At 42.9% G+C, this 144,179-nt stretch overlaps 1 protein-coding gene across 1 annotated transcript; it reads right to left on the bottom strand.

The window, feature by feature from the left end:
* Positions 1-8,162: 8,162 nt before the first annotated feature.
* On the bottom strand, positions 8,163-104,274 carry LOC132568392 (amine oxidase [flavin-containing] B-like). Its single transcript, XM_060234170.1, has 15 exons — positions 104,131-104,274; positions 75,680-75,774; positions 75,248-75,385; positions 49,078-49,182; positions 47,901-47,992; positions 40,285-40,426; positions 36,046-36,195; positions 34,097-34,256; positions 32,771-32,867; positions 30,519-30,572; positions 28,387-28,444; positions 26,561-26,658; positions 20,076-20,187; positions 9,267-9,329; positions 8,163-8,546 (listed from the first exon to the last, which is right to left on the bottom strand). The coding sequence occupies exons 1-15, from the start codon at positions 104,177-104,179 to the stop codon at positions 8,388-8,390; spliced, it is 1,572 nt and encodes a 523-aa protein (XP_060090153.1). The 5' UTR covers positions 104,180-104,274; the 3' UTR covers positions 8,163-8,387.
* Between the last annotated feature and the right edge of the window lie 39,905 nt (positions 104,275-144,179).

The raw sequence follows: 144,179 nt of genomic DNA on the forward strand, positions 1-144,179 counted from the left end.
ATATGGCAACATACTCAGGCATTTCAACAGCTTAACTCTCTTCCATGGAGATCCACTGGGGCACCTCAGTTTCACTGTCATTGTCTGTTGCATCATCACCAGCATTTCTTACCAGTTTACATCAGACTGATGATTACATCATGCCTTCCACCATGTTAGCTTGGGTTTTGACTTGACCTGCACAGCCCAATCAGATGAATTCATAACCTGAGTTTTTAATGTGGATTATTATATTTATTTATGGTTTTATCACTCCATCCCCATTTACAAATCAATAAAACATTACATACAATAAAACATTACATACAGAATTATTCAGTATAATCATGTGAAAAGCTAACTACAACTCTGAAATGGCCTAGCTTGCCATTTGCCTGTATTGGCAAAAGGCAGCGCTCCATTGGGGAGAAAGGTGGGGTAGAAATTAAATAATTTTTTGTTCTAAATTTTATGAAACAATCAATTTTGTAAAACGGAAAATTTTTTCATGGAAAATAAATACTGGAAAAAATTCAGGTTATGAATATATTTGCATTGTTCCCACTCTCGTGGCAAGACATTTTCATAAGTTTTATTATGAACAATGTTTAAAAATTATATTATGTTCAAATGTGTGTGCTAAGAGAAAGCAAGAATTCCTAAAAGATAGAATGGAAGCTCAGAGGAGATTGTATATGACAGTGTTTATTCATTTGGGTTTTAAAAAGGTTCACAGCTGCCAGATAAAAAATATCTAGAAGACATATTGAATAAAAAAGGAATGCAAGAAGGGACTCAATAGAGACAGCCACCATAGAGGCACTTGAGAAAAACGCCACAGTTATATAAGGCACGAACAAACCATAACTTACAGAATCCATATCTCTGTTATGTGATGTCATTGTTGATATACAAAACAGACAGATATAACTACTAAGTGACCAGCATGTGATCCAAGGAGGAAAACAATCAGCTGCAGCAAGTAATGTATTTAATGCTGAAAAACCACCTTTCATTGAATGTGTTGATTTGATTTCTCTTGGAACAGAAGTTAAGCAATTGAGAAGGTATCAGGGAAGAGATCCTGGAAGGAATGCAAAGGGTAGACTTTTGTAGCCCACTTTTTATTGTACTGCTCATATTTGCACATATAATTGAGGTAGGGGAGGTATTTCCTATGATTTATCTCTTTCATTTTTTAAAAAACCCAAACTTTTAGCATATAAAGTTCTTTTTTTTTCCTGAGAGGTAAGTATTTTCTTTCCTCTCTCTGCAGAATTAATGTTAATTTTAAAAGCCTGCCACTGGACACAATTCTTATACCAGGCTGACTGGTCTTCAAGACTAATGCTATTATAATGGCAACATGCATATAACATGCTAGCTAAAATTAATAGATCTTCACTGAGAAGGCCCTCTCTGAAGCAAGGGATTTCCAAATTCTAAATCAGGTAGGAAAGGATAGCTATTTAACACCCTGAATTCAAGTGACATTGCTATTTTGAGCTACTCTGGGCTTGGATGGGAGACTACCTTGGAGACCCATGTAAGTGGTGCTGAGCTCCATGAAGAAAAGCAGATGAGAGGGAAGTAGAGTACACTTGAGAAGAAATTAGTAACCATTTGTCACAGAGGAACAATGGGAAAGGCAAACATGAGCCACTAAACTGCATCCTGCTCATAATCCACCACTTTACTAGTGACTCATCACAGGTGGCTTAAGCTTCCTGTATTTGCTGTCTAGTTGGTGCAAAAACTGTGAAGGACTTCCAAACACCTGGCAGGCTGCCAGATATGGTTAGTGAGCTTTTTTCCTTGGTGGCTCACAGATCGTGCAGGCTGAAAGAAGGATGTGGTTTGTGGACGTTTCTTCTACATTTCATTGAGTATTTAAAGACATTCTAAGAAAAATTGATAGGATTCTACCCTAACATATTGTCTTGTGCTGTGCAGACATCATCAACCATATTAGCTTCATATGGTCCCCTTTTGTAATGTAGATGAGCTAGTGGTCAGGTCTAGCTCAGCTCAGGTTGACCCAGGAAGTGGTCATGTTTGGTGTGTGGAGATCAAATTCTTCTGAAGCCCGGAGACCTATCAGTGTGGACATATCTCCCAAGCTTAGTTCTTTTGGGTCTCCTGAGCTGACTTCAATGGTAGCAGACTAGTGATTTCAAAATGCTGGCTTTATTCCAGCACTTAAGAACGTGCTCAATCTCCATTGATATGACTGATAGAAATATTATCTAAATAAAGGCATACAACTGTATATGAGAATATTTCTATAACAGTTTGTCATTGAATATTCATTTGACTTAATACAATTCAGATCTCTTTTATTTATCTACTCATTTAAAATCCAGTTTGGGCCCTCAAGAGCAAGTAGCTTAAAAAATTAAAAACCAACTGTATCCACTATTAACTCTCTCAATGCTAAATGCTGCAGCTGATTCTCTGACCACATCAACATCAAGAACACCAATACAATGGCTGCAGCTCTACAGCATATAAACAGATAACAATGTTTGTTTTAAAATGAGGTGAATTAACAGGTATAGAATAGCACCCATTTTGGCTTTCTTCATTATTTCCCAGACACCACAGTTTTTGCACATGCTAGCTTTGAAATGTAGGATGAAATCCATAATACTTTCTCACAAGAAACAAAAGGTTGAACTGTCATCATACTCCTTCAACAACTTTCATTGGTGTTAATGATACTGAGGCATTTGAAGTTCACTGGGCTCCATGTGTGACTACTGTATACTATATGAGTCCATTTGAGCACTGAAATTAGCATGCCCTTATCCAGGGTATAGCAAAACAAGTGAATCCATTGCCCATAATACAAATACCTCTTCTGTAATGTTTGCAATTCCAAAGTGATAGATTGCCTGACTCTCCTCAAAAGTGCTGGCCTCAACAAACTGTATGAAAGTGCTGCCTGCTCCCCATTTCAGAAATGGGGAAACTAAATGTATTTCAGCCTACAATACCTGATCCCCTAGTCTGATGAAGTGTGCTTAGAGAGCACACGAAAGCTTATGTTCTGAATAAAACTTGATTGATCTTAAAGGTGCCACTTGACTCCTGTTTTATACATATGCTTTAGAGATGTGGCCGATCACAGGCATAGCTGACTGGGGTCAAACTGAGAGGAGCGCCATGATCAAAACACACTTCAGTAATCAAACACATTAATTTGGTTTTGGTGTTTTAAAAAAATTATATGCTCAACAGTAAAGTGTAAACATTTTAACAATGTGGCAGACTGCTGGTCACATACAGCAAAGAATAAAAACAACTGCACAGAAAAACCACCACTGGCTAAAAATGTCAACCAAATCCATATCCCTTGCTATTTGCCATTAACAGTCTATTTGTAATAAGGATAAAGAAATACTCTCCACCATGCCTAGCCTGAGAGCTTCCAGGGGGCATCTGCCTTGCTGCTAAATTGACACAGTGATAGAGTTGATGTGCCTGTGACAGGGTTGCCAACTTCCAAGCAGAGCCTGAAGATCTCCCAGAGTCACAGCTAAACCACAGACTACAGAGATCAGTTCCCCTGGAGAAAATGCCTAATTTGGAAGGTGAATTCTGTGGCATTGAATTCCCTCCCCTCCTCAAACTCTGCCCTCCCCTGGCTCCAACTTCAAATCTCCAGGAATTCCCCAACAGGGAGTTGGCAATCCTAGGCTGTGGCCTGATGATCCTACAAGGTTAGTTTCATGTTATTTTATTGTAATCTTGCTTGGCATTGCATTTTTTTTTAAAAGTACAATACAAAAGAGTAGTTTTAATTTTTTTTTTTTTACAAAAAATCACAATGAAGACTGTAAAACAGATTGTTCACAGAGGTAATGTTTCTATCTGGTAAGTGAAAAACATGACATTTGGGCTTAGTTATCTCTATGTTAGATTGCTTTTTGATGTTAAAATGTCTTTTTCAGAATGGACTTTTATTTGCCAGATAACATTATTTACCTCTATGTTATGAAAAGCTTCAGCTGCCCATTTCCTCACCTACTGTTTGTTCAATGGATAGGACAATGTACCCCCAGTACTGTTGAGAGCCCTATCTAGAACCCTGCTCTTCCCCCCCTCCCAGTGTGGGTTGCCAAGTCCAATTCAAGAAATATCTGGGGACTCTGGGGGTGAAGCCAGGAGACTTTGGGGGTGGAGCCAGGAGCAAGGGTGTGACAAGTATAATTGAACTCCAAGGGAGTTCTGGCCATCACATTTAAAGGGACAGCACACCTTTTTAAACATTTTCCTTCCATAGGAAATAATGAAGGATAGGGGCACCTTTTTGGGGCTCATAGAATTGGACCCCCTGCTCCAATCGTTTTGAAACTTGGGGGTATTTTGGGGAGAGGCACTAGATGCTATAGTGAAAATTTGGTGCCTCTACCTCAAAAAACAGCCCTCCACCGAGCCCCCGATACCCATTGATCAATTCCCCATTATTCCCTATGGGAATCATTCTGCATAAGGAATAATTGCCCAGTAGACATTTCCCTCCACCACCACCCCTGCCGCTTTCTTATGACTCTAAGGCGTGGGGGAGGGCCTCCAAACCTGGAGATTGGCAACCCTCTCTCTCTTACACACACACACACACACTTACTGGGTTTGGTTCCTCCACAACGACATCTGAAAAGAACAGGGGCTACGCTGCTTGCTCTCTCTCTCTCTCTCTCTCTCTCTCACACACACACACACTCTTAGTTCCTCTGAAAGGAAAGCAAAACAAACCGAGGGACTATGTTGCTGACCCTTCCCATGAAGTACTTTCTGCTCAACTTTAAAGGCACACAGACACACACACACACATTTTGAAACGGACCTGTTTGCAGGTTTCTAAACCTGCCCAAGATCTAGAGCTGCATGGTGGCTGTGGGGGCGGGGCTTCCCCGCTGGCCAGCTGGCTAGGGGGAAAGCCTGTAAAACCAGGGGATTCCCCGCTGGGACCTGGGGATTAGAAAGCCTATCCCAGTTTCAGTCACCTCAGGTATAATTAGCACTATCAACTTCTGTTCTCCCTCTCTAACTATTAATCAGGCCTAGCAGTCATGTTAGGTCATCTGCATGGTTGAGATGCCTGGTACTTGCACTCAGTGCTTTTTTCTGATAAAAAGAGAGGGGGGTGGTACTAATATATAAGGTCACTCCAATTTCCACTTCCCCCCTCAGGACTTTGAAGAGCCCCCCCCCCCAAAAAAGGTGGTAGTGAGTACTACCACACACTACTGTTGCCAGGTTTGGGTTGGAAAATACCTGGGAACTTTGGAGGGTGGATTTGGGAGAGGGTGAGGTTTGGGGAGGGGCCTCAACATGGTACAATGCCATAGAGTCCACCCTTCAAAGTATCCATTTTCTCCAGGGGAGCTGATTTCTGTAGTCTGGTGATCCGTTGTAATTCTGAGAGATTTTAGGCCCCACCTGGTGACTGGCATCCCTACCACACACACACACAGCCTTGACTGCATCCCAGATGTTCACTTTGGTCCCTCATAAATAATGTTTGTATTATTTGTGCAAAATCATGAACAGGAATCTATTTCACTCAGTGATTTCATTTAGCTAACTGGGCTTGTAGAAGAAAGTTACATAAATGGGACTCCCAAGAAATATTGTCAGAGCTTAAGAGCTAAAAGAAATAGAAGTCTGGTTAGTCTAATCTCTTCAATAAAAGGCAGAAGCCACCAACCAGATGTCAGAGATCAACTTATGTGAAGCAGACTACATCTAAGGTTCAAATGTGCAAGTAATTCTTACTTCTCATTTCCCATGAAAGAAATCTGGAGTTCTGGCCCCACTGGTGTACTTCCTGATGGCACCTAGGTTTTGGCCACTCTGTGTGACACAGGGTGTTGGACTGGATTGGCCATTGGCCTGATCCAATGTGTCTTCTCTTATGATCTTAAATTAGTATGATTTTCCTAGAAATAATCAATTTCAATTTAACACAAGAAATGGAAGAAACCAAGTAAATGGAATACATAATTAAAAAAATGAATTATCAAACCTAAGTTTTGAATATTTGTTGAAAAGTTTTGAGTATTTCCAAACTGATCAGTCATTACAATCAATTTTCTCATCCTGTAACTGCTACATCCTAGCTAGGCTAAAAAAACAATTAAGATGGACACAGATGAAACTTTTGAACTTAAGGCAACACATTTAAGTAATATTTTTGTAGGTCTATTTGAGTTGTGTTTCTTGCTCACTTCAGCCACACATTTCTAAGGATGTACCCTTATTTACAGCTACACACACAATTGTTGAATGTTTACTTTCAGTGGCTTATTTTGTCCTATCTTATGCATGTAGCTCCAATACGGAGCCACTTATACCCTCAGAATTAAAATATCAACAACTAGAATCACCTCATACCAACTGAATGTTAGTTGCTGACGGCCCAGTGGTCTATGGCTCCTAAATGTCTTCCAATTCTGTATTCATTCTAATGTCCAATACAAACAATGCACGACATGAGTCTCTGTTCCTCACACTTGCAAAGAGATTGGAAGCACAGAGACTGTTTCTACCTAGAAACCAAAAGCCTAGGGAAGAGCTATACTTCCATGAGCTACCCAGTTCCTTGTTGTCCTGCCATAGGATATTGTTCCCTGGTCATGCTCCACTTCTGTCGCTGCAAATCCACATAAAAGGTCCTTCCCACAAAACCTGCCATTAATTTTCTCCTGTTCTGCTCTGGTTACAAACTGCTAACTGGAATGCTTCTCATAGTGCTGGGAGTATTAAAAAAAACATGCTCCAGGCAAAGATTCTCCTAAAATTACAACAGTCATATTCAGGTCTCTGATATGTACATTCCAAAGGTCAGCAAATTCTATGTGTTTGGCTCCCATGACATGGTGGGGCCATAAACAGGGCAGATTGGCTATTACATGCACCAGGACTTTTTCCATTTGGCCAATGAACTGCCTCCCCAAGTTGGGCTGTGTGGTCCAGGAAAGGTGGTTAGTAGCCAAGCCAAGCCCCACAAGCTCAGAAAGGTAGTGCTTGACCAAGCAGGAAATTTGGCTCTTTCTCCTCTTTTCTTGTGGGTGTGGGTGTGTGTCAAAGAGCAGGGCCCTTTTCCAAGGCCGTTTAGCCCCCTAGTTCACCCTTGACCATATAGTTGTAGCTAGGTGCTTGATGTGCAAGCCCTTAGTTCAATCTGTCATGTCTTTCATTAAAAAAAAAACTTAGGTGGGGAAAAGGCCTCTACCTGAGGACTTAGAAAGTTGCTATTTGTCAGAATAGACACTATTGGGCTTGAGGAACCAATGATCTGATTCAATATAAAGCAGTTCTTTAGAGACTTTGGTAATGTTTGGTAATTTCTTCCCTGGTACTGTACTTATATCCTAAAGACATAAGAAAGGAAAAGTAACACTGGAAGTCACCCTTACCTGTGTGATCTGAACTTACATTGATAGAATTCCATAATGCCAGGTACAGAAGTGGGGTGGGAAGTCATAATGATACAGTAACACTAGTGCCACAGAGTCCCTCTCATCCTTTAGTCTGGCCCTAGATCTGGCTAAGGTATATAGAATCATATGTTTTAGTCTTAAAATACTAGCATGTATGTACTGGATACACTCAGATGTGGTTGCTTTTGCATTTTTGTGGTTGCTACATGCAGATGGATATTAATTCTGAATGCTTAATTTTAGGAGCTATACTGGAATGACAGCTCCATGAATATTGACTTTCTAGTAATATTTAATAAGAGGACCTGAACAGTAATGACAAGTGTTGCTATAAATATAGACTGTAGTCAATGTGTAGCTGTCTTGGTCAAATTTATTCATTTGCCCTCCCCCCACTCAAAATGAAATTTTCTCTCATTTATTAGGCTCCTGATCCCAGCGGAAGCTGGGTTCAGATAGCCGGCTCAAGGTTGACTCAGCCTTCCATCCTTCCAAGGTTGGTAAAATGAGTACCCAGCTTGATGGGGGAAAGTGTAGATGACTGGGGAAGGCAATGGCAAACCACCCCATAGAAAGTCTGCCATGACAATGTCATCATGTGACGTCACCCCAGAGTCGGAAATGACTGGTGCTTGCACAGGGGACTACTTTTTTTTTAAAGCACTAGAGACAAAGGAGAGATTCACACAGCTACTTGCCTCCTACTGTGCAATAATATTCACTATGACACTGTAGTAAGATGAATAAGGAATCTGATTTTGTTTTTTGTTTTTTAAATGGAATGAACACACACTGTGCTCCAGGCCCCATACATTTTGTGGTGGTTGCCAATTGTTCAATAGCGTAGGAAAAAGTATTAGTCCTGTTCACAAGGCAAATCTATGAGATAACTGCAATAATCACTGCTCAGCAAGAGTAAAATGATTTGTGCAAATGCACACAAAGGAAAACAGGTTCACATTAGTATATTCGCGCCAGCAGGCCCTTTTTATATGTGAAGAGTCCAGCTACAGCCACCGATGTGAAAAATGTAGAAAATCCTATCAGCTTCAGCAGTCCTGGTACAGAGGGCAGGTTCCTTTCCCAAAAGGTACTAGTCATTGGCAGGGCTGGGACATCCTAGATGGAAGAACATTAGTGATTAGGGTGGGCTCACCACCACCGGCAGAACAAAGCACCAGAAACGGAGTTTATTTGGCTGAAAGCCCTGGCTGTTAGGCACTTTTTTTGCTCTGTCTCATATTCTCATAACATGAGGAACATTTCTTTCAAATGAGAGAACACTGCATTTATCAAAATTATAACAAATGAAATTATCACATATAAAATAGAGAGTGAACATTTGTTTTTGTTTTGTGCTTCTGATCCATGTTTTAATGGATCGTTCAAAGGAAACAAAGCCCTAGCACTCCTGCTTATGCTTTACTGTAAACAGCTGTGGAACAAACTAGCAACTAACTGCTCCCTTATTTCTCTGACCAGAAGTTGCATGTTCAGTTCCTTACTGACTAATTACAGTTGTTGTTGCAGCTCCCTCTGTTGGTCAGGCTAACTATCTGTTCTGACATTTATCGTTCTCCTTGGGGCATAAATGGAAAGAACCTGCCAAAGACAACAAAGCCCAACTCTGCATTTGTTCAAATACATAAAGCAAAAAATGTATACATTGGAAATGAAAATGAAAATTCCAAGTTGGTCATTATCAGAAAAGCAACTGAAAAGATACCAGTCAATTTTATTATGCCCGTATACAAGTATGTATTGCATCTTTTGAGGAGATGCTCAAATAAATGAAACATTATTATTATTATTATTATTACCAACAAAATAAAAACTTACAAGCGATTCTGGTTCTGCTTTCTCAATTTCCCCTTGTGAAATTTTCCCCATAGCAAAAAGTATCTGAAAAGGGAGAACATCTCTTATTAAGTCTGATTCATTCTTGAACTGGAGGAACACACGTGATTTTTGCATTCCACAAATGTTGGCATCGCCAAGGTAAAGGCTTAGGAAACAATTATACACTGAAAGCACATTTCAAATCTTATTGAACTGAGTTGGATTTAAACAAAATAATGCATTATATACGTTTAAGAGAGTCAGCATCATTGAACAAATCTCTTGCTGAGCCAGTTCAGTACACAGAAAATATTTTCCACATGTAATCAGACATGAGAATAAATCTTGCACCCGCAACAAAACTTGAACAGTGAAACATTCATGCTTTTCTGGGAACAGATCTGAATATTGCAACTCTACTCTAATCCTCAACATCCAGTTTCAGGCAAATATTGTGTTTTAAATAAACTGCATAATCTACCAGAAATTATTTTAATGTAAATGTTATTAGAAAAAGCTATGGTGAAAAAATTTAACATGAAATTCCCTTTTCTAGGAGGAGCAACAAAAATATATTTTTCAGATGTTATATATTTTTATAGATTCCCTCTTGTTAATCAGTGCTGTTAAAGCATAAAAAAGACCTGCCACATTTACCCTTCTGGGCAATAACACATGCCTTCAGAAGCCCAAGTCTGGCCTGTGACAGATTCAACTCTGAATAAAAAGAATCCTGGCAACAGTCTGATTTTGCAACCTTGAGTGTTTGGAGATTCTGTGAATAAAGAGCATTGCCCTGAAGAATCCAGCCAATGAGAAAGAGAATCAAACAAGTTGGAGAAAAGTGCATCTTCTGTACAGTTGATAACTGAGCTATAATAAAAGGAAAGTTATTCTATAGGGCAAGAAAAATGTTTACCAAATATTATCGAAGCAAAATGACCTTGCATAGCTTATTTTCATGTATGAAAAACATGAATAATTAAAGTTTCATTTTTAAGACATTGGTCAAATCTTCCAAGGAAAATGATTGGTAAAAGTGCATTAATATCCACAAAAACAGAATTGTTATTGCATTTGAGATGTCCCCCCCACACACACACACAACACACAATCAAGAAAAAATGTACAAAAGTTCAAGGTAGAATGCAGTGGTTTAGGACTGGAAAACTTAAACTGCAGCACTCATCTAAATAAGTTGATATGAACTTGCTAAATATATGCATATGTACAAGGACTGGCATTTAACTAGATCAGCTGAAGATGATTAGGAGGACAGGGTGCTAAAGAGATTGAGCTATATAACAATTTGATATTTGACTATCGTTTCACTGTGTTGTATTAAGTTTTTTAAAATATGGCTCATTTGTCTGATATACTTGTCTGATATAAACTAGCATAATTAATTTTAGTTAAACTAAGCTGGTGTATTCTTAGCACAGATGAACTGGGATGTTTAAAGTGCTCTGGGGTTAACATTTGGTACAGTCTCAATAATTAATGCCTGAACTTCTATCCCTTCTACATAATTTATTTATAAAAATACAAAATACAGATGAACAAATAGCAAAAGAGTTTATTTCCAGAGGGAAAAGATCATGAATAGATCTGAGAATATTATTTAAGGAAAAGAAAACGACCCTTGGCACTTACCGTGAAGGGTCCTTCTCCTAAGAGGACTGTAGGACATCTTGGTTGTTTCCCACCGTCCAATCAGGGAGGCAGGAATTCTAAAAAATCTTCCTCTTCCTGTGGCTGCAGTTCGGGTGACTCTGAGAAGCAGTACAAAGATAATCGCATCTAAAAAACTTCTAATGTAAAAACTAACAGTCTGTCAGCAACCACAGCATTAAGCATGGCAAACCGGCAAAAAAGGCAAACCCTAAAAGGGAAAAAAGAACAGGCCAATAGGCAACAGACAATAGCACGAAAAGACTTCAGATGAAGGTTGCTAGACAAGATGCAGGAATAGACTGCCCAAGTTAGGGCGATAGACAGGAGGGCAAGATGTCCTCCTGTCCTCTTAGGAGAATTGGTAAGGGTCGTTCTCCCTAAGAGGCGGAGGACATCTTGGGTGCTCCCAGAGCAGTATGTTAATCAGGGTGGGGTTGCCCTACTCAGGCAGAACATGTTGTAGAATTCATCTACCAAAGGCCGCATCCGCCGACGCGTATGCATTCAGTTTGTAGTGTCGAATAAAGGTGGAAATAGACGACCACGTAGCTGCCTTGCACACCTCCTCAACAGAGGCGTTCTTACTGAAAGCTGCATTGGTGGCCACACTTCTGGTCAAATGCGCCGTGATCCCTGGCGGTACCCTGAGATTTAATGCCTTGTACGCCTCCGTTATACACTGCTTAATGGCATACTAATGGCCGACTTGGACACCTTCTGACCCATTCTGGGCGCCGTTACGTTGACAAACATGGAATCTGACTTGCGAAGAGGTTCTGTTCTAATTAGGTAAATCTTGATTGCCCTGCGCACGTCCAGGGTATGCCACGTGTGCTCCTTAGGGTGCTTAGGATCCGGGCAAAAAAATGGTAAGTTGATTTCTTGACTTTGGTGGAACCTAGACGATACCTTCGGCTGGAAAGTAGGATCCAGATAAAGAACAACCTTGTCCTTGTGGAACACACATAGCTCTTTCTTAACCGACAAGGCTCCGATTTCGGAGACCCTTCTGGCTGATGTTATTGCCACCAGAAATATAGTCTTCATGCACATCATCTTTAAAGGCACAGACATTAATGGCTCGAACGGCGGACTTGTTAGAGCCGAGAGCACCGGATTCAGCCTCCAAGTAGGAAAACGATGAGTTTGTGGTGGAGAACTCAAAGAAGTCCCTCTAAGAAACCGACAGATATGCGGATGTGATGTCAAATTTACGCCGTCCACCTGTTGAAGCACTGAAGACAGGGCTGCGACCTGACGCCTGAGGGTAGCTGGCTTCAGACCAGACTGAAGACCGTCCTGAAGAAATTGAAGAACCCTAGGGATAGTAGGATGTAATGGATCCACACTCTTTCTCCGGCACTACCTGTGAAAGGCTTTCCAGGATACATTATAGATCCGCGTAGTGGATTCTTTTCTGGAAGCTAGGATGGTATTAGCCACCTCGTTAGTGTAACCAAGGTCTAACAACGATCTCCTCTCAACCTCTACGCGGTCAATCTCAGCCATTCTAAATGAGGGTGCCACACCAGTCCCTGCACTAGCATGTCCGGCCAGGTTGGCAGGTGAAGTGGTTCCGCCATAGACATCTGCTGGATTGATGAGAACCAGGGATGTCGAGGCCACCAGGGTGCAACCAGGATAACCTTGGCCCCCAACAGGCTTTGGGATGACCGGAATTGGAGGAAAGGCATGTAGGTCTTGTGGCCATGGAGATGTTAGAGCGTCTGTGGCCTCCGCCTGACTGTGGTAGTACCTTGTAAAAAATCGAGGAAGTTGGTGATTCTGATGAGATGCAAATAGGTCCACCAGTGGTGGGCCAAGATGATCTACTATCTTCAGAAACAGAGTCCTGTTGAGAGACCACTCCCCCACTTGAATGCTCTTCCGACTGAGCCAATCTGCCTTGACATTGTAGGCCCCCTTGATATGTTCTGCTCTTAATGACTTCAGGTGAAGCTCTGCCCATTCGAACAGCTTCCCGGCCTCCTTGCGGAGGGAACTGGACCTGGATCCCCCTTGATTGTTTAGGTAAGCTTTCGCTGCTATATTGTCCGTTCGCACTAGAATATGTTGTCCCGATACTTGGTCCTGAAAGTGCAGCAGAGCTAAACAAATGGCCCAAAGTTCCAAGAGGTTGATCGGGAGGCTCGACTCCTTGGTTGCCCACTGACCCTGCGTGGGAATCTCGTTGAGGGTCGCCCCCCAACCCGAGAGGCTGGCATCTGAAAACAGCTGTAACTCTCCCTCCGCAAAGAAGATTCTCCCCTGACGAAGGTTGGCGGTCTTGGTCCACCACAGAAGACTCTCCTTGATGATCATGGGCACCGTCAGTGACATGGAACATCTCTCCATAATCTGGAGTTGGTATGGGCGCAGAAACATCTGTAACTGTCTGGTATGATAACAACCCCACTGCAGTGCCTCGAGATTTGAGATCAGCAGGCCCATGAGCTTTGCCAAAGTCTGAAGCGTCAATGATGACCCCTGTATCACCTGTTGCACTAACATCATGGTCTTTAAAATCTTGTCTTCCGGGAGAAAGATAGAGCTCAAGTTTGTGTCGATTATCATGCCCAGGTGTTCCAGTCTCTGAGTCGGGCGTAGGTGACTCTTGGTCAGATTGATTATGAAGCCGTGTTGTTGAAGACAGCTGACAGTGCGTCGGACGTCCTGCTTTGCATTCTTCCTCGACGATGATCTTATCAACAGGTCGTCGAGATATGGGTGCACCTGTACTCCCCTCTGCCTGAGGTGCGCAATCAAATTCACCTTGGTGAACATCCGTGGAGCCGTTGCAAGTCCGAACGGTAGGGCTCTGAATTGGTAGTGAGACCCGTTCACACAGAAACGGAGGAATCTGCAATGTGCGGGTAGAATCAGAATATGTAGATAAGCCTCTGTTACATCCAGAGAGGACATGTAATCCCAATGGTGTAGGGCCTCTGTTATTGACTTGATGGATTCCATCCTGAAGTGACATAGTTTGATATTCCTGTTCAGAAATTTTAAGTCCAAAATTGCCCTCCAGTCCCCGTTTCTTTTGGGAACTGTGAAAAAAATAGAATAAACACCTTGATATTTCTGCTTCAGAGGGACTTGTTCTATTGCAGCAATTTCTAGTAGATGGTGTATCATTTTGAAGGTGATGTCTCTCCGCCCCAGGTTCGAGCGAAGGGGGGAAATAATGAAGTGATTGCTCTGGAGGAGAAGGTGAGAGCATCCAGGGAAGCGTCCACTGAGAATTCGGCCGCCCGCAGGAGTCTGTTGGTGCCCTCCAAGATCCTTTTATCTGCATCTGGTAATAGCTGTGTTAGACGCCTTATCCACACTCTTGCTGCTCTAGAGACTATAGAGTTAGTGGCAGATGCCTTGATGGCTAGGGCCGTAGCTTCGTGGCTCCTCTTCAAAGCTAGGTCGATCTTTCTGTCCCAGTTGTCATGGACTGAACCTTGACCGTCCTCAGCTAGTAAACCATGGGACTGTAGGGCTGCAACTGGTACATCCACAAGGGTACCTGTAGCATGTCATTAGCAAAGGAGGGAAGCTCATACAACTTCTTAACAGAATTGGGGACCGGTTTGTTAGCACTTGGTTTGGCCCATTCTGATTTTAACTGGCGTTCGAAGAATTCTGGGAAGGGAAAGACCTTGTCAGAAGATCGGTACCTTGGAAAGAACTCCGTGTTCCCCTTGGGTTTATTTTTGGGATTAGCCAGAGGACTGGGAGTTTCCTGTTCCTCAGGAGAGACCTGGAGGTCCAGGGCAGACAGTACCTTGGACAGGAGTGGTTGGAACTCTTCTGCCTTGAAAAAACGTGAGGAAGGCTTTGGCGCAGTAATATCTTCTATTTCCTCATCCGATAGGAATTCGCCCTCCTCCCATTCTCCCTCATATGACTCCTCCGATTGACCCCCATATTGGGATCTCTCACCCTCCAAGAAATCACTGACTAAGGGGCCCTAGAGTGGTGGCCCTGATCCCTGGATCTCTTGGGTGATGGTGACCTGGAGGAGGAGCATGAGCTAGAGGGCCTTGGTCTCTTATGGGTAGCTGCTTTAACTGCGGCGCCCACGGTCTGCCTTATAGAGTCTAAAAATTCTGATAATAAAGAAGGCCCCATTATGGGTACGTTACACAAGCCCCTCTGGGGCTGACAGGTCTGCGCAGTTTCCTGCTCTGGCTGGACTTCATAGGAGTCGAAGTCTCCCGCCTGGAGGTTGGCATCGATGAGCCCCCACCTCTGGAAACTGCAAGACTGCTGGTCGTCCTCCTTTTGCGCCTTTTAGCGCCTTTCAAAATGGCCATCAGGGCTGCGACGGGGCCCTGAGGAGGAAGCCTCCTCTGCTGCCGATGACGACCAGCGCCGCTTTCGCTCACTCCTCTGCTTCTTGCCCCTACAGGGCACGTTGCCGGCAGCCGTGGCAAGCCCCGCGGTCATGCCGGCTCCGGGAAGCGGCCTTTCGGCTCCGCGCAATGTGCTAGGAGCCGAGTCATCCTCTAAGAAGGCGTCCTTCACTCGGCGCGCCATCTGGTGCCTCTTCGTGCCGCGGCTTGAAAATTCGGCCCGAGGCCGCCACAGCACTGCTTCCTGTAGGTATAGAGGGGAAATAGAAGAGGGTGGGGGAATCAGTGCGGAGAAGTATAGCAGATAAGGTTGAAGAGGGTTAATAGTCAAGTTGATGGAAAGATAGGAAGGACGAGAACAAGTAGGAAGAATTTTTTTTTTGTATAGTAGCCTGCAAACAAAAGGGATAGGAGCCTATCCTAAACACTTGCTCTCCCTATCGAGGCAGGAAATAGACTGAGAGAGGGGTGGTTCTCACAGCCACAGGAAGAGGAAGATTTTTTAGAATTCCTGCCTCCCTGATTGGACGGTGGGAAACACCCAAGATGTCCTCCGCCTCTTAGGGAGAAGAAAGGATTTGTTTTCCTGGCAACTAATATACTGTATATTATGTGAGTGGAGTTCCACAAGGACTTGCAGGGTTGGGGGGGGGGGAATCTCAATTTCTGCTGTATCCCTTCCTGTACTATTTCCTCTTTCCTTCCCCTGGCAGCCCCCATAACCTTTTTTTTTGTCCTGATTCTTCTTCTTTCCATCCACTGGCCAGCCTATTATCTGCTACCATGTCTGAAAATTTCCTTCTTCCATACCCTTGAAAGTTTCTCCCCAGGAAAAGTCTTGCAAAACCAAGAGTTACCAACTCAGGGTTGGGAAATTCCAGGATATTAGGAGGTGGAGCCTGGGGTCCAATTAGGGTAGCCAGAATTTCCAGACCTCCTGTTATGATGGCAGGAGGCTTCCTGCTGATCACTGGTATTGCCTACCATCACTGGGAGGAGTAGAGGGAGGAAAATAAAAATAAAATCAGTCAGCCTCTGTTACACCACATCACTTCCAAGTTTTACCATAGAGTTTCTGACTATTCTTAGAAATATTGTTATTTTTGGATTATAGGTAAGTTGGCAACTATAACTAAGCCAGGCTGTGCAATTGCCACTGGACCAGGCTGAAATGTGTGGTAGCCACTACTGCTGCCACACCAGGTCAAGTTGTGCGGGTAGTGAGTATCCTGTAGTCACTGCTGAATATGTCACCAGCAACTTCTCCTCCATCAGGGGACATGACAGTGGGTATTTCAGCAACCTTGTCAACTCCATTGAGTTAATATAAAAATTAAACAATAAGGGGGCAATGATACATCCTTGTTTCACCCCTTTCCAAACTGGGATGTTGTCAGACAGATGCCCTCAGAATTTACATCTCACCGACAGGTAATTGTCTTCATGAAGAGTATGCATGTGGACAAGCAGTCTACAGTCTACTGTGGAGGCTTCAAGTTTTAACCAGAGTCTATTACAAGAAACACTATCAAAGACCATGCTATAATCAACAAAAGCTGAAAACAATGCCCCGTTCAGTGTAGCTGAATATTTCTCTACCAAGTGGTGCATAATAAAGTTGATCCACTGTGGAATTACTTCTGAATCCTGCTTGTTCCTCAGATAAAATGTTCTACCTGTCAATCCAGTCCCAGAGCTTCCAAACGTTAGAGACCAAACGTTAGAGAATTGGAAATAGGCTGTGAGGCTTTCGCGAAATTTTTTGCAGACAAAATCACATCGCTCCGCCAGGACCTGCCCATCACCTTGGATACAGTATGTGAGCCCGAGGCCCCGTGCCTGTCTTCCGATTTAATCCTGGATCACTTCAACCCGCTCAGCCTGGAGGAAGTTGACAGAATTCTCTCCTCTGCACGCCCTACAACTTGCGATTTGGACCCATGCCCCTCCTGGCTAATTAAACCCTGCCTGAGGGAGCTTGAATGTCCTTTACGGGACATCATAAATAGATCCCTCTCGGAGGGGCGCTTTCCATCATCTCTAAAAGAGGCTTTGGTCCGTCCCCTCTTGAAAAAAAGTACAGCGGATCCGGCCGAATTGGCAAACTACCGACCGGTCTCTAATTTACCGTTTTTAGGTAAAATTATAGAGAGGGCAGTGGCGTCACAGTTGCAGAGCTTTCTGGATGACGCTTCCATCCTAGACCCTTGCCAGTCCGGCTTTCGCCCGGGTTACGGGATGGAGACAGTACTGGTCGCCCTGGTAGATTATCTCCAACGGCACCTGGATCGGGGCGGTGTGGCGGTGCTGATGTTGTTGGACCTGTCGGCTGCGTTCGACACGGTTGACCATCGGCTACTGACCCGCCGCCTCGCCGATGTAGGGGTGAGGGGGTCTGCCTTACAATGGCTTGCCTCCTTCCTCGAGGATCGGGGACAAAGGGTGGCAGTTGGGGGCGAGCGGTCCCAGAGGCGCACACTGGACTGTGGAGTGCCTCAGGGGGCAGTTCTCTCACCAATGCTATTTAATATCTATATGCGCCCCCTTGCCCAGATTGCCAGGAGACATGGACTTGGGTGCCATCAATATGCAGATGACACCCAACTCTATCTGCTAATGGACGGCCGGCCTGACTGCGTCCCAGAGAATTTAGACCGGGCCCTGCAGGATTTGGCAACCTGCTTGAGGAAGAGCGGGCTGAAACTGAATCCAGCGAAGACAGAAGTCCTTTGTCTGGATCGGGGTGCTCGGGGAGGGGAAATACCTCTCCCGGTCTTTGACGGGGCGCCGCTGAAAGCGGCGCACCGGGTTAAGAGCCTGGGAGTTTTACTGGAGCCTGCATTATCAATGGAGGCCCAGATTGCAGCCACTGCCAAGTCAGCCTTTTTCCATCTAAGGCGGGCAAAGCAGTTGGCTCCCTTCCTAGAGCGCCAAGATCTGGCAATGGTGCTTCATGCAACGGTCACCTCGAGACTGGATTACTGTAATGCCCTCTACATGGGGCTGCCTCTGTACCGAACCCGGAAGCTGCAGCTGGTGCAGAACGCAGCGGCTAGACTGTTGCTGGGACTCCCTAAATGGGAGCACATACAGCCTGGGCTGCGCGAACTGCACTGGCTGCCAGTTACATACCGGGTTCGTTACAAAGTGCTGGTCATTACCTTTAAAGCCCTATATGGTCGAGGACCTGTCTACCTTAGGGACCGTCTCTCCCCATATGAACCCCAGAGAGCACTGAGGTCAGCCAGGAAAAACTTGCTGACTATCCCCGGACCGAGAGAGGTGAAGTTGCAAAGCACCCGTAACCGGGCCTTCTCCTCTATAGCCCCGAGCCTATGGAACCAACTTCCAGAGGAAATGCGGGCCCTGCGGGACCTAGAACAGTTCCGCAGGGCCTGCAAGACCTTCCTCTTCAGACTAGCTTTCGCTGATGAAAATGGAAATTGCGAAGGAAACCGCCATCAGAAAAAGTAAACATAGCATTAGCACTTTTACTAATTTAATTAATTTAATTTTAAAACTTAACCAGATTTTAATTAAACGCTTATAATGTCTAATGTAATTTTATCCATTTGTATAATCAACCCTGAACTATGTTGTTAGCCGCCCTGAGCCTGCTCCGGCGGGGAGGGCGGGATACAAATAACATTTGTTGTTGTTGTTGTTGTTGTTCCAATCTAAATAGCTGGAATGCAGCTTGCCCACCACACTAAGCAGGCTGATTGGGTGATAGTTGGAAGGATCTAATCTCGCCCCATTTTTATATATAGGGATGATGACAGTCAAGCCCCAGTCACAAGATATCTTAGCAATTTGATCAACATAGGTGAAAAGTGCTGCAAGAACGAGTGCCCACCATTCAATATCTGTTTTAATCCACTCCAGAGGGATCAAATCAGTCCCAGGAGTCTTCTCCAACTTTATTTTGGCTATAAGCGTCTTAACTTCTGCAAGTGATACTGGGAGCTAAAGTGGAAGATTATCTATATTTACTGGGAGGGCAGCACCCCTGGTTACTCTCAGCAGCATAAAGTGCAGAAAAGTGGTTCTCCCAGATTTTGACAGAAATCTCACAAGACAGTTTTGGGTCATCTGGTTGGATACCTCCAGAAACTGTTTCCCAAAAGACAGATGCATCTTTAAGTTTGGCAGCCTGATTGAACTGAAGCCAAGCCATTTTTATTGCCTCTCTTTTCTGTTTAATTAGGTTTTTGTATTGTTACTTTAAGGCTTATAAATCTGGGGGGGACTTTTGTGAGGTTCTGAGCCTTACTGCAATTAGCTTAGCTATACATTGATTCTTTTTTGCTATCTGGCATTCTTGATCAAACCATGGTTTTAAGGCATGCCTATTTTTGGGGGGAGGTGCCTGAGGCCAGGTTGCTTTTGGTAAACAGATCCTGCCATTAATGACCTGTATGTAACATTCTAAAATGGCTTTAGAATGAGTGCTCCCAATCATTATACTATGAAGCTGAACAATCCTATCAGAATTAAGAAAGGCTTTAGATTAGTTGTTTACATTTTTAGACCATCTGATCACTTGTGGCCTGCAGCATCTACTAACTCTTTCACAATTTTAAACGTTAATTGAACTGATGAGTTTTGGAAGATTAATGCTACATTTGATAGGCAAATTATCACTATCTTGATGTGACCCAACTCTTAGATGGACTATAGGATCTAACATTGTACTTGAAGCTAGAACATAAGCTAGCTCCTCAGGAATGTCTCTCTTAACTTCACCATTCAGAATAAGCAAGTCTCTGATGAACAGCACCCTTTATACCTCTCTGGCTGCTCTCTCTCCAGCCTGTATTGCACCTTCCATGTAACCGCTCCATTCTGAAGCTGTCTCAGTCCCAGCAAAGAAGATTCTCCCAACAGGCTGGCGAATGATCCTTCAAAAAAGAGAGAGAATATGAAAAAAAATGACACATTTTCCTGACTGCAAATGAGCCAAGCCTATTTCATTAATTTGATTCCCTATCACAAATTGTCTCTGGCTTCACTAAAATATCTAGAGACTCTTAGACTGCAACTCTTAATCACTGCAACTCAGTGCAACACAGCAGTGTGTGTAAAGTGCTGTCAAGACACAGCCAACATGGCTTTTAAGGCAAGTGAGAATCAGAGGTAGTTTGCCTTTGCCTTTCTCTGCAGAGTCTTCCTTTGTGGTCTCTTGTCCAAGTACTGACCCTACTTAGCTTCTGAGATTATGGGATATAGCTATACTATGCCACCTTATTGGTATAAATCTATACACGATAAAGGATTCACTGGTGGTGACTGAAGACAAGACCACCATTAGCAACATATCATTGCCATCAAATGAACACATTAAAAAGCATCCTGGCTTAGTCAGTGCCTGAACATGTTTTCATAAATGTCACTGATCTCTGAAGCAATGTTTGTGCAAAGGATATCCTAGCATGAGGTGATCTGCCACTGCATGTAAGTGATGTGAAGGGGAGCTGAATCAAGGCATTTGAATTCTGCCGAGTTTTCAAAATATTTGCATTTATTGATTTCCCATCCAATTTACTACATGTTTTATACCATCCAGGGCTCCTTATTTCCCAAGCTGTGATCAATTCCTGAATCAGTTTCCTTTGGAGGCGGGCCACTGGAAGCTTGCATAGTTTTGTGATCATGTGTTTCTTTATAAATGTTCAAGCTGAGAGGTTTTGTAGGGGTACAGGAGCAAGAAAACAAACAGAAGCACAACAATAATCAATATCCCAATAATGTTCATCTCCTCCGCAGAAAATGTGCTACATTCTAAAAGTTACAGAAAGTGCATCCCTTTTAATGCACTCTGCAAGCCATCTCCAAAACTATCTGCAGGTGTTTCCCCCTGCATATCTAACATATTGTTTTAATCAGCTTAATTACCTGCTGGTTCAGTTTATGAGCAGGACACAGAAACAGAAAGTTACCTTACACTGCATCTTTCAGAACACTGGTCTATAAAAATTAGCGTTAACTACTATGACTGGCAATGGCTTTCCATGATCTTAGGCAGTGAGTGGTCTTTCATATTCCCTGCTACCTGTTCCTCTTCAGTGAAGATGCCAGGGATTGAATTTGGGATCTTCCATGTGCAAAGCTGATGCTGTACTACTCAGTCATGGCCTGACCTCATTATCAGAGTGGCAATCATTTTCAGAGCCGTTAGGAAGTTTAGAATGTGTGCATTTTGTGTGGGTGTATCTGCACTGCTTACTCTCAGCTGAACATGGGTCTTCAAGTCTGAGTTTGTGTGGTTGCTGGGGAACTCCTGTTTGTTTGTTTTGAGTGGCTGTAGGTGATTTCAGCAGGTGATTGTTGCTGATTGGGAGTGTCTGTGTTGCCTGGGGCTGACTGCTGGCCCACCCTCTTTGCATTTATAAGGCTGCACCTTGCCAGAGGTGCAAGCCTTTGGCATGAGCCGAAGGGCGAGAGATAAAGGGCTCGGCCTGTGGCTCTTAGCCTGGGGGCTCTGAAGAAAGCCCAGGAAGGACCAGGAAGCAAGGGCCCTAGTCTCCTTGTGTCCCAATAAGGTAAGTAAGCTTTCTACAAGGAGAGCCACATAAACACAAAAGGTATTAAAGGGTGGATTGTATATTTAAAAAGCAATTATGAAAGCAGAATGCCAGCAGGGGGGTGAGGGCTATCCAGTGTATTGCACTGAGTGTCACATGTACAACTATCAGCCCACTGGACAGAAGTCTTGGGTGTGTGCTCGATGCAAGGAGCTCCTGGTCCTCAGGGAACAAGTTTGCACCCTTGAGGCCAAGGTGGCTAACCTGGAGAAGCAGAGACAGTTGGATAGGCACTCAAAGATGACTCTCGGGGACATATTAGATGTGTCCCACTCTGAAAATGGTAGTCCCGCTGCTGCTAGGGAGCATGAGGGTTGAGAGGGAACAGGCACTGTGCTGAGGATATGGGAAATGTGCCTTCAGAAGGGACCTCTTCTTCAGTGGGTATCCTTTCATGTCAAGGAACCATCCCTGGGCAGGAAGGGAGTGGGACTCTTGGTAGTTGGTGATTTGATCCTTAGGCAAGTGGATAGCTGGGTGGCAAAACCATGTACTGACCATATGGTGACTTGCCTGCCTGGTGCAAAGGGAGACAACATTACGCATGCTGTAGATGGGCTGATAGTGCTAGGGAGGACCCAGTGGTCGTGGCACATGTCTGCACTAACAATGTGGGGAAATGCAGTCGTGAGGTCATGGAGGAAAAATTTAGGCTGCTGGGCAGGAGAGTCAAGGCCAGGACCTCCAAGGTAGCCGTCTCAGAACTGCTACCCGTTCCACACGCAGAGCAGGAGAGACAGGAACAAATTAGGAGTCTCGGTGCGTGGATGAGACAATGGTGTAGGGAGGAAGGGTTCAAGTTTGTTAGGCACCGGGATGCTTTTTGGAACAAGTGGGAGCTGTACAAAAGAGACGATCTCCACTTGCTCCAAAAGGGAACCAGTCTGCTGGCGCTTAAAATCAAAAAGGTGGCAGAGCAGTTTTTAAACTGAATCGTGGAGGAAAGCTGACAGGAGATGAAATGTCTCTGGTTCAGGATGACTCATCTCAAAGAGATGAAGGGTTAGTTGTTACTTTTCTACCAGGCAATGGAATAGAGTTGTCACTGAGACAGTGAGAAACAGTATGGACTGGACTGGCAAAGTCTCAAGGCAGCAGGAGGAAGGTTGCGGGCCTAATTTGCCTGGGAAATTATAGATGTTTATATACAATGCTAGAAGTGTCCGAGGTAAATTGGGGAGTTGGATGCTTAGTGTTAGGGGAAAATATAGACATTGTATTTCAGAAACTTGGTGGAATTAGGAAAATCAGTCAGATATGGTGATTCCTGGATATAAATTATATCGGAAGGATAGGGAGGGAAGAGTTGGAGGCGGGGTGGCTCTGTATGTCAGAGAGGGTATACAGTCCAGTAAGACTGAGAAGGTCAGAGAATTAGCTTCTAGAAATGCTTTGGGTCAAAATAGTGGGCCCAAAAGGAAGCTTAACTTTGGGAGTTTGTCATCGCCCACCAGATCAAAAGATAGAGTCTGATTATAAAATGATGAAAGAATTAAAGGTAGTGGCTAGACGTAAAAACTATGTCATAATAGGTGATTTTAACTATCCACACATTGATTGAGTCAATATGTGTTCAGGTCTGTAGAAAGAGAGTGAGTTTCTAGACACTCTTAATGACTGCTATAGAGCAGATGGTCACGAAACCCACCAGGGGAGAGGCAATCCTGACCTTGGTTCTAAGTAATACCCAAGATCTGGTGAGAGATGTAAAAGTGATTGTACCACTTGGGAGCAGTGACCATAATGTTATTGAGTTCACCATTTGTCTAAATAGAGAGTTGCCCAAAAAGACCAACATAACCACTTTTAACTTTTTTTTTGTTTTTTTAATAGTCTTTTTTATTTTTTCCAAAATCCAAATACACAAAAGAAATACAAAAAAAACCCCAAAAGCAAACAACATAACAACATAAATTAGTAACTTCTCTGAGATGGAGGCGGCATGTGAGGAGGAAATGGAAAGGAAAGGTAAATAGGGTCAAAACCCTTGGGGAAGCTTGGAGGCCATCTAAAACGACAATCCAAGAAACTCAGATAAAATGTATATTGCAAGTCAGGAAAGGCACAAATAGGTACAGAAAAAGACCTACATAGTTAAAAAATAAAGTAATGGAAGTTGTAAAAGGTAAGAAAGATGGTGGAAAGCTAGGTAAGTGGTGGAAAGCTAGTTCAAGTAAGGTTAATAAAAGGGAACAAAGGCTGTGGCAAATCAAATGCAAGTCTGTGATCAGGCAGGCGAAAAGGGACTATGAGTAGCATATTGCAAAAAACATAAAGACCAATAATAAAAATTTCTTCAAATACATTAGAAGCAGAAAACCAGTCAAGGAAGCAGTGGGGCCCTTGGATAATCAAGAGGCAAAAGGATTACTGAAGGAGAATAGGGAAATGGCTGAGAAGCTGAATGCATTTTTTTGCCTCCGTCTTCACTATGGAAGATGAGAAGTGTTTGCCCACTCCAGAACTGCTGATTTTGGGAGAGGTGTTGAAAGACTTGAGACAGATTGAGGTGATGAGCGAGGAGGTCCTACGACTGATAGACAATTTAAAAACCGATAAGTCACCAGGCCTGGATGGCATACATCCAAGAGTTCTGAAAGACTCCTGGCAAAAATATGTAATCTTTCATTGAAATCTGCCCCCTTTCCTGAGGACTGGAAGGTAGCTAATGCCACCCCCATCTTTAAAAAGGGTTCCAAAGGAGATCCAGGAAATTACAGGCCAATCAGTCTGACTTCAACCAGGAAAGTTAGTGGAGAGGAGACCATTATTAAAGAGAGAATTAGTAGCCACATTGATGAACAAAAACTGTTGAGGAAGACTCAGCATAGGTTCTGTAAGGGAAGATCTTCTCTCACTAACCTGTTAAGAGTTCTTTGATGGGGTGAACAAACATGTGGACAAAGGGGACCCATAGATGTTGTTTATCTTGACTTCCAGAAAGCTTTTGATAAAGTTCCTCATCAAAGGCTCCTAAGTAAACTCAAGAGTCATGGGGTAAAAGGACAAATCCTCTTGTGGATCAAAAACTGACTAATTAATAGGAAACAGAGAGTGAGTATAAATGGGCTATTTTCTCAGTGGATGGTGGTAAGGAGTGGGGTGCCGCAAGGCTCAGTACTGGGTCCCATGCTCTTTAACTTATTCATTAATGATTTGGAGTTGGGAGTAAGCAGTGAAGTGGCTAAGTTTGTGGATGACATTAAATTGTTCAGAGTGGTGAGAACTAGAAAAGATTGTGAGGCACTCCAAAGGGATCTGTTGAAGCTGAACAAGTGGGCGTCAACATGGCAAATGAGGTTCAAGGTGGCAAAGTGCAAGGTAATGCACATTAGGGCCAAAAATCCTCACTATAAATACAAGTTGATGTGGTGTGAATTGGAGGAGACTGACCAAGAGAGAGGTCTTCGGGTCATGGTAGATAACTCACTGAAAATGTCAAGACAGTGTGCGACTGCAATAAAAAAGGCCAATGCTATGCTGCGAATTATTAGGAAGGGAATTGAAAACAAATCAGCCAGTATCATAATGCCCCTGTATAAGTCGATAGTGCAGCCTCATTTGGAGTATTGTGTACAATTCTGGTAACTGCACCTCAAAAAAGATGTTATAGCATTGAAAAAGTGTAGAAAAGGGCAACTAGAATGATTAAAGGGTTGGAACACTTTCCCTATGAAGAAAGGTTAAAACGCCTGGGGCTCTTTAGCTTGGAGAAATGTTGACTATGGGGTGACATGATCGAGGTTTACAAGATTATGCATGGGATAGAGAAGGTAGAGAAAGAAGTACTTTTCTCCTTTCTCACAATACGACAACTCATGGGCACTCTGAAATTGCTGAGCAGTCGGGTTAAAACGGATAAAAGGAAGTACTTCTTTACCCAAAGGGTGATTAACATGTGGAATTCACTGCCACAGGAGGTGGTGGCAACTACAAGCATAGCCAGCTTCAAGAGGGGATTGGATAAACATATGGAGCAGAGGTCCATTAGTAGCTATTAGCCACAGTGTATTGTTGGAACTCTCTGTCTGTAGCAAGTTATGCTCTGTATTCCTGGTGTTTGGGAGGGGCAACAGGGTGAGAGCTTCTGGTGTCCTGGCCCCACTGATGGGCCTCCTGGTGGCACCTGCGTTTTTTTGGCCACTGTATGGCACAGTGTTGGACTGGATGGGCCATTGGCCTGATCCAACATGGCTTATCTTATGTTTTTATGTTCTTAAGATTAGCACTAACAATTTAATTGGTTTGATGACTCGGTGGACTTATTTATTACTCACATATTATAAATTTAGATATTTTTTTTTAGAAAAAAAACCCCTGCATTTGCCAGATGCAGAAGGCTGTTTGTTGCTGTAATAATGTAAGTAATTACCATGCAACACTTAAGTATATTTTTTTCAAATAATAAAGTCTTTTGATAAAAGTTATTTTCATTAAAAATCCATATATAACATCTGTGCCAGTACTGGTAACAATTAAAATAAGAATCACAATTAATTAGATATATGGCTGTCAATCAGCAACAGAATGTATAGCTTTAATTAATTCATAGGTGGAAAACAGCAAACACTAATTGTCATGATTCACAAATCAAAGACTGACCACTTTCTAACTATATTGTTGTATAATTTTGCTACTTTTTTTTTTGCCAAGTCCATGAATGAGACATCCCTGTTTACTGTTATCATACCTTCCATACTGAGTCATTATTCCAGGTGGAAAATAGGCTGTGTAACACCCTCCAGAATACTGCTCTTCACACCAGTTCTTCTCTTCATAATGTACTGGCTAGAAGGCAAATTAAACAAAGTGTGAAGAACAAACCTGAAGACGAGAGTTCCTATGATGATATGCAAAATGTATTTCCTTCACCAATGGAGACTATATTTCCTTCATAAATGAAGGAAACAACTATCCAGTTTCCAACAAGTACATCTCTCTCACTACAGCCTCTTTCTCATTCTGTTCCTGGGGTTAGTCTGAGGATAGGGTTCCCAGGTCCAATTCAAGAAATATCTGGGGACTCTGAGGATGGAACCAGGAGACACTGGGGTGGAGCCTGCAGCAAGGTTGTGATAAGCATGCATAATTACACTCCACAGGGAGTTCTGGCTATCACAATTAAAGGGACCACACAGCTTCCCTCCACTGGAAATAATTAAGGATAGGGGCACCTTCTTTGGGAGTTCATATAATTGGACCCCCTAGTCCAAATCCCCTAGTTCAAATTCACAATCTGCACGCAACGGTGCAGCAACATGATTCCAGTGAGAACCGTTGCATGCAGATTGTGAGTCACAAGCTTGAGTTAATGAAAGTAGTTGCCTGAGCATGGGTTCCTAGTACAATAATGCAGCCTGTTGAAGTATAAATGAAACATGGGAATAGCTGGAATTGTGTTGCTGCACCGGGTGGACAGTGGACTGCTGCCTGAAGGATTTTGAATACGGGGTACTTCCTGTGACTAGAAGCTTTACTGAACAGCAGGAGTTGGTACCTTTCATCGAATTTAGCATCCAGGATTGGACTATTTTGATTTCTTTGAATGAAATGGACTTTGAGAGACATTGAAAAATTTAAAAAGACACAAGCATGCTGATAAAGGGTTGTATGTGAATAAATGTTGCAATATAGGTATTTGAAGCATATCATACACAGCTTTTGGTTCTATGTATTTAATTACCCACCTGGGGACTGGCAATCTTATCTGAGCAGCATGGGGGGCATTTTGGGCTGAAGTAGAAGAAACAAAGTGAAGTTGCGCTATGTGGACAAAGATCTCTTATGTGTACAGAAACTACTTGTGGATCCATGCCGATATTTTAATTTCTTTCTTCTATATTCTGGAAGTTCCTTTAAATTCTTGGCTTTTATGCAAAACCAAAAGTGCATATCAACCAGGCCTCATTTTGGGCAGGAGCTCACAGGAACGGAGCTCCGGAATCTCTAAATTGTATTGTGCTCTTTCTTTCTTACATTACCCCCCCCCCCAAAAAAAAATACTTCTGGGCACCATTGTTGAAACCCCCTGTGAGAACTTTGCTGAACTCTAAGTTTTGACAAACTTTCTAATATTTTCCCCCACAACAAAATGGGGAAATAACCGAAACATATAAAGCAGACAGATGGAAATCATCATGCCAATCTGACCACATAGAAGAAAATAATTTAAAAAGTATGATGGGAGTAAGGTTTTATTATAACAATTATAATTCAAGAAGCATTTAATGGTGGATGCTGAGTTGATATAATTAACACACCTTCCAGTGAGGTCAGGGGTGTATGGCATTTACAAATGAGTTATGCAAATGAGTTGTGCTAATGAGCTCCAGCATCTCTTTTTCTACAAAATGACCCCTGATATCAACCATTTAATGAGCAGTGAATTTTGTTTGCAGTATTTTCGTTTTGATATTTTGAAAATCCAACTTGAAAATTCATAAAGAGATCATTAAACTAATGTTCTGTGTATGGTGTGAACAAGATGGTATAATATGCTGATCATTAAGTTCTCACATGTAAGGCCTCCGGTGATCCCAACACCTTTGCATAGAGCTCACAAATCTGAGTTTTTCTGTAGAAGAGAAGTAAACAAGCCCAAAATATAACATTGATCTTTACTTACTTTTAGAAAACAAATAATAGTATGATCCACAAGCTGGATGTAAATATTTACATTTTTAAGATTTAGGTTCATTCTGACATCACTTTAAACCAACTTTAAGCTGACAAGGGCATGCATCTGGTTCACTGTTTCAATCAGATATGTCTATTCTCCCCAGGGCTATAGCCAAGATTTCAAATTTAGTGGGGCACACAGCCAGGATCTTTTGTTTAGGGTGGCCACTGACCAGGCTCTTGGTACTGGAATGCAATCTCTGCCATGTTGATCACTCACCACCCCACCAGCCATGACTGAAGGCAAGGAGGGAGGGAAGCAGATGCTCTACCACTGAGCCACAGCCCCTCCCTTATTCTAAATATGTGTAAATTTCCATCCAGGAACATCATTCTGGGCAAATTTTATACTTTTGGGGTCATCTTTTTGGGGGGATTGGGGGCTGTGCACTCAGCAAAAGAACTGACACCTTGATGACATAATTCCTTAGCATAGTGGTGATGAGGAACATGACAAATTGAAAGTTGGGGTAGTAAGTGATGGAACCGAGACTCTTGTGCTGGAGTTAAAGTGGTGAGGCCATGACCTTGGGCCCCCCACTGTAGCTACAAGCCCGATTATCCCTTTCTTTAGTACAAAATCCAGGATAGAAACTGAGGGCCAATTCACAACTTAAAGCTCTTACGGCTTCCATAAGATCTTTCTATCAGACATATGCCTCCTTGGGAGTCAGTTATCAGGCATGCACAGGCCCAAGTCAGACAGGGATCACAGCAAGTGGTGAGAAGGTGCATATGCTTTCTCAAAGGACTGTTTTCCCAACCTGAAATGGCCTCAAGGAACTAATTCTTGCTGTGTCAGAGAAATTTAGTGTGGTAGCCACAAGGACCTTATAACGTGTGAATCAGCCCTAATTCAGATTACATGTGACATATGATTTCAAGTTAACTGCTGTTAAACTTCTCACAAAAGTTAATGTTCCAACTAAATACTTTTGACCTCCCAAATGGAAAGTATTGATTGTCCTAGTGCTGAATGTTAATATTTCAAAGTCAAGAGGTATTTTCAGAGTCAGATATATGTTTCACCTATCAGTAATGTCCTTTTATGAAATCCCCCTATAAATAATGTGAGCACCCATTCATTGCACAGCATCAGGAGCCATTTATGGCCTGCAATGTTCAGTAGTACACTGATGCCAGCTGCTTGAAGCTTATGGCAATTCATTAGATTTTATGGCACTCTGAAATACTACATGTCACACATAACAAGAAATTAGCACATTTAAACAAATACTTTTTTTGAAATGAAATATAAAAGCCAACAGTTGTGCTATTTCCAGGTTATTTTTGTAGTCCGAGTTCTTTCTGTAGTGACACTACCTGATAGAAATAATGTGAAGTTTATCATAACAATCTCATAGCATCAATGTGATGCTATAATAATGCTACTGTAATTGACATGCCACCTGAGGACTAATAATGTTAATTTTATCTTATCTAGTAAAAGCTCAAAGGATGTTTCTACTACAAATTGTGACTCTATGACCGTTTTTGCACACAGCTCACCTCGCAGTCACAATCCTGTTCCCTTCGCAGCGTCTGGTCGGGTTTCCCACCATCTGCGCCGAAGTTACAGGAAGTGCTGCAGCTTTTGCGTAGCAAACGTAAACCGCTAAAACCCAGTAACTCCGACGCAGGTGGTGGGAAATCCGACAGACGCTGCGGAGGGAACAGGATTGTGACTGCAAGGTAAGCTGTGTGCGAAAACGGTCTTAGAAGTGCCTTTGCATTTCCCATCTCTACAATATGGATATAAAAGCAACATCTGCTGGAATATGTAGTTAATTAAAAATGATTCTACACTTTCTACTTTACATGAACAACATTCATAGATATATATACAAAAAGCGAAACACAAAACACCCTAGTCCAAAGTGTTAATAAATTGCTTACTTTATTAGTATATGAACATGGAAAGAAGGACCAAAATCTTTGTCAGTTGAAAGATAGTGATTCATTGTTCTTACCTTTCTTCTTTACTAAGGTGTGCTAATCTTCTACATTTCCGTGCAAGGATGAAACTAAAATTTAAAAACACAACAAGCGAATTAATGAAGACAAATATGAAATTTTAGACAATTACTTCTATTAACATGTTCATTAACATTAAAATGGAATATGTCAATGCCAATTTTATATGATTAATTCCTAAAGTCTCTTTCTGAACCTTTATAATGTCTGAAAGCAGCTTTTCATGATTCAGAAAAATAACAAAACAGAAAGCGTGACTGAGATATGTTTTCTTCCTTCCATGCTCCTAGGGTAAGAGGGAAAGAGAGAAGGCTTGCATTTCCTAATCTAGGAAACCAATAACAGTGTAAGGGGCTCCTTCATTTCAACAGAAGTTTGGAAAATGAGCATGATACATGTTTCCCATTTCAATAGTCCTGCATACCATGTGAAAACACCTTGAAATTATTATGAGTACTGGAAGAGGCTGCACCAATCCAACAGAAAAGATACACAGGTAAAACCAAATAGATGTACAGTTAAATTTACTAAACTGAACCTAGATAAATTCACAGCTTCTGCACAAATACCTAGATCCTTCCTCAGGGATAACGTTCTAAACCAGCTAGGAACACACAAAGCCACAAAGCTGTAGCCAACCTCTCTTTTCTGCAAGTAGAGGAGGGAGTGTTGGTTTTCACTGATTCCCTTCCTCCAATTTCCTTCTCTGTCTGCTTGTGAGGGTACTCTGACTCCCCACCACTACCACCTCAAGCAGAATTTTAGGGCTGCAGTGGGATAGAGGAATCAAGAAAGTCATTCCACTCCTGGCTTGTGACACATCACTAACTTTATGAGCTACGATGAAGAGAAGACTTTATGCAAATCTTATTAGGCAAATCTTTATGCAAAGCTTACTATGGATAGAATCTGGCACACACCATAGAATCATAGAATCACAGAGTTGGAAGGGACTTCCAGGATCATCTAGTATAACCCCCTGAACAATGCAGGATAAGTACCTCCCCCTGCCTTCCTTCTCATAATCTAAGTTCACAGAATCAACATTGCTGTCAAATAGCCATCTAGCCTCTGTTGAAAAACCTCCAAGGAAGGAGAGTCCACCACCTCCTGAGGAAGCCTGTTCCACTGAGGACCTGCTCTAACTGCCAGGAAGTTCTTCCTAATGTTTAGCCGAAAACTCTTTTTATTTAATTTCAACCATTGGTTCAACCTTCGGGGCAACAGAAAACAACTGCACCATTAACAGTCCTTTAAGTACTTGAAGATGGTGATCATGTCCCCCCTCAGTTGTTTTCTCTCCAGGCTAAATATACCCAGCTCCTTCAACCTTTCCTCATAGGACTTGGTCTCCAGACCCCTTACCATATTTGTTGCCCTCCTCTGGACAAGTTCCAGCTTGTCTATATCCTTCTTAAAAGGTGCCCAAAACTGAACACAATACTCCAGGTGAGGTCTAACCAGAGCAAAGTACAGTGATACCATTATTTTGAATGAGCTGGACACTATACTTCTTTTGATACAGCCCCAAATCACATTTGCCCTTTAAGCTATCACATTACTGTGGGAAAACTCCACTTTCATTTTCTAAAAACATGATAAATTAGCTCACATTGAGAGGGAAATGTGAAGATCTGAAATCTTTCAAACAGCCTTTGTATTCTGTTTAGTAGCTGGTCGCTGCTGGATTTTTTTGTCATTTCACAGATACCTATTTTATTAACTGGCAGCTAATGGGTTTTATTTACCTTTTCAAACAAAGCTGCTTCTCTCCAGTTAGCAAAGCATAGTTGAGCCATTTTGAGGGTAACTGCTTACTTCCATTTTCATCTCTTCATTGCACTTCTGAATCACTGTGGTATACTGAAGTGCTTCCTATACCACTTCCCCCCACACACCCTTTTCACAGCATGATCTTCCTTGGACTTTTTTAATGTTCTAAGTTGAACATTATAGTAGTCTAATGCTATAGCCCTCAACTTAGAACATTCAAAAAAAATTGAGGAAGAATCAGCTGCAAAAAGGACAGGGGGAGAAAGGCACACTGAAACGACCATAGCACTTCAGAGATGGCTCATTAATTGAAGAAAATTGATATAATGAAACCCCCATTGCTTAACTTGGAATTGGGCCAGAAACAGATAAGTTCAGGTTTAGCATAATAACGTGAAAGGGGTCATAAAAATTCCCCGAACATTTCACCCTTCTTTTCTACCAGACACAAACAGATGACTTTTTAGAGTCTTACCCTATTATGGCTGGAAAACTTCCATCAGGTTTGGTATCATCTAGTGTCAAACCAATTGCTGCTTCTTCATCTTCAATGATCATGGTACCACAGTAATCTGAATGAGAATGAAAAATATTCAAAATGCCAGCAGTCCAGGTACTGTAACATATAAAACAAGTCTGATCTCATGTCTTCTAGCAATACTGTCAGGAGACTTTATTAGCAGGGGCACCAAAGGAATATTTATTATATCAAATGTATGTAACAATTTAAACATTGCAACAAACACATATTTAAATGCTGCAACCAGCATGTGAGAATGCACATACACACAGACACACACACATATGCAGTTCTCTAAGGTTTTAAGAAGGTCAGTCTTTCTGCTTTGATCTGGATAGCCCCAGCTTGCCTGATCTCATCAGATCTCAGAAGCTAAGCAAGGTCAGCCCTGGCCAGTATCTGGATGGGAAACCTTCAAGGAATACCAGGGTTGTGACATGGAAGCAGGCAATAGCAACACCCCCCCCCCCCGCCCCTGATGTCTCTTGCCTTGAAAACCCTACAGGATCACCATAAATCAGCTGTCCCTTGATGGTGTGCACACATGCATGCACAGGGAGAGAGAGAGTCTTTCTCCCTGGGATCTCTTCATTAGAAATTGTGGGACTTGAGCCTGGAAACTTACATAACAAAGCAAAGAAGCTAAGAACTGAGAGGTGCACAAGATCACTAAAGACTCAGCTCCCATGCCCAAGAATGCCAGAACAGCCATCCACCATCACCACATTTGAATCTGCAGAAAATTCTGATTTCAGATCTTTCCTCTCTGTCATGAGACACATTTTTAAAAAGAAAAGAAAAAAAGAAAAGAAACTAGATATTCTTGTGTCAGATTCTGTGCTTTGGTAGTAAGGCTGCCAGCACAAAGAATTTCCCTAGGCTTGCAGAAAACTGTGCTCACCATGGTACGTTTTATCATCTAGTAAAGAACACGCCAAAAGGAAAGAAAGCCTGAGCAGAACAGAAAACAAATGTACATTTAAGGGTAGCACTACATGGGCAGACCTCAGAATCTGCCTTTCTAGTTGGTTCTTCCTACGTATCAAGACTCTAAAATGTGTTTGCTTCTAGTAACATGTCTCTGGGTACCACATCAATGAGAAATAGCAGTAGGAGTAAGACATTCTTGGACATGCACCTAGCAAACTTTAAGGCAAACACCTGATAGTCTCTTACATTCCTTTTAAAAGGTGGATACTGCTGCCCAAAATAGATCGATGAATTCCTGTAAACTGTTGTACATGACCCTTTCTCACTTGCACCTCAGTTCAAATTATATACCTTTTTTCCGCCAGAATGATTCCTTATAGTACACTATACATTTGATGACTGATCCCATGGGAACCCGATTAATCAACTGATTTCTCAGTGACGGCAAAGGTGGATTAAAATGAATCTTCATACCAAGAGCTGGGGGGATGGCACTAATAACATACTGGGCCTTAAAAAGAAAAGCAAGAAAAATGTTATCTAGCTTCATCAGGCAATTAAAATATTACAGCAGATTTCAAATCCTAGTTCATAGAAAATGCATTCTCACTTTATTATCTAAGAAGGTTAAAATTTGACTTGCACAAATGGCAATATGTTTCTCACTAAGCTACAGCCAAAGTTATCTCTACCTCAACAACAAAAATGGACATCCACACTTTTCTAAATGAACAAAAAGCAAGCCATTGAAAAGACTGTTGAGACAAAAAGACTGCCAAGCTAGTTTGGGTTAAATGTCACCATGAAAACAAACATCTATATTTCAACTCACTGCATTTTACAGTTCCAGAAAATGGTCTCTTAATCTGTACTGAAGTGTTCATAAGAAGATGACTTGCAGTGATTCAGCTTAAGGAATTGTATAATACAATCTCATCCTTAAAGAATAAATTAAATTGAAATCACCCAGTCTTATACTGGCATGAGTGGATGAGCATTAAGACTGATCCCTGTTGTTCAATTCCAATTCCTATTTCTGTCAGCAGGTCTTAACATGTCTAATTATAGAAAATGCAATGAGGTTCATCAGCAAAGGTAGTTCTTGGGGTGGTGCAGCCAATGACTGATGACCAAATGGGTCCTATACTTTTAAGTGACAGGTGCCGTGTAAGCATATAAAGTCAGGAGGAAAGCAAGGTCACCAGCATGCAAGCGCTTAGCAGCTGATTAGCTAATAGTGTTGCATGGTATTGTGGAGGTTGCTAATGTTAACAACCCATGTCCATGTGAGATGCTGACCTCTACCTCTAAAATGTCCCCAGGATCAACTGGTGTGGGCACTGGACCATTCTCTATCCCAACTGTGGTCATTTACTACAACCATACCACCTAACCAGATGCTACCACTGCAAAACAGTAAAGGAAACTAAGCTAGTACACAAACAGTGCTTGGTTTTTGCATATCTAATCTATTGCAAGAGCAAATTAAAACAGTAGCACAGACTTCTAGATGGGCATTGAACCACACACAGTACAGCTGAAAATGTATTGGAAAGGGGCATGTACTATTTTCCTTCCCTTTGGACTACCACCATATTTACAGCAGGAGGCTAGGCCATAGAGTTTGCTGTTCTCATAAGTTTGGTGAATTGGTGGGAGAACTGTACAGACTGAAGCCCCCTGCACATGTTAGCCATAAGATATGGGTACCTTAGAATCCTTTTGGAAGAAAAAATAATAAATCCCCCTTTTTTGCCAAAATTTGTCTTTATTTGACAATAAAAACACATTTGCACCTATCCTTTTCAGCCTACAGTGTTCATGACACCTTGACAAATAGTTTAGATCAGGTAATTGACACAGAAAGAAATAAGTCAGCAGAAATAATTTAAACAGTTGGTTAAATAAGAAAGCATAAAGAAAAAGATTTCTACCTCACTTCTCAATTGGAGTCTCAGAGTGGCCTACAATCTCCTTCCCCTCCTCTCTGCACGACACCCTATGAGGTAGGTGTGGCTGAGAGAGCTCTGAGAGAACTGCTCTTGAGAGAACAGTTCTGAGAGAACTGTGGCTTGCCCCAGGTTGCCCAGCAGCTCCATGTGGAACCATGGGGAATCAAACCTGGGTCTCCCAGATCAGAGTCCACACTCTTATCCACTACACCAAACTGGCTCTCAGTTATAAAATTATGACATTTTGATGGTTCCAATATTTTAAGGGTTAATTTTATCTTTTGTATTCTTTTCTTCACACTTGGCAATACAATCTTTCCAGATTTAAGGATACTAACTTTAAATCACCTCATATGTTTCATGGTCTAGTGTCTCCACTATGACACTTTCACCTGTCTGATCGATGCAGATTACAGGCTTCTCTAGTTTAACATTGTCTCCAAGGTATTCCATAATTTTCTCACTAATTTGACCGGAACCTCCAACAAACTTTCGCTCCTGGAAGGTCAACAGAGAAAAAAATGTGGTACTACAGACAAATTTGGCAAGGTAAATAATATCCATAATAATAATAAACTACAAAGTAATCCACTTTTTAAAATATTTTAGCTCTAGTTAAACTACCCATAGGTATTGTATTGTGAAAAGACTTCTGTATACCATAAAGTTCCTTTTATGTATTGCTTGAGAACTCCAAGGTAGCTCACACACTTTACATGCACAAGGTGTCAGATTCCATCCAGCTAAATGATCTCAGATATCAAAAAGAAGTTGCAATACAGCACAGAATTTCTACAGATAAAGGACCTCTACCAACAAAATGCAAATTCTACAGCTTCCCTCTCCAAAAGCAGCCCCAATGTTCACCCCACCCCAATCCTGCTGCCAGAAGAGGGGGAATGACTCCAAGAATAAGATTTTAAAATAATAATAATATTTTATTTATATCCTGCCCTCCCCGCCGAAGCAGGCTCAGGGCGGCTCACAACATATAAAAATTACAATTTACAATATAAAAACATTATCTCAATAAGATATATGTAATTTGCTAATTAAAACTAACATTTACAGTGCTATATTCTAGATGTTCTCCTCAGTAGTTTATGATGGCCGGATATAGTAGACTAAATCCACATTAAGTGAAGGCCATTTGGAAAAGGGTAGTCTTGCAGGCCCTACGGAATTGATCAAGACTCTGCACGGCCCACACTTCATCCGGTAGTTGGTTCCACCAGTGTGGAGCTGCAATCGAAAAGGCCCTTTTCCGCGTACTCTTCAGTTTGGCCTTCTTTGGCCCAGGGATTGTCAACCGATTTTGTGCACCTGATCTCAGTACTCTCTGGGGCACATATGGGGAGAGACGGTCCCTAAGGTAGGCAGGTCCTCAGCCGTATAGGGCTTTAAAGGTAATGACCAGCACTTTGTCACGAATCCAGTATACAACTGGCAGCCAGTGCAGCTCGCGTAGCCCCGGCTGTATGTGCTCCCACTTTGGGAGCCCTAATAACAGCCTAGCCACCACATTCTGCACCAGCTGCAACTTCCGGGTTCGGCACAAGGGCAGCCCCATGTAGAGGGCATTACAGTAATCCAATCTCGAGGTGACCATTGCTTGAATCACTGTTGCCAAGTCGTGACGCTCTAGGAAGAGGGCCAAATGCTTCGCCCGCCTAGATGGAAAAAAGCATATTTGGCAGTGGCTACTATCTGGACCTCCATTGACAAGGAAGGCTCCAGTAGAACCCCCAAGCTCTTGACCTTGTGCGCCACTTTCAATGGCGCACAGTCAAAAACTGTAAGGGGGATTTCCCTTCCCAGACTGCCATGACCTCTGTCTTCATTGGATTCAGTGTCAACCTACTCAGCCTGAGCCAACCTGTCATGGCTTGCAATGCTAGGTCCAGATTTTTTGGGATGCAGTCAGGCTGACCGTCCATTAGTAGATAGAGCTGGGTGTCATCGCATATTGATGACACCCAAGCCCCTATCTCCGGGCAATCTGGGCAAGGAGGCGCATGTAGATGTTAAATAACATCGGAGAGAGCACTGCTCCTTGTCGCACCCCACAATCTAGTGAGTGCCTCTGGGACAACTCTCCCCCAATTGCCACCCTTTGTCCCTGTACATCAAGGAAGAAGGAAAGCCATTGTAAGGCCAGCCCCCAAATCCCTGCGTCGGCAAGTCAGTAACCGATGGTTGACTGTATCGAATGCAGCCGATAGATCCAGCAACATCAGCATTGCCACGCCACCTCGATCCAGATGCTTCTGGAGATCATCCACCAAGGTGACCAGCACTGTCTCCATCCCATGACCCGGGCAGAAGCTGGACTGGTGGGGATCTAAGACGGAAGCGCCATCCAGAGAACTCTGCAACTGTAATGCTACTGCCTTCTCAATGATTTTACCCAAAAATGGTAAATTTGAGTCCAACTGATAATGTGCTAATTTGGCCGCATCTGACGTAATCTTTTTCAAGAGAGGGCGGATCACAGTCTCTTTAAGAGGTGTTGGAAAATGCCCCTCTGAGAGGGATCTATTTATGATGTCCCATATAGGACATCTAAGTTCCCTCTGGCAAGATTTAATTAGCCAAGAGGGACATGAGTCCAAATCGCAAGTTGTTGGGCGTACAGTAGAGAGGATTCCGTCAACTTCCCCCAAACTAAATGTGTCGAAGTGATCCAGAACTGAACCAGAAGACAGGCACAGAGCCTCGAGTTCTTGTACTGTATCCAATGTGGCAGGGAGGTAATGGTGGAGCGACGTGATTTTATCCTCAAAAAAATTTGCAAAAGCCTCACAGCCAATCTCTAATTCTCTAGCATTTGGTCTGCCTTGAGGCAGTGTTGTAAGGTTCCCAATTATTCTAAACAATTGTGCCGGGCGCGAATTTGCAGACGCAATATTAGCCACAAAGTAATCCTTCTTAGTGACTTTGACTGCCATCTCATAAACTCTCTATAAGATGTTCTCATCGCTTCATCTCGAGTACACTGCCATTGCCTCTCTAACCGTCTGAGCCCTTGTTTCAGCTGTTGCAGCTCCAGGGTATACCATGGTGCCAGCTTAACGTGAGGGTGCAGAGGGCATTGAAGTGTGATCTCGTTGATGGCCCTGGATAGTCAGCCATGCCAACACTCAACCAGGTCATCAAGGGAATCACCAGGGAGCCAGGGATCCCACAGAGCCATTTGGAACTGCTCAGGGTCCATCAGACTCCGTGGGCGAGCCAAAATAGGCTCTCCACCCATACAGGGTTGGGATGGAGCATCCACATGAGCCTTGAGGGCAAAGTGGTCCGACCATGGCACCGCCTCAGTGGTAATACTGTCCACCAAAACCCTGGCCACAAAGACCAAATCTAACATGTGCCCCACCTGGTGAGTGGGTGTTGTAACAAATTGGGAGAGTCCCAGTGTCGCCATGGAAGACACTAGATCCATCACTTGACTGGAGGTCGCATCATCGGCATGGACATTGAAATCACCCAGGCTCACAAGCCTTGGGTATTCCAATGCCCAGTCTGTTACGGCCTCCATCAGGGATAGTAAGGTGCTGGCCGGTGCGTTAGGTGGACGGTACACCAGCCAGATCGCCAACCCCTCCCCCACATTCCATGCCAGATCGGCACATTCTATACCATTGATCATTGGGGCCGGGAGAGCCCGAAGGAGTAATCCTCTCATGTGAATAGCGCCACCCCTCCCCCCCACCCGCTAGTCTGTGATTGGTGAAAGACCGAGTATCCTGGGGGGATCATCTGGGAGAGAGCTACAGTCTCCCCACCTCGCATTCAGGTCTTGGTCACACAAGCCAGGTCCACATCCTGCTTAAGCAGGAACTCCCTAAGGGTCGAGGTCTTGTTATTTATGGACCTGGCATTACATAACACCAATGACGGAGTCGGGCCATTCCGCTTGACCCCACTACCTATCACCGTTGGGATGGGACGCAGACTGAAAGGGAGCCGAGCACTATTTTGTCTTGGCCTCCTTCCCTTATAATTCTGTCTGCTCCCACCATCATACCTTCCCCTCCCCAGGAGTACTGGAATCCCTAGGTCGGGCATCCTCACTGGTGTCCGGTATGGCCTTCACCACTGGAGGCATTTTGAATTGCTGTGGGAGTAGGGAGCCATGGAAGTCATGACACAAGTCCTCACACACTCACAGACACATTGTGCTTATTACAACCCATGAAATCCTAGAGATGCTGCCAGTGAAAATAAATGATACCAACAATCTAAGGCCATTTCACACAATGAAATCTGGTTTTGGCATATAGTTTGTCTGCTGTAAACCATCACAACAGATTTCTGCTACAACTGATATTCTGGGTCACTGATTCCCTAGATAAATGAGAAATCATACTTGGTTTTACCACTATCCTCCCCTCATCCCATGGCATAATATAGTACCGCTGGATGCTGCCCATAGATTGTGCCTCCACATAAAGTAAAAAGCAATTAAGTTACTCTCTGCTGCTAAACACAAAGAAAAATCACAATGCATTAAATTGCCAAAGATCTACACCATGTTTCCTCAGCACTGTCACAGGACAGATGTGCAGTTATAGCTTACTATACCTGGCCTCCATTGGTAGTTGAAAATATCCTTGCTGTCCCTCCACACTGCTTAACATACCACAGGAACCAGAGAGCTGACACCTCATGTGGCTCAGAAGTAACATCAACATTCACAAACAGAGTAGCAAACTGCCTGGCAGCGCTGCATGGGAAAGCAAATTAAAGGCATGAAATTATTTTTTTTAGAATCCTTCCTGAAAGGTGCAACATCTGAAAAACTTAAATTCTGCAACATTCCCTATTATGTAGTTAAGCTTCTCTGAAACCTCTCTGTGATCTGAACTGAACAGACCAAATGCCACGTTCCATTTCCCCCTACACTGTACCCAGCTAAAGACCTAACAATTCCAGAATACGGAGGGAACAAAAATAACAAGACTTAACAGAAGCTTCCATTAGAATAATTTGTGCCATCGTGGGAAGGGCAGAGGAATGCTCAGATAGGTGTGTTGTCCCTCTGGTTGCATTCTGCCCATTGTGAGGAAAGCAAAGCTAAAAATATTAAGTGTGGAATCACAGATACAATGATCGATTGGTACGAAGGAACATTCCCCCTCCCCCTGCATCTAAGATTTTCATAGATAGGTAGGGCACGTAAAGCAATGAAGGCAGGAGGGGAAAGAGAACTTGAAAAGGATTAAAAATGCTGAGGAAATTTTTTTTAAAAAATGAGGATGCAAACAGGCAGACCAAGGCTAGAGCTGACGACAGGAAAATATCCCATTCCTTTAATAGTATTTTCCAGGTATATTTCAGCTTCCCAAATATATCAGGGTTTTCTTAGGAAAACCTAAAGAATTCCTAAGAAAATTGTATATATTCGGGAATTATGGGTAGACCTGAAAACAGCAAGATGCAGGAACAGATTGCTCTTGCCTCTCAGCTGTCTGTGAGGCTTCTGCAGTTCCTTGAAATTTTAAAGAGTCTGCAGAAGACAACCCCTACCAACTTAGCTTGGGGCTTGCTGGCTTCTCCTGCACCCTGCTTTAAAGCGGGCTGCAAGAGAAGACATTCCAGGATCAACCTAGGAATCATTAGGAAAGGGATTGAAAACTAAAAGGCCAATATCATAATGCCCTTGTATGAAGTTTTAGTTAGGCCTCATTTGGAATACTGTGGCAGTTCTGGTCTCACAAAAGACACTGCAGAACTGGAAAAATTACAAAAAGGACAACCAAGACAATTAGGAGTTTGGAGCACCTTTCCTATGAAAAAAAGGTTGGAGAGTGGGACATAGAAAAAATAGCTAGAAAAAATAGCTAAGGGGGGGAGACATGATGGGGCAAAGGAAGCTTTTTCTTGGGAGCACCCAATGAAATTGTTGGGAAAATTGCTCCAGAACAGACAAAAATAAATACTTCTTTACTCAGCAAGTAATTAAACTGTGGAATTCATTGTAGGTAGTGATGGGCATGAACATGTATAGGTTTAAAAGAGAATTAGATATTTAGCCAACCATCAGTGACTACTACCCAGGCAGACAGTTAACCTGGCCATCCATCAATGGCTTTTATCCATGATGACTGAAAGAAGCTTCCATATCCAGAGGCAGCAGATTTCTGAATACCAATGTAGAGAGGCAGATTCTGTGGAGGGGCTTGGCTATTTGCCATCCAGGAAACTGGTTGGCCACTATGTGAAACCAGTTTTTATGTTCTTATATTCTAAGCTTTTGCTAAATGAACAAAGCACATTTTCCCCCTCTAGGCTGTTGGCAAAACTAGCTTGGGCTGAGAAGGATGTATAAAATGGCAATAAAAAATGTTGTATAAGAAAATAAATAGCAAAATATAGAAGGAAAAAAGAACAATCCTACACATAACACTTCCACATATATTGTCAACCTACTTCTTGCCCTGCATTGTTAGGTCTTCCACTAGAGCTTCTCAGCGATCTGAATTGTTGCCCACCAGTGCCTGAAGTGCTGGTGGGAGGAAATGAGGGAGCATGTTAGCATCACACCAGCCTGCTGATGTCACTGGAAGTTTTCATTGAAACACATCACAGGACGCTCTTGCTAGGATTTGTGAAAACTCTTATGAAATTACCCTCACTATAATTTTATGTCAGCCCACCAGTCCCTAATAGGCTTGCCAATCCCCAGGTCTCAGCGGGGGTTCTTCCGCTTTCCCAGGCTCCTTCCTGCCCCCAGTCAGCTGGCTGGCGGGGGGAAGCCCCGCCCCCAGAGGACCATGTGCCTTTCCACCTCTGGAGGCTTCAGTCTTCGATTGAAAGGCTTCCTTTTGGGATGAGGTATCTGTGTTACTTTGAAGAAGTTGGCAGCAACTCGTGAGTAGAGAGGCCAATTCCTCGCTTCAGAGTCACCAGAAACGGGGTGGGGGGGAGGGAAACGTCTGCTGAGCACTTCATTATTCCCTATGTGGAGATCGTTCTCATAGGGTATAATGGGAAATTGATCTGGAGATTTCGGGGGTTCTGGGGGAGCTGTGTTTTGAGGTAGAAGCACCAAATTTTCAGTAAAGTATCTAGTGCCTCTCCCCAAAGTAACTCCCAAGTTTCAAAACGATTGGAGCAGGGGGTCCAATTCTATGAGCCCCAAAAGAAGGTGCCCCTATCCTTCATTATTTCCTATGGAAGGAAGACATTTTAAAAGGTGTGCTGTCCCTTTAAATGTGATGGCCAGAACTCCCTTGGAGTTCAATTATGCTTGTTACACCCTTGATCCTGGCTCCACCCCCAATGTCTCCTGGCTCCACCCCCAAAGACCCCAGATATTTCTTGAATTAGATTTGGCAACCCTAGTCCCTAACCCCTTAAACGTGCCAGGGCTGCCAGCTGTGGAAGAATTGCCAACTCCAGCCTGGGAAATTCCTGGAGATTTTGGGGTGGAACTGGGAATGGCAGAATTTGGGGAGGAGAGGGACATCACTGACGTATAATGCCATCAAGTCTACTTTTAAAATATTTTTTGTAAAAAAAATTATTGTGAACGCATGTGCATGTCTGGCAATCCCTACTGAGTCATGGAGGTTGTTCAGAGAAGTGTCTTGATACAGTCTGCCTCTGCCTCCCACTCCTGGTATTCCAAGGAGATCTCCCATCCAAATACTTGCCAGAGTCAGCCCTGCTTAGCCTCCAAGATCTGATATCAGGTTTGCCTGGGCTATTCAGGTCAGGGCAAGTGCACCTTTGAAAGAATAAATTCTATCCAAAGGAACTGGTGTCTGGAGATCAGTTGTAATTCTGGGAGATCTCTAGGCTTTAACTGAAGGTTGGCAAGCCATGGCTGCATCCTGGCAACCCTGCTCCTTCCCTCTTCAGGACAAACTAAATGTCAGTTGCCAGGCCAAGATTTTAAATTTCCAAAAATTACTGAGTGTCTAGGTGACTTGTTTTTGTTTTTTTCTGTTGTTTCTCGTATATGTATGCACATATGTGTAAAACATTGAACAGGCAATAGCATGTGAGACTGAACTGCTTTAATGTAAACAAAAACATAGGGCATGTTTAATTCATTTGAATTCTAGGACATGTAGTGCATTCTATCTACTGCTCAAAGCATACTGAAGGCTTCTCTTTGTTTCCCCCCTGCCTGTTGTGTTTCCTCCCTTCCTCTAAGTGCTTGTATCTGGAAGGTCTCTCTGCTGTTGGAAGGCCTAGAATTTGTTAATGCTTTGTTGTAAATAATGACCATCTCTGCTAATATTTACAGCTAAAGGGTCCTAATTTTGTTATTAATTTCCAGCCCAATATTCTGATGTTAGTATTTTATTTGCCATCTAGTAGACAATCTCATATCAAGACAGCTGATTTTAAAAAAGTGTAGGATTGTGCAAAGGGCCATCCAATTAAAAAAAAACTAAAACAAAAATGGAAATGTTGTTCATGCAATTTTAAATTGTTCTGGGTTAAATTCTTAACAGAAATCAACATCTTCCAGTTGTTCAAAGCTGAAAGAGCACACAGTGCTTAAGGCTGGAGCTGCCCTTTAGGAACTCTGACTTTTGATCTCTTGTCATGAATGTTTATGACAGCTGAGTTATATTTCCAACTGGTCAAACGCTGAGGTAGCAGCTCTGCAATGCTATGAATTACTGACTATATGTTTTTGACATTTATGACAAAGTGGCTGTTCATCATCATCTTCAGCTGTCCCATGCATGTAAATAAATAAATGATAAAAATAAAAAAATGGCTGGGAGATTTCCTCCTATTTGTTAAGAAATTTATTAGACATTCAACAAATCCATATTTCTCTGAAAGACAACAATGTCTGGAAGCAGCTGTTGAACGAGTCTTTTTAGTATTTTTTCCTGGGGGTGGGAGAGTTGAATTCTCCAATACACTGTCATTTTGGCAACCAGCAGGACCAGAATACAAATACATTAAAAAACAAAGCTGTAAGCATGCATGTATGCTGGGACTAGCACAGTTGTTTCCAGCCATAGGCATGAACTGTCAAAGTTTCCTGTCTGGGAACTGGCTTGATGAAGTCTCACTAAGGGCATGGTGCACCCCACATTGATTTGGAATGTGCCCTAAATAAACTCCTTCCAATCAACCTGGAATATACAATGTATTTGCCATACTAGAAACTGTATTCATGCTGACCCTGGGAAGGGTTTTATTTCCTTCACATTTTTGTAATTCCTAGGGAAGCAGATGGCTTTCTTTTTCATATACTGTTGCCCTGAATGATCTACTGTTTGAAATATAAAGTATATAAGAAATCATCTTACATATATACAGTTTTGTGACCATTCTTTTGCTGTACTCCAGTTTTCCACACCCAACATTTTATCTAGTATACCATGCATTTTCATCCACAAAGACTAACATTCCAGAATGCTGTTTCACACAAATGAAAGTTTTCTGTATTTGTCAATGAAAGAATAATTGAAGTTTACCATCTCTCTACACAAATTATTTCATTTGTGGTTCCTAATTCTGAACATAATTACTCAGAGAGCCAAACTTGGCATAGTATTCCGCCTCCCCCCCCCCCACACACACACATAGAGAGAGAGGTGGGGCCAGTGCCCCTGGCTCAAGTCTCATTAATATCTGTCATAATCATAGGCCTAGTGCAGCCTACAGGCTCCATAGAAGCCTGTGTAGGAGTAGCTACAGGGCCTACAACTCCCAGGATCCCTTCTGTCCCTCTGATTGGGTGAAAGCAGTATTAGAGGGAAAGCTTGCCCAGAGGGGTGGGACCTGGGAGGAAAGCATAAAAAGGCCAAGCTATAGACAGGGTTGTTCTCTCTGGAAAGGGTAAGCTGGAGGCAGGTTGCAACTGGAGAGGGATCCCTCATCCAAGGAGGGCACATTGGTTTGAAATTAGAAGGGAACATTTAGTTTTATTTCTTTGTACCAAACTTTATTGTTTTACTATATTCACTGTTGCACTGATAAGTTTTACAAACCACTTACTATATTTGTGCATTTATAATAAATCTGTTGTTATTGTTAAATTGCCTGGGTCTTCATGTCTCTTTGGTCACAGATAGAAGAAGTTTGTTAATAAAGAAGAAAGGGATGAATGGGTGCTCTGGGCTCTCACAGACAGACCCTTACCAGAGTGGTGGCAGCTAGTAGAAGACTCTTGCTGGTCCCTCTGCCATAGGGTTGCCAGGTCTGACTCAAGAAATATCTGGGGACTTTGGGGGTGGAGCCAGGAGCAAGGATATGACAAGCACAATTGAACTCCAAAGGGATTTCTGGCCATCACATTTAAAAGGACCACACATCTTTTAAACGCCTTCCCTCCATTTGGAAATAATGAAGAACAGAGGGACCTTTTGGGACTCATAGAATTGGACTCCCTGGTCCAATATTTTTGAAACTTGGTGTTTTGAGGAGAGGCACCAGATGCCATGCTGAAAATTTGGTGCCTCTACCTCAAAAAACAGCCCCCCCAAGCCCCAGATACCCACAGATGGATTCTTCATTATATCCTATGGGAACTGGTCTCCATTATAATAGAGTACCCTCCCCAGCAGACATTTCCCTCCCCCCCCCCTCGGCTTTCTGATAACCCTGAAGTGGGGGGAGCAGTGGCAGACTGGGCAGGGTGTCAGCTTGACCAATGGCAAGTGGGCCCTGTAGGCCCCTGATGAAGTGGGCCCCTCTTAAACATTAGACAATATGTTAAAAATGTTAATGACGCTTTTAGTAGCATGAAAATATAACAGAAGTCCCAATATTATTACTGTAATACAGCTAAATTTACATCGTATTTAGGGTTACCAGCCTCCAGGTTTGGCCTAGGGATCTCCCTCTTTTACAACTGATCTCCAGTTGTCAGAGATCAGCTCACCTAGAGAAAATGCAATCTGTATTTACATTTAGTATCTATTGTACACTGCCAGTAATATGTACAATATTTGTGCACTATAATTACTAAATATATATACATTTATTTTGCAAAAGTTTTAATTGTACCTTTTTCCAATGTGTATTTTTTTGAAAATTTTATTTATTTATTATACAAATTAAATGATAGCCTTATTGTTGTGGGTGGGCCTCCTATGTCTCTTGGCAACCAGTATTTTTAGACCCAATCCGCCACTGGGGGGGAGGGCCTCCAAACTGGGGGATCCCCTGCCCCCAACTGGGGATTGTGTAGCCTAGAGTTCCATGGAGAGTGACTCAAACAACAACAAAAAACTGTGGAAAATAACAAAAAAATAATGAAAAATACTTCAGAATTGTAATAGATAATTGAACACCTCAACTTCACACATTATTACATGTAATTACATATTATAGCATATTGTCAAAAATACAAGGTATAAAGTACAAGGAATAAATATTCAAAAGTGCTTGCAGTTAATTATGTCCATATCCAGCTTGAAATGCTTGAAGACTGTTCACCCGACTTCGCGGGACAAATAAAGTGCCAGTGTCAAATGTGTTGCAATTGCAGATAATTCTTGTTCTTCAGCAAAGAATTTATGATGTTAAGACGTTGCTTTAAACTTCCTTTCTTTAAAGACGTTTAATATATAGTGGATAGTCAATAGCCTCTGACAGTAAAGCCTGTAATACTGTTTCAATTGTCTTCATCTGAGAGACGTATTCCACTTATCAACTTCCAGCATACCACATTCCTGTGACACTAACTCTGGAGAAAACCTATAACCTATGCTATAATATGTAATTACATGTAATAATGTGTGAAACTGAGGTGTTCAATTATCTATTACAATTTTGAAGTATTTTTCATTAATTTTTTGTTATTTTTCCACAGTTTTTTGTTGTTGTTTGACCCAACTGCGGATTGGCAATCCTACCTGCTGGTGTGACAACATCAGTCAGAGAGCAGCTGCTGGTAACTAATTTCATGAGCAGCACAGGGGCATGATTTGGATGAGGATTGTGGCATATGGGCTTAAGTCTTGTCTCCTGTATTGTTTCTCCAAACTGAAACAACCTGGCAGCATTATTTGCCCTAATGAGAGAGGGCTGTATATGTAGTTTGTCGTTGCACATGCAGTCCTACAACAGAGTAAATAAGGCCCTTCCCCCAGCTGTTACCTCAAGTTTGGCCCTCAAGGTAATGGAAGTTACTTCTCTGCAAAAAGTTTAGGGTTCAGTTTCGCTCAAGTACTATTGGTATCTGTCTTTAAAGCTGTAACATAAAAAACAGTCCTCACTTTGTCCAGCACACTTTGTTTATAAACTCCTGCATAGTCATTTTGTCCCACTTCTCTGCATGTGGAGCTTTCCAGGGAGCTTCACTTGGAATCTAAGAGAGAAGAAGAGCCATAAGTCATAACAACAGTTTAAAAACCCTGCTCAATCAAACCAGTTGTCCATCTAGTTGCTCACAGTAGCTAACTAGATACTCAAGAAGGCCTACAAACAGGGGTACAGTATAACTTTTGTTTTGTTTTTTTATTGTGTTAGCAATAATTACTTCTCTGCAAAAGTAATTACTTCTCTTTTTTATTGTGTTAACAATAAAACTGTATTAGAACATTATTTGTCTGTTTCGCAGATCAGGAATTATAGCTGAGCGTGTATGTCTTGTCTTAAGGTAGGAGGCTGCATAATATGTCTGCAGACAAAGTTTATTCACAGCAGCAGCTGTCAAATTTAAAGGTTAACACTGCAGTCCTAAACAGAGCTATACTCTTCTAAATCTTTGAAGTCAAGGGATTTAGAAGTGTTTAACTCTGCTTAGGGCTACACTGTAAATCTATTGTTTTTTTAAAAAAAAATACACCTCAGCCTTCAACCTTTTTAAGGACAGACAATTTTTGATGTGAGACATTCTTATCCCACATGCATCTTAGATTTTTAGTTGGAAATAATCCCGGGGTGGGGTGGGGGTTGCAATGGTATAGCCCAGGGGTGGCCAACGGTAGCTCTCCAGATGTTTTTTGCCTACAATTCCCATCATCCCCAGCCATTGGCTATGCTGGCTGGGGCTGATGGGAGTTGTAGGCATAAAACATCTGGAGAGCTACTGTTGGCCACCCCTGGTATAGCCCTATCCCTTCTTGGAAGCTAAGCAAGGCTGGTAGACCACCATAAGAGACTTTGCAGAGGAAGGCAATGGCAAACCACCTGTGTTTAATCACTTACCTTGAAAACCCTACAGGGTTGCCATTAGTTGGCTGTGACCTGATGACACTTTACACAAAAACACAATTCTCTGGGAACTCAATAGGAATTACACACAAACTAGTATGCATAGGACTACATCCCTGTGCAGAGGTACTCCAGTCTAATCCTATTGTTTTCAGTGGGCTTAGACTGAGGTATCTTTGCATAGAACTAAACTGTATATCTTATAGCAAGAAATCCCCATCACTCAGCAGGCCATACCTCCTTCCCCATTTCATCCATTGTTCTCCACAGATTATTGTAATCCAAATAAGCAATGGGATTCCACATAGGAGGGAAAGGGCCTTTGAAAGGATATGATTTGCCCTACAAGGTAAAAAAGAAGAAAAAAAATACTTGAGCCAGACATTTAACAGGCAACTTGGATGAGAAAGTCCTGAAAGGATATGAATCAAAATTATAAACCTCTTAAGACCCATTCAAGAGTACAGAAGCCTTCAACTAGTTTCTAAAATATTATTTATTTTATTAGAATTCTAGACCACCAGGCTCAGGGTGGGTTACAACAATGGATAAACAAAAATTGAGAATTCAAAGCATAGCACAATCATTAAAAATCTATATAAAACATCAATCAGTAGATGGCAGTCTGTAGCACAGTTAATAACTAGTCCCAAAAAACTCTTATGTGTGTCAGTAGGTGGTACAATACTAGAGTAAGTGGGTGGACAAATAAATCAAACAAAATTTCAGTAGAAATCACATAACAAAAAATAGTATTAAGTATCTACAGAGACCTATTATGCATTGGTGTTTTCCCTTGCTTTCACTATGCATGTCCATCAGGTTTTCTTTGTCATTCTGCATTGATTTTCCTCCCTGCTATGTCTTGAAACGTAAGCAAATGTACCACATGGCGATCGCTACAGAGGCGACCAAGGGAAACCCACTGGTCTCCGGATGTAGCTCGCTAGATGCTCCACCCATCAAGATCTGTGGCGGGAAGTTTGACTGGCCAGGATTGGACTGGTCAGACTGGGGGGCAGTTCTGGGGAATGTATATAAGCGGGACCCAGCCCGCGTGTTCTCTCTCTTGTAATGTACTACCTAATAAAGCATGTTGCCTACAACTCGTCTCGTCACTCAGTACATTACAGTGGCGACAAAGGTGGGATCCTAGCCAGGTAACTCCCGAAGAGGGACTTCGCAGACCTGGCCAGAGACGAAGAAGGCACCCCATCTAGGGAGATGGAAGCACCCGCCGCCGGAGCCACCATGGCTAACCCAGGTGGAACGACGGGTCGTCTCGAAGAGTTCAACCCCACTAAACCAGAGAGGTGGGAGACCTACACGGAGCGGGTCGATTGCTATCTTCGAGCAAACATGATAACAGATGACAGCCGTAAGAGAGACATGCTCCTGAGTGTCTGCAGAGAGGCCATGCTTGAGATCGCCAAGGGTCTCTCAGCCCCCGCAAGGATCACGGAGAAGATGTACGAGGAGATAGTCCGACTCCTCACTGGGCACTTCTTGCCCCAACCATCAATCATTGTCCGCCGATTCCTCTTCCACAAGAGGGGCCAAGAGGCGGGAGAGACGGCAGCCGAATACCAGGCTGCTCTCCACCAAATTGCGGGAAATTGTAGCTTCGACAAGCTAGAGGAGGCCCTGAGGGAACGCTTCGTCTGGGGCATGAGGGACGAAAGACTACAACAAAAGCTCTTCGCAAAGGAAGAGCTCACCCTCCAGAGCGCCTTTAATGAGGCCGCCGCATTCGAGAGAGCCACTAAAGCTTTCCACAACCCGCGGGCAGAGCCACCCAGAAGATGAGGAGGCACACCAGCTACGCCACCAACCAGGGATGGGGCCGAGAGTGACCCAGCAGCCACGAGCGACCGGGAAACCAGCCACCACCAAGTGTGCCAGCTGCGGGGACCCACACGAGCGTCGGGACTGCCTCTATCGCAACGTGGACTGCAGGAACTGCGGGAAAATGGGCCACATCGCACGGGCTTGCCGAGCCAAGGCCACCCGCAGACGCCAGTCCACCAACCAAGACTTGACCGAGGACTACTAGACCGCCTCGACCAGCCTGCAGGTAATGTACTTGCCCAGCAATACCCCTGACAAGGGCAAAGTATCGATCAAGATCGAGGGCAGCCCCTGCCTGATGGAACTGGACTCGGGCTCCTCCATCTCCATAATTTCGGAGGAGTCGCTAAGAAAACTGTGCCCATATGGCCAGCCCAGGCTGCGACCGGCTGGCTTCATACTACGGGACTTCAAAAAGAACCCCGTACAGATTCTGGGATGGGCCACGGTGAGGGTGGAGTTTAAGAGCTTTAGGGGGAAACTTGATATACTTATGGTCTAATGCCAGCTCACCACACTGCTGGGCCTGGCCTGGTTTCGACCGTTGGGGATTCAGATCGTGGGGGTGCAGCAGCTGGGGATGCAGGGATTCGAGCATGTGTGCCGGGAATTCCCAGAGGTGTTTGATGGGGCCCTAGGGTGCTACAAGGGCCCTCCCATATCCTTACCCCTTGACCCCCACGCGCGACCAATACGGCTGAAGGCCAGGCGGGTTCCGTTCGCTCTGAAGCCCAAAATTGAAGCAGACCTGGACCGTCTCACAGTCAAGGGAGTGCTGGAACCGGTTTCCTACGCCACATGGGAAATCCCAATAGTTACCCCGGTGAAGCCAAATGGGGATGTGTGCATATGCGCCGATTACAAGTGTACCATAAACAAGGCACTACAAGACAACCCATACCCCGTTCCAGTAGTCAGCCACGTTTTGGCAGCACTAGTGGGGTGAAAAATTTTTGGGAAGCTGGACTTGGTCCAGGCGTACTAGCAGCTCCCAGTGGACGCCGAGACGGCGGATGCCCAGACCACAGTGACCTACAGGGGAACGTTTAGGGTGCGGTGGTTGCAATTTGGGGTGAGTGTGGCTCCGGTGGTCTTTCAGAGCCTGATGGATTCTCTCCTCAAAGGGATCCCCAGGTTGCAACTGTTTTTCGACAATGTTTTGATCGCCACACCAGACGCGGAGGAGTTCAGCAGCCGTCTGCGAGAGGTACTCTGCCGATTCCAGGCAGCCGGACTGAAAGTCAAGCGGGAAAAGTGTTCCCTCGGGGTGCCGAGGGTGGAGTTCTTGGGATTTGCAGTGGACACTGCAGGGATCCACCCAATGACCGACAAGACCAAGGCCATAGTGGATGCCCCAGCCCCCACGTGCAAGGCATAGCTACAAAGTTTCTTGGGGTTATTAAATTTTTATCACTCATTTTTGCCCCACAAAGCGGCCATAGCAGAACCCTTCCATAGGCTCCTAGACAAAAACGCCCCGTGGGTCTGGGGAAAGAAGCAGGCAGCCACTTTTCAGGCGGTCAAGGGGCTCCTCATATCCAATAACGTGCTCCACCATTTTGATGAAGCCCTGCCGGTGATCTTAGCGTGTGATGCGTCACCGTATGGGGTGGGCGCCGTCCTGGGTCACCAACTCCCTGACGGGAGGGAGGTACCGGTAGCCTATTACTCCAGGACCCTGACCCCCGCAGAGCACAACTATGCCCAGATAGATAAAGAGGCCTTAGCAATCGTGGCGGGGGTGCAGAAATGTAATGACTACCTGTACAGTAAACGTTTTACGATCGCCACGGACCACAAGCCGCTCCTGGGACTCCTTGCCCCAGACCGCCAGACGCCACAAATTCTGTCGCAGCGCGTCTTGTGGTGGAATCCTATACGTATGCCCTGGTCTACCGCTCGGGCAAGGTGATGGGACATGCACACGCCCTCAGTCGCCTGCCACTGCCCTCCATGGATCTGGCCCTGGCCCCAGCCCACCACGTGATGCTCATTGAAATGCTACCGGAGAGACCCCTCCACGCCGCCGAGGTAGTGAAGGCCACGGGGCAGGACAAAATACTCGCGCGGGTGCTCGACCGGGTGGGGAGGGGATGGCCTGAGGGAAAACAGGGCGAAGAATTCAGGGCATTCACAACACGCAGGGAAGAACTGTCCACTCACATGGGATGTCTTCTATGGGGAAGCAGGGTGGTGGTTCCCCTCCCATTGTGGAAACAAGTGCTGGAGACCCTACACGAAACTCATCCAGGGACTGTACGGATGAAGGCCCTAGAACGCAGCTATGTATGGTGGCTGGGGATGGACGAAGAGATCGAGGGGTGGGTTCGAAGGTGCCAGGCCTGCCAGGAGTCCCGGCCCGAACCACCCAGCGCCCCCATCCACCACTGGGAAGCCCATAGGAGGCCGTGGTCTAGGATACACATTGACTTTGCGGGGCCATTTCAGGGCCAAACATTCATTCTGGTGGACACTTACACCAAGTGGTTGGAAGTTATCCCCGTAGCTTCAATCTCAACGGCAGCGGCGGTTCGGGCATTGCGCAGGGTCCTTTGCACGCACGGAATTCCTGACACCATTGTCTCGGATAATTCCACCTCCCGGGAATTCTGGGAGTTCTTGCAGAGATATCTAATACAACACATACGATCCGCCCCCTTCCATCTGGCCACCAATGGCCAAGCGGAGCGGATGGTGCACACCACAAAAGAGGCCCTGGGACGCATAGTGCAGGGGGACTGGGACCACCACCTGGCCACCTTCTTATTTGATAACAGAATCACCCCCAACCCAGTCACCGGGGTGAGCCCAGCCGAGTTGTTAATGGGAAGTAAGCTGATCACAAGGTTAGACCGGTTGCACCCCGACCGGGCCACCGACCTCCGCAGTTCCCCTGAGATCAGGGAGACGGCTAGGGGGGGTCTTCCCTGGGGATCCGGTGTACGCAAGAAATTATGCAAGCAGCCCCGAGTGGGTAGCGGGCCGGGTGCTACGAGTAACCGGGTCCCGCCACTACGACGTCTCAACGGAGGGGGGCCACATCCTGCGGAGACATATAGATCAGATGCGCCGCCGCACCTTGCCGGAAGAGCCGGGTGTAGTAAGGAACGGGGATGAACCAACAGCCGCAACCACACCGAGAGATACCCCGCCCATGCCGACCGCTCCAACCACACGGGTGGAAGAGCAACACCATGGTGAAGGCAACCCCCCAGGAGTAAGGGTACCAGAAGGGCAACAGGGGTCGGACAGCCCCATGCCGGCAGTACTCCCATGCGGGGAAACCGCCCGCCCGTCCACCACAGCAGCCATGTCCCCGCCAGCCCCGGTGGCCGCTCCTACTCCACAAGTAACTCCACGGAGGTCGACCAGGGAATGCAGGGCCCCAGCATACTTGCAAGACTATGTGTGCTGAACTAGGGGGGGAGGCGTGTTATGTCTTGAAACGTAAGTGAATGTACCGCATGGCGATCGCTACAGAGGCGACCAGGGGAAACCCACTGGTCCCCGGATGTAGCTCGCTAGACGCTCCGCCCATCAAGATCTGTGGCGGGAAGTTTGACTGGCCAGGATTGGACTGGTCAGACTGGGGTCAGTTCCGGGGAATGTATATAAGCGGGACCCAGCCCGCATGTTCTCTCTCTTGTAATGTACTACCTAATAATGCATGTTGCCTACAACTCATCTCGTCACTCAGTACATTACACTCCCTTTAGCACTCAGTTCACCTTCTGGCTGCTGTTTCCCCAGGTATTCTGAGAGCACTTTTATGTCAATTTTTCCCTTGTTTCGCTTCCAAGCTGAAGGTAATTCAAAAGCATGCAGATTCCTTTGGATTCCCCCCCCCCCCGCCATTTTGTCAGCCCTCAAAGGTCACTCCCCCACGCACATCAAGGTTGTTCTGCACACTCTGCACCTTCCACCGCCCTCCCCCCTACATTGGTGTTGAAGCTCCATTTCCTCCTTGTTTGTTTGGGGTTTTTTTGACATGGCATGAGTCTAGCAATCTGAGACTATCGCTAGTCCCAGATTGCTGAATAAAAAAAATTAAAATGACAGGGAGGAGTTTAAAATGAGCTGCACGAATTTAGTTCCCTGCTGCTATTTACTTGAAAGGGAGATTGGTGAGGAGGCAAATGACAGCGTCCCCAGCGCAAAAAACAAACAAATGAAAGTGTTTCAGTGCTACATGCAAACAAAATAGGGGGGGTGGATTATCAGTGTGGAATAAAATTGATATGAGGTGTAAAAGTGGGGGGAACCATTTTGGCAGTCTCCAAAATTCTAATGTTAAAATGGTAGCTGAGTCACACGGACCTTCAGCAAACCGCTGAATTTAAGAATCACTTGGGATTGGTCCATTTGGAGGCAATACGCACAGGACAGGCTCTAAAAAACTGCCAAGATCTCAACCAGTGTGCAGGATCAAATTAGAAAATGACAATGAAAAAACCATGCCAATTTGCAGGGAAGGGCAGGAAATTAGCATTACTATGAAACTGGGCTAGGGCATTGGCAAAAAATACCCCCCCCCCTTTCCGGTTTAGTGGCACAAGACTTTAAAAAACTATCCAGAATTGCCGATGGTCACAGCTTCCAATGCCAGTGTTCTACCATGCATTCTGTACACTCAACATGTTCCCTCACATTATGAGATCATGTGACTTTTCTATTTTTTCACTGTAGCCAGTAACACAGCAAACAGTCCCCTAGTTCTCAGTAATATGGAAAACCGGGCTTCACAGCTGCTTGTCAATTTCAAAGGAAGTCTGGTCAGTTTCAACATTAGGTTTCCCCCCCCCCCCTCTTCCTGTGTTCCTTTCTGTTCCCTTTCATCCAATTAACTAATGCTAAAATGCATGTGAGTTACCTTAACAATGAAGATTTAAATGGAAGGTGTTTGCTGGACACTACTGTGCAGTTGTGCAGTGTTGGATTAAACCCTGTGGAGGCCCCTAGGCAGTTGAAATCTCAAGGCCCCCTCTCATATTATCTCCTAATATCTCCTGCTGCCACCTTCTCAAAAGCACCTTTGACAAAACTGCTGAAAAAGGCAGAGAGAGGCACAGGGCCAGCCCTAGACTATCTGGTGCCCAAGGCAAAACTAACTTCTGGTGCCCCCCTCCCGCAACTACTGATAACCAATTTTCAAATCAGATTAATTGTCACCATGACTTCCAGCTGCTCTTATTGTGGAAGAGGCAGACTCCAGTAGAATTCTCTGCAACCAATGCCCCCCTCCCCCATAATTAAAAACACCAAGGCGAGCAAAAGATTGGAAAAGCCAAGGGAATTCTGTTGCTAAGGCTCAAAAACACCTGTATAATTGTACTTAAAGTGAAATCATGATTTAACACAATTGCTGTACAATTGGGAAGCATGTTCATGATTTCATCACCTAGCATCTGAAAAAGTGAACTATTCCATGTGCTAAATGGAATTTAAACCAATTATTTTTCATTGCCCTGGAATTAATCCCATTATCTATTGTATTCTACCTTGAAAGGCACCCTGAGCCCTGCTCAGATCTTCACTCTGCCATGACGTTTACTGGCTAACCTTAGATCAGTCACTGTCTCATACTAATGTAATTGACAGTGTTGTTTTGAGGATAAAATGGAGGAGAGAAGAACCAGGTAATCTATCTTGAGCACCTTGGAGGAAGGGTGGAATAAAAATGCACTAAATAAAAATGTACTTAAACATTTATTAATTTGCCACCTTGGCTCAGATTTCCTTTCCCCAATAAAGTCTCTATGGTGCTTAGATCTTGATCACTATCAATTTATCAATGATCACACAATACATTAATGCTGCTCATTTCTGATTAATCCAAGTCAGCCTGAATCATTTGAATCAAAATGCCTTCCCTGTGAAGAAGAGAGCATAGGGTTGCCAGGTCCAATTTAAAAATATTTAGGAACTCATTTTTAGCAGAGTTGGACTTCCGACAGATGTTCAGGTAACTGACATCTCCTGTGATCACTGTGTCCCTTCTGTTGGAGAACTTTTCAGTCTGTTGTAGGAGTATCTCATCCAAGTCCTCTGCCTGGCTTGGTGGTCTATAGCAAACCCCCACCATAATATTACTGTTACTTCTTACTCCCTTTACTTTTACCCAGAGACTCTCAATTGAGCTGCCATGCTCAGATTCGCATATATCCTCACAAGTATATACCTCCTTCACATATACTGCTATGCCTCCCCCCTTTCTCATTTGTTTGTCTCTTTTAAATGTTATACCCCTGAATCCTAATTCACAGAGAGCCAGTTTGGTGTAGTGGTTAAGCGTGTGGACACTTATCTGGGAGAACCGGGTTTGATTCCCCACTCCTGCACTTGCAGCTGCTGGAATGGCCTTGGGTTAGCCATAGCTCTTATAGTTGTCTTTGAAAGGGCAGCTGCTGTGAGAGCCCTCTCAGCCCCACCCACCTCACAAGGTGTCTGTTGTGGGGGGAGAAAATATAGGAGATTGTAAGCCGCTCTGAGTCTCTGATTCAGAGAGAAGGGCGGGGTATAAATCTGCAGTTATCGTCGTCATCTTCTTCTGTTCCATTTGTGTCATCCCACCAAGTTTCAGTAAGGCCTATTATGTCATAGTCTTCTTCCTGTATTAGGACTTCCAGTTCCTCCTGTGCATTAGTGTAGAGACATCAGAATTCATGTTTTATGAATCCTGAAGGTTTAGTTTCCGTACATACCTGCTGCAAGTTAACATTATCTAGTGTATGCACCACTCGCTGCTTTAGTGCAAAGCTTTAGTGTTCTTATACCCAGTTTCTGGCATCATACAAGGCTTTGAATTACTGTCTCACTCCCTCATACAATTTAGTTGAAAGCCCTCCTTATTAGGTTAGCAAGGCTGTTACCAAACACCGCTTTTCCTACCATCGTAAGGTGCAAACCATCTTCTGATAGAAGACCACCATCTTGAAAGCATAAACCATGGTCAAGAAATCCAAATCTGGCCAAATCAGCATCTTATTGACCTTTGAACATGAAACATCAAGGGAGAGATGACCAGGGAAAGTGAGACAGTTTCATGCAACTCACAGAACAGGGGTGTCGAACTCATCTGTTATGAGGGCCGGGTCTGACATAACTAAGACCTTGTTGGGCCAGGCCATGTGTGTCGTACAATGTAATCCCAGGTAGTAGAGATATAAAGTTTATAAAAGACACTGGCAAACATAATTACATGTATTATATAGAATCACGGAATGATAGAATTGGAAGGGACCTCCAGGGTTGTCTACTCCAACCCCCTGCACAATGCATGAAATTCACAAATACCTCCCCCACACACACCCATGACTCCTGCTTTTTTATTTTAAACACAAACTTGTTTAAAACATTTAACACTCTTGCAATATTTTGTTGCTGATGCCCTCATGCTGACTAGAGTGGGGAATCTACATAACTAAACTGGAGTGTCTGTCTACAAAAAAAAAAATAACTAGAACCCCTAGGAGGCAGTACATTAATAGACAGCAATGTATAGTGGTCAGCCTATTATTTGGGAGGCTTAGGTTCAAAATACCCAGTGTATAAAAGGAAATGTGCTGGGTTAACTTGGTCTGGATAGACGCTCTCAGCCTAATCCACCTCTATGGCTTGTTTCACACACACACAAACACAGATGCTCAGTAGCTAGGGGGAGGCAGATACAGTTGTAATCAGAACTGCAGCATAAGAAGTCCAAGAAAGACACAGAGAGGAACAAGACACATACCTTGAAAGAAATGTTTTTAGGTGCCAGCTTCTCTCTCACACACACACAAATGCCTGAGAAGGGAAGTGGCAGGCACAGGGGAGGGGGGGAGAGGGGAGCCGGCTCATATCTGCAAGTAAACATCTTTTTTAGTACCGGTGGACTCAAAACTTAGCCTCTCTCTCTCTCTCTCTCTCTCTCTCTCTCTCACACACACACACACACACACACACACACAAACACGCTGGGGAAACCAGGGGACAGGACCACCAGAGAAGAGGCAGGTGGGAGGGGAGAAGGAAGGGGAGCCAACTCATACCTGCAAGTAAACACCGTCTTTAGCGCTGATGGTAGACTCAAAACTTAAGTTTCTCTCACACAGAGAGATGCTGGGGAGGGAAAGAGGCAGGTGCGGGGGGGGGGGGGAGGGAGAAGAAAGCGGAACCAGCTCATATCTGCAAGTAAAAGTCTTTAGTGCCGTGGTGGACGCAAAAGTTAGTTTCTCTCACACACACATGCACACACAGAGACACTGGGGAGGGAAAAGAGGCAAGCGGAGGGGAAAGGGAAGGAGGAAGCTGAGTCAGCTCCTATCTGCAAGTAAATGTCGTCTTTAGTGCTGGTGGACTGAAAACCTAGCTTTGCACAGAGAGGTGCAGGGCAGGGAAGAGGCAGGCAGGGGCGGGGCTGGATGGGGAGAGGGAGCAGAGACAAAAGCTGTTCTCACCACTGCCCAGAGAGTAAGGCAAAACCGTGGCTGGGCAGTTGCTTTCTGGGCCTTCGGCTCCTCCAGTCCTCAGTGCTGAGCAGAGCAACATTTGCACCCCGTTCCCCCTGCCTTGGGCAGGAGGGGGGGTTGTATTCTCTCCACAGACCTGATTGAGGGTCTCGACAGGCCAGTTTTGGCCTGCAGGCCAGATTGATGGTCTCGGTGGGTCGGTTTTGGCCCACGGGCCAGACATTTGACACCTTTCTGTCCAGACCTTTCTGGCCTTTCTCCTTCTTCCATTAACCAGGCCATACTTGGTTTTGAACACACTTCAGAATATTCCAGCCAACATATTTGCTTTGAACATGGCAGAGAACTTGGTTGAACAGAGCCTTCCTTTCTTTGGATGAGCACACTTTCTCTGCTTTTAGTGTAACCTTGGCTGAATTCCTAAACAAATTAGAAGCACTTCAAAACACAACCCATAATCTTGTCTACAGCAAAGCTGTTTCTTTGCTCTGGGAGCAGATTAGAACAGAAGCAGCTTGGATGGTTTTCTGAGGCCGTTTTCGCACTCACGTTTTACTGGCGCCACGACCCTCCTCACGCCGGCGAATCTGCATAGATTTCGCACCAGAAGCGCCGGCGCACCCAGAAACGCCGGCTACTTCCGTCGCTAAGCCAGCGCAAACGGAAATCGCAAAGATGCAGGAAAACGTTTGCGCTGGCTTAGCGACGGAAGTAGCCGGCGTTTCTGGGTGCGCCGGCGCTTCTGGTGCAAAATCCATGCAGATTCGCCGGCGTGAGGAGGGTCGTGGCGCCAGTAAAACGTGAGTGCGAAAACACCCTGAGTGATCAAAGAACAGCAGCAGCCTTGGCAGGTGTATGATAAAGAGGAAACTCTAATGCTTTCCCCATCCCAACAGATTCTACCTCCCACAGCCAGTTTTTGAATGGCCTTTTTAGAATAATTAGAGAATCCTACACATCAACAGTAGCTACAATTCACATATTCCAATAAAAAGGATTTAAACTAGATTAGCCTCCTTGTTTCTATCAATGAAGTTAAATTGCCTTCCGTTTTTTTTTTGTAATTGGATTGTCTTATTGTGTATAATATTCAGTTTTAATAAGAATTTAATAAAGTGCTGGTTAAATTGGAAAAGTAATTCCAATGACCTGCTACATAAGCATGGTAATCTGATTTTCAGTATTAATAAATTGATCATATGAATTGCTCAGTAGGAAACAATGTGAATCTCTGTTATGTCTCATTTTATTTAGTATCTTTAACAATAGTCTTTGATTAAAAGTAGGCAGGATATTATTTAAATGTGCAGCTGTTGCAATATATCTGAGGGCAGTATACGATATCAAAAGCAACCAATGACTAGAAATATCAGCTGGATTATGCATATGAGAAACTTTTAAACTTTATGCTAATAACATCTGAAGAAATCAAATTCAAATGGGAAAGCAATGCTTTGAAAGGACTAATCTCAAAGCAAAATCATTGCAGTAAAGTGGACCTGCTTATATTGGAAAAGACAATAAACCAGAAAGAATGAGATAACATTTTACACCATGGACAGCATGAAGATATAATGGTTTTCGTTTGGTAGAAAAAGAAAATTCTCATAATTCTCACAGTTCTGTTAGTATGGCATCCATCCTACTTTTTAAATGAGAAGTGCATTGGTCATCTTAGTGTGTGACCTTGGCCAGGATATCAAGAGAGAGGGAGTTAACCTGCTGATTCTTTTAGAACTCACAGCAACTTTCAACTCCATTATGACTGATGCCCTTCTGAGTTGTTTCTCCAGGCTGGGAGTTGGAGGGATTGCAATGTTTTTTCTCCTACCTGTCAGGAAGTTCTCAGAAGCTGATGATGAGGGACTGTTGCTTTATCCTACAGAATTTGCTCTAATTTTTTTTAATGATTTTAATCTTGCCACTGTGCCGTCCTGTCAGTCTTAAATCCTATTATGGCACATAGAGGAGGTGGAAGAACTTGAAGTAACATTATTTGGACTGCAACCTTTACAACTAATGATGAAATATGTTTCAAGCTGTAACTGCAACTTGGGGTTCAAAGTGAATTAAAAAAAAACCAAACCAACCTTGAAGAGCAGCCCTTTGGTTGCTAAACAGGATTTACTCTGGTTACTAAGTAGGATTGCCAAGCGTGGCAATCAGTGGAAGACTGCGGAGGTTGAGAAATATGGGGCGACAGCAAGAGGTCATTTCTGTGAAAGGGATACTATGGGTGCAATCAGATGGGACTTTTGCCCTGCCACAGCACCCACCCCACCCCTGAATCAAAGGGGTGTGTGCACATGCACACACCTGCCCCCGAGCCACACTTGCACTTACCTCATGCTGCAACAGCTCAACAACAGAGTAAATAGCCACTGGGAACTTTCCAGTGGCAAACTGCTTGCCATGCCTCCCTGCTGTGTTTTCAGCTGTCTGAATGGCGGGGGTGTGCCATGCACACACTGCACACAGGAGCGGTGTGAATGCTCCTCTGGCACGTGTGCAGTCTGTGCTTCTCCCATCAGCTGGTTGGGGGCTATGTGATTGGTGTGGCTTTTTCAAAGCCTGGAAACCACCGCAGAAACTTGTCAAGTGTGATCCCACCCTATGTCTCTAGGAATCACCAGAGATTCCTAGAAAGGACTGAAGTCACATTCAGGTTTTCTTTGAAATTGATATCACTGTATTACTGATGACACTTTTTTCTCCCACAGGCTGCTGAGGTGCTAGTGGGCAATGCCCCCTAAGGGGCATAGATCTCCCATGCCCAGTAGGCATATGGCAACCCCATCACTGAGGCATTGTCAGTGACAAACATTCCAACTTTCATTGTCCAGGATGCTAAGGCACAACTTCAAGCAATTCTGGAATAATCCATGTAACAGACAGTTTCAAGAGGGATTGGATAAACGGAGCAGAGATCCATCAGTGGCTATTAGCCACAGCGTATTGTTGTAACTCTCTGTCTGGGGCAGTGATGTTCTGTATTCTTGGTGGTTGGGGGGGGGCACAGCGGGAGGGTTTCTAGCGTCTGGCCCCACCGATGGACCTCCTGATGGCGCCTGTTTTTTTTGGCCACTGTGTGACACAGAGTGTTGGACTGGATGGGCCACTGGTCTGATCCAACATGGCTTCTCTTATGGTCTGATGTCACCTCCAGACTAGACTACTGTAATTTGTTCTATGTAGGACTACCCTTGAGACTGACCAAGAAACTTCAACTGGTACAGGTTCTTACAGAAGAAGAGCATTGTGCTTGGCAGATAAGAACTTACTGGTGGTTCCTGGCCCAAGAGATATCCAGCTGTCTTCAGCCAGAGCCACCACACCGTACACTGTATGAATAAACAAAGCATTCTCTGCCTTGGCTCCAACCTGGTAGAATTCTCTATCAAACAACATCCATTCTCTGCAGGTCTTAATGCAGTTCCAGAGGGCCTGTAAAGCAGATATTTCTGCTAGGCTTTTGGTTGAAAACCATGATGGTTCAATCTGTCTGGCATTCCTACTTCCTGCTTCCCCCCTACCGCCCCCCCCCCCCGCCATGAGACAGTGGAACGAGTGGAAGTTCTTCGTGTCATCTATTGGGTTGATTGTTGTGCTTTTTATGGTATTTTAACTGTTTTAATTATGTATTTATTTTATGCATGTATCACACTGTTGAACACTGCCCTGAGCAGAGCAGGGCAGTTTAAAAATCTAATTTAATAAATAATAAAAATACATGCCAGCACTTTCCTCAATTTGCAGTGCAATTTTAAGGAGAATCACACCCCTCTCAAGTATATGGACTTTTAAAATTGTGATTATGGTTAGGACTACTGTAACTCTGGGAATTATAGCTTTGTGTGGTGTTAATGACTTGTTAAGTACTGCTAGCATTTCATACAATTAAATACAACTTCATACGACTACAGTTCCCAATATTCATTTCTAGGAAGCTATGATAGTTGGAAAAATTTGAAACTCATTTTAGATGTGCTTAATCACTTATCATATTAGTGCCATCCCTGAAGATAAACATGCTTCCATATTGTGGCTGTTTTATGCGGTAATCCATTTGCATATGTTTACTGTAGTCACACAAATCGGTCTGTGTGATTTCATAATTGGGCTTTCTAACATTCTTTTGGCTCTATTTCTGATCATTGTTGAAAGGCAATCAAGTTACAATGCAGCAGAGCAAATTAAGAAGAACTTCAAATCTATGTATGCTACCATAATGTCAGCTGCAAAAAACCAGCTTATCCAATATTTCAAAAGTTGGGAGAAACTCCATGGGAACGATGACATTCTAGGTCATTTTAAACAGATAAAAATGAACAGCTTAATTTTTTCCTTTAATTAGACAGATCTGTGAAGAAAAACTCAAAAGAGAGAAATGAAAGCAATTTAATCTAGTCATTTATAGTCCATTTAAACTGTTATACTCCAAGCTATGCCAAGGGAAACGGCTATTAATCTTGGTGAAGCAGGTTAGGGACTTGAATAAATCACACTATTTAGCTCTTACACATGCATCACCAGCATTATTGCTACAAGGGATGCTACAAAATCTGTGACCTTTCAAGATAGCAATCACTTACTTTGCAGCTAATTAAATCCAAATGTAGCAACAGTCTCACATATTTTATTCATGAACAAGAAGCTAGCAAATAAACATTTCAATACCCACTGCCAGTTCCAGACTAGAATGTGAAATAAACAAAACTTAAAACGAATGTAACATTTTTATTCACTGATCGCAGCCAGATAAACATATATTTTCCAATAATGTGGATTGTAGTTTTGGTTGAATTTTTTATACATACAAAAATGAGAGGGGGGGGGAATCAAAAAGTTACTCTCCATTTAAACAATCATTTTTATATATAAAATAAAATCAATCCAGTAAGGAAGCATGTATGAAATAAAACACATTTGGCTTTGAAAAACTTTCAGTTTCCTATACAAGCTATTGAAGTTAATTAAGGAAGATCAGTGATGTAAAATTCTGACAAATTTTGAAGCCATTAAAAAGTTTCATTTTCAGGGAAGAAAATGAAATTTGAAATATATGCAATATTCTCCTATCAAATTTAAGCCTATATTGCTGCTCAAATAACATAACATAGCATTTAATATTGAAATAACTGGCCTATGGGGGAGGGAACTGCTGCTCCACTCCTTGCCCATTGACCTATGGGTCAGTACTTCATATTTCTATGTACACCATACATTGTTCCCCATGTTTTTCAGCATCTACATGAATCCTCTTGGTGTGGTCATTCAGAGATTTCGGTATGGGTTGTGGCGGGGACGTGGGGCTGCCACACTGGGTTGGGGAATACCTGGAGATTTTTGTGGTAGAGCTTGAGCAGGGACTTCAGCAGAGTATAATGCCATTGAACCCACCCTCCAAAGCAGCCATTTTCTCCTGGGTAACTGATCTCTATTGTCTGGAGATCAATTGTAATAGAAGAAGATCTTCAGGTCCCACCTGGAAGTCAGCTGCCCTAGCTGTCACCAATTTGCAGATAACACTTCTACTTCATGTTTCCAGTGGACCCAAGGGAGGCTGTGGAAACCTTTTACAAATGCTATAGGCCAGGGGTGGCCAACGATAGCTCTTCAGATGTTTTTTTGCCTACAACTCCCATCAGCCCCAGCCATTGGCCATGCTGGCTGGGGCTGATGGGAGTTGTAGGCAAAAACATCTGGAGAGCTACCATTGGCCACCCCTGCTATAGGCAGTTTTGAGATGGATGAAGGCTTAGGCTGCACTGAATTTTGTAATGATCCTAGTATTCAAAGGCTCTGTACTTACAGCAATCATCAGTTCAAAGCCACACAAAACCTTTCCTACAAATTTATTTATTGATCCTAGTATAAACTGAATAAAATCCACAACAAAACAGGAGTCAAGTTGCACCTTTAAGACCAACAAAGTTTTATTCAGAATGTAAACTTTCATGTGCTAGAAGCACACTTCATCAGACAATAGTATGGAATGGCAAGCAGTTCTAAATATAGAGAAAGTGGGCAGTGAGTTAGTATGCAAAGTCATGGAAATGTTTTTAGCAGATTAAAAGAATCATAAATTGGGGTCTGTTAGTTTGTGTTGACTGGGCTGAAACAACAATGAAGGGTAATTTGTTCTACTGCTTCAGACCAACACAGCTGCCCACCTGGAAAAATCCACAACAGTTTGGAATTATCTGCAACATGTGTCATTTTTAATTTGGTCATTCTTGTTTATTTGGTATGGAGTAATATTAATTTATTTTAAATGTATTTATAATTAATGCAAGTAGATGAAGCTGGGCCTTTCAATTTCCAGAATAAAAATTTTAATTGTTTTATTAATTTCGCTTTACATTTATTCCCTACATAAACCACAATGTTCAAGAAAGGATTTTTGAAAGCCAGTCTTCATGTTTGTCAGTTTCACCTATTAACAACACAAAAGCTCTGGCAGCTACCTCATTTTCATATTATTAATCCTTTTAAAAACACAAGTCTTTAAAACTATTCTGGTTCTTCTTTTCTAACAACTAATCTCTACTCAAATACCTTGATCATGTCTTTAAACCTAACTATGCTAACCATAAGCAGTTGTCAACTGATATGGTAAATGAGAAATTCTGTTGAAAAGATAAGTGTAGAAATAGGAAGGCACAATGATTTCTTCCATTTATTCCATGCATAATGCAAGGATTAGGGTAAATTTTTTTTTACATGAACCTTGGAATTTAATGAAATTGTAGAATACCTATCTTGAATTTCTTAGATATGAATTAATCTACTAAGCTAAACATCTTAACTAGCCAAGTTAACATAATAATGGATTTGATCTCATGGATCTGTTCCAGTGATAGTGACACTTCTATACATACACATGAAGCTGCCTAATACTGAATCTGTCCATAAGTCTATCAAAGTTAGTACCGAATGGCAGTGATTCTCCAGTAGGAATGCCTCCTGGCATTCTCTCTTGTTGCCTGCCAATATCTCCTTGGGCGCTGGTGGGAAGAAAAAAGCATTTGGGGGGTGGGGGGGTGGAATCTACATGGCAAGCAGATATTCTACCTCTGGGCCATGGCCCCACCCCACAACCACCCACTAGCAAAAGCAGAATTCCTCTTCCCTGCTTGCAATAGAGCCTCTTTACATGAGGGGAAAGGATTCTTGCACCAGAACAAAGTGCCTCTGTTGACAGATCTGTGCAATCCAACACAATATGCCCCTAGCATTAGGCCATTTCAGTTCACCATAGTGTGTACTTTTTGCAATTTTGCCAATGCAAAGCTTGTTTTTGACATATATGGAGTGTTCGCTTCTTTCATACATCATCTGTCAACAATTTCTGCCACTGTTTTAAGTCAGGGAGAGGGATCGGAGTCCATTAAAACTACTAATTTGAATAAAATATTCATTTTTAGAACAGCCATTTTCCCTGTCTATGCATAATAATTATATTCTAACATGCACACTCTCCTACTCAGAAAGCATTCTGCTAATTTGATACTACAAAGAAAGGCTCATATTACAGAATTTTAAAAAGCACTTCAATTAGTGGATTTAATTAACTCTGAAGTACTCAACGGTAAAGCAGCAAGAGGTTTTCCATGATCCATGGTAAAGCTTTCAAAGACACTGGGAGGAGAATTTTTTGCTTCACTGCCCTCTTGCATAAGCCTCTGTTTTGCCAGTTTTAAATGTAAAAACACTGCAATACTGATGAGGCAAGCATGCAAAATCCATATAATTCTTACTTTATAACAACTAAATCAGATAAATTGTTCTAATTACATGCATGAAAAGTAGAAATGAGGCTTCAACAGTGAATAAAATCTTTGATTTTAGTCCAGATCTCCAAAGTGCAAGTCCGCTAGTTCTTTGAGCAGCAAAATTTAGCAGACAACATTTAATACTAATTTATCTCTGACCTAGGGTTGCCAAGTCCAATTCAAGAAATACCTGGGGACTTTGGGGGTGGAGCCAGGAGACTTTGGGGGTGGAGCCAGGAGACATTAGGGGCAGAGCCAGGAACAAGGGTGTGACAAGCATAATTGAACTCCAAGGGAGTTCTGGCCATCACATTTAAAAGGACAGCACACCTTTTTAAATGTCTTCCTTGCATAGGAAATAATGAAGAATAGGGGCACCTTCTTTTGGGGCTCATAGAATTGGACCCCCTGCTCCAATCATTTTGAAACTTGGGGGGTACTTTGGGGAGAGGCACTAGATACTAAACTGAAAATTTGGTGCCTCTACCTCAAAAAACAGCTCCCCAGAGCCCACCGAAACCTCCAGATCAATTCCCCATTATACCCTATGAGAATCGACCTCCACATAGGAAATAATGAAGTGCTCAGCAGACGTTTCCCTCCCCCCTCCACACACCCCATTTCTGGCAACTCTGAAGTGAGGGATTGGCCTCTCTACTCACGTGTTGCTGCCAACTTCTTCCAAGTAACACAGACACACCATCCCAAGAGGAAGCCTTTCAATCGGAGACTGAAGCCTCCAGAGGTGGAAATAGGGTGGCCATAATGTCTGAAGGCCAGCCAGGGACACCTGGGGGGGGGAAGGTAGGGGTGCGCGTGCGCAAAGCGCGTGTGCGCCGCCGGAAACAGGAAGTGGCGTCACGTCCGGTGACGTCACGTCCGGTGACGTCACTTCCGGTGACGTCATGCCACCGCCGGAAACAGGAAGTGACATCACTTCTGTGACATCATTTTCCCCACACCACCTGCCGGAGACAGGAAGTGACGTCACTTCCTGTGACATCATTTCCCCCGCGCCACCTGCCGGAAGCAAGAAGTGACATCACTTCCTGTGACATCATTTCCCCCAAATGCCACTGCCGGAAACAGGAAGTGACTTCACAGCACTTCCTGTGACGTCCCCAAAAATCCCCCAAATATCACCGCCGGAAACACCAAGATTATTATAGAGAGGGAAAGGGGGAAGTAAAGTTAAATGAAACTCTTTTTTTACTTTTTTCAAAGTGAGAAGACTAGAGAGAACGGGTTCCATGCTGAGAAGCCAGTCAGATTCCAGTGAGATTCCATTGAGACTGTGCTGCATAATGCAGCCTATTTATTTTGTCCTGTTTGCTCTGTTGGCTCTATCTGCGCCACCTTCATCACTTTCGGGGTGTGGATCCCCCAGTGGGGTGGTCTCCCGACTCCCTCCGCCAGGCTGTTTCTGATAGCCCTGCGACCCCCTCTTTCATTTGATATGTGTCCCGTGCGGGTGCCACCCTCCCCGCCAGGGAGATGCCGCAAAATGAGCCCCCTTGAGGCTTATGGCGGCAGGGCTCGGGGGAAGCGAGCTAGACTGCTGTTCTTTTGAGGGGTTATAGAGTGTTCGAGCCCTCCCTGTGGCATCGGTCCCATCGTTGTGGGCCCAGGGGCCGGCGCAGCGGCACGAGCCTGAAGGTCAGCCTGTAACACAGGTCGAGATGCAGGACAGGAACCCGGAAGTGACCGACAGGCTGCTTCAGCGTGCCGCTGCGCCGGCCCCCTGGGCCCCACAACGATGGGACCGATGCCACAGGGACGGGCTCGAAACACTCTATAACCCCTCAAAAGAACAGCAGTCTAGCTCGCTTCCCCCGAGCCCTGCCGCCATAAGCCTCAAGGGGGCTCATTTTGCGGCATCTCCTGGCGGGAGGGTGGCACCCGCACGGGACACATATCAAATGAAGAAGGGGGTGCAGGGCTATCAGAAACAGCTGGCGGAGGGAGTCGGTGAGACCACCCCACTGGGGGATCCACACCCCGAAAGTGATGAAGGTGGCGCAGATAGAGCCAACAGAGCAAACAGGACAAAATAAATAGGCTGCATTATGCAGCACAGTTGAGAAAGTGCCTTATCCCATATACTGATGAAGTAAATACAGGATCTGAGAACAAAATTGCACAAACACACAAACACAAAAGCTCCCTTACACTGAATCAGTGCTTGGGTCCACGAAAGTCAGTATTGTCTAGTCCAGTCACAAAGACAAAGCTCCCTTACACTGAATCAGTGCTTGGGTCCACGAAAGTCAGCATTGTCTAGTCCAGTCACAAACACAAAGCTCCTTACACTGAATCAGTGCTTGGGTCCACGAAAGTCAGTATTGTCTAGTCCAGTCACAACACAAAGCTCCCTTACACTGAATCAGTGCTTGGGTCCACGAAAGTCAGTACTGTCTAGTCAGTCACAAACACAAAGCTCCCTTACACTGAATCAGTGCTTGGGTCCACGAAAGTCAGTATTGTCTAGTCCAGTACACAAACACAAAGCTCCCTTACACTGAATCAGTGCTTGGGTCCACCAAAGTCAGTATTGTCTACTCCAGGGGTGGCCAGAGGGAGGGAGGGAGGGAGGGAAGGAAGGAAGGAAGGAAGGAAGGAAGGAAGGAAGGAAGGAAGGAAGTGAAGGAAGGAAGGAAGGAAGGAAGGAAGGAAGGAAGGAAGGAAGGAAGGAGGGAGGGAGGGAAGGAAGGGAGGAGGGAGGGAAGGAGGGAAGGAAGGAGGGAGGGAAGGAAGGAAGGAAGGAGGGAAGGAGAGGGAGGAAGGAAGGGAAGGAGGGAAGGAAGAAAGGAAGGGAGGGAGGGAAGAGAAGGAAGGAAGGAAGGAAGGAAGGAAGGAAGGAAGGAAGGAAGGAAAGAGGGAGGGAAGGAAGGAAGGAAGGAAGGGAGGAGGGAGGGAGGGAAGGAAGGGAGGAGGGAAGGAGGGAAGGAAGAAAGGAAGGGAGGGAGGAGGGAGGAAGGGAAGGAGGGAAGGAAGGAAGAAAGGAAGGGAGGAGGGAAGGAGGGAGGGAGGGAAGGAAGGAAGGAAGGGAGGGAGGAGGGAGGGAGGGAAGGAGGGAAGGAAGGAAGAAAGGAAGGAGGGAGGGAGCAAGGAGGGAGGGAAGGGAGGGAGGAGGGAGGGAAGGAAGGAGAGAAGGGAGGAAGGGAGGGAAGGAAGAAAGGAAGGAAGGGAGGAGGGAGGGAAGGAAGGAAGGAAGGAAGGAAGGAAGGAAGGAAGGAAGGAGGGAGGGAAGGGAGGAGGGAGGGAGGGAAGGAAGGGAGGAGGGAGGAAGGGAAGAAAGGAAGGAGGGAGGGGAGGGAGGGAGGGAGGGAAGGCCGGCCGCCCCCTCCCGCCAGCAGCCCCCCCTTCCTGCTTACTTACCTTGTTCCAGGGCGAGTGGCGGCCTCTCCTCCAGCCTGCTGGTGCTGCTGGCGGGGCTGGCGGCGGCTGCGGAGGCCGGGGAGGCGGCGGAGAGGCCGGCGCTGGTCTCTGGAGGGCCTCCAGGGACCAGCGCCGGCCTCTCCGCGGCCTCCGCTGGTCGGCGCTGGTCGGCGGAGGCCCTCCAGGGACCAGCGCCGGCCTCTCCGCGGCCTCCGCTGGTCGCCGGAGGCCCTCCAGAGTCTCTGGAGGGCCTCCCGGGACCAGCGCCGGTGCCTCCGCAGCCTCTCCGCGGCCTCCGCTGGTCGCTGGAGGCCCTCCAGAGTCCCTGGAGGGCCTCTAGCGACCAGCGGAGGCCGCGGAAAGGCCTCCGCTGGTCAGCGCTGGTCGCCGGAGGCCCTCCAGAGTCTCTGGAGGGCCTCCCGGGACCAGCGCCGGCGCCTCCGCGGCCTCTGCTGGTCGCTGGAGGCCCTACAGAGTCTCTGGAGGGCCTCCAGCGACCAGCGGAGGCCGCGGAGAGGCCTCCGCTGGTCGGCTCTGGTCGCCGGAGGCCCTCCAGAGTCTCTGGAGGGCCTCCCGGGACCAGCGCCGGCGCCTCCGCAGCCTCTCTGCGGCCTCCACTGATCGCTGGAGGCCCTCCAGAGTCTCTGGAGGGCCTCCAGCGACCAGCAGAGGCCGCGGAGAGGCCTCCGCTGGTTGGCGCTGGTCGCCGGAGGCCCTCCAGAGTCTCTGGAGGGCCTCCCGGGACCAGCGCCGGCGCCTCCCGGCCTCTCCGCAGCCTCCGCTGGTCGGTGCTGGTCGCCAGAGGCCCTCCAGAGTCTCTGGAGGGCCTCCCGGGACCAGCGCCGGCGCCTCCGCGGCCTCTCCGCAGCCTCCGCTGGTCGCTGGAGGCCCTCCAGAGTCTCTGGAGGGCCTCCAGCGACCAGCGGAGGCCGCGGAGAGGCCTCCGCCACCGCCGCCGGGCCCCGCGCGCGGGCGGGGGAAGGCGGCGAGTGAGTGAGGGAGCGGCCCTGCGCACGTGCAGGGACGCTCCCTCCCTCACTCGCCGCCTTCCCCGCCGGCGCCCGCGGCCCACCGCCTCCGGGGCTGGCTAAACCGGGACCTCTAATGGTCCCGGTATAGCCAGCCCGGGAGGCGGGAATAGGGGGCCAGAACCGGGACATCCCCGGGTGCCCGGGACGGTCTGGCCACCCTAGGTGGAAAGGCACATGGTCCTCTGGGGGCACGGCTTCCCCCTGCTGGCAGGCTGACTGGGGGCGGAAAGAAGCCTGGGAAAGCAGAAGAACCTCTGCTGGGACCTGGGGATTGGCAAGCCTACTCTGACCACTGAAAGCATTTGACTTTCTTCTTCAGACTTGATTGAATTTTAAAATCATTTTAGAGCTGAGAGACAAAGTGATCACAAATGAAGTGCTTAAATGTGTAGATATTCCACATGTACTTTGTCATGAATAAATGCACCTACCACATGCTTGGACATTGATGTGTAGATGTACTATGACAGCAACTGGTAGCCCAGGAAAGAGCACAGGTCGGGTAGCCATCTCTGGGTTGGGAAACACCTGAAGATTGGGAGGGGGACAAAGCCAGGGGAGGGACCTCAGAAGGGTATAATGCCACCATAGAGTCCACCCTCCAAAGCAGCATTTTCTCAAGGGAAACTGATCTTGGTTGTCTGGCGAATAGTTATAAAAGCAAGAGATCTACAGGTGCTACTTGGAGGTTGGCAACCCTAAAAGAGTTGTGGGAAAGTTAAACATGAATGTGGTAACCAGGGCTTTTTTTGTAGCAGGAACTCCTTTGCATATTAGGCCACACACCCCAATGTAGCCAATCCTCCTGGAGCTTACAGTAGGCCCTGTACTAAGAGCCCTGTAAGCTCTTGGAGGGTTGGCTACATCGGGGTCTGTGGCCTAATATGCAAAGGAGTCCCTGCTACAAAAAAAGCCCTGGTAGTAACTACATGCATGGTAACTACATTTGAGATAGGCATGGATGGAATGTTTACATGGATAATTGCTTTGCCTTGTTTTATTTTAAGTCTATTAATGAAAAATGGACTACAGTTTTTAACCAAACTCTGAATTCTTTGCTTCTGCCAGCATAGAACTTTGATTGAAATCTGTTTCACTGTGCATTGCAAAAAGTATTTAGCTTTTATAGCTTGACATAAGACAAGAATACCATAATAACAATCTACATTGAATTATGTTTGTGGTAGTGAAGCTCCTCTGATACCAGTTAGCTAAATGAACAAATTTTGAGTCCAATGGCACCTTTAAGACCAACAAAAGTTTATTCCAGGTATGAGCTTTCGTGTGCAGCCACACTTCCTCAAAGGTGAAGGTAGTCCCCTGTGCAAGCACCAGTCATTTCCAACATTTTCAGTCCTTTTCTGTGAAAGATGGTAAGGATCATCAGTTTGTTTAGAATTAAAACCTCACTCATAGGCCCTAGCAACAGGCTTGGGACAGCGAATAGGTCCCAGTTAGATAGGGAAGACATGAAGCCTAGAGGCAACACAAATGAAGGAAGAGAGTGGAGCAGTCATCTGAATAAGAAACAGGAATCCTTAGGAAAGGTAGATGATGAAAGAGGAGACTATTGTTAAAGGGCAGAGGAGGCAACAAAGTGTGACAATAAGGGACTAGAGAAGAAGTGTCTGAACAAAATTCATAGTGCATAAAGTCAGGAGAAGTGGAAAAGAAGATGGCTAGGAAGATAATGCAAACTGGGCTGAGATGTACAGACCTGAGAGGGGGGGCATGATTAGTGGAGACACAACACTGAAGAATAGGGGATACAAAGAGAAAGGAGAAGAATGCCAACCCTCACAGAATGGAGAGAAGCTGTGCACGGTTGGTGAGAAGTGAGCAGCCAAAATAGGTTGGGTGAGATGAAGACTATGGGCCAGGCAGCTCCTTGCATAACAATTGACAGATCTACACACTGTGGAAAATAAGTTCATGAGTTCAAACATGAGATCCCATGATTTACCTCTAGGCACATTTTCAATATTTGGGAAGTAATATTAACTGCAAACCATTCTCCCTTGGTGATTATTATTATCTGCCATTATCATTACTGTAAAATGTAATGAGATGCTGACAAACACAACGCAATATAATAATACAATGAATAATACTTCCGTCTATGCCTGACATAAAAGCAAAGTATATTCACCATGCAATCTCTTTTCCTGTTCAAGAAAACCAAACTGAGTTTGTCTAATCTGACAATTGATCTCTAATCCATATTACATAGTTTAACAGTAAAACTGATCCCAGGGACATTTCTGAGAAGTTTGAGCCAAGGAATAAAGTTTCCCAGTATGATCAGCGCACCTAACAGATTTTCTTGAAGATGTATCCATAGTTGAGTCATCAGGAGAGAACTACACTATAAGTACCACTAAGCAAAAGTTAGTTTTAAAAAATAATATAAATACATTGTACAAATAATACAGTTTAGCACAATATGTCACACAGCTGATACCAACATGGGAAAAGTCTGGACTCTTTTTGTTAGTCATTCACAGAATGCATCAAAAGTATTAATCTCTGAAAATGTTTACTGTGTAACGCAGGATCAAACATCAATTAGGCTATCACTGCAATGAATCCTGTCATGATACATTAAATTATTCTGATGACACAGTCAGGTTATTTGATCCAGTGGCACTCCCTCCTTTTTGCAAAAAACAATTGGGGAAAAAAACCCATGACCTTTAATAGCTTTTCTTGTAGATTCTTCAGACTTCTGGTTGGTGTAAATTTTGATATACATGTATGAACGTTTCCTGCTATGTGGCCACTTAAAGTACACAGTGTACTCTGAGAGTCTGAACTCAGAAGAAAAACTTGGCCTTTTTTTTATAAGAACATCCAATAAATGTAAACAAAGCATTTTCCAGTTCAGCACAGACATTTATTTTCTCCTCCTCAACTTCCTATATGCCAGACTATCACTGATTAACCCGAATTTCTTTATATCCCACAATTCCTTCCCTGCCATATCTTGTTTCTTGGGAAGAAGGACCAGATAAAACTGAATTTAAAGCATTTAATGAGATCTTTTAACATTGTTCTGTAGGATATTGTGACAAATAAGTTTAGATATGAAAGAATTACAGAACTTTCTCATCACATTTTTGAGACAGATAAATGCTGTTTACTATTATGAGGGCCCTCTTCCAAGATTTAAAGATAACATCTCAAGCCCTTGGCTACATAGGAGAAACCTTCAGTTATGGTCACACACACACACACACACACACATATAACAGTATTGTCCCAATCATTGGAAGAGGCAACACTGGGACCAATTCCCCACTTGCCTTGTTCTGGGCTCATTGCTTCTTTTCCTGCGGCGCTTCTGCTGGATTTCGCACAAGCTGCCCCGGAGTGACAAGTTGCCTCGCCTCAAGTTCCTTCCATGGCAGGCAGGATCCTCTGAAAACCAGTTTCTGCCTGCCATGGAGGAAACTTAAAAAGAGGTGGGGCAACTCACTGTCCTGGGGCAGCTTGTGCAAAATCCAGTAGAAGCGCCATGGGAAAAGAGCAACGAGACTGGAACAAGGCGAGTGGGGAATCTGTCTGGTACACAGAGGAGTCAAAGGTTAGTTTTCTTAAACAGAAGGCTATGATTTCTGAAGTTACATGGGCAGCACAGGGAAGCATTGTAGTGAATAACTGTTTGCCTTTTCAATCAAGAGGTCTCACAGAAGTTAAATGCTAGTCATTCTGTCTGAAACAATGCAGTCATTGTTCTGTCTGAAACAATTTAGTGTGCCTCTAATACTAAATTAATGGTGCATGTTGCCAACATTGTTTGATAATTTTTTAAATCTCAAGTGAACCTACGAATTCAATAGTACCAGCATTCCAAAACCAATATGAAGAATGAATAAACAGCTGCCCTAGTCCCGTAAAATCATTTTGGAACCAGATCTGATCTTACCTTGACATGGTGAATAAGATGCTCTACTTCATTTACTTTGTATGTCTCAAGTCCTAACTCCTTAGAGAGCCGCAAGACACGATTTTGTGTTGGCCCCACATATGCTCCTCCCAAGTCTACATACTTGACTTGCTTATTCTGGTTGGAAAGAAGGAAAAAAATTACAAGCTCTTTGTAAATAAATGTTGAATGACAGCCAAGAGCACGATTTTCTGCAGAATTATAATTTTCTGTTAATACATACAAACTATGATGGATACCTCTAAAAGAGTGCAGAAATACCAAGAGAACAAAAGCAGCTCTCAAGGTGTGCATAGCAGAGATATAAATATAAATAAATCTCATTGTGTGTTGCTAGTGCAACAAGTACATGGATCAAGATTTTATCTGCTTGTTTACATTTGATTTCTGCATCACTATGATGCTACTTACTCTTGCAGTGAATGTTCTGCCTCCAACTCTGTCACGGGCTTCTAGTACAACAACATTCAATCCTGAGTCAAACAGTAACTTGGCTGCTGACATACCTAAAGAACAAATGAAAAGCAACATTACACTTTCCACACCATCAAAGGCATTTCACAGACCATGGAATACTTGACTTTTAAAATGGGACCAATCAAAAATTTAAGCTGTTCAAATACCTGAATGTTGAAATAACAAAGGGTGAATGGGTTCAACAAGGAAACTGTGCATGGCCAGCATAAAAATACCATTGTACAATGTGGATGGATATAGTCAACTACTCATCAAACAGAGCCTCAATATGTATAACTGTAACCTTTCCCATGATCCCTGTCACAATTCTTATCCATTTTAGGGATGTTAACAGTGTTTTCTATAATCTGAACACCTCTCTTAGCCTCTTGTTTGCAAATATTTTATTTGTTTATTTAAATGTAACTCATACTTTGCCCTTTGCAAGAACTCAGCTTCTGAGTGAATGAAGAACCATTGTGCAAGAACAGAACAGTTAGACAAAAGAGGACACTTGTTTTATGTTCCAAATTCTGCAGCAGGCAAGATACAAACAATGCAACATTAGAATTCAAAAACAGTAGAAAAAGTTTAACCTTAATTTAAGAGGTATCTTAGATCAGTCTCTCACATCTACTTCACAGTCTCACATCCGCAGTTGCAAAAAGTGTAATTTCAGTTTTGCTGGTTTATCAGTGTAACCCTATTAGCTAGCTACAGTTTGCAGGCATTGCAGACCATCCAAAAAGCCCTGATTCACCATCCTCCTAAGGACCACTGTTCTTTCTCTATGCTCTTAGGAAAATGCTGGCTAACCTGTAAAAGCAAAATGAAGAGAAGTAGAGACTGCAATAATGAAAGAAACCAGAACAAAATTAAAGAAAATCATAGGGGTTTGTTGTTGTTGTTATAAGCAGTTTAGATTGGGATTGAGGTATGTTTTTTCATATTTTTATGATTATGCAACACTTCACTTAATTATTGTAAATAACAACAAAAGAAATGCTTTATGCCAATAAAGGTATGAAATTGAAAACTGAAATTGAACAAAAGTAATGCACAAGTCTAAAATGCAGAAATAGTACCTAGGAGTTTCCATTGTTTAGTTATTATTTGAACCATCTTCAAGACAGTATTCCAACAGAGGTTTATTATCAGTGTTTCCCAGTTCTCCAAGCACATCTGATTGGGTAAATGGTTCTTAGAGAAGGTATGTGCTGCATGATTGACACAGCCAGTAGCAGTTCAATCTCCATACAGTTGGTACATGCTGACCTCCACTATCCCCTTGAGTTGCTCTCTAACACTAATAAGGCAGCACACAGAGTAGTTCAAGCTGTATGGCAGGGGTGGCCAACGGTAGCTCTCCAGATGTTTTATACCTACAACACCCATCAGCCCCAGCCAGCATGGAGAGCTACCGTTGGCCACCCCTGCTGTATGAAATAGTATTTGGGATTGTTGGGAAGGCAAGATATACCATACTTGGACTTCATGTTTGGAACACAACCATGGTTTGGTTTCTCAGGTATGGTCACTACAAATGTTAGACTAAGGTGACATTTGAACTGAACCACTGAGTGACCGGAACAATTCAGAAAGCTTAAATCTGATTTCACAAAAAAAAATCAATAGAATACAATTAATAGAAACAACAAAGATTTGACAAGGACAGGTTTTATTTGTACACAGGGTATTATTTGTACAAAGGGTAGTGCTTACATGGAGGTTAAGCAAGGTAAATGCAGCAAGCCTTCCTGAGTAACTATGGCAACCTGCTATCAAACAGCAGCCCCTTAAAGACACTGCAACTGTGAGGAGACTTCCAAGGGCTTCACAGTGCAAATTTAATCTGTAGAAATTGCTCAGTGAGGGAGAAACAATCTGTTTTCAAATTACTGTATTTTACTGAAATGTCAGCAGTCATAACAATTATTTGATCTCAAATTTTGTCCTTTTTGCATTCCTGATGGTTTTATCTTTCAACAATCATGGACCAGAACTTCAGATTAAATCAAGATGTCAAATGGAAGAATTTGTAAACATTAAACACTTTGTCAACATTCACGATATAGACAAACTCTGTGCATTTATAAAATGTGAAGCTTAAACTGACTGACTTAACCTTAACCTGAACACTGACTGAAGGTAAACAATAGTTTTGAAACCACCGATGAAGAAGATATTCTCAGAAGCCCTGCTTTCTGTGCCCCTGCGTGCAGAATTAAGGTGAGTGGCAACCCAAGACAGGGCAATGCTGTTGTTGTTTTTCTTGAGAGCTGGTGTATATTTAAAATAAATAAATAAATAAATAAATAAATAAATAAATAAATACAGTTTGAGGGAGGTGTTGTTTCAGCACTAATGGAGTAGATAGGCTTCTGAAACCAGATTTTAGTCCAAAAGCAACTTAAAGATCAACAAGATTCCTAAGCTTTTGAGAATCAAAGTTCCCTTCATCTGATCTAATGAAGGAAACTTTGATTCTCAAAAACCTGTAAAGGCTTTGTTGGTCTTTTTGTTGTTACTGGACTTGAATCATGCTCTTCTACTGCAGACCAGTTTGCATAATATAGAAACTTGTATCTTTGTATCTCGCTCTCATGAGCTTCCATTTTTCAACATGGGAAAGAACAAACAAGTGATTTCATATAGGTTTTTGAAAGTATAGAATGAGACTCCTCTATCCTTAGAAGAACTAAATTCAAGTCTAATAGAACCTTACAGATCAACAAGGTTTGTAGTTTTTTGGAAACAACTGGTGCTTGCACAGGAGACGACCTTTACCTTTATGCATATGTGAGTGTGTATCTGCACCTGGAAGTCATGTAAACCTTGGTGACTGACCTCAACTGGGGGCCTGGAGAATATTCAGAGAAGTGGCTAAATAAAGCCTGCCCCTGCCCCCTGACTGCTGGTATTCCAAGGAGGTCTCCCATCCAAGTGCTTGCCAGAGATGACCCTGCTTAGCTTCCAAGATTTGACTTGTCTGGGCCAGGGCATTTTCAGGTATAAGCTTTCGAGAGTCCAAGTTCCCTTCATTAGGCTCTTGAAAGTTTATACCCCCAGAATGTTGGTCTCTAAGATACTGCTGGATTCAAATCTAGCTCTTCTACTGCAGATGAACATGGCTACCCTCTGAAAACATAAAGCAAGTTTTACATTTTCCATGACCATAAAGTGAATGAAATTGCTACCTTAGCCAGAATGTACATTCAAATTTAAAATCATGTGTTAATGTGCTCTTATAATGGCTCATTTTGTCTGAATAAGCTAATTCAAAACAATTTCCAGGTGAGAACCAGACCTTATACAGTAGCATGCCTGTACCCATGCTGGTCTGCCTTTTCTCTAAACAACCCCCAACAAGGAACGAGAGATGATTAAGGAAAGACACAAAGACATAAAATCTATTGAATGGTGTTGTGTAACTTACTTGGATTTTGCATTATTTTCTGAACTTGTAGTTCAATCAAGAATTAACCCATATCCCAAAACCACACTTTGTAAATTCCTACGCAAGGGGTGGGGGGAGAGAGAGCACAATTAAGTTGTACATCATGTTCTCACACTTGTTTGGAGTGCCAGAAGCACAGCCCATGCATTGGCCCCTGTGGGAAGGCCCATTTGCTGTTTTTTTTATGAGTAGCATGTACATTTCTCCAAAGAGAGCAGGCTCAGCTCAGGGTGTTCTCAACCACCCCAGCTGTTTCAAAATAACCAAAGCTACCTTTAGTCACAAATACTTTAAGAGGGGGGAAAGAGCTCACCATAATGCAGATGCTTTTAAATGTGCAGTTTTAGACTGTTTCACACAGTATTTAGAACAGTTCATCCACATTACTTTCTCTTGTGAAGGTGGTAGAGAATAGGCAATTAAGATATAACTGAGCTTTGGAGTAATTTTACGATTAAATGACAAATCACTATGCTTAGCGCAGAATATCAGTAGTTTAAGGAAGCCATGAAAAAGGGCTCTAATACAGAAGGCTACACTCTCACATACACAACAACTATGAAAAGACTTAACAAGCCTTAAGTAATCAAACTACATAACAGAAGGCTATTGAGAATGGCCTAGGATCATGTTATCCTATTATATGCTTCATGACAAGTCCGCTAGGCAACATAATTGCTACACCCTGGGAAACCAGGTTGTATTGTGCCACAATTATTGTCACCTCTTTCATAAGGCCTATGCTAGGCTTCTTAGACCCATGTCCATCATGGCTGATGAAAGCCAGTTGTAGGGGAATACAGGGGCCCCTAGTGGACATTATCAATGAGGCAATGGTAACATCATGCTTAAAGGAGCCATCTTTAGACCCTACAGATCCTGACAATTACTGCCCAGTCTTGAACTTTCATTTCTGGGTAAGGGTAAGGTAACTGAGACAGCAGTGGTGGAACAGCTCCTGAACTTCGTGGAGAAAACGTTGGCCCTAGACCCATTCCAGTCCAGCTTCCACCCTGGCCATGGGACTGAGACAGCTCTGGCCACCCTCACAGATGATCTTCACAGGCAGCTGGATCAAGGCGGGTTGGTGCTGCTGCTACTGCTAGACCTGGAATCATTCAACACAATCAACCATGATTTGTTGACCCACCACTTTGCCAACACAGGAATGTGTGAAGTAGCCTTGAAGTGGCTTATCTCATTTCTCCAAGGTCAGGGACAGAGGGTAGTGCTAAGAGAGAGGATCTCACTTCAACCCCCCTTGATATGTGGGATCCCTCAGGGAGAAATCGTTTCTTCAGTGTTGCTAAACATCTATATGCACCCCCTTTCCCAGCTAGTGCAGAGTTTCAGGCTGGGTTGTCATCAATATGTGGATGACACCCAGCTGTATCTGTTGATTGACAGACAGACAGATGCTGCCCTAGGTATTTTGGCTGAAAGACTGGATGCTGTGGTTGGATGCTTGAAACAGTTGACTGAGATTGAATCCATCAAAGATGGAGGTTCTGCGGCTGGGTGAGTGGGAATTCAGGTCTGAGGTGCCAAGTTGCAGCTCTGGATGGTATACCTCTAACACTGGTACTGACTGCCAAGAGCCTGGGTATGCTTCTGGATGCCTCCTTTATCAATGGAGGCCCAGATCACAAATGTTATCAGACCATTCCTCCATCTGCGCCAAATCTGGCAACTGGACCCCTTCCTGTCTCGCTCTGACCTAGCCACAGTAATTCATGCAATGGTCACTTCCAGGTTAGACTATTGCAATTTGCTCCATACAGGGCTACCCTTGAGACTTACCCAGAAACGACAATGGTCCGGAATGCAGCGGCTCAGGTTCTTACTGGAACCCACTTGACAGCATACATTCAACCATTGCTTTGCCAGCTGCACTGACTCCAGGTTGAACTCCAGATTAGATTCAAGGTTCTGGTAATAACCTTTAAGATCCTAAATGGTCTGGGACCAACATATCTATGGGACCACCTCTCCTGGTATACCTCCTGGTATACCCCCAGAAGAGCATTGCACTCTGTGGAGAAGAACCGCCTGGTGATCCCTGGTCCAAAAGACATCCAGCTGTCCTCAACCAGAGGCAGGGCATTTTCGGTCCTGGTGCCAACTTGGTGGAACTCTCTGCCTAATGGCATCTGTGCCCCGCAGGACATGGTACAGTTCCACAGAGCCTGTGAGACAGAGGTGTTCCAGTGGGCCTTTGGTTGAAGATAGCAATGGTTTTTCATCAAGCCTGGTCTCCTCTATCTTTCCTCTCCCCCCATGGGGCACAAACATAAATTGGTCTTTATGTGCCATCTGAAATAGTTATATAATTTATTGTTTAAATGGCTTTAGTCCAATTGTTAATGTGTTTATTGAAATGCTGTTCACTGCCTTGAGCCCTATGCTTAGAGGAGGGTGGTCTATAAATCAAATAAATAAATGACAATTCTGACTATGTTCTTTTCCTAGAAATGCCCAGAGGATCCATATCCTTTCTAAATGGCCCTTCTGTCAGATGGATGGGCCAGCTGTGTAGTAGTTCAGATCTCTTAATCAAAACATCCCCATAATCTAGTTATACTTACTATGCACACCTTAAATTTGTATAGCAAAGAATTCTTTGCAAGCACAAGCGTGATAAACGATGCAGTTTACTAAAGAAACAAAAAATGCAATATATTCTTTTGCTCTAGAAAGCAGTTTCCTCAGTTTTCTTTGAAAGCCCCAGTATTTCATTTATTGCATTACTTTGCCTGAGACCTGACTTTAATAACATTAAGATCATTAGAGTAGAACAGTACAATATAAAGAATTTGATTACTGAGCTGCTGCTGAGATATCGAACCTGGCATCAAGCCTCTTCACCTCTGGGCTTGTTCACCATCAATCACTCTGCTACGTTTGTTTAATAAGGCAGTGCTGAAACCACTCAACTTTTCATGTCCATTTTGTTGCTGATTTTCCTAACCATTCCTTAAACTTTTTGGCAGACATTTTTTTCCTATTGTGAACTAAGCATGTGCACCCCAGCTAGGGTTGCCAGACTCCAGGTAGGGGCTGGAGATCTCCCACTTTTACAACTGATCTCCAGCTGGCAGAGATCAGTTCCCCTAGAGAAAATGGCTGTTTTGAAGGGTGGACACTATGGCATTGTACCATTCTTGGAGATCTGTGGGTGGAGCCTGGGGAAAACGTGATTCCACCTCAGCCATTTCCTTCAGGGGAAATGATCTCTGTAGCCTGGAAATCAGTTGTAATTCTTGGAAATTTCTAGGCCCCACCAGGAGGCTGGCAAACCTAAGTCCACATGGGACTTTCTTCTGATAGACCTGCTTACAATTGCTCCTAATATCTACTTAGTAGCTCCTGCACATAAATGGGTGGAGCCATTTTGATAATAAAACTTCAGGTTTCAGATTCTATCTCCTCTGGTTTCACTCTTTTGATTCAGTTGCCAGATACTCTAGCCTCATGGTTCAAAAACAGAGATTCTGTATCTTTCTTCAGTATATGCAGTTTCTCAGCAGGCCCACAACACATTAAAATCAAATAATGCTGAAGATTTGTGTATGAGCTATGCAGGCAATTAAAATGTGTAGCATGAACTGTTTGATCAGCTGCTTCAATATGCAGTAAACCAAACAGGCTTGATTTGGTGCCTTATCTGGACAACATAAAGAGCATAGAAAGAGAAGGTGCCAAGAGGCTACAAAGACATCCTGTTTAAACAAAAACATCAGAAGGCATGTTTTAGTCAAGGATATATATGATCCAGTACAGCAGAAAAGATATTCACCGCAAAGCCCTATGGGACTTAAAAAAAAAACGTTGCTTGAGAAAGTAGAGAGGATTACAAGTTCAACTGAAATAATATGTTCTAGAACATTTTCTATGCATCTTCTAGGACACTTTCACATGCAACATTCATAACACCCTTCAGCCTTGATCAAGACACATGCAAGAATGTATTGTTGCCAAGTTCCAGGGTAAGTGCAAAGTAGATTTACAAGTGCATTTCATGCTTGATGTCTCGTTTCTGTTACCTATGGAACAGCATCATGATGAACAGGCATAGTAACTTAGTATATGCGAAGTACGCAAGCTTTCTTAGGCTAAATAACTGGCACTGGCAGGGTTGCTTGCCAACCTCCAGGCAGGCCTGGTGATCTCCCAGAAACAGAACTGATCTCCAGAGATCAGTTCCGCTGGAGAAAATGGCTACTTTGGAGGGTGTGACATTATACCCTGCTGAGGTTATCCCCCTCCCCAAACCCTGCCCTCCCCAGGTTCCACCCGAAATCTTCGGGAATTTCCCAACCTGGTGCTAGCAACCCTAAATAATGGAGGAACAAAAAACAGGAAAAGGGTGCAATATGAATTTTCATAACATGGCTCTTTGGGACATGCATGAAATCTAAATAACAACCTCTGTCACTCCTTAGAATAGGATTGCCAGGTCTGTGTTGGATAATACCTGGAGACTTTGGGGGTGGATCCAGGAAAGAGCAGGGTTTGGGGAGGGGAGGGGCCTCAGCATGGTACAATGGAATAGAGCCCACCCTTCAAAGCAGCCATTTTCTCCAGGGGAGCTGATCTCTGCCAGCTGGAGATCAGTTGTAAAAGCAGATCTTCAGGCCCCACCTGGAGGCTGACGACTAGGCTTCCCAGTCCCTAGGTCCCAGCAGGGGATCCCCCGTTTTTACAGGCTTCCTCCACCCCAGCCAGCTGGCCGGTGGGGGAAGCCCCGCCCCCAGAGTCACCATGTACACCATATCACCATGTTTAGAAACCTGCAAACAGGTCCGATTTTAAAATGTGTGCCTTTAAAGCTGAGCAGGAAACAGGAAGCGCTTCATGGGAAGGGGGCAGTAACAGTTTAGTCAGAGAACAGCCCCTCCCTTTGTTTTGCTTTCGTTTTCAGAGCAAGTAAAGTTGTGCAGGAACCAGACCCAGTAAGTGTTTGTGTGTGAGAGAGAAGGAAGGGGCAGGGGATTCCCTGGTTTGGAAGCCCTCCCCCCACTTTAGAAAGCGGGGGGGGGGGGAGGGAATTGTCTTCTGGGCACTCTATTATTCCCTATGGAGAATGATTCCCATAGGGAATAATGGGGAATTGATCCGCAGGTAATGGGGGCTCTGTGGGGGTTGGGTTTTTTATTTTATTTATTCATTTATTTGTAATTTATATCCCGCCCTTCCCACTCGGTGGCTCAGGGCGGCTTACAACATATAAAAACTAACATAAAATATAAAATTAAGCATGAAAAGTTAACATTTCATAATTTATATAGTTAAAATCTAGACATTTGTTATATACGTAAACATTAAAATCATACAGTGGTCTTACAGCTACACTCAGTTCAAGTTCAGTGCCGGTTAGTTGTGGGTCAGCCGGAAGAGGGCTGTCTTGCAGGCCCTGCGGAATTGGGCAAGGTCCCGCAGGGCCCTTACCTCCTCCGGCAGCTGGTTCCACCAGGATGGAGCCATTACGGAGAAGGCCCTGTCCCTTGTAGCTTTCAAACGGGCTTCCTTTGGCCCGGGGACAACCAGGAGGTTTTGAGTTCCCGATCTCAGTGCTCTCTGGGGAACGTGTGGGAAGAGACGGTCCCTCAGGTAGGCAGGTCCTAGGCCATATAGGGCTTTAAAGGTAATAACCAGCACCTTGTACCGAACTCGGTAAAGTATTGGCAGCCAGTGCAGAGCCCGAAGTCCCGGCCGAATGTGCTCCCATCTTGGGAGCCCCAATAACAACCGGGCAGCGGCGTTCTGCACCAGCTGCAATTTCCGGGTTCGGCACAGGGGCAGCCCCATGTAGAGGACATTGCAGTAGTCCAACCTCGAAGTGACCGTTGCATGGATCACCATTGCTAGATCGTCGCGCTCCAGGAAGGGAGCCAGCTGCCTTGCCCGCCTAAGATGGAAAAATGCGGACTTGGCAGTGGCTGCTATCTGGGCCTCCATTGTTAAGGAAGGCTCCAGAAGTACCCCCAGGCTCCCAACTCTATGCGTCGCAATCAGCGGTGCACCGTCAAAAACCGGAAGGGGTATTTCCCTTCCCGGACCCCGACGGCCCAAGCATAGGACCTCTGTTTTCGCCGGATTTAGCCTCAGCCCGCTCTGCCTGAGCCACCCAGCCACAGCCTGTAATGCCCGGTCCAAATTTTGTGAGGCGCAGGCCAGCCGGTCGTCCATAAGCAGATAGAGCTGGGTGTCATCAGCATACTGGTGACAACCCAGCCCGTACCTTCGGGCAATCTGGGCGAGGGGACGCATATAGATGTTAAATAACATCAGGGAAAGAACCGCACCTTGAGGCACACCGCAATCAAGCGTGTGCCTACGGGACAGCTCATCCCCAATAGCGACCCTCTGTCCCCGACCTTCAAGGAAAGAGGAAAGCCATTGCAAGGCCAACCCCTGAATCCCCGCGTCGGCGAGGCGGCGGGCCAGTAGCCGATGGTCGACCGTATCGAATGCTGCCGATAGGTCCAACAGCATCAGCACCGCCGAGCCGCCCCGATCCAGATGCCGTTGCAGGTCATCTACTAGGGCGACCAGCACCGTCTCCGTCCCATGGCCTGGACGAAAGCCGGACTGAAGGGGATCAAGGACGGAAGCGTCATCCAGGAAAGTCTGTAGCTGCATCGCCACTGCCCTCTCGATAAGTTTGCCCAAAAAGGGCAAATTTGAGACCGGCCGATAATGTGCCAATTGGGCCGGGTCTAATGATGTTTTTTTCAAGAGGAGACGGACCACCGCCTCTTTAAGCGGTGTTGGAAATTGCCCTTCCGTCAGGGATCTATTTATAATATCCCGTACAGGATATCTAAGCTCCCTCTGGCAGGATTTAATAAGCCAGGAGGGGCACGGGTCCAATTTACAAGTTGTTGGGCGTGCAGATAAGAGGATCCTGTCAACTTCCTCCAGGCTGAGAGGGCTGAAACCATCCAGAACATAATCCGAAGACAGGCATGGAGCCTCGGTTTCGCTAACTGCCTCCAATGTGGCAGGGAGGTCGAGGCGGAGCGACGCGATCTTGTCCGCAAAGAAATTCGCAAAAGCCTCACAGCCAATCTCCAATTCATTACAATATGGTCTGCCCTGAGGCAGTGTTGTTAAACTCCGAATTATATTAAATAGTTGTGCCGGGCGCGATGTTGCGGACGCAATCTCAGCCGCAAAGTATGTTCTCTTTTGAGGGAGAGGCACCAAATTTTTAGTATAGCCTCTAATGCCTCTCTCCAAAATATGAAACGATTGGACCAGGGGGACCAATTCTATGAGCCCCCAAAGAAGGTGCCCTTATCCTTCATTATTTCCTATGGAAGGAAGACATTTAAAAAGGTGTACTGTCCCTTTAAATGTGATGGCCAGAACTCCCCTGGAGTTCAATTATACTTGTCACACCCTTGTTCCTGGCTCCACCCCCAATGTCTCCTGGCTCCACCCCCAAAGTCCCCAGATATTTCTTGAATTAGACTTGCAACCCTACTAACAGCCCTACCTTAGGAACTGGCTATCACATAACAACAAGTTAGATTCAATTATTCCCTTTCCATTACTATCCATCCAATGGAGAAAGACTTAGCAGAAGGGAATCATTGATTGATCCAGCCCAATATAAATGGGGAAAGAACTGGGGGAAAATGCAACTTGATCCAGTATTTATTTATTCATTCATTCAAGGTATTTGTTAGCCTCCTTTCTTGCTTGTGAAACTCAAGGGGGCTTACAATATAAATAAAATGTTAAGAAAAATACAATAAAATGTTATGAAAAATACAATAAAAGCAACAGATAAAATCACAGATCAAAAACTCTAGTTTGGACCGCCAATAATAAAAGTTGAATCAAAATAAAACTGTCTTCACCTGCCTCCTGAATGACAATGAAAGGGTTAGCACCTCTCTGAGAAAGTTGTTCCATTATTGTGGAGCTGCCACAGAAAAGGCCATCTCTTCTGTACCCATGAAATGAGCATCTTTAATGGGTTCAACAGTCAGGATAGCATCTCCCCATGATCTTAAATCCCAGGCAGGAACGTATGGAAGAAGGGGGTCTTGTAGATATCTTTGTCCCGATTCCCAAGTCATGTTTTGTATTATCATTTAATGAGATTGGTTGGTTCTATATATAAGCTGTGTAAAATAAAATACTGTTCATGTTTATGAGATAATATTATTTACCCCTGGAGAAAATGGCAGCTTTGAAGGGTGGACTCTATTGCATTGTATCAGGCTGAGGCCCCTCCCCTCCCCAAACCCAGTCTCTCACAGATCCATCCCCAAAGTCTCCAGGTATTTTCCAACACAGACCTGGCAACCCCTACGTGCTTTCCCCAGGCTGCCAATCTTCCATCTCCCTCTTCTTCTTACTGTTACTTAGGGTGGGAAGCCTCCCTTCCTTGTCTCTCCTCCTGGCTATGCCTAGCTGCAGGTTCTTGTTCCCTCAAGCCCATGCTGTGGGATTGGCTTCCCCACCTCCCTTCTACTGCTGTAGTTGCTGCCAGGTTGGTTGGGGCCCTCGTTGTTGTTCCTGTTGTTGCTACCATTCTCCCACTGGCTGTGCCCTGGAGATTCCCTCAGTTTGCAAGGCCTTTGGTAAGCTGGCACTGGCCAATGAGGTCATCAGCTGTTTGCTGCAGCTGCCTCCTCCTGCTTCCCCGATGATCCCACAACTCCAGTGGCTGGGGCAGCTTCCTCCCCCTAGACTGTCATTGTTTTCCTGCCCAGTTTCTCCAAGTAAGGTTCCTCAGCATTCACAGCTTATTGGGTGGATGGGGAGTAAAGTTGCCAGTTACGCCTTGTCCACCAGCAGGAGATGGGGGTGTAGGGTTGCCAGATCCAGCTTAGGAAACTCCTGGAGATTTGGAGGTAGGGCCTGGGGGAAACAGGGACCTCAGTGGTCCACCCTCCAAAGCATCCATTTTCTCCAGGGGGAACTTATCTCTGTAACCTGGGAATGAGTTGTAAATCCAGGGGACTCCCAGGTCCCACCTGGAGGCTGGCAACCCTAGAGCTGGGAACTGAACCAGACATCAAGCTGGAGGCAACTAGTACCACCAACTGCAGAATTGAGTTTGTTTTTAGACTGTTAAAAACAATATAAAACATTATATTAATCTGATTTTAATTTTGTATTAATTGATTGTTGTTACCCACTTAGAGCCCATTTGGGGAAGGGCGGGCTATAAATCAAAAATAATAAATACATATGCACAGTTCAACAGAGGGGTCCTCAGCCACCAAACATATTATACTCCTCAGAAATAAACTGAATCTCTCTTGTGACCAGTGGGTAAATAGGAAAAGAAATTACATAATACTTTTTAGTTTAATAATATTCAATATTTTTGAAATTAATTAAGAGATTAAATATTTCAAATATTGCCTTGATGCTTTTATAGTCACATAACTGCCGGTTTCTGAGCAATACTTTGGCATCTGTTCAACACTACATTTGCTGTATTAAGTTTAAAGTTCAGACAATTTACGGAAACTGTGCCTTCAAAATCAAAGTCTGTCTTTGAATAGCAGGCAACCGTTATAAAATGCTGATATAAGTGCAAGTGTATTCTTTGGTCCAACAAACTGATAATAAGACTAATGTGGCATTCTTATCTTTTAGGAGTAGAGATTTAACTCTCAGCACTGCAACAGCACAGCTCACTGGCAGCTAGTGAAGTTTCTAAGCTGCAGCGGTGGGGAGGCAGGAGCAGCCTGGTTAATGAATAGATTTGCCTCCATACTAAGCTGTCCCTGCCCTTTCCTCTTCCTCAGATCTTTTTCTCCAGAAGCCACTACCAGGAGGAGAAGCAGGCAATGGATGAAGGAGAGAACTTTGAACCTGCATAGACTAGAAGGCCTTAATAATAGAAAGTTCAATGCAAAGCTTTCTGGGAATAGTAGTTCACTGTACTTCTGCCAAAAACACACATCACTGGCTGCAGGCAGAAGGCAGAGAAATGAAGTAGTAAGATGGTTAAGTATTCGATGTGCCAGGATCCATAGGTACAGCTACAAATACATTTATTGCAAAAAACTACTTTGCCTCCTAAGTGATAACTTGAATCTTTTTGTATAATTACCACATATGGTGTTTTATGGAGATTTTAGCCATAGACTAATCCAGGGGTGGCCGAACTGGCTCAGGAGTCACATGTGGTTCTTCCACACATATTGTGTGGCTCTCGAAGCCCACCCCCAACCAATAAGCTGATTCGGAGAAAGCATTTCTCTCTCTAGATCACTCCGCCAAGCCAGCTGACAGTTTGGAGAATTCATTTAAAGTTGCTTTCTTTCTATCTCTCCCTCCCTATCTATTTGTCTGCCTTGTTTTTTTTGTAGAAAAAGCCCAGCAGGAACTCATTTGCTTATTAGGCTTTACCGCCTGACATCACCATTATTTTGCACAGGAATTTTTGTGTAGAAAAATCCCAGCAGGAGCTTATTTTCATATTAACCCACACTCCCTGACACCAAGCCAGCTGAAACTGTGTTCCTGTGCATTCCTGCTCAAAAAAAGCCACTGCTTCCTTCTCTCAGACATCTGATGTTCATGTATTGCGGCTCTCAAATATCTGATATTTATTCTATGTGGCTCTTACATTAAGCAAGTTTGGCTACTCCTGAACTAATCTTTAATGGTTGTCCTTTAATATTATTTGCAACAGAGACAATCACAATTTCAGCATTCAGTAAAAAAAAATGTCATGGACAAGAGAAAGAAACTAAACACTTCAGAACACACAATTAATTGGACTACCTTTATTTATTTATGTAGAGAGAAGGCAAACAGATATGTCACACATGAAAGCAACAAATCTGAGGAACAGTTATAATATTCAGCTGCTGCTTCTAGCATTCTGAGACCTGGGGCACATATCAGAACTGCAGATCTATAGCAGAAAAGCACAGCATAGAAATGGATTTAAAAATAGTCAGGGCTTTTTGTTGTAGAAAAAACCCAGCAGGAAATCATTTGCATATAAGGCCATATCCCCCCCCCCCCGACATCACCATTGTTTCACACAGGGCTTTTTTGTAGAAAAAGCCTGCAGGAACTCATTTGAATGTTAAGCCACACCCCTAGTGCCAAGCCAGCTAGAACTGTGTTACTGCTAAAAAAACAAAAAACAGCCCTGGAAGTAGTATCAAGCTATTGTAAGACACTAATATTTCTTACATTTATATCTGTTGTGAGTAGTGTGTGTGCATGCGCACATGGAAGTCATGGTTGACTTCTGGTGACTCCTAGTGGGTCTTGGAAGTTCAGAGAGGTGGCTTGCTATTGCCTGTCTCTGTGTCCTAATCCTGATATTCCTTGGAGATCTCCCATCCAAGTAGTTACCAAGGTCCGCCCTGCTTCGCTTCTGAGATCTAATGAGATCAGGCTTGCCTGGGCTATCCAGGTCAAGGCAGACATGAATATTTCTTATGCAATGGACTAGTAATGAGGTCACAGTACAATGAGGTTAGTGTTCTCAAGACCAAATCTGCTTGCAAAACAGCAACCACCTTCTGTGGAAAAGAATAGCAACTATGCTAGCAACATTTATACAAAGGCCTAGAAAAAAAATATTTCACAGGTAGTAGCATGTAGCCCTGAACCACTATGACTTAACAAAGACCTAACAAAACAATTAAAAATCCAACTTTGAAGAATCACTGTCAATAGTGATTTGTGATTCTGCTAAATTTGAAGCTCAGATTCTTTTCAGAAGAAAGGTAATATTTTATTTGCCATCCCTTAGGTAAATTTGCACCACCCTACTCTTCTCAGGAAAGAAGAAAGTCAAGTGATGACTCTTTGCCTTTTTTTCCTTCCAGAATGTCTTGCAGCTGGCCTTTGTCAAGGTATAGTTCATAACCATAAAGATAAGAAGAATAATCAACTTGTGAATAATCAACCCAGCCAGCCATGTGAAGCAACCACTACAGTGTTAATTTGTGAATACAGCCAGTGGAATGGCAACTCTGATCTACCTCTTGAAAAAGAACCTCCACAGCCATATCTGCTGCAGAACTTTATAGAAAGTATATTGCCCTACTCCTGTTAATGTATACTCAGATATTACATAGAACAGCATAGATAAGTTTTTTTCCCCTACGTTTAGTTGAAGGCTAATTTGGTCACCCCTTTACTTAAAAATATGGAATTGCTGAGTGTGTGAGCCCCGGTGTCATGGCTGCTGTTGGATACAAATGATTGTGTCACCCTCTCAGTAACAAAATTCATAGGTGCAATAATCAAGTATGAAAGAAATAATATTAAGGTCTTTTAAAATAATTTTTGATTCTAACTTCCACTTAAGGAAATAGCTGTATAAGCAGTACTAGAAAGACAGACAGGGGTTTTTCTTTCATGAGAAACTGATTTCTCTGCAATTATATCCAGAATGCAAACCCTCATTAGTGATTCCACTGATTTCCCAGTAAACCTTTACTGATAGTACCACTTCACTGCCTTAAAGGGGAGCCTGCATTCAAATACATTTATACTGTATTTGACAGATGTTCAGGCAGACTTCATTAAAAAAAATCTTCTATACGAAGATGTTCTTCATCTTCCCTGGGCAATTACTTCCACTGATATCCTGTCAACGCATCTGTGGAATATTTAATTATTTCAAAGCTAAACATGATTTAAGCAGGTATTTAGTACCTGAAAATAAGTAGGGAGTTATTCTAGTAATTCTTAACACTTTTTTATTTTATCGGATTTGTATCCCACCCTCCCCTAATGGGCTCAGGGCAGCTCACAACAGTTAAAAACAAACATAAAATTTTAAAACAAGATATACAGTAAAATAATTTCCATAATTTTTTACAATCATTACGTCCAAGATGCACACTGAAATTCTGATTATTCCGATGTTTCCTTTGTTGCCTTCGAAGACCGAAAGAGATACAGCATCTCCAAAGTTTAAAGGGAGTGTCTCTCCCTTGCCCTATTTCATCCAAGACATTTTCTGGAAGTACTTCCTATGTTAATTTTGGGTCATAAAAAATACACAGGATCCCTCATATTGTGAAAGAAAAGATTGCTATGAAGGAATCACATTTTTATTTCTTTGATTTGCAGGCCATCATTCCTCGATGACTGCATTCAGATATCAAGCTGGCTGGGATGAAACCCCTACTTGCCACAGTGGGTACAAATGCAACTTGTATGCTATGTCCACACACTTCCCTTATGCAGTCCTCCATGCAGGCCTTGGATTCAGCAGGAGCTCACAGGAGCACAGCTCCTGAACCTCTCTGACATTTCCACCTCCTCTTTCCCACCTTGTCCATTGAATAGTAGGTGCAGCTGCATAACAATCCGTGGATGAGCTCCACCACCTATTTTTCTACAAAATGACCCCTGCCTCCATGGAATACAAAAGCAAACTCCATTCTGCCCAGACATCTACATTCAGACTTCAAGGACAAGGTCTGAATGTTCCCCATTCCCTGTCAGCCATGGCTAATATTTGGATGGGAGACCTCCAAGGAATACCAGGGTCATGTAATTTTTGAATTAGTGAGGAAGAAAGGAAGGACAAAGAAGCAAGGAAAGTGCACAGGCATAATGAACAAGCCACATCTGTGCCTGTCATGGCAAACGGGAATGGCTGTGGCTCAGTGGTACAGCATCTGCTTGGCATGCAGAAGGTCCTAGGTTTCAATCCTGGGCATCATCATCATGTGAAAGATCCACAGAGCTGCTGCCAGTCTGAGTAGACAATACTAACTGTAATGGACAGGGCTTTTTTTTGTAGAAAAAGGCCAGCAGTGACTCATTTGTGCTTTAGGCCACAACCCCTGACATCAGAAGTGACATCACCCATTCAGTAGGTTATTGCCCCCCAAGTTGGAATAAAGAGACGGACAGAATTAGATTGGTGAAACTATGGGCCACTTTATTAAAATAACACAGCAAGGGCAACCGAACTGCGGCCAGGTCAGGGCCAGGGGTCTCCTTGGACCGCTCCCCGGCCCCCCAGCCGGAGCTGTGTACCACAGCTCCCTCCAAGCAGGCCCAGCAGGGAGGCTCGCACCGGAGGGCCCAAACACCAGACGCGAGTCTCAGCGAAAGACACCCATCCAATCAAGTCTCCAGGACAGTCTGCATTCACACACCTTGGGCCACACCCAAAGGTTGATCCTGCCAGACCCCTAACTCCCCAAAAGGGGGAGGCTAACCGGTCCTCCCCAGGCCACATGGTGCCATAAACCCCGTAAAACCTGCCCTAACAAGTGACCAATCTAAACAGAAGGCACCAACCCGAAGCTAATTCCTCAATCCACTGATATGCTATGCAGGGTAGGCAAAAAACACCCCCCAGTTACCAGCCAAACAGCCGGGGAGTAAAAAATTCCTACCCGGCCCCTCAACAAAAGAGGCGACCAGCAATTGCCCACAAACAAACAGGGCGCGCGGGAGGGCCAAGTTCGCTGAGAGGACTGAGGAGACGCGAAGCGGAGGCTACAGAACAGCTGCAACAGCCCCGCCTCCTCCAAACGCGCTTGGAAGCGCGCCGAAACGTCCGCTCTCCTCCGGGGGGGGGGCCAAAATTCCCCTGCAGCCAAGCCGCGATGCGGCGGGCTTCAGGAGGCTCCATTTTCCACATATTGACACAGAACAGTACAGTGCCATCAGATGCATTTCATGAATGTGTGTTCTCACACAGCCCAATGAGAGATCTTGTTTTGCCCCCCCACCAAAAAAAAACAAGGACCTGTCATCTCTGCATATTGCTCCACAACCAATTCTGTCAATAGTAAGCAAACCAATCAATCATTTATAAATAAATGTGTTTTCAAGAAGTTTTAACATTCGGTGTTCATTTTAGTTCATGTTGCTTAGTTCATATTATGGAGTTTTCACACAGCATACTGGGAAATGCAGTCCCCACAAAATATCATTGCTTTATTTAGCCTGCCTTTCTCACTGAGACTCAAGATGGATTATGCAGTGTTGGATTATGCAATGCATATGTAATTTTGAGTATGGCCCTAGATGCAGACTGATACATTCACAGAACATGGCCATGTAAAAAGATGAGAAATATTTCTGCAAACTTGGGAGGACACCCAGGGTTGCAGAAAAAACCTTATACATTTAAAACATTGAGGGAAGTGTTACCAAAAAGAAAAAAGAAAGAAACCCCAAAGGAAAAGTGATATCTGCAGCACAGGCAATGTAAAAACAAAATGATTTTTGGCTGCCATTGCAAAGGCCCAGCTTCTCCCAGGAGGGGGCGCTTGTGGACAACTCCGTATCTTTCACTGTTTTCACAAGCCCATTTAAGGCTGGAGGCAGCAACGAGGATGGAGCGCATGGTCTGGGAGCACATGGCTGCTTAGTACCTTCCTTCTGCCAGACACCTTTTTTCAGCAGGAGCCCTGGTCAAGTCAGCCAGAACTGCATTCCTGTGCATTCCTGCTCAAAAAAAGCTCTGGTAATGGATCAGTGGTCTGATTAAATATAAGGCAGCCTCCTATATGTTTGAACATAAGAGAAGCCATGTTGGATCAGGCCAATGGCCCATCCAGTCCAACACTCTGTGTCACACAGTGGCCAATATGTGTGTGTGTGTGTATACACACATATATACACACACATATATACACACACGCATATATATATATATATATATATATATATATATATATATATATATATATATATATATATATATATATATATATATATATATATATTAGCCACACTGTGGCTAATAGCCACTTAGACCTCTGCTCCATATTTTTATCCAATCCCCTCTTAAAGCTGGCTATACTTGTAGCCGCCACCACCTCCTGTGGCAGTGAATTCCACTTGTTAATCACCCTTCTTTGGGTGAAGAAGTACTTCCTTTTATCCGTTTTAACCTGACTGCTCAGCAATTTCATTGAATGCCCATGAGTTCTTGTATTGTGAGAAAGGGAGAAAAGTACTTCTTTCTCTACTTTCTCCATCCCATGCATAATCTGGTAAACCTCTATCATGTCACCCCGCAGTTGACATTTCTCCAAGCTAAAGAGCACTAAGCATTTTAACCTTTATTCATAGGGAAAGTGTTCCAAACCTTTAATCATTCTAGTTGCCCTTTTCTGCACTTTTTCCAATGCTATAATATCCTTTTTGAGGTGTGGTGACCAGAAATGTACACAGTATTCCAAATGAGACCGCACCATCAATTTATACAGGGGCATTATGATACTTGCTGATTTGTTTTCAATTCCCTTCCTAATAATTCCCAGCATGGCGTTGGCCTTTTTTATTGCAGTCGCACACTGTCTTGATATTTTCAGTGAGTTATCTACCACGACCCCAAGATCTCTCTCTTGGTCAGCCTCTGCCAGTTCACAACCCATCAACTTGTATTTGTAGCTGGGATTCTTGGCCCCAATGTGCATTACTTTGCACTTGGTCACATTGAACCTCATCTGCCACGTTGACACCCACTCACCCAGCCTCAACAGATCCCTTTGGAGTGCCTTACAATAATGTGTGACATCTGAATACAACTTCTGAGAAATATTTCAGCAGACTTTTTCTACCTACTGCAAACTTGCTGAACAAATTGTGTTTCTGCTTCAGCTGAGTTATTAGACGTCTTTCCCTTAAAGGTACATTAGGATACTGAGGTATGGGTAACTGGTCCTTCCTGTAGCAATGCAAGGTAATCTTCCTCTCCCTCCCCTCACACCAAGTCTGCATGCATGAAAGATTATTCAACATGTTCAACTTGAACTTGGTTTGATGTGGGGGGAGGGGAGGAAGCATCCAGGTTTAAAAAATAAAATAGCTTCATACTGGTTGGAGTGAAAAAATAGACTTGGACAGGTAAAGCAAAGTTTTAAACTACCTAAATTCCTTGCTCGCTTGCTTTATTCATGCTTATCATGGATTTCAATTTTCAGTTTCAAGCTAGTGCATGCAGGCTAAGCATAGCTACATCTTCTAAATCCACTGAAGTCCATGGATTTAGAAGGGGGTATTTCTGCTGCCTATTAAGTGTGACTCTAACGTCTGAAAACGCCTAACAAGAGAGTACAGATGACAGAATCATCAAAAGCTGTTATAAGAAATCTATCGGAACAAGTTTTAAATCCCTAGATATTGGTATGGTTTTCAAGCTGTCTTTTTTTTTTTCCTGATGAACACATGAACCTGCCTTGCACTGAATCAGACCAAAAGTCCATCACCGTCAGTATTGTCTACTCAGACTGGGAGCAGCTCTGCAAGGGTTCAAGCAAAGGTCTTTCTACTACCAGAACAATTTAACTAGAGATGCCAGGGACTGAACCTGGCTCTTTTGCATCCCAAGTAGGGCTGCTAGGTCCTTACCTGGTACTGGTGGGGAATGGGAGGGAGCTCCCCTGGAGTGGGGGGGGGGGCCAAGGCAATGTCACCATGGTCAGCATCCCCAATGTGATGGCATCACACCAGGGGCACTGTGCAGCAATATTCGCAGTGTGACTTCCATGTGATGGCCAGCTGGGGCTGGAGCCTGCAAAATCAGGGGATTCCCCACTCCAACAGGAGCTAGCCACCCTAATCCCAAACAATGAGTCAAATCCCCCCTTAATGACAAGAACTAGAATTGTTGATATGAAAAGAGGATTTCAAAAGCGTATTTCATTTAATATACAATGAGAGCAACTTTAAAACATGTATAATCTAAAGATAAATTAATATCACTCTTGCTTGCTCCAGAGATAGAATTACCAAGGACGGCCAGAGTTAGTTGTAGCCCCTTCCTCCAGCAGCTTTGTGGCCCCATATTATTTTAATCAAAATGTGGCAAAAATTTTGCTCCGTTTCACTTGCAATAGCCATCTTAAAACATAGATAGGATTGCCAAATCTGTGTTGGAAAATATCCAGAAACTTTGAGAGTGGATCTGGGAGAAGGTGTTGTTTGGGGAGAAGGGCCTCAGGATGGTACAATGCCATAGAGTCCACCCTTCAAAGCAGCCATTTTCTCCAGGGGAGCTGATCTCTGCCAGCTGAGATCAGCTGTAAAAGCAGGAGGCTGGCAACCCTAAGTTACTACCACTTCTGTGATGGTTCTCTCGTTAATCAAACCCAGGAAAGGGTCTCTATTTTAGCATAACGTGCAACTGATGCTAGTCCCTTAAAGTTTGACCATTCATGAGGGTGGCTGACTTTTCTACACTCCAGAATATTTAGGATTAGTAGAGTACATCCTGAGAACACAGAGACTGAACATCCTTACTCTATGAAAGATATTTGTCCAGTTTTTCCTTTAAATTCTTTCCAATCCGTACCAAAAAAAAAACCTACACCATTCCAGCTGTCCAGCTGGTAGGACAGGGGTGACCCACATTTCAGTCAACCTAACCAATAATTTTTCTTATGATGATTTTTGAACGCTCAGGTTCACTCAATGAACCATTTTAACTGTGCAATCCTAAAGTTAGTTCTACCTTTCTAAGTCAACTGACAGCCAGTGCAGAGTAATGGTTCAAGTGCTGGACTGGATCTGGGAGACCCAAGTTCAATTCCTCACTCTGCTATGGAAGTTTGCTGGGTGACCTTGCGCCAGTCATACTTTCAGTCTAGCCTACCTCACAGGGTTGTTGCTGTGAGGATAAAATAGAGGAGATGAGAATTATGTAAACCACTTTGGGTTCCCATTGGGCAGGAAGGGGAGGCAAATAAACTAAAACCAGCGGTTTTAAAGTTCAGAATTGCTCTGCAAATGTGCATATGTGAAGATTTTCATATACAAATGAATAGCAACTGAAGTTGAAGCAACTCAAATTATGAGATTTTGCTATAACACTGAACAGAATTTCCCACTTGCTACTAAAGTTGTTAACATCTCTGTTAAAATCAACAACAGGCTCATTCTAGAGTGTGATTGTCAAGCCATGCTACAGAAGATGTATGGGAAGTCCATTAATGTATTAATTTAGCTGATAACACTTTATTCATTCATTCATTTCTTCACATTTCTATCCCGCCCTTCCCAGATGGGCTCAGGGCAGGTCACATCATGAATAAAACCAATTACATAATTTCTAGAACTAACTCAAACATAAAACTAAACAAATTGACTAATTAAAATTCATATGGTGACCATTTCAAAATTCTGGTCCCTAGCTGAACAATAACCAAGGCTTGAAGTCAACAGAAGCCCACAGGGGCGCAGCTCCTGAACCTCCAGCCAGGGTCTGCATGCAGTGGGGAGTTCTCTCCCTGCTGCACACACATCCTGGGGCATATGCAAATGAGATATGCTACTGAGCTCCTGCACCTTTTTTCCTACAAAATGACCCCTGACTATAACAATAGGTGATAGTAATCATAAGTGGTCACTATTCCAATGTGATGGGGAGGCATGTGATGGGGAGGCAATATTGGTGCCTCCTGGTCTCACTATTTTTAGACAAGATGTTCAGATTCCAAATGATGCTAAACTCAAGCCACTAAGAACATTTGGCCCTGAGGAGTTAATGGCAGCTTTCCAGGTGACCAAGGATGCAACAGCTGCTGGGGCAATGCAGGACAAGAAGACCATCTCCAACAAGCTGCAAAGGGAAAGGCACTAAAGCTTCATTGCCATGACAAGTGAAGCACTGTAGATGGGCCCAAAGATGTCTTGCAAGGCTTCTGAGAGACAGAAAGCAAGGCCAGGAAGGAAAAGCTGCCAGGATGAGCACAGAGTTAAAGGTGCTGCTTCACTATTCTCCTCTCATTGACCAAGGTATTGGCAACCATGGTGTAAAGCTCCGTAAAAGACAGGTTGCAGGTGTGTGTGTGTGGGGGGGGGACATCCACCTAGGGCTGCCAGCCTCCAGAACAAGAAGAGATTGGATTTATGCGCCCTTCCCTCAGAGTCTCAGGACAGTTTACAATCTCCTTTCCCTTCCCCTTCCCCTCCCCACAACAGACACCCTGTGCGGTAAGGGAGGGGGGCTGAGAGAGCTCTTTCAAGATCTGCTCTTGAGAGGAACAGCTCTGAAAAAGTTATGACTGACCCAATGTCATACCAGCAGATTCAAATGGAGGAGTGGAAAATCAAACTCAGTTCTCCCAAATTAGACTCTACCTACTTAACCACTACACCAAACTGGCTCCAAGTGGAGCTTGAAAATCTCTCAGTGTTACAACTGATCTCCAGATGACAAAGATCAGTTCTCCAGGAGAAAATGGCTGCTTTGAAGGGTGGACTGTATGGCATTGTACTCTGTAGCTGAGGTCCCTCCTTTCCTAAACCCTGCCTTCCCCAGACACCACCTCCAAATGTTCAGGAATTTCTCAACCCAGAGCTGGCAATCCTGCTTCCACCACCAAGGAAAAGAGGAATGCAAGAAGCTCAACTGCTCTGCTTTAGGGCAGAGCCTCAGAAAGGGGTTGAACCATGGCAGTACACCCTTCTTATGATTCCAAACAACCAGAGCACCATATTATTGGAGAACTCCTACAGCTTCTTTTTTTTTCTTTTGTGAATTAACATTTTATTGAATTTTATATAAAAAAGAACCATATACAAAACCAGATTTTAAATAGTATAGCATAACAATTGAAACTATGAAAAATAATAGTATGTAAAATTGCATAGCAAAAATAGAGCATACCAGTTTCATAACAAAGGGTAACTTAACATAAACTAACATCAAGATGTACAAAAATCACAAAGAAGTTACATAGGCTCATATCATTGGCTATATTTGGGCATTGACAATGATTCTTTTGAAGCAAATACAGAGGCAACTAAATTTAAATGGAGCTACATTGTTAACATTTAGTACTTTACTGGACTGGAGGCTGCAATACTGGTTAACATTATCGGAACTTTATTCTCATTTTTTGTTGTTGTTCTTTTGTTCCCCTTTAGCGCATAAATTTAATGCAGCACCAAAATATTTAGAAACTTTCGATGATGTGTTCATTCTTCAGTGTTTTTCAAGCAACTTCCATTCTTTAGTATGAAGTTTGTCACTCAGGAGGCACAGAGAGATGACAGATCCCTACCTTTCCCAGGTTTCTTCACAGAATGTGTCTTGGAGCACAACTGCGTATTATGTGGAAGCACCAAAGTACCTAGCATGAGTAATTTCCACTTCTTTTCCCAGAACAGTAAACAAAATTGGAACTTTTTTTACTGGTGAGATATGAGAGCCAGGGACTCCTTGCATATTTCTATGAGGGAAGCCCTACAATCCTCATTTTGCAAGTTATGTTAGAAGAATAAAAATAAGGAATTTGACTCACTGGAATTACTCCAGTCTAAACCCACTAGATTAAATGGACTTGGGACAGGAGGACCTCTTCGTGAGAGTGCACCATAAAGTATACTGTGCATGAGTATAACTAATCCATACTTTCCCAAATTATCCATTGTTGCTAAATTGAGAACGTGAGTAAATATGCAAGTCAGACTGTCTATTTTGGAAAGGCTTAAACAGTTATTTCAAAATGTATAACATATTGAAAAAAATCCTTTTTTTGTTTTATTACAATAAATTAATATAGCCTAACCTTGAATTTTAGTATGGGAAGATCAGCTGTAATAGAGCTCTGACTCGAACTACTCCTGACTAGAAGCAAATTTCACTGAAATCAAAAAAGCTTACTTCCAAGTTTAAAAGGATAAAGGAAAAGTTGCCAAGAGAAAGCAAAGCCAGGGCAAAATTTCTATCCCAACTTGCCTAGTGACCAAGACAAGACATAGCCCCTTCTGCCCACATTTACTTCCCTTGTCTGTATACCCAAATGTACATCCTATTCTTTTAACTGAATCTCTTCAATATATTTACAAGGTGATGAGCTAGGAAGTCCCCTGTCCAAATACCCCAAGCTTTACTGTCTCCTTTCCCATAGAACACCCCAACACATTCCAATCAAACCCAAAGGATTTCAGTTCTTTAAAGGTGCATGGCTTTTTTATCATCACCACCACCACAATTTTTATGCCACCTTTCCACCCTCTTTAGGGTTCCTAAGACAGAAAAACAAAAACATTAGCTTAAAACATTATATAATAATAAACAAAAGCCAATAAAAAACAAAACATAAACCAGAAAGAAGTGTCAGTGAGGAAAATCCAAACAAATAGAAAAGTCTTCACTCCTGGGCAAAAGACAATGATAGAGAAAGATATGCACATTGATAATTTAGGTGCCATGACCAAGAAGGACATATCTTGGGTATTACCCATCTAGTCGCAGGTGTCTGGGCAGCCAAAGCAGGCTAAAATGACCATCATGGTTAGTTGGGAAGGATCTTTTGGGAGTAGGTGGTCCTTCAGATATGCTGATATCAAATGTATAGGACTATTATAAGGTTAACTCATTCTAAGCCTTCTTAGCACCTTCAAACCTCTTGCCACAGAAGGTAAAGTCTGTTCAAATGAGTGGAGAAGCTAAGACAGGAACAAATGTTGATGTTATCATGTTTTTCAAGTCATTCTGCTAACTGTGAAATACATACTATTCCACCTGGGATCCATAAGCTTACAAAATAATAACTCAAGGGCAGAGGTGGCACTTAACTAGAGGCATTTTCTGAATCATTATGGGATTGTGCAAATGGGGTTGAAGCAAAAAAAATTGCCTGTTGTTCATTAACAACATACTTATCATTTTTCAGTCAACAAGATAAAAATGCATACATCAGTAGAAAAATCTTAGGCAATATTTGAACTAACATGCATTACAAAACTTGAGATCAATGCCAAATATGGACACACATAATTACCAGCCAAGTTTGGGGTTGTTAGAGGTCAGAATATAAACTGGGTTATGGTCATTCTCACCTCTATGTATCTATTTTTCATAGTTTTAGAGAATTCTGCCAAATACTTGATGTAAATGTTCTGACTGGTTTACTGATAATGGCTTTGAATTCACAAGACAGATTAAGAACATAAGAGAGGCCATATTGGACCAGGCCAATTGCCCATCCACTCCAACACTCTGTGTCACACAGTGGCCAAAAAAAAAAAACAGGTGCCATCAGGAGGTCCATCAGTGGGGCCAGGACACTAGAAGTCCTCCCACTTTTGCCCCCCCCCAGCACCAAGAATACAGAGCATTACTGCCCCAGAGAGTTCCATCAATACGCTGTGGCTAATAGCCACTGATGGGCCTCTACTCTGATTGAGAAACTGGTTCTGTGCCTACTTTTTTTTTTACAGTTTTTAGCTCAAATTGATCATAAAATATTGGATAAATGCAGGGTTGGGGTTTTTTTAAGCAGGAACGCACAGGAACACAGTTCTGGCTGGCTTGGTGTCAGTGGGTGTGGCCTAATATGCAAATTAGTACTTACTGGGCTTTTTCTACAAAAAATTCCTGTGTGAAACAGTGGTGACATCAGGGTGTGGCCTAATATGAGCTCCTGCTAGACTTTTTGCACAATAAAAGCCCTGGATAAATGTATTTAATTGTTCAGACTAGATCTGTACCCAAAGACCATCAAGAATTGAATCCAGCAGCAATAAGATACTGGGCTTAATCCACCCAGGAAAGCTCACACGGCAGCTCCTTTTCATTTGTTACAACAGAGAAGCTGTGCCTTTAACCAACTGCATGCAAGCTGACATGCCCAGTTTCTTCCTAACTGTAGCTTGCAAGGAGCAGCATCTGTTGAATTTCCTCTCATGCACAGAGAATGCTAAATGAATGGTGTCAAATAGGTCACAGTGTACCAAGCATACAACTGTTAAAATGCCAAAAATAGTAACTAGTATGCTATCAATACATTAGGAAAGATAGACAATAAAACTAGCAAATTGTCCCAATTCAAAATAGAGATAGAACACTAGTGAATTAAAAAAATCAATCTGTAAAAGTAAAACCTCAAAGTGATGATACTTTTAAAAGCTTTTTTTCATTTCAAAAAAGAGAAAAAGCTTGAAGACCAACAACCTCCTCAAGCAACAGTGGAATAGTGGTTGTGTAAGAGGTGCCATAACCTTTGACTATATATTTAATAAGTCTGCATTACTTAATGTCGTATGAAAATTGAAACCCAGGTTCTGCTTGCAGCCCCACCACACCCACAATTTCCAGCAGGAACTCCTTTCCCAGGGTCCAAAATTCTTCTACTGAAATAAGAAGCACAATCCACCCATTTCTGCTAGAACTTGGCAGCTACACACTGATTGAGTGTGGCCCTGTTTCCTACTTAAGTAAGAGGCAAAACAGAGAGACAGAGCGCTGTAGAAAAAACACAGCTCAGGCTCCTAGCATTACAAACAGCAGCAATTTTATTAGGCAATATTACCAGGAGCAGCAGAGACAGTTCCACAATCTCCACAAGAACAAATAATTGCCTATCAGGACCTGCAACAGTCTCCCTTCTAGTCCAGTTGCTTTCAAACTTAACTTCTAGGTGGTGCTTATTCCATATCAAGGTCTGGTCTGAGACATTCAGCATTCATAACAAAATGCAAGTTCATAAATTATACCCACACATATGCCCAACATTATAGATATACAATTAGGTCGCCACCGTTTATATGGTGTTTCAAAGCTGACATTAAAATCGGTGTACTGAGGACAGGTCAACAAGTTATGGTAGTACTTTTAGTCTTGGCTAGTGCATTCCAAGTCCTCTGATGTGCTTCTGAAGAAAGTGAGCGCTAATTCCTGGTCAGATAAGGATGATTTTTAATAAGAGTACCGCTGGGAACAGCTAGTATCCCTCGCCCTGAAGCTAGTTGGCTGGCTGGTTACCCGTGGGCTATCAAAACCCAGGAGAAGTAACAGGCTGTTAGCACTGCAAGAACGTGCGTACTAAGCAGTCAGGCTCCCATTGCGTGAATACTAGAGGTCCCCAAAAAGTCTGAAGAATCTCCCCAATCAACAGCAAACGCTGCTGCGCAACGCGCAAGTGTTACACCCGCAAAATGCTCAGCCCTTCACTCCTTCCTCCTCCCAGGGTCAGGCCCTTGCTCCTTCCAGGCAGTTCTCCGCAGTTGCACTAACCTGAGATGCCTCCCCCAATAACAACCGCATCGTATTTGTTGTTGCTCATTATTGCCTCCGCTCTGCTCGTCAACCCGACGCTCCTGCTGCAGCCTCCAAAGCGCCTGGCTCAACTGCAATCCCGAATCAACAGCAGCAGCCCCAGTTTGCCGCCCGCCCCTTTGTTCTGCCCAGCAGGGAGCTCCGCCTTCTACTTCGTTACCAATAAGGCAAAGAAGACGAAGAAGAGAAAGTTCAGCCTGTCAAAGCTCCATTATGGGTCGCGTTTCTTCGGAACGTACAATTAAGGATAGGAAATGTGTGTGTGTTTAAGACATACAATAAACTATCTTTATTGCTGGCTGGACTCCTGTTCTTTAAGAGTTTCAGAATAGGTAGAAATCCATCAGGTGTATCTTTCCTGCTATGGAGATGCGGCGAAGTGGGGATGGGTTATGGCTCGGGGTCTTCACCGCAGCTTCTAGGGGCCGGGTGGGGGCTGGCTGCGGCGGCGGCAGGGTGATCTTGGGGGCCGGGGGGACTGGAGGAAGGGAGCTGGCTGTGGGGATGGCAAGGCACGCTTCGGTGACTGGGCGGGCGGCGGCAGGGCGAGCTTCGGGGGAAGGGAGGGAACTGGCTGCGCCAGCAGGAGAGCAGGGCAAACTTCAGAGGGGAGAGGGAGGCAAATTGGGCCGTTGTCTCGGGCACTGGGAGGGGGGAGCCCAATTCCTTCCCCTCTTGCTCCCGGCGCCCTAGGCAACCGCCTAGTTTGCATAGCGGGCCAGCTGACCCTGGGTATGGCTCGGGGTCTTCACTGCGAGCTTCTCAGGGCCAGGCGTGAGCTGGTGGTGGCAGGGTGATCTTCGGGTGGGGAGGGAGGGAGCTGGCTGTGGGGGTGGCAAGGCAAGCTTCGGGGATGGGGTGGGGGCGGCAGGGTGAGCTTGGGGTGGGGGGAGGGAGCTCCAGCGGTAGGGCAGGACAAACTTTGGAGGCAAGGAGGGTGGCGGAAGGATCAGGCCCATAGCTATGAGGGGGACTCCCCGATTTCTGGGTGTGGTCCCCTGACTGGATGCCCCAACCAGTCCCCGGGGCATCTGCCATAGCTCCCGGGGTTGCTGCTGGCCCCAACAGCAATTTGGCCACCCGGGGGCAGAAGCAGTCTCAGCCTCCCCCTGGAGTTAAAGGGCCAGCAGATCAGCTGTTTTGCGGGCCCTTCAACTCCAGGGGGGAGCTGGGGGTTGCTTTTGCTAGGGCTCCGAGCCCTGATCGCAGCCACTTCTCCTGCCCTTTCCCCTCCCTCTCAGCCCCATCGCCTCTTCTCCTCGCATCTGCTGCCTGCCTCTCCCCCCCCCCCCCCCCCGTTCCCAGGAGTAGCTCCATGCCTGCTGCCTACTTGGAGGGCTACTCATGAGTAGGCAGCAGATCCGGTGACTGGGGCAGGGTGGAGTTGTGCTGCCTAGCCAGAAGGGCTAGGGTTGGCCCTTCCTGTCACTAGAGGGAAGGTCGTGTGGGGCGCTGGCCCAAAAAATGTAAATGCCCCCTGACCTTCCAAATCCTGACTACAGCCCTGGGAAGGATGAGCTTCGGGAGGGGGGGCGGGTGGAAGCGCAGCAGGGGGGAGAGGGAGGCAAATTAGGCAATTTTCTTGGGCACTGGGAGGGCGGGAGCCCAATTCGTCACCCTCTCGCTCCCGGAGCCCTAGGCAACAGCCTAGTTTGCCTAGTGGGAGATCCAGCCCTGGGTATGTCTGGAGATCTTCACAGTGAGCGTCTCAGGGCCGGGCGGGAGCTGGCTGCAGTGGCAGCAGGGCGATCTTCAGGAAGGGACAGGAGGGAGCTGGCTGTGGGGGTGGGAAGGCAAGCTTCTGGGATGGGGTGAGCGGCAGCAGGGTGAGCTTCAGAGGCGGGAGGCAGGGAGCTTGCTGTGCCAGTGGTAGGGCAGGGCAAACTTTGGGGGCGAGGCGGATGGCGGCAGGGTGAGCTTCTGGGGGGGTGGGCGTTAGTGTGGCAGGCGGGAGGGAGCTGCAGGAGGGAGCTGGGGGGGGAGGGAGGCAAATTTGGCTGTTGTCTTGGGCAGGGGGGGAGGGAGCCCAATTTGTGACCCTCTCATTCCCAGCGCCCTAGGCAACTGCCTAGTTTGCCTAGTGGACGAGCAGGCCCTGGCTTTACCTGTTAGATTTCTGCACCTGTTAAAGCCTGCTGTGTCATAGTTCAAAATAAGCAATAGCAGCAATGCCCCCTGGAGATCACAGCAGTCCCAATTTTCATAATTTTCTCTTCTGTGCTTCCGTACAACCACACACTTTTCTAGTGGAATTCCCAAACCCCAATTGCCAGCTCAGCTGCCTCATCCTTTTGGCATCCTAGCAAGTCCTTGCTTGATCAATACTTAGGGGCATTAGGTAGGCAACCCACATTTCCCAACTGGAGCCATAGTTCCTTCTCAGTCTCTCAGACATTCTATCTCTTCTTCTACACAGAGAAGAAGCCATATTTGCTGCTGTCTTCCTGCAAGAGTTCCATCCAGAGTTCACCATAGTTCTGCCATTTTCCCAGTTTTCTCTTTAGGTCATATTAGGGGCCCTGCTTGATTAGAACCATTATGCTGTTGCTAGATTCCCAGTTGTTCCTTGACCAACGCCCCAGGTCTTGGAATTTTGTATCAGCTCTTGGCAGCTATGGAAATGGTTTTCTTGCCCCTTCACCACAGTCTCACTATCACTCCTGTCTTTCCTTTTATCTTACTATCGCACCCCCCCACACACATGTAAACTATAGCAACAAAAACTACATTCACACAAATTGCCTTCTGATAGTTTTCTGTTATATTGTCACCCCAGGGTTATTTTAAAATTTATTTGGCACCCCATTTCCTTCCCATGGAGTTTTGTGGGCATGCCACCTTCCCTCATGGTCATTGGCAATGGGATGGGGGAGTGATTCCCTAGTTTAATCTAAGTCATGTGACTTGCTGTATCCTTTGATCACTGGCTATACAGCAGCTACTGGAAATTATTTTGTAAAGTCAGCAAAAAGCTTGTACGCGATGGGGGGGAATGGTGTGGAGGAGGGGCAATGGTGCGCTGAGATTCTGCATGTGTGGAAATCCACATCTTCCCATTCACACTTCTCACAAACTTGATATTTTAGGAAAGATTAAGTTTGGGAAAATCTTCAGTAAAGTCAAGGAAAACCAAGAAGAGGGTTACAACCACATAACATGTTAAGGTGAAAGCTCTCAGAAGAAACACTGCCATTCAGGAGGCAAGGGAGAGGGAGGGCTCTGGGTGGAAGCAATCCATGTCTGTTTACCTTTTCACCTATTCTACAATCTCTTAATTTTCAGGTAGTCAGCAGTCCATGTATATTCTTATAAAATCCAGTTTTTTTAAATAAAAAAATCTACTCAAAACAACTTGGAGTAGTAAAACTGCTCTTTAGCAACAACAACAATTCCAGTTGGCACTTTAATAAATTAGTCTTTGGGCTGCAGCTAGTCTTTCTCTAGTTTTTAAAATCCTACTGTCATTTGCTCTCAGCTGTTGGCTTTCACAGTCCCCATAATTATTGAGGAGCTTCTAGGGACAAATACTCTGACTGAGGGGATTTCTGTATTATGATAAACCTTGATGACTTGGAGAGATACTACATGTGAATCCTACTGACAAAAAAGCCTACCCTTTTTCCTCTGCCATTCCATTTGCACCAAATAAGCCTGCTGTAACAAGATTGTTTTTCATCTCCCAATCATTTCTAGATCTGTCTCAATGTAGGGTAATAACAAGCAGCAGACATTTCCTTCTATCAGGCTGCCTTTGGTGCTTAGCAACTATCTAATCCTCAGCATCACTTCGCTCACTACATTTGAATGTCACAGACACACTTTTTGCTGGCCCCACCCATGTTCGCAGTCTGGCAGAAATGGAATCCCTGCTTGTTGATCCAAATAGGGCAGTGTCGCATTATTCTGCCCTGTCACCTTCTTTCCTACCACATATGATTTATGCTTCACACATTGTAGCTGTATCACACTAAGCTGTTAAACTAATGACACATTACGAGTCTATTTCTGTCCCAGTGAATGACAGAATTAATGATAAAAGACAGATACTATAGCCCTGGCTTCCAGTCCTACATTTTAACACTGGACCACAAAATCTAACCAAATGAAATATAGTTGCAAGTACTGGGATGGGACTCACATCAAGACCCCTTCCAGCTCAGGCCCACCAGCAGTTTGTATAATGACAGCACCTAAGGTTACCAATCCCCAGGTGGGGACAGGGGATCCCCCAGTTTGGAGGCCCTCCCTCCACTTCAAGGTCATCAGAAAGCAGGGGGAGGGGAGGGGAATGTCTGCTGGGCACTCCATTATTCCCTATGGAGACTTATTTGCATAGAAAATAATGGAGAATTGATCCACGAGTATCTGGGGCTCTGAGGGGGCTGTTTTCTGAGGTAGAGGCACCAAATTTTCAGCATAGCATCCAGTGCCTTTCCCCCAATTACCATCCAAGTTTCAAAAAGATTGGACCAAGGGATCCAGTTCTATGAGCCCCCCCCCCAAAGGTACCCCTATCCATTGTTTCCTATGGAAGGAAAGCATTTAAAAGGTGTGCAGTCCCTTTAAATGTGATGGCCAGAACTCCCGCTGAAGTTCAATTATGCTTGTCACACCCTTGCTCCTGGCTCCACCCTCAAAGTCCCCGATATTTCTTGAATTGGACTTGGCAACCCTAACAGGGCCTCCAAGGCTGCCTATGAGGACCTGTCCCAGACTGAGTTTGGTGCTTCTGCTTCACTAACCAAGCTTCCCCTGGAGGGTACTTCTTGCCTCTGGATCCTTCCATATTGACTGCTCACTGGGTCTTTTGACTCCGTCTGATTTCAGCCTTGCTTGATGCTGTTGCCTTGATGCAGAATCTGGGCTTCTGACATACATGGCTTATACTTGCTTATTAGGGCAAGAGTGGGAACACCACCCTCCCCAACAGTTGTAGATTCTGGTACTTTCAGTAAAAAACCTCATGACAGGTAGACTTGGAATTACTGGCGCAGCATTCTCATGGTATGCAATAAAATATATTGCTTATGAAATCAGATCATTGTGGCCAGCACCTAGTTTGATGCCCATCCTGTTTAGAAGAGGAGGGACTGGGATGAAAGACCAAGCCTGTAGTGTATTAGCCTGCTAGCTTGCCATACCAGGAAACACTGAGGGTCAAACTATGCATTACATTTTGTAAGAAACTGGGTCCAAGCAGAGCTGTAACTAGTTAATTTTGCACCCCTACTTTCATAGCAGTTATTTTGGCAAAAAGCTAAATACATAAATAACAAGCATAATAAAATAACATAATGCTTATTTTGGTTGTGAGATCTGCATACATGATCAACTAACGCATAAGTATTTAAGGTACTACTTAAAATACAAAATTAAACTACATCAGTTGTGACCATTTTTACAACTGCACTTTTATTATACAAAAACTAATATGCTTTTATTTTTAAAGTCTAAATATCACCAGACAACCAGGAACATTAAAACATGAGCAGCCTAGCACTGATGACTTTAGCTTAACTGTTTCTATTTCAGACTTTCTCTGAAGCCACAAATCAACCAACTACTGTTCTCGAAAAGAACAGAGAGAGTAGGGGATCAGGCAGCATGGAACCACACAACGTTTGAAATTTGCAGCACTTGGATGCAGTGGTGGCTGGTGTCCAGTGGGGCTGCTACAGGGCAGAAGGTGACAAATGGTGGGCACAGCCAGACCAAATGGTGGGCAGAAGCAGAGCAAATTAACTCTGATGTTGTCTCTTGAACTTACATATATTTAGGCAAGATAAAATTAGGCAGGAAATAGTGATATTATCAATTTCTTCAAGGAGAATTTCCCAAATAACACCTCATGTTCAGTGACATGGGAAGCTTTTAAGGCAACTCTCAGAGAACAACTCATTTCAGTAAATTCTTATTTAAAAAGAGAAAAAGAGAATGCAATTAGTCTGTTAATAACCAATATTAAGGCTCTGGAAGCATAGCACAAAATTTCAGGAAGTAGTTTACCACAAATTATTGGCTGAAAGAAATCTTCTAGAAACTTTAGAAAAATTTAATTTATACCAAACAAAGATATTGGATTAGGTCTCATAAATCCTTGAAGTTTCTTGCGTGGAAGGACAAAGAACAAAAAAAGGCTAGGCATATCTACTCAATTAAAGATACAGGTGGTGATGTTCACACTTTATCAAAATCAATTATTCAAGGCTTTTTCACTTAATACTCCAAACTTTACTCTTCTACTCATCCGGACATAGGGAAAATAGAGGAGTATTTACAGAAACTTAACATTATTTTAAAAATCTCTCTTGGACATAAGAATATAATGGAATCAGAGATCTCCACAAAAGAAATAGAGATTGTAATCTTGCAGTTTAAAAATCAAACAACTCCTGGCAATGATGGCTTCCCCCTGAATTTTTTAAGTTATTTGAAAGGGAGTTAACTGAACCATTAAGAGGGTTGTGTAACTCTATTCTAAAAACAGGCGTAATCCAGAAATGTGGTCCCAAGCCAATATTATAGTTATCCCTAAACCAAATAAGGATCTATTATATTCATCTTCATATCGCCCAATTTCTCTTCTGAACTGAGACAACAAAATCTTCACTAAAATTCTTGCAAATAGGTTAAAAACAATTCTTCCTTCGTATATTAATGTGGATCAAACTGATTTTCTCCCTAATCGAAACCTCACTGATACTATTCATAAGACTATTGATATTATTCAATATGGTAACTTACAAAAAGAAGAATCACTAATTTTGTCAATAGATGCAGAAAAAGCTTTCAATAGTAAGGAAATCCCTTACCTCCTAAAAGTCATAGACCTTATGAATTTTGGCCCTGATTTCAGAAATGCAATAGAAGCTTTGTACAGGAATCCCACAGCCCCACTAAAAATTAACAGTCTTTTTCTCAACCTCTACATATTCAGAAAGGAACTAGGCAGGGCTGTCCCTTGTCCCCTCTTCTTTTTATATTGGCACTGGAACTGCTAGCGGAAGCTATTCGTCAAGACCCTGAAATTGCTGGAATCTTGATAGGTGACAAACAATACAAAACTGCTATTTATGCTGATAACCTAACAGGTTTTTTAGCCAACCCAATACAATCTATCTCTGCTTTGCAAAATTTGTCTTCCACCTTTTCCTCTATATCTGGTATCTCTTTTAATAGAGATAAATCTGAGCTATACCCAATTTGAATTCACCAATATACTCTAAAGGTCCTTAAGTCTGTAGGATATAATAAATGGATGACCACTTCTTGGAGACTCCTAGGAATCCAGATTCCTCTGGATCTTTCTAACTTAATTCATTATAATTTTGATAAATTACTTGATTCAATAAGCACTCAACTGAAAAGATGGGATAAACAGAATTTTTCATGGCCTGCTAGGTATTTCTTAATTAAAAACTTCATTCTCCTAAAATTTTTGTTCCTGTTTCAAGCTTTTCCTATTCTTATTCCTAATTCTTCTATTAGGAAATGGCAAAAGACTCTTAACAAATTTTTATGGTCCAACAAAAAGGCTAGAATATCTCATAGAACATTGATCTGACAGTCAGTTAGAGGTGATATGGATTTTCAATCCTTACTCAAGCTATTGCTATATTACTTCATAGGGATAACTTAGATTAGGAATGTAGCAGGAAAAGTCCTGTGTTGTCCAATTAATAGTAAATCATACTCACAAACGAGGTCTGAGGCAAGGTCAGGAAAACAGCTTCTTTATTTAACGTGCATAAGCGCTCTATACACGGGCTCCAGACCCGAGGGTCTGAGCAAATGCCTGCAGCTACGTGCCCTCTTTTATAGGGCGTCTCTACCTCAACCTTGGAGGACGCCTACGTCATACTTTAACCACAATCTGGGTTGTTTTTCAGCTCTCTGGGCCCCTCTTGGAGCCCCTCTTGTGCTAGTTTACCCGCTCCCTGGCCCTTTGTTAGGGCTCCTATTTGTCCCCTGTTTCCCCACACGGAACTATTACACACCACATTCCTATTGCTACACTGCTTTTGCTAGCGCCTAATGAAGTTCCCTTTTACGCTTTCTACTGGCGCTTCTGTGCTTTCCACTCCGAAAGGGCAATGACCTTTTGTAGTTCCCTTTTTCTCAGCCAGCAAAAGTCTTTTGCTTAAAGCTGTTACAGATAATTATTGCCTAAAAGCACTGTTATTTAATTCTAGCATCACCAAGCCATATATATTGATTAGGTATTGGTATTGACTTTTGCTGGCTGAGAAAAAGGGAACTACAAAAGGTCATTGCCCTTTCGGAGTGGAAAGCACAGAAGCGCCAGTAGAAAGCGTAAAAGGGAACTTCATTAGGCGCTAGCAAAAGCAGTGTAGCAATAGGAATGTGGTGTGTAATAGTTCCGTGTGGGGAAACAGGGGACAAATAGGAGCCCTAACAAAGGGCCAGGGAGCGGGTAAACTAGCACAAGAGGGGCTCCAAGAGGGGCCCAGAGAGCTGAAAAACAACCCAGATTGTGGTTAAAGTATGACGTAGGCGTGCTCCAAGGTTGAGGTAGAGACGCCCTATAAAAGAGGGCACGTAGCTGCAGGCATTTGCTCAGACCCTCGGGTCTGGAGCCCGTGTATAGAGCGCTTATGCACGTTAAATAAAGAAGCTGTTTTCCTGACCTTGCCTCAGACCTCGTTTGTGAGTATGATTTACTATTAATTGGACAACACAGGACTTTTCCTGCTACAGGAACAAATAGAATCCTCATACTTAACCCTGTATGATAAAGAAGATTTGTTATGGAATGCAAAACTTAAAGCACAGCCTAAGTGAACTGAAAATCCATTCCTGAATTCCTTTTTCATGATCTGGCAAAGATATAAAGATAGGCTGGTGTCAGATATATCGGCATATACTTAGTTCTTAAACCAGGATTGGTTCACATTAGGCCAGGACCATAATTTTATCATGCATTGGAGAGCGACAGGTTGTAACTGTCTTATCGACTTGCTGCACAAAAATGAGTTTTTAGACAAGCAATTTTTACAGAAGAAGATAGGTTTGGAAATTCACTGGTTTCAATACTTGCAAATTAAGCACATGTTTTTCTCCCCTCAAATTCAAGTAATGCGTACTCGCCCCTTAATAGCTTTTGAGGCTTTGCTCAAGGACTTGAAGGGTGATTCTAAAGGTATGTTATCCAAATTATACAAAGTTCTGCTTAATACATCTGAAACTAAACCTCTAAACTATCAGGCTAGTTGGGTCAAAGACATTAATAAACATATTGATAGCTTTAAGTGGAACAGAATTTGGTCCTCATATGGTAACAAATCTAATATTTTTAATATTAAATTCCAATTTGTAAAAATTCTTATGAGGTGGTATTGGTCTGCAGCTAGGTTACATAAATTTGTCCCTTCTGTTGCACCTAGTTGCATTAAAAATTGTGGTGAGGTTGTTTCATTTATACATGGATGGTGGACGTGTAAGCATATTTCAAAATTTTGGAAATAAATCCAATTTCAGATCAAACTTTTTCCAGGCTATTTTCTCCCTCTAAAACTTGAAGAAGAAGAAGATGATATTGGATTTATATCCCGCCCTCCACTCCGAAGAGTCTCAGAGCGGCTCACAATCTCCTTTACCTTCCTCCCCCACAACAAACACCCTGTGAGGTGGGTGGGGCTGGAGAGGGCTCTCACAACAGCTGTCCTTTCAAGGACAACCTCTGCCAGAGCTATGGCTGACCCAAGGCCATGCTAGCAGGTGCAAGTGGAGGAGTGGGGAATCAAACCCGGTTCTCCCAGATAAGAGTCCACGCACTTAACCACTACACCAAACTGGCTCTCTGATGTATATCTTTTACACAATTGGAAAGACCATGCGCTTAACAAAGGCACTGTTGAATTAATTAATATTTTGATTGCAGCAACTAGAATGACAATAGCTGCAAACTGGGTAAACTCTTCTCCACCTTTATTAGATCAATAGTTTCATAGGCTGTGGGAATTGTTTTGTTCTGAATAAAATTGCATGCAATTCTTTTGATTTTTCAATTGAGCAATATGAACATCGTGTGGTAGCTATCTGGTTTCCTCTGGTAAAGTATTTAACTGAATATGACATTGTACCTAACAATTCATTCTACAAAAAACTGATCTATTTTTGATCTGTATTTAATTTTTGTTTTGTCCTTTTTTACTGTGATTTTCATATGTCAGATTTGAGGTATGCTAAATTGTTGACACTTTGTCATTATTTTATGTAAAGGATAAATAAACTTTATTAGTGTCAAAAAAAGAGAGATCTTGGACATTTAATCCTGGACATTAATAGGCAAGATTAAAGGTTCAAGACCTCAAATTAATACAGATTATTTGTTAACCACTTCTCATTGAGATTTTTCATATCAGTTCTAGCTTATTTCATCAAAATGTTTTCACTACATTTAAGAGCTAGTTTTTTCTCTAAAGACTTTAGTTGCAGATTTAAAAACTCACAAAATAATTTTCTTGTAGATATTTCCTTGTTCTCTTCATTCAGCAGCTTTTAAATAAAACAAAAGATGCCCTTGGTAAAGAGAGCCAGAAGAAAATATGTGCCTGAAACAGAAACGCAGCTCCCTTTCTTGCTCCTTTTTTATTTTTTGCTACTGCCATTTTCGATGTCAAAGAAGCCAAAACTCTATATGCCACACTCATTTTCTGTCACATACATCTCAGGAGTCTCCCCTCTCTCGTCTCTGTATTCTTAACAATGTGCTATAGTAACAATGCATCCAACTATAATTAATGAATGGCCCAAACCACATGCAGCTGGTCCAGGCAGTGTTTAAGTGTGCGGACTCTTATATGGGAGAATGGGGTTTGATTCCCCACTCCTCCACTTGCAGCTGCTGGAATGGCCTTGGGTCAGCCATAGCTCTCTCACAAAAATTGTCTTTGAAAGGGCAACTTCTGGGAGAGCTCTCTCAGCCCCACCCACCTCACAGGGTGTCTGTTGTGGGAGAAGAAGATAAAGGAGATTGTCAGCTGCTCTGAAACTCTGATTCAGAGAGAAGTGAGGATCTTATTTTCTTCCATGCTTCTGATGTGTGAGGTGAAGGCTTTGCTCACCACACCAAAAAGTACTGAGTGCAATCCTACTTGACCTTTGGAAAACATATTGTTTTTGTCTTAGGCTTCTCAGAAATCAAAATCTGTCCCCTCTTTTTTTTTTTACTTTTTTAAGATTTTTATTTGCAAAATTCCTTATAATGTATAATATAACCAACACAGAAGCTTAAAAAAAAGAAAAAATAATAACATACAATGAAGATGAGATAAGCAGTTACTCTCTATAACCACTATCTATAAGCAACTTTCTCATGTTCATGTTTTACCCTTCTTGCTTTGCCCTCTCTTTTAACGCCTTCTTCCCTCCTCCTTACATACTCAGTTTTAAAGTAATCTACATCCACATTCCATTATTTAGACATCTAATCATTAAATGGTGACCAATTCTATACTTCAAATTAGTTATATTCTGTTCTCAACATTTGCCCCCCAAGGTCAGAATGAAGAGTCAGACACAATGCATTGGAATAAAATTTGGGCCACTTTATTAATTAACAGCATAAACAGCAAGGGGACCCCACCAGCAGCCTGGCCAGGGCTAGGGGTCACCGCGACCACTCCCCTGCCATTAACGGGCGAGAGACCCAGCCCCCCAGCCAGAGCTGAGCGACTCAGCTCCCTCCAGGCTGGCCCAGCAGGGAGGCCCACACTAGAGGGGCCAAACCCAGATGCATGTCTCGACAGAAAGGCACCCTCTAGCTGAGCCTCCTGGACAGTCTGCAATCTCCAAACTCGGGTCTCCAAACCCCAAATTCCCCAAAAGGGGGATGCTTTGCAGTCCTCCCCTAGCCGCATAGTGTCCTAAACCCCAAAAACCTGCCAACTAAAGTGACCACCTATTTAAAGGCACCTTCCCTAAGCCAATTCCACAATCCACTGCACTGCTATGTAGAGTAGGCAAAAAACACACCCCAGCAACAGCCAATCAGCCAAGGCGTAAAAAATTCCTACCCGGTTCCTCAAATGAGGCAACCAGCGAAGCCTACATAACAGACAGGGCGGGCGGGAGGGCCAATCGTCAAAGGACCGCTTGGGGAAAGGTGGAGCTAGACATTAAAGCGGCTAGCCCCACCCCCCACATTGCGCGCCCAAACAGGCGAGCTCTGACTCCTCCCTCACAGGGAGGCAAACAGAGCTGACGCAGCCTAGCAGCTACGCTGCAGGCTGCAGGCTCACGAATCTGGCAGAGTGTCTCTCCCTTTCCCTCTCTTCCCCCCCCCCCCTTTTCCATTTGGAGGCTTGAAACCATCTATATAGACTAAGATTGATTTTAGTCTTTTCTTCCTCACCAGCCATGGAGTTTCTCTTAAAATCTTGATTTTTTTGTTCAGTAATTTTTAATGGTTGATCAATTGACACTTTCCAATTTAATTCCATAAATGATCTTCTATTAGAGCTACTGTGGACTTCCCTCTGTAACAAATATTTTCTGCTATAGATTAAGTTGACCCTATGTACTGTAGCTCATCTGTTTTCCTTCTCTACATCCAAGGGCTCTATTTCCATTTCTGCTATTGGTGCTTTATCTGATATTTGTAATGCATCTTTTTGTTTCTGTTTTAAAACATCTTGAAGTCTCAATTTATAAACTGCCTGCTCCAACTCAGGTCTAATTAACCTTCTCTCACTTGAGCTGTCTCAATAACCTTCAGTCCTTGCTTAGCAGCCTTCATTTTAATATCAAAGGATTCTACAGATTGGGTTAAATCCTGAATGTCTTCTTTAGTTTCTATTATTTGTATCTGTAACCCATCCACTTTTGAGTTCAGCCTCCCAAGCTGGTCTGTTAGATCAGCCTGCATCTGGTTCAATATTGTCCTGAAATAACATTGCATATTATTTTTCAGTTCTTTGATATCCTGAAATATTGGGAGCCCCACTAATATTGGGACCTCTGGTGAGGGTACTAACTTAGCTGACATACTCATTATTTTAAATTTTATATTTTATCCTAGAGATCAATGACCTATTAATATTGATAATCGGGGAAGGATTTTTCTTTCTTCCTCTTCCCTTAGTTTTTTCCTTTTCCAGACACCTTTTCCTTATCCACACACCTTATTACATCAGGCAAGCACACTTCATTAACTAATAACAATTAACTGATAAACAGATTCCTTCAGCTTTCCCACTTCCACACTTCCTCACCTCTCAGCAGTCTCTGCACTCACACACTTCTCTCACATCCACATTCCCTCTTTCACACTCTCACACATTTGTACCTATAGCACCTCTTTATTCATGCACACCTCTCACGCAATTCATTTTATACATAAGTATAATAATTTTTTCTCCACTTTCCCTCCCCCTCTCAACCTTTCACTCTTACACATACATCCACTCCTTCCTGTTCACATACATTCAAACACTTCAGTCTCTCCAACCAATGTCCTTTTATATTTTCTCTCCTTCTTTTCTTGTCTTCCTGTCTTCTTGTCTTCCAGTCTTGTCTTTCTATCTTCTTATCTTTCTCTTCTCTGCTGCTCTATCACTCCATCACTCAATGTCTGCACCTAACCACCAACACAATGCCTCAAGTTCCATGCAGACCATCTCTCGTCACTTCCAAAAATCGCTCTGTACCTTTAAGATTCGGTTAGTCTGCCTTGCTGGTTTTCTGTACTGCACTCTGCTTTGTTACGCAGGCACTTTACATTTAAAGTTCCCGAAGAGCATGTAAAGCCCTCTGTCTTTCACACGGAATCTGGAGAGGAGTTCAATTTCTGTTTTAATCTCTCTTCTTACTCCCAAAAGTTTATGTGCCTCATTCTGTGAAAGCCCTTGTAGAGGGCTGGAATGCTGAGCTATTGGGAGCTGAGTTATCTCCAGCCAGTGGCTACAAGATAGTGAGGGATATAACACTTAATTGGAAGATCAGCAAAACATTGTTGGGGGGAGGCTGATCAGACAGTGCACATCATAAGAGCCCCTTTGCTATCTAGGAGTTCACAGATGTGGCAATTAATGTTTTTTCACCAATACCACTGTATCAGCAGAAAGGGTATTCAATGTAATATCAGCCATAAATTCACTTGCCGTGACCTCTTCTGTCAAATTAGTCATGTGGCACAAACAGGGGTTTTCCTTTTAGGATAATTCCTTCCCCTACTCTTATTTTCTGTATGCTCCCCCCCCCCCATTTCCTTTAATTTTCTTCAGCATTATTTTTCACTTCTGGGGGCGGGCACTTCTGTTTAGTGTTTGGTATCATTTACAAATCCTGTTCACTAGAATCTGAGATTCAACATTTCACTAGAATTGAATTTCAGTTCACTAAATTGATTTTCAATATTTCACAAGAATCTGAGTTTCAGTGTTTCTTTGTCCAGTTTATGTATTCATGGCACAGCTATTCAGACTGAAGTGTTATGGGCTCTTCTGTAATTAATAGTCTTGTTACAATTGTATTAGTTAACTAGATTGCTGTTAATGAATCTGAGTAGATACTCCTGCCAGGCAGGATTTCTTATGGTGAGTTGCTGATTTACCCAAATTTGGTGTTACAATTAGAGCAGTGCTTGTATTACAGTAACTCCATAAGCAGACTTTAAAGTAATACACTGAGAACCAAACTAGGTAATACAGTGGCACTTTAGAGAAGAGTTAGGCCATTAAGAAATGCCACGAGGGCTTGATCCTGAGTGGGCCAGTGGTGCAGTGGGACTAGATGATTTTGGTATGGACTGAGACTCTCCACTGGAGTATTTAGAAGGCTGCCATTAAGCATACTGGGATTAGAGTGGTCCAGGAGCAATGCTAAGGCTGGGCCCAGACTGGCAGCTTCAGGTGCACTGGAGGCATCCCAAATCAGGCCAGTTCAAAATTGACTGGATTATTCCCGGTCAGGCCCTCCCATGTGAGTCGCCCATATCCCTTGCAGGGGGAGCTTTGGCGCAGTTAGATGGCTATTGTGCTCCATCCCTTTAGCATGCTTCAGGTTTCTTTTTTCCCCATACATTTTAGCGGTCATGCGCATGTGCTCTCACACTCTCATTGGCTATGTTAAAAAAAGAAGCCAGAAACAGTTTGGGGCAGCCTGGCGGGTTCACACTGCCAATCCGCCTCACTTGTGCACTCCTGCATTCAGATGTCACTGGCAGATGGTGTGTGACAGAAGAATTTGCTACTACTTCCTAAGTGGTAGGTTTTTGATGCTAGAGATGCTAGAGGATGGGGGTAAGTATGGAAGTGGGACAGGAAGCAAATGTGCATGTTTGAACTTGATTTTTAATCCATCTGCATGCTGTCCCGGTGTCAGCTTAAACTGCCCATCTGGAACCAGACACTAAGTGTAAAAAAAGGGCAATATTTGGGGCTGGTGGGGCCATGTTATGGTACCCAGGGTTCTGGCCCCAGTAAGATCCCCCTTTTTTGAACAGTAGCTTTGGTGGCCTTTTATGTAGCACTGTGTACATGTTATGCAGCCTTTTATGTAGCACTGAACTGTTACCTCAATCACAATGAGATGTGTCCTGGAGGCACTACAATGGTGGTTTAACACCACTATGAAAGGCAGTGAGGTAATTGATTTGCCAGTCCAAAACAGGTCAACCAGACAGGGGATAGTAAGGCTGCAGGGGATCCTCAGTTCAAGGTTGCCAAGGTATTGGTCATGTTCATAGGAATATAGGGCTATGGCCTAAGTTGCTTATTTCAGCACAACAAAGAATCATTGCTGTCCAGTTCCAGTTTGGAACGGTAACCTGTCAGATCCTCGTAAATATAGGACTGCCAGCACATAAGTATGGTATTCATTCAGTTTGCATTGGTTTCTACCACACCAAGTCTAGGTCTCTCCCAGCAAGCAATCCAGAGGGCAACTAATGCCTTTAAAAACTATGCTAGGTAATTAAGCAATGTTTGTGTTTTTGCAGATGTGAGCATATTTTGAAGACTCAGGCAGAGTTCTCATCCTAGGCCATTTCATCTTTCCACTGAAACAGTGGGGCCAGTTCCACAAATGGCAGGGCCCATGTAGGCCTTTCCTCCTTTGCTAGCATTCAGTGATGCAGCAACCACAGGATGCATTGGCACCAGCTCCTGTCTTCTCTCTATCAGGTTATGAGAGGAGATTATTGCAAACTCCTGGTGCGTCATTTGGATGAGAACAATCTCATCCACAGTGAGGGTATTAAGGCCTTAGGGACCTGAAGAAGATCAGATATATGTGCCTACAGGTAGTTGTAGCATGAAAACTACAGGGATGGATCTGGAAAGGGGTGTTTAAGCCCATTGACATGGAATGCGCCAAGCAGAACATTAAGAGATTATTAAGGAGGGTGACTTTGGAGGAAGAGTTTATATACTTCACCTGATAATTCTGTACAATATGACTCACATGTGTAGAGAGGAAGGGGACTGCCTCTCTCTGGAAGGATGTGACACCTACCTGTCTGATCTGCATCAGGGTTTGCAAGATATTATAATAGCAGGTGAGTTAAGGGTTATTAAGGCTGCCATCCTTCTTTGGTAGGAATAAAGCAGGCTGCTTACAATAGGCAGAGATAACTGGCAAGCACTCTGAGCCATTCATATGAGAGTCCTTTCTGCCACTGTTATTAAAGGATCAGTTTCATTTCCATGGCGCTCACTTCACTTTCACCAGCTCCTGCAGGGACTAGTGCCCTCATTTGCACACTCTGGGGATGAAGAAATCTCTAACTGCCTCCTCTCTATATTTCTCCTTGAGATGTATAACTGAATGGGCTTACTGTGGGTAAGGAAATCTGACTACTAGCATTTAAAATATAAAGTTTTGTATGAGGTTAAAAATCACACACATAGTCTTTGATTACAGCAAACTGAGCAAGGATCAAATAAAAAGTGACAAAATTGCAATGATCTCACCCTGTAAATATCTTAAAAGATGGTTATAATAAGGACTGGTTATTCATTCTTGAAGCTGCAAGTTTTAGAAATGTCCTATTACCTCAGTGACATGGAGTGAGCATTCTCGCCTTTGATCAGCAACATATGATCATGACTTCCATTGTAATGGAGTTTGGTTGTAAAACAGTTTCCCGACGCGGGGATCCAGGGGTCCGACGCGGGGATCCAGGGGTTAGCTTTATGGTGGCTTTCCTCTTTCCTCGAAGGTCGGGGACAAAGGGTCGCGATTGGGGGTGAGCTATCCCGGAGGCGCACACTTGATTGCGGAGTGCCTCAGGGGGTGGTTCTCTCCCCGATGTTATTTAACATCTATATGCGTCCCCTTGCCCAGATCACCCGAAGGTATGGGCTGGGTTGCCACCAGTATGCTGATGACACCCAGTTCTATCTGCTTATGGACGGCTGACTGGTCTCCGCCCCAGAAAATCTAGACCGGGCGCTACAGGATGTGGCTGGGTGGCTCAGACTGAGCGGGCTGAGGCTAAATCCAGCGAAGACAAAGGTCCTTTGCTTGTGTCGTCGGGGTCCAGGGAGGGAAATCCCCCTGCCAGCTTTTGACAGTGCGCCGCTGATAGCGGCGAACAGGATCAAAAGCCTGGGGGTACTATTGGAGTCCTCCTTAACGATGGAGGCTCAGATAGCAGCCACTGCCAAGTCTGCATTTTTTCATCTTAGGCGGGCAAGGCAGTTGGCCCCCTTCCTGGAGCGCAATGATCTAGCAACAGTGATCCACGCCACGGTCACCTTGAGGTTGGACTACTGCAATGCTCTCTACATGGGGCTGCCTTTGTGTCGAACTCGAAAGCTGCTGCTAGTGCAGAATGCCGCGGCCCGGCTGCTGCTAGGGCTCCCAAGAAGGGAGCACATCTGGCCGGGCTCCGGGATCTGCACTGGCTGCCAATAACTTACCGAGTCCAGTACAAAGTGCTGGTTATTACCTTTAAAGCCCTATATGGCCTAGGACCTGCCTACCTGAAGGACCGTCTCGCCCCACATGTTCCCCAGAGAGTACTGAGATCGGGAACTCAAAACCTCCTTGTTATCCCCGGGCCAAAAGAAGCCTGTTTAAAATCTACCAGGGACCGGGCCTTTTCTGTTATGGCCCCTTCCTGGTGGAACCAGCTGCTGGAAGAGGTGAGGGCCCTGCGGGACCTTGCTCAGTTCCGCAGGGCCTATAAGTCAACCCTCTTCCGGCTGGCCTATAACTAGCTGGCACAAGAAACTAAGTGTGGTTTTACTAGACTTCTGCTGTCCTTAATGTTTAAATGTTTTAAATGTTTTAATTATTTTAACTGTTTATATGCTTAAACCCTATTTATGTGGAATTCTATGTTGTGAGCCGCCCTCATGGAATGGTTTTTATAATTTTTGTATTTCACACCCCCTTGTGAGTCATCCTTTTCCTGCTCCCTCTGAGGAAGATCTGCCCTTTCCCATTTGGTCTCCAAAGCTTTGTATGCCCGATGTGTGACTTTTCTATTATTTGTCTTCCCAGGATAGGCTCCCTTATATCTATGGAGTTGGTTGGCTTTGGTGCTAGAAGATAAAGCATACCCACTCATTTTGTACCTGTTAGGCTGTAAAAGGTGATTTGTAGCCTCTGAGCCTGTGCAGAGTACAGACCCAACTATTGACAACTTTGATGTAATGTCTGTAGACATTTCAACACACATACAGCAAAACATTTTTGTTACTCATGCTTTTTATGTTTCAGAAGGGGTTTTTACTCTGATATGTGATATCTTTTATTCCAGATAATCTATTTAGGGCTATTGTTACATGCTAAGATGAACAAAATGACATTTGGACTATTTCAAATATCCCTAACTCATTATGAATATAATTGGTTCTTTTGACTAAAAGGTCAAAATTAATTATCCACTAAAAGTAATATGCTGTAAGTAAATAACAGTAACAATGTAGTTTCAAAACTGTGCGTAATAAAATCTGTAGTTCTAATAACTATGCTTGATAATGTCATATTTTGTGAAAGTCTTCCAACACTGGTGAGTTTATCTAAAAAATGCACAGTCTATCAGCACCACAGAAAATGTAGCCCAAGCACAAGAAAGTAAAAACTTTCTTTTAACCATGGTTGCACAATGTCTGAATTCTTTATGTTGTCGAAAGTTTTCATCTGCAAAGCTAACCTTCAATCAGGTCACGAGGTCTACAGAAAAACAACAACTCACACATCGTTATTTACACCAAAACTCCAATCACCACCCTTGACAAAATAGAGGCATAATGAAAACACTAGTAGATCCTGCAAGGTGGATATATGAACCGTATTTTCTCAGTGATGAACTAAACCACACACTTCAAGCAAATGGCAACTCCAAGAATGAAATCAGAAGAGCAATTAAACCTAGGATAAAACAAACAAGAAAAACAAAAAGGTGGGTTTTTGCCATATATCAAAGGAATCACTGATTGGATGGGAAAATTTATGAAGCCACACAACCTACAAACAGTATTCAGACCCACCAGAAAAACACAACAGATGCTATGATCAGCAAAAGACAGAAGAGACCCTTTCACTTCTGCAGGAGTATACCACATACCCTGCAGTTGTGGACAAATTTACATCAGGACCATACAACGTAGCATCCAGACAAGAATAAAAGAACATGAAAGACACTGCAGATTTGGCCAATCTGAAATATCAGCAGTGGCTGAACATAGCCTAACTCAAACAGGACAAAGTATCTTATTCCAAGATACTGTAAAGCTGGACAACACATCTAATTACCATGTTAGATTACACAGGGAAGCTACTGAAATCCATAAATATAAACACAATTTCCACAGGAAGGAAGAGAGTTTAAAAATGGACATGGTTTCCAGTCCTGAATAACACAAAATGCTCTACAGCTTACAACCGCAAACAAAGGGCCGTGTGCGTTTGCTTTTGTTCTACAGTTTACAATAGCGCTACAGATAAGATTAGAATTTTTTAAAAAAATTTTTTTTTATTAAGTTTGAATATAAAGAGGGTAGGAAATGCAGGGTTACAGAAGCAAAAACAGGGAAGGGGATACAAGATAGAAAAACATAAAACAAAAATACCAAGAGAAATAAAGAGAAACAGTATATATACCTGTTACATTTCTACCTCAGGATAAAATACCAAATTCTTTCTACTGAAAGCCTTAAAATTTTACCCATTATAACCCTTTAATTCTACAGTCTTCTTATTTTGTTATATATTTTAACTATTCTGTAGCTTAAAATATAAATCTAAACTATTCATCTTCAATACATACAAATGAGAAAGGCAGAAGAACCAACCATGAAACAGAACTGACTGGTTAAATTTAGCAATATTAAAAATAAAAGCTAACTAATTGGTTTGACAATATTAGCAGTTAATATAAACATAAAAGGTAAATATAGTTCCTTCATCCTTAATGTTAATTTACTTATTTTTAGCAAAGAGAGAAAGCAAAAACAGAAAACACGGTAGTTTATCTATTTCGTTATAGACAGTTTTTCTTGTCAGAAATATTAGGAGCAGAGCCTTAAAATATTTGTGATGCCTGTCTTATTACAAATTTACCCAAATTGACTTTTTATCTACTTTAAGCATTTAGAATTCTTTAAAAATTTTGGAAACTGTAAATCCTGTTTTCATAGTGCTCTGAAAAACACAAGTTAATATACAATAGTTACCTCAACTCCCACACTTGTTTATTTTTAGGTAAATAAAAACACAATCTCCTTAGCCCACTCTTAATTACATTATTCTATTTAACTTCCATAGATAAGTATAACAAACTGAAAAAAGGCATCCCAATTTTTAAAGCCTTTTGTCATTATGGAATCACTTATTAGCCCCTTTTATTGATTCAATATTAACCAGCTAGATGGAAAAAAAGAATGAAGCAAAAAACAGCAGTTTATAATTTCTTTTAAAAATCTTTCCAAAATTTGATCATCTTGCTGAAATTTGCCTTTTCTCCCTTTGCTATCTCCATCCATTTTGCTAAAAGTGGTACGATCACTGCTTCGTCACTTCGTCCCGTGAAAGCTATAGTCGATGTTGATTTCCATTTCATCTTTATAACTACGTATGCTGTCTCCATTTTGATTCTCTTTCAGACCTTTCCTAATGGATCTTTACTTTTTTCTCAGCTTGACAGACATCACTGGGGTGTCTTTATTGCTCTGCTCATGTAGATTTTCATTTTCGCGGTATTTCAAAATAGAAGTCTCTGTTGTTGCATCAACTCTGCTAAACAATCAAGTTCCTGCTTTAAGGAGGTTATGTTAATCATAATATCTTTTTTTTCACACACTTTACTTTGAACTGCCATTTCCTCCACAGAAAAGACTCAGTCTGTTAATCAAAGTTAGAGAATAGTTCAAAGACCCAGTTAACCTGTTTCCTTCAGCTTCAAATTTTCCTCCTGTATTTCAATAGTAACCATTTCAGTCCTAATTAAGCTTCACATACATTTCTCTTGTAAGCATGTCCCGGTTTTGTTCAGACCATGTTGTAACCAGAAGGTGATCTCATTGATGCTTATTTATTTATAAACCAAATCACTTCAAATATCTTTGCTCAGTTCAATTTAAACCGTTGGAAGTTTTCCAATTTGTTCTTTGCTTTCTGAAGCCTTCCTTGCGGAGAAGGGGGGGAATTTCCCTCCTCTTCCCCTTTCTTTTGGAACAGTTCCAATTGTTGTTATGTTAAAAGATCCATTAGCCGGTATTGTTAGAAAGCTGACTTACTTTTATGGTAGAATTCCAGTGATTAAGGTAGAAGAATGATGCATCAGAAGCTTATTAAAAGAGAAAAGCAGTCGGGCAATCACCTCTTGCTGCCATCATGGTGATCTTGTGGCAGGAGCACCGGAGCAGACAGGAAGAATAGGGAACAACCGCTGTTGTTTCTCTGGATCCTATAGAGTTCCTTGCTGACCAAGGCCCCCCTTCGGGGGGGGGGGTCATTGGAGCCAGGCTCCTCTGAGCTCAAGGCGCTGAAACCCAGGAAGTTTGACTTCCTGGGTTTCAAAATTAGAATTTCAAAAGCCAATCCATATACAAAAGAACCTCCTCTGGAAAGCTCCTCCATTAGTATGTCACAGCCTGGGAAGCTCCTACCAGATAATGACTCAGCCCTACCCCACCTTCCTGAGTAGATATAAATTACCTGCCTACCATCTTCTCACTTTGACCCAGAGAGAACTCCAGTTTTCTGGGTTATACCTCTGAGGATGCCAGTTACAGTTGCTGGCAAAATGTCAGGTCTCATAATACCAAGACCACACCCATACAGCCCAGAAAATCTACAACTCTGAATTCTTTCTTCAGCACCTGGGGTAAGAAGTGACTACTCTAAAACTGTGTGTCAATAATAGTTTTTCAGAGACTTTGAAGTGGCATTATGCAGTTAGCTTTGCCAGGAATATGCATATTCTTTTTTCATTTTTTCCATATCAATATGGTATTTCATCAGAGCAGTTCTATGGGAGGATGAGGGTTTGTAGCACATTAAGCAGAACCCAAAACTAGCGCTGGTGGCATAACCAGCATTACTGTAGTATGTGTGTGTACATCTTAATGTGAGTGTTGCAAGCACCTATTACATAGTGATGATGATGATATTGGATATTGGATTTATATCCCACCCTCCACTCCGAAGAGTCTCAGAGCAGCTCACAATTTCATTTATCTTCCTCCCCCACAACAGACACCATGTGAGGTGGGTGGGGCTGGAGAGGGCTCTCACAGCAGCTGCCCTTTCAAGGACAACCTCTGCCAGAATTATGGCTGACCCAAGGCCATTCCAGCAGGTGCAATTGGAGGAGTGGGGAATCAAACCCGGTTCTCCCAGATAAGAGTCCGCACACTTAACCACTACACCAAACTGGATCCCCCATGTGCCCATGAGAAACCCATTTCCTCTTACATTGTGTCCCAGTAGTCAGACAGGCTGGACACTCCAAGTTTTAGAGGTGTTTTATATACAGGAAAGTCAGGAGGAGTTTGCTTTGGCAATACAACAGTCTGAATGCTTGCTTGAAGGGGAAACACCCAGTCCAAGGGACTATAATTTATCGGATGCCATGGGAAAGGTTTGAGTGTTGTGATCATTAAGTCCAGTTGTGTGAGGGAATTACTTTAAGCAGTTACATGGAGTTTACAACAGCTTTGGTGAATGACAACAATGCATTAACCACTATGAATCACAAAGCTGTATAGCATAATACCTTCAAATCATTACTCTTCAAAGGGTTTGCAGCTCTGGACAGGGAAATTCCTGGAAATTTGGGGTGGAGCCTAGGGATGAGCCTTAGCAGGGTATAATGCCAAAGAGTCCACCATCCAAAGCAGACATCTTCTCCAGGGGAACAGATCTCTGTCATTGGGAGATCAGTTATAATTCCAGGTCTCCATCCCCCACCTACCATTTGAACAGATTCCAGACTCCTGATTTAAGAATGTCAGTTTTGTTTATTCCAATTTCTGCACCCTAACTCCACCTTCCTGCTGCAGTTTGGAATGGTGGGAGTGAGAAAGGCCATCAGGCCTAACGAATGATGCCACTTCTGGGGAAACCATAAAGTTTTCAGCAATTCCTAGAGAACTGTAATGTCATTTCTGGATTGTCCCTGGAAATTACAGCATGCTTTCACTACAGCTACTCCCCCTATCCCTGCATCCTCCAGTCTCCCAACAGCCAGGCCTGGCAACCATAAGGCCTAGAGATCTCCCAGAATTAGAAGTGATCTCCAAATTTCACCTTGAAAAAATAGATGCGTTGGATGGTGGATTCTATGGCATTATACCCCACTGAGGTCCAATGCTTCTGCTAAGCTGTGGCATCTTGTGAGCAAAAATTCTACTTCATGAACTACTGCCATTAAAGTTTGCTCTGGCATAAATTAGTTTGCTCTAGGGCCATTTTTCCTGAGCTAAGACAAAAATGTGTGAGCCAGAGGCTAAAAAACATTGAGCTTTTTCACACTAACTCAGCTTAGAAGGAACATAGCTCCACTCCCAGATCTTAGGAATTTCCCAACTTGGAGTTGGCAACCTGAAAACCAAAATGGAAAAAGAAATCTATAAGCAAGATGAAATCAAGCCTCACATGTCAAAAATATCAAAAACTCCATATATGAAATTAATGAAAATACATGATTAACACTACATTCTATCACAGGGATGAACAGAAAGATTTCAATCAAGAGCCAACCTAAACAATGGCTATCCTCAGACAGGTGTTTAGAGTTACTATTTGCTCATTGAATATTCAGGTTGTCTGAATATTGTCTGCATGTTAATGAGGCAGCTATAGGAGAAGTTCCCTCCAAGAAAATGCCACTAGGCCACAGGTCCAATATGAAGGGCTTTGGGGCAGCTATTTGGGAGATCCATTCACATGTCTCCTAGCATCTCATCAATTTGGCCTGTAGTAAGAAGGAAGAACACAGAACAGCAACTATTTGTTACCTGTAATAGTAACACAATAGAAGTGCCTTTGTTTATGACATCCATTGATCTGAGTTAATCATTTAAATGGCTGTAGTGTTTTAAACTACATCATTGAAATGAAACTCAGAGCAAATGCCTTATCCGGTAGACATGTCTGTGAAATCAAACTGAAGACTCTGTGATAATAGCCCAACTGCCCCAGGACAGTGAATGGAAGGTATGATTTCAGCAGCCAGCATGAACAACAACAACAAAAAAAGAGTACTGACCCTCAACATTCAGCAATACAGTAGCACCACCTAAAGGCAGCACATAACATATTCTCATTCAATCTTACTTTTAGATAAAATTCAAATAGAAAATAAAAAATAGCATTATGACAGCTAGAATTTTCACATCCATTTGCACTGACATATATTTTCCTTTCAATAAAACAATAAAAGGCAAATAAAGTGTATTGCTTTAATTGGCATTGAATCATCTGTTAAAGAAAAAGAACAGAAAAAAAGAAAGTAAAATCTTCTAACTCTGATTGTATTGTAAACTGATTGCTATTGTATTAATTAACCCTGTTTAAGAACCAAGAAACAAAAATATGGGCATGCCAACAGTGTGTGTGTGTATCCTTTTCACTCCACTGTATTTGCTTATTATCTATCACTTGCTTAGGCCTGTAGTAGTTACGTTAATTGTCTGGACTAACTCCTGCAATTGTATGATGGCAACCTCTGTATTTTCTTTTACTGCATTTCATAGCAAGTTATGTTCTAAATTCTATTATTGCATCTGATCACCTGTTAATGTTAACCTTGCTATGAATAATACATATTGGATAGATCTCACCTGTTTTGCTAGTAATTTCACTAAGGAGAAAGGCACCCAGAAGTGCAAAGGGACCTAGGTAATAGATTAGGCTAGCAGGCAATAGCCAAGGAGATTCCACCAAGGGTGGGCAAGAGAGTTCTGGGACAGAATGAAAAATTAGAAGTTACATTTTAAAAAAGAAAACTGCATAGGGAACAGTCCAAAACAGGAAAATAATTCCCCTCCATGGGTATTTCTGGTCAAGAAAATACATGAAGGGGAAGGGAAGAGCTCCTCCACCTGTGTCACAGATACCCGCTCAACTGGACTTTCCTTTATTTTTAAACAGGCACTACCCACAATTCTTGTGTGGCTGCAGGAAAAGACAGCTGAGTCCAGTCAAACTGGACTTGACTCTTTATCTAGTTTGGCTCTGAGCTTGATCAAATTTCAGTTGCATCCTAAACTTCTTGTGATGGACCACACTTTAAAACCTTGTAAGTGCTGTGTAAACATGTGAAGGACTGTGAAGGTGTCAGCCAGAACCTTACAGCAATGGGGAATCCTTGGGAAAAGAGGTTTCCTCGGGAAGAGAGCTTCAGAAAGTCAGCTCACTCTGGCAAGCTCACAGATGACAGCTGGTGCAAAGCCTAGCCCTGCTCCAACAAATGAGGCTCAGGTGCTCATTACCAGTCCTCAGGCATCACCCCCAGGCTTGGAATGCAGGAGGCAAAGACTTAGGAGAGAAGGCAGAGCTCACTTTCTGCTTGACACCAGCAGCTTGATGAAGATGAGTAGCTGCTGGGTTAAGCTCAAGCAGCTGGCTGTAATCAAGGCTTGTTCTACAAATAGGTATAAAAACCAGTTAAGGGTAGCATCCCCTGTGGAAACAACCAGTCAACCTCATAGATTTTGTGACTACAGCGCTTGAACCTTGACTACTTATGTGACCTTGGACTGATTTGGGACTTTGATTTTGTCTATATCAACCTTGGACTTGTGTATGATCTCTGGACTCTCTGACTATGTTCTCTTTGAGTTATTATGGTACCACATCTTTGGCTGATAGGCCCTTGGACTAAACTCTGGACTGGGCTTGGAACTATCTTTCTAGCTTGGCCAGCCCAGCCCATAACAGATGGGTTAATGCCTCAAAGAGATAGAGCCTTGTGTGACAGGCTGCTCCAAGGAATTTGATTAGCTAGTGTCAGTTGAGCAGAAAGACTTGAGAACTGATTGCTAAAGAGATGGCAGTTTAGCTCTGTCTGAGAACTGGGAAGGTTGGCAAGGAGGAGTGGGTGGATCAGTGAAGACTCCCATCTGGGCCAGGAAAAAAGATAAATTGTTTAGTTACAGAAAAGATTTCCTGCCCAGTTGAAAGGGAGATAGTTCTAAAGAATAGAGTGATCCCTGGTGTGCTCAGAGAAGGAATTTGAATGCTTTGTAATATATCTCTGCCTTTTGGAACATGAAGAGTCAGTTAAACTCAAGCAAGTATACTAAAGCAGTTAGGAAATACTGAAACAAAAGCCTCTTGTCTCAAAAATTCTAAGACTGTGGGAAAAGTTTAAAACTCTCAATTGCTGGAAACATGAACTGTAAAGTTGCCTCAGAGTTCTTATTGATTTACCTCAGACATTTTACCCCAATTTCATCTGACCTTTCCCCCTCTATGCTGAATGAAATGTTTTATTTCTGAATGGTATAAAGACTCTTGTGTGCCATTTCAGAAATTTAAGTTAAGTGGGTGATCTTGTTTCTTCCCTCACATTCCTAGGCTAAACCAGCATAAAAATACAATAACATGGCAGGATGGGACAGCCATAGATTTTCAGGAAAGAAGAAAATAGATAAAGAAGCTGCTCAGTCAGAAAGGAACAGAAAATGCAGAGAAAATTCTGCATTTGCAGAAGGGAAGAGGGTAAGGTCATCATGCTTATCTGTTAAAATAATATACTGGGTACTCCCACAGGGGAATTTGTTCTGTCTTCACTCTCAAATTGGAGTGAGGTTTTTTGGAACATCCACACAACATTCTCCATTCTCCTTTCATCTCCTCCCCTGGTTTCCCCTGGCTTATGTCATATTTTATGAAATCTGGGAAGAGTGGTCAGCCATGAGGGTGGATGGGAAAGTGCAGACTTCCAAACCTCCCTTCATCCCCTTGTAAGAGAATATGCCTACCGCTTATTTTTTTTTTAAGTCAGCTAAAGGAACTCTGATGGTGAAGGGATAAATGGCAGGCATAAGGGGAAACCTGGAGAATACTCCTCTTTGTTGTCACTGTGAATTGCAGCAGCAATGAGTGTACAATAGGGAAGCAGTCTCAGAAGTATTGTATAGACTGTTTGGGCCAAAGCTATGATTTCATTTTATGCCTCCAGCTTTTTAAAATCCTTTTGAAGTAAGGATAAGTTTCTCAGACTGAGATTTCAATGCTGCTATGATTTTTGGGTGACATTGGCTTTGATTGACAGCACTATAAGTACTTAAAAAGTCAAAGTATCTTCTGCCTTCTACTAGGGACTGGGCACAAACTGGGGAAATGGAGGTTTGTCTCGATTCATGAGGTCACATGAGCCATGAACCTCCCCATTTACCAAACTGGTTCAGTTAATGAGGTTCAGGGGAAGATCTAAGATTTTCTCTCCCTCCTTTCTGCTGGTGGTGGCTCTCCAAGGTCAGCAGAATGGAAGTGGGGGATCTTATAAAAGCCATTTAAAAGGAAAATTCCCTTTATGGCTTGTGCAAGTGGGCTTTGCACACAAGTGAAGTCTAAGGACTGCCTAAGCAGGTCAGGCACGCTGCTTGCAAAAGCCATTTAAAGATAATGTTCTCTTTAAATGACTTTGCAAACAGGCACCATGCACAAGTGAAGTCCAAATGGCTTTTGCAAGTGAGCACACTAGTGAAGTTCAAGCGGCTGAATTTTGCTTGCACATGGTGCCTGCTTGCAAAAGCCATTTGTTTGTTTGTTGATGGGATTTTAATCCCACCCATCCCACCAAGGCAGGCTCAGGGCAGGACATTCCCTTTAAATGACTTTTTTCAAGCAGGCACCATACAAGAGTAAGTGGACATATTTTGCATCTAACAAGCTCCAATTGAACTATGAAAAATCAAAAATCCTTGTATTTTTTAAAAACCTGGAAATCATTTTAATGGGAATTCAATAGAAATAGAATAGAGCAGGTCAGGTATTTTACGTATCTAGGTATACATTTGCAATATAATGGATCTTGGACTGTTAACTGAAGGTCTGCAACCAACATGGCTAAGTCTAGTGCCCTGGCTCTTATGCACTTTTTTTTTCAATAAAGGTAACCAATTTGTTCTTGGTGCTCTGTAAGTTTTTAATGCTAAAGTAGGTGTGCAACTGTTACATGGTATCCCATTATGGACTGGTGCTCTGGATTATTCCTTGAACATACCCAAGCTAAATTTATTAGCAAAATCCTGGGAATGCCGCACTGTTCGCCATATGCAGCCCTATGCCTGGAAACTGGAGGGCCCTAGTTGAAACCATGGCATGGCTTTTAACAGTTATATATTGATTGTGAATACATTATAATTCTGATCCTTATAGCCTCATTTTCCAAATGCTTTCAGAAACTAGATCTTCTAATTGGCTAGCCTGCATTGAGAAAAAGATCAGCACTGTTGATTTATCCTTAGGCTCACTTCTTATGCTCTCACAAGTGGAGGCATTTCAATTGATAAAACATAGAGGTTTAGATGCTGAATTACAAAATCTTCATGATGCTGCTAACAAAACACTTCTCCTCTGAGTTTAGGATTTTCTTTTTCAAAAAAAATTAAAATTATTTTCAGGAGAAAAAGGGGAAAGGGGAAATGGAAATAGAAAAGTAATAGTACATCTATCAAGAAAAATAGAATACATTCTGCATGTCTCTATAACATTCAGATACAAAAAAGTTTCATCATGTTGTTTCACACTTGACTTCTCATCACAGTAATCATACAGAGTTATATTGTAAGTTCTCATTTGAGTTATCAATTTGGCTTGTATTTCAACCATATAAATTGAAAAATATTCACCACAATTCACAGTAAAGCAGTTTAAGTGTCTAACCATGCGTATAACTTCTCCCAGTATTTTCTTGCTGCTTCTTTGGATTTCCCAGCAAGCAATAAAGATAGATAGTCCATCTCTGCTGTATTTTCCCGATCAGTTCCTGTTTCGTAGGTAATTCTTGAAGCTTCCATTTCTGAGCAAACAAAATCCTAGCTGCAGTATTAATATGTGCCATTAGATGTCTTGTCTCTTTTGTATAGCCACTAGGATACACTAGCAAAAACAATTCTGGTTTAAATTGAATCTGCATCTTCAACATTTTTTGCAGTAGTTCATGCAACATCTTCCAGTAATCTTTCGCCTTCTCACAAGTCCACCACATGTGATAAAACAATCCCACCTGTTTTGTACATTTCCAGCATTTGTTAGACATATTAGGATACATTTTAGAAAGTTTTTGAGGAGTTACATACCATCTATAGAACATCTTATACACATTTTCCTTAAAAGATACTGTTTTAGTTAATTTAATGTTAGATTTCCATAGGGTCTCCCATTCGCCTAACATAATACTACGCCCTATATTCTTCGCCCATTGTACCTTACACTCCTTCACAATCTCATCTTGGATCTTCATCTGTAACAGGTAAGACTATATTTTCGAAATCAGTTTTTCCTCAGGGCCCAGGAAGATTTTATCAAACAGATGTTAATCAACATTAAACCCTATTGCCTTATCTTTAACATATTTGGACTCTATTTGCTCTGAGCCACCAACTCAATGTTCTTGCTCTCTAGTTCTTCCTTAATTTTCAGTTGGTTATCTTGTTCCAGTATTTCATACTTATAACATTGGTTTGGTTTTATAAGATTTGGTGGTGTAAATGCTTCAACAGGAGACACCCATCTTGGAATTCATTTATAGATTTTTCAGTTTTAACCATATCCATGTATTTTCGTAGCCAGTGGTTTTTAAAGTATGAATTCCTTCTAGTCTTTGATACCACAAATACTCATGCCAGCCCTGAGTAAGTTCATGCCCCTCCAGATACAGCTGTCTTCTATCTTGCAGCAAATCCCAACCTCTTAGCCAAGTCAACACCGAGGCCCTATAGTACAATTACCAGTCTGGCAGGCCCAGACCCTCTCTTTTTTTACAATCTTGTAATGCTTTTAGTTTGATTCTTGGCTTTTTCTTCTGCCATATACAGATATCATCTTGTTTAAGTCTTGAAAAAAAGCATTTGTTAAGAGTACTGGAATGGTTTGAAATAAAAATAGCAATCTTGGCAGTATATTCATTTTTACTGAGGCTATTCTGCCCATTAATGATATATTCAAGTCCTGCCATTTTTCCAAATCTCTTTTGATTTCTTTAAGGAGTTTGTTATAGTTGTCCGCCTTTAGAGTACTACATTTATTTGAACTATAGATACCCAAATATTTCACTTTCTTCTCATAAGAAAATCTGGACTTTTCTTGAAAAGATTGAATTAGTTCTGTTGTCATATTTTTGGCCAAGAATTTTGTTTTACCATAATTTATCTTCAGACCTGCCCAGTGACTAAATTGGTTGATCTTATTTGTCAAACAATCAATTGAATCAAGTGGTTGTTCTAGTATAAAGACCAGATCATCCGCAAATGCCTTCAGTTTATGTTGTTCACCCTTAACCAACACATCCCTGATATTTGAATCTTCTCCTATTTGTTTGTTCAAAATCTACAAACATAAAATAAAAGTGGTGACAATGGACATAAGAACATAAGAGAAGCCATGTTGGATCAGGCCAATGGCCCATCCAGTCCAACACTCCATATCACACAGTGGCCAAAATACACACACACACACACACACACTGTGGCTAATAGCCACTGATGGACCTCTGTTCCATATTTTTATCCAATCCCCTCTTGAAGCTGGCTATGCTTGTAGCCTCCGCCACCTCCTGTGGCAGTGAATTCCACATATTAATCACCCTTTGGGTGAAGAAGTACTTCCTTTTATCCGTTTTAACCTGACTGCTCAGCAATTTCATTGAATGCCCATGAGTTCTTGTATTGTGAGATGTATTCTCCATCTCATGCATAATCTTGGAAACCTCTTATCATGTCACCCCGCAGTTGACATTTCTCCAAGCTAAAGAGCCCCAAGCGTTTTAATCTTTCTTCATGTGCCCTTCTGAATAACAATTAATTCTGATAGTTCGCCATTCACCATCACCTTTGCGCTTTGAGAGGAATATATCACCTGTATCATTTTCAAAAAGTTCTCACTGTATTCCAAACCCCTCAATTGTTGTATCATAAATTGCCAATGAACGTTGTCAAAGGCCTTCTCTGCATCTAGGCAGATTAAGGCTAACTGCTTCTCTGGGTGATTCTCATAATACTTCAATACGTTACATATTGTCCTAACATTATCTTTCAAATATCTTATTGGCAAAAATCCTGTATAAAGACCAGATCATCCGCAAATGCCTTCAGTTTATGTTGTTCACCCTTAACCAACACATCCCTGATATTTGAATCTTCTCCTATTTGTTTGTTCAAAATCTACAAACATAAAATAAAAGTGGTGACAATGGACATAAGAACATAAGAGAAGCCATGTTGGATCAGGCCAATGGCCCATCCAGTCCAACACTCCATATCACACAGTGGCCAAAATACACACACACACACACACACACTGTGGCTAATAGCCACTGATGGACCTCTGTTCCATATTTTTATCCAATCCCCTCTTGAAGCTGGCTATGCTTGTAGCCTCCGCCACCTCCTGTGGCAGTGAATTCCACATATTAATCACCCTTTGGGTGAAGAAGTACTTCCTTTTATCCGTTTTAACCTGACTGCTCAGCAATTTCATTGAATGCCCATGAGTTCTTGTATTGTGAGATGTATTCTCCATCTCATGCATAATCTTGGAAACCTCTTATCATGTCACCCCGCAGTTGACATTTCTCCAAGCTAAAGAGCCCCAAGCGTTTTAATCTTTCTTCATGTGCCCTTCTGAATAACAATTAATTCTGATAGTTCGCCATTCACCATCACCTTTGCGCTTTGAGAGGAATATATCACCTGTATCATTTTCAAAAAGTTCTCACTGTATTCCAAACCCCTCAATTGTTGTATCATAAATTGCCAATGAACGTTGTCAAAGGCCTTCTCTGCATCTAGGCAGATTAAGGCTAACTGCTTCTCTGGGTGATTCTCATAATACTTCAATACGTTACATATTGTCCTAACATTATCTTTCAAATATCTTATTGGCAAAAATCCTGTTTGGTCTGGATGTATGATAGTCAGTAAAATTTTCTTCAGACGTTACGTTGCGCCAGAATTTAAGCAAAAATCTTGTAGTCCACATTCAAGTGAGAAATTGGTCTAAAGTTCTTTACATCTTTCAAATCTGTGCCCTCTATTGGAATTAGAGATATTGTAACTTCCTGCCATGAAAGTGCGATTTCAGCTTCCCTTTGGATTGTTTCTATAAGATGCTTAAATGGAACCGATAGACAATCTTGTTAAATAAACAATTTTTATTAGTAACATATGGTAGTAAAACTATATCTACATCTTATAAAGATCTAAAAAAGAAAAATTCTTCTACCCCATATCTTACTTTTCCCCACCCCTCCCCCCATTACTTCAACCCCACCAGTGTTATTTACTTAAAAAAATATTAAAGGTACCTTTAACTATTAAAAAAACAAAAATTATACTTTTGTTTTTTTTAAAAAACTTAATCATAAGAACATAAGAGAAGTCATGTTGGATCAGGCCAACGGCCCATCAAGTCCAACACTCTGTGTCACACAGTGGCAAAAAATTTTATATACACACATACACTGTGGCTAATAGCCACTGATGGACCTGTGCTCCATATTTTTATCTAAACCCTTCTTGAAGGTTGCTATACTTGTGGCCGCCACCACCTCCTGTGCCAGTGAATTCCACATGTTAATCACCCTTTGGTTGAAGAAGTACTTCCTTTTATCCATTTTAACCTGTCTGCTCAGCAATTTCATCGAATGCCCACGAGTTCTTGTATTGTGAGAAAGGGAGAAAAGTACTTCTTTCTCTACTTTCTCCATCCCATGCATTATCTTGTAAACCTCTATCATGTCACCCCGCAGTCGACGTTTCTCCAAGCTAAAGAGTCCCAAACGTTTCAACCTTTCTTCATAGGGAAAGTGCTCCAGCCCTTTAATCATTCTAGTTGCCCTTCTCTGGACTTTCTCCAATGCTATAATATCCTTTTTGAGGTGCGGCGACCAGAACTGCACACAGTACTCCAAATGAGACCGCACCATCGATTTATACAGGGGCATTATGATACTGGCTGATTTGTTTTCAATTCCCTTCCTAATAATTCCCAGCATGGCGGTGGCCTTTTTTATTGCAACGCACACTGTCTTGATATTTTCAGTGAGTTATCTACCACGACCCCAAGATCTCTCTCTTGGTCAGTCTCTGCCAGTTCACACCCCATCAACTTGTATTTGTAGCTGGGATTCTTGGCCCCAATGTGCATTACTTTGCACTTGGCCACATTGAACCGCATCTGCCACGTTGACGCCCACTCACCCAGCCTCAACAGATCACTTTGGAGTTCCTCACAATCCTCTCTGGTTCTCACCACCCTGAACAATTTAGTGTCATCCGCAAACTTGGCCACTTCACTGCTCACTCCCAACTCTAAATCATTTATGAACAAGTTAAAGAGCATGGGACCCAGTACCGAGCCCTGCGGCACCCCACTGCTTACCGTCCTCCACTGCGAAGACTGCCCATTTATACTCACTCTCTGCTTCCTATTACTCAGCCAGTTTTTGATCCACAAGAGGACCTGTCCTTTTACTCCATGACTCTCAAGCTTTCTAAGGAGCCTTTGATGAGGAACTTTATCAAAAGCTTTCTGGAAGTCAAGGTAAACAACATCTATTGGGTCTCCTTTGTCCACATGTTTGTTCACCCCCTCAAAGAAATGTAACAGGTTAGTGAGGCAAGATCTTCCCATGCAGAACCCATGCTGAGTCTTCCTCAATAACCCGTGTTCATCAATGTGCCTACTCATTTTGTCCTTGATAATGGTTTCTACCAACTTTCCCGGTATTGAAGTCAGACTGACTGGCCTGTAATTTCCCGGGTCTCCTCTGGAACCTTTTTTAAAGATGGGGGTGACATTTGCTACCTTCCAGTCCTCAGGAACGGAGGCAGATTTCAATGAAAGATTACAGATTTTTGTTAGAAGATCCACAAGTTCAACTTTGAGTTCTTTCAGAACTCTCGGATGTATGCCATCCGGACCCGGTGACTTATTAGTTTTTAATTTGTCTATCAGTTGTAGGACCTCCTCTTTTGTCACCTCAATCTGACTCAGGTCTTTCAATACCCCTTCCAAAATTAGTGGTTCTGGGGCGGGCAAAAAGTTCTCATCTTCCACAGTGAAGACAGAGGCAAAAAATTCATTTAGCTTCTCAGCCATTATCAATCATTATCAATCATTATCAAAAATTGTCCAAAGTCCTTTTATTTTCCACTCTTTTTCTACGTATCTTCTGAACTTCTTCCACTCCAACTTAAAAAGCTCCAAATCATAGTATCTTAACTTTCTTGTTAATTTGTCCATTTCACTCCATGACATAACTTTTATAATCCAGTCCCATTTCTCTGGTATTTTTTCCTGCTTCCACAGCTGCGCATACAATGTCCTAGCAACTGAGAGCAAGTACCATATTAAAGTTCTATCTTCTTTTGGAAATTTTTCCATTTGTAATCCCAGCAGAAAAGTCTCTGCAACTTTGTTAAACTCATATCCCAAAATCTTAGAAATCTCTTGCTGAATCATTTGCCAAAACATTTTAGCTCTTTCGCAAGTGCACCACATATGGTAGAAAGAACTTTCATGCTTTTTACATTTCCAACACCTGTCTGGCATCTTGTTGTTCATCTTTGCTAATTTTTTTGGAGTTATATACCATCTATACATCATCTTAAAACAGTTTTCTTTAATACTTTGACATGTTGCGAGTTTCATAGAGTTCTTCCACAAATATTCCCAAGATTCCATCTTTATGTCTTTATTTACTTTAATTTCCCATTTTATCATTTGAGATTTCACTACTTCATCTTCTGTAGACCATTGTAAAAGTAATTTGTATACTTTTGAAATTAATTTCTCATTATCTCTGAGCAGAACTTTTTCCATTTCTGTTTGTTCTTTCTTTATTCCTTTGGTTTTAATATCATTCTCCACCAAACTTTTTATTTGTTGCATTTGAAACCAGTCATATTTATAACTCAATTCTTCAGCAGTTTTCAGTTCTATTTTTCCACCTTGTATTTTTAAGAATTGATTATATGATAGCCATTTTTCTTCGGCTGTTTTTCCGTTATCTTTATCACTTCGGCTGGCGCTATCCATAAAGGTCTCCTCTCATCACCATATTTCTTATATTTTATCCATGTATTTAATAGATTACTTCTTATATAATGGTGAGAGAAAAGACCATCCATCCTCTTTTTCCCATAATACAAATATGCATGCCAGCCAAATTTATTTCTATGGCCTTCCAACACTAAAAGTTTTTTATTTAACAATGTTATCCATTCTTTCATCCATACTAAACAAACTGCTTCATGATACAATTTTAGATCTGGTAATTGGAATCCACCTCTCTCTTTTGCATCTGTCAAAATTTTCATTTTAATCCTTGGTTTCTTCCCAGCCCACACAAATTCTGAGATTTTCCTTTGCCATTTATCAAACTGTTTAGCGTCTTTCACAATAGGAATAGTTTGAAACAGATACATTATCCTTGGTAGAATATTCATTTTTATTGCAGCTATTCTACCCAGAAATGACAAATTAAGCTTGTTCCACTTTAGCATATCTTCATCCATTTTACGCCATAACTTCTCATAATTATTCTTAAACAAATCAATATTTTTATTGTTATCTCCACCCCTAGGTACTTTACCTTGGAGGTAACTTCACAGCCCATTAGTCTTTGTAGTTCTTGTTGTCTGTTCATCTGCATATTCTTGCACAGAATTTTAGATTTTTCTTTGTTTATATAAAGTCCCACCAACTCCCCAAACTCTTGTATTTTCATTAACAACAAAGGTGTAACTTGTATGGGGTTTTCATTTATGAACATTATATCATCAGCAAATGCTCTATATTTGTAAGTACATCCTTTTATTTGTAATCCTTCTACATCCTTTTCTTCTTGAATCTGCATCAATAAAATTTCAAGAGTCATTATAAACAACAATGATGAAAGCGGGCAACCTTGTCTAGTACCTTTGTTAATTTTCATTTCTTCTATAAGATCTGCATTAACACACAACCTTGCCCTTTGTTCAGAATATATTGCTTTTATCATTCTTATAAAGCTTTCTCCCAGCTCCATCTTGTCCATTACTGCAAACATAAAGTCCCAGTTTAAATTGTCAAATGCTTTCTCTGCATCCGCAAAGAATAATGCTACTTCTTTTTCTGGATGTCTTTCATAATATTCTACAATATTTACTACAGTCCTAATATTGTCTCTTATTAGTCTTTTGGGAAGAAAACCAGCTTGATCTTCCTTTATAAAATTTATCAGATGTTGTTTAAGTCGTTCTGCCAGAATTCTTATAAATATTTTATAGTCATTATTTAATAGTGAAATTGGCCTGTAATTTTTTACATTCGTGGCGTCTCTATCTTCTTTAGGTATCAAGGAAATAACAGCTTCTTTCCATGTATTTGGTACATTCCCTTTTATTCTTATTATATTCATCAACTTCTGCAATTCTGGTATTTATTCGTCCATAAACGTTTTGAAATATTTAGCTGTATATCCATCTGGCCCGGGAGCTTTCCCATTTTTCATTGTGTTGATTGCTGCTTCAATTTCTATTTTTTCAATTGGATCATTCAAAACTTTTCACATATTTTCAGTTAGGGGCTCTATTTTTAATTTTTGTAAATATTCATCTACCTTCTCTTTCTTTACTTCAGCCCTTTTAAACAATTTGGCATAGTACTTAAAAATTCTCTTTTTATTCCCTCTTGAATAACCACTTCTCTTCCATCTATCACAATTCTACTAATTAATTTATTTTCTCTCTTTTTTTTCAATTGCCAAGCCAAATACTTTCCAGTCTCTTGCCCCTTCCAGCGATTTCTGTAAGTCTTTTCAGATTCCATTCCACTGCTTTATTTAACAAATGTCTCAATTGAGTTTGTAATATTGAAATTTCCCTTAGAATTTTCTTTTTCCCTGGTCTTTTTCTCAACTCCCCTTCTTTTTTCTTTATTTCATTTTGAATGTCCAATAATTGTTTTTCTTTTTTTCTTTTGTCTTTATTATTCAAAGTAATCAACACCCCTCTCATTACTGCTTTGTAAGCATCCCAAACCATCTGAAAATCTATATCTTCTTTATCATTCACTTGGAAAAGAGCTTTAGTTTCTTTTTCTAGAAATGTCACTGTTTCTTTATTCTGTAGCAAATCTTCATTGAATCTCCATCTTCTTGATTTCTTGGACAATTTTGTAATCCACATTATTGGGTTGTGATCAGCCCCAATTTTAGGTAAAATCTCTATCTTCCTTGTGATTAAACTTAAGTTCTTAGTTCCCCACAGCATGTCAATTCTAGAAAAAGTTTTATGTCTTGCAGAAAAAAATGTATAGTCCTGCACTTCAGGATTAAATTTCCTCCATATATCTTCTAAATTTTCTTGTTTAACCAATTCAAAGAAAGACTTTGGCAATCTCCCTTCTTTCCCATCCTTTTTTCCCCCTCCAGATCTGTCCAATGAATTCTCAACTGTTCCATTAAAGTCTCCCATTAACAATACTTTGTCGTAAGTCAACTCATCTAACTGTTGTGTAATGTCTTTTTAAAAAGCATCCTTTGCACCATTAGGCGCATATAGTCCCAATAACAACGTTTTTTCCCCATTCAATATTATCTCCACTGCTACAAATCTTCCATCTTTATCTTTAAATACTAATTTTGGCTCCAATTCTTGTTTAATGTATAAAACTACTCCCCTTTTCTTCTGTTCAGCTAATGAAAAAAACTCCATTCCCAATTGTTTGTTCCATAAAAATTTGTAATCCTTTTGTTTAATGTGTACTTCTTGCAAACAAATTATATTACAATTTTGTTTCTTAATCCAATGAAACATTGGTCTTCTTTTTTTGAGGTGAATTTAGTCCATTAACATTCCAAGACAATAATTTGTAATCCATCATGGTGCAAATTCCTTATTTTCTTCAAAAAATCTACTCAACTCTTGAGCATTCGTGATTGTGACTCTCTTCCCCTGGAGTTCAAAGCTCAAACCTTCAGGTATTATCCATCTGAACCTTGTGCCATTGTCTCTCGATTTATCTGTCAACTTTTTGTATGTTCTCCTATCATTTATCACTTGTCTTGGCAGCTCCTTCATGATTCTCACTTTACTACCTCCCACAATCAGTGTCTTTTCAAAGTTTTTATTCATGATCCTTCCCACCATTTCCTTTGTCATATATCTTATAACAATACCTCTTGGTAGGTTATTTTTCTTGGCAAAAAGTGAATTCACTCTATACATGTAGTCATACATGTTTTTGGTCTCATCAGGGTCTTCCTCTAAAAATTCTGCAATTATTTTTATTATATATCCTTTCAGATCACCATTCTCTACTTCTGGTACTCCTCTCAGACGTATCTGAGTTTCCATTAATTTGCAGTCGTGGATTGTCACTTTTTCTTGAATTTTCAACAAGGTGGTATCATATACTTTCATTTTCACTTCCACCTCCTGCACTTTCTTAGCTGTTTCCCCAGTTTCTTTTTTGAGATCTTCCATTTCTTTTTTAATCTCTGTAATAATTTCTTCCTTTGATTCATCTATCATCTTCCTAACTCCTTTCATTATCCTGGCTTCCATGGCATCCAATTGGTCCTGCATTTTCTCTAATGAAAGAACCCTTTGTCGGGTCTGTTTGGGTTCAGACATTTAGGCAAATAAAAAAAATTGGTCTCACAGATTACAAGTTTGGCTATCAAATTCAAAAGATCTAAATTTACTCTTTATATTAAACTTTATTCCATCTTCCTCTGAGCTTCCTAGGCCAAGATATGAATTTTTTAAAAAAATTTAAACCCTCAAAAAATGACGAAATTTTTGACCTCACCAATTTTCAATCTGATAGTCAGATTCAAGAGATTAGGAACCGATAGATAATCTTCAAAGGCTTTATAAAATTCTGTAGGTAGACCATCTGGACCACATGATTTACCATTTTTTTGAGAGGTTATTGCTTCAGACACTTCTCTTATTGTTATTGGTTCATTTAAAGTTTTCCACTGGTCATCTGTGAATTTGTTAAGATTATTCTGCCTAAGATAGTCTTCTAGGTCTTCCTTTGGGGCCTGTTTATCTTCATATAGCTTTTTGTAAAATTGTTCCACAATTTGAAGTATCTCTGTCTTTGAAATTTCTCTTTATTGCTTTCACCTCTCAATGCTGTTATTACTCTCTTCATATTTTCTTTTCTCAATCTATACGTCAACCATCTCCCAGGTTTATTGGCATGTTCAAAATAATTTTGTTTTTCAAATTTTATTTTTTTCTCTACTTATTCCACAAGTAAAAGGTTAAACTGGTGTTGTATCTTTTTTAATTTTATCCTGAAACTCTTGTTTTGTTGGTTGTAATTTTAAGTTCTTATCTGCTTGTTCTGCTTGCATCATT

The sequence above is a fragment of the Heteronotia binoei genome, chromosome 3 (assembly GCF_032191835.1).
Source record: "Heteronotia binoei isolate CCM8104 ecotype False Entrance Well chromosome 3, APGP_CSIRO_Hbin_v1, whole genome shotgun sequence".
NCBI lineage: Eukaryota > Metazoa > Chordata > Lepidosauria > Squamata > Gekkonidae > Heteronotia > Heteronotia binoei.

What these genes read in the sequence shown, in the direction of transcription:
- LOC132568392 (XM_060234170.1), bottom strand. Translation starts at nt 104,179, where the DNA reads ATGAGCAACAACAAATACGATGCGGTTGTTATTGGGGGAGGCATCTCA. An exon ending in AGTTTTCCAGCCATAATAGG is followed by an intron (nt 30,573 to 32,770) that starts GTAAGACTCTAA and finishes TTTAAATTTTAG; the next exon opens with TTTCATCCTTGCACGGAAAT. An exon ending in AAGCAGAACCAGAATCGCTT is followed by an intron (nt 8,547 to 9,266) that starts GTAAGTTTTTAT and finishes TCTTCCATCTAG; the next exon opens with GATGTCCCAGCCCTGCCAAT.